Raw genomic sequence first — 116,643 nt, forward strand, 5'->3', positions numbered from 1 at the left:
ACTAAATTAACATATTTCTTAAAAAGCACAAGTTTCAAAATGTCAACATAATTTTCTTATGGAAACCAGAGGCACATATATATAAAAATGCGTTGTTACATAGTAAGTGTTGCATATTAAAGTTTTTTTTATCTTGGGTTGGTACTGACAGCATTTTCTTTTTACACCTTTTTATATAGGCCCTATGCGTTTGACCCTTCTTTGGAAACCTATTAGATGCTTTAGCTGCCTTGTAAATGATTAACAAATGATTCATATAGGCCTATCACAAACAGTACAGAGAAAATGTGTCACCTGTTTTAAAGGAAGTTTTAACAGGAAGAAAAGTCTTAAACTCTTATCACTGTATTTTCTCTCTGTTCCTAAGATAAATGTAATTGATGTTTGGAGTAAAGGACCTAGCAGTCTCATCATTTCAAGTCTGTTTCCATGCTCATGTTTAAATATGTATCACAAAAAAAGGGTTGGTATTTCCAACTAATTATTAGACGGCTGTAGAATGCTCCATTCACTTGAAGGGGGCTTCCCAACGTTCTACGGTGAACAATGTTTTCATATTTGACCGTTGCTATGCATATTTGACCGCTGTCGAGGGAAGTGGCCTTTTTTCGTAGCACTCCGCCAGTAGTCCGGGAAACTTTTCAACCACAGCGTACTCCGTTGCTTACTGACGTCAGCTGATTTATAGCCTAAAGAATGTTCAACGTTTATAAAGTTCTTTGGAGAACTATTTATCTGCTAATCAACACTACGAATGGTAACAAATTAATTGTAAAAAGACACACTGTGTTAAGTTCTTTTTTGGGCAGTTGGCCGTGTAATCCGCTTCGCGTCGGGGTTATCGGGTTTATTTAGGCAATAAGCCCCAAGAGGCAGTGTTTTGCGCAGATTTTAGAACAGATAAGTGGAGTTGTTGGCACGACGCGGGGCTTATTGCTTTTCTAAAACTGCTACTACAAATATTTGATATGGTTTCATAAATAAAAATAATTAGAAACAAAATAGTTTTTATAATAAACCGTCATTCTTCCGCCAATACAAAGTATAGTTCTTATAAATCGTTGCCACGCAACAACCAGATGGACACCTGCCGTGTTTTTTCATTTGAAATATTAGATGCGCAGTAATATGGAATGTTAAAGAATCTTATGAGGACAATCTGTAAAGTTATGCTGGATTTTACAACGGCATGGAACGCGATATAGCCAATCACAATCAAGGATGGGAACAACCAGTTTTAGAATTTCCCGATAATGACTGGGGTTCTATACATTATTCCTTACATAACTAACAACAGGGGAACACTTCTTTGGAACTTTAGTTATCTTGCTAGCGTCATGGTAACCTGGCTTGTGATTGGTGATGTGTCTGTTAAGATTACATTACACTTTCCTTGTCATTGTGCAGTAAAAAAAAAGGCTACAACAAAATGTACATGTGGAGCCTCTAAAACAATACTCACTTTCATACACACTCACACAAATAAGAAAAATATAAAGAACATTATCAAGGGATCCAATATTGCATGTTGAAATATGAGTCCCATTGCATAGAATCCTTTAGAAAGTGAAACTGTGTTGGCTGGGGGGGTATGATTTCACTAAGTGAGTCATAACTGACTAAGGATGATAGTCGACCTTGTCACTTAATGCAATACGTTTTTGAAACTTACTTGATCAGTTTGGTGAGGCATTCATGTTACATGACAACGGAAGCAATACAAGCACCTTTGGACTAGCAAGAGATGATTATTCCTGCGAAACCTCAACCTTAAATAAATGTAATTAAGTCCTTAGAACAACTCAGTGTTTACTGCCCTGAGACCTTTTGGTTTCCATCATTTATTACACACTTATTCAGTAGCATCTAACAATATAAATACATCTGTGCGACCACAGTATATTTTGTAATGGTGTCAATTAGGTACTTATAAGATATAATAACTCAAAGAAAAAAGTTAGACATGGTCGAAGAACAGAAGAAAAAAAGTAAATGAAATTTGGCTTTGCCAATGTTAGTATGTGCATTGATTGATGGGTTTTACTTCCTGGAACAGTACTTTTATTTTCTTGTTTCCTTGTACAATTGCGTTGCTCTATATTTAATGCTTCGATTATCTCATCTCATTTTAAGAATTAATAAGTTTTTGTATTCATTATAATAATTTGTTTCCCATATTATTGGATTACACCACCTTATACATTCTCCAATTGGATCAACTTCAACAGACTTTATTTTGTTGTTTCAGGTGTCTGATACTATAAGTTATTCGTTTGCAACACCCCCACCCCCTTCCCTCACACACCAAACTGCATCAAAATATGTCATCTAAATATAATAACAGTCAATCACAGCACTTGCTCTAAGTTTTAGACATTGAAGTTTGACCAAGAATTTATACAGTAAATAACCAATTCAACTACATATTTCAGTCCCACCTTTTCTGCAGTGAATGCTGGTTTGTTAGTGACAGCATTTTCTTAAAACCTGTTAGATACATTAAGGTGCCTTGTAAATGATTAACAAATGATTCCTGTATCACAAAAAGTAAAGATGTAATGTTTTTACCAATTTATTTTGGGGTTATGAGACCTGAAACACTTCACACTGAAACATTTCAGATTATATGATCAGGGTAAATCATCAATAGTGGCCTAAACACACATTAAATGTTTGCATCTCCCTGGTCGTAAGGGGCCGCACAGCGAAGCACAAGGAATCGCTTCAAGGCAGCTGGCTTGCTCTACTGTGGGATGCCCTTCGCTACGACTGTGGCAAGTGCTCCGTTTTTGATTCTGGGTAAGTTTACAGACTGCTGTTGTCACACACCAAACAATTTAAGAGAGATGTGCTCTTTTACAATGCAACATTTTAAAAGACAGGGTATAGATTACATGCAGTAATAATTTGCATCCGGTATTTTCTTTTCTTTAGGAATCGGTGTTGATAACTTATCACACTTATCACTGATAAGGTCGACTATCTTTTCTTACTTAGTCAGTTATGACTCACTTAGTGAAACAGACACATCAGCAACCTCAAGTCAGGTTTCCATGACGGCTGCATATGTAACTAAAGTTCCAAATACATTTTCCCCTGTTCTTTGTTATTTAGTTGGAAATACCAACCCTTTTTTTGTGATGCAAAAGACTTGAAATGTTGAGAATAGTCCTTCACTCCAAACATCAATTAAATGTATTTTAAGAACAGAGAGCAAAGACTGTGATAAGAGTTTATGCAGACATGCCTTTGTAAATTTTTTTCATTAACCCCATTTGCTTTTAACTTCTTTGTTCCTCTTAAAAGTCTTCCTTTGAGTTAAAACAGGTGACACATTTTTTCTACTTTTTGTGATATAGGAAACTTTTGTTAATCATTTACAAGGCAGCTTAAAGCATCTGATAGATTTCTAAAGAAAAGTTGAACGCATATATAAAAAGGTGTAACAAGCTAATGCTTTCAGTACCAACCCAGCATTCACTGCAGACAAGGTAAGTCTAAAGTATACAGTTGAATTGGTTATTAATTGTATTAATTCTTGCTCAAACTTCAATGTCACATACTGCAATGAAACTTAGAGCAAGTGCCTGTTTATTTATTTAGATGACATATTTTGATGCATATTGGTAAAATACTGTCTGTGCGTTGATCCACAGCATCATTTCACTGTGAGGTCAATATGGGGAACAATGAAGATGAAATTGCTGTCATTGGCATGGGATGCAATTTTCCAGGAGGTACACATTTATTTTTACTTTAAATACTATTATGTATCAGAGATTTGTAAATTATTATATTTGTCACATTCAATATATTCCAATGAGATAGTTATTTACTAAATGTTGAGTTTATGATTTTGACAGGAGAGGGGCTCCAACATTTTTGGAATGTGCTGTTGGAGGGTAAGAACTGTGCTGTGCCAATTCCAAACGAAAGATTTGACATTTCCGAATGGTATGACCCAGACAACAACAAAACAGGAACATCCCGCACGCAAAAAGCCGCACTCATTGACGGGTATGTCCTATCTTATCTTGTCCCTTGAAGAAAAGAACATATTTGAAAGGTCATTTAAATGTTAAGTAAAACATTTTGTTAACAGACTGGCACATCAGTTGTCTTATTTTACACCTCAAAATAATTTATTTTTGAAAATACTTTAGTATACTACACATATTGTGTTAATTATTAACATTCAAAAGCTTGAATTTCACACACATTCTAAATTCTGACATGAACTATTATTTGGTATACATATATATTTTTTTCTTTACTGTTCCCAGGTTTAATGAATTTGATCACAAATTCTTCGGTATGACAGAACCTGAAGTGGAAAAAATGGACCCTCAGCACAAACTCCTTCTTCAGTGTACATATAGAACTTTAGAGAATGCTGGACTGCCAATGGAAAAGGCAAGTGGGACCAGAACAGGAGTATATATGGGTAAGTGATAATTAAGTTACCAGCTTTAACAAGGATTCATTTAAAATGTATAGGCAATTTTGTATGGCCACACTTCATGTACTGATTGTGTCTGCATTACTTTAAAGGGCTTATGAACAGAGATTATGAGAGTTGTGCTGCACAGAGGAGCCCAAATGATATCAACCACTACACAGGCACTGGCATGGCTATGAGCATAGCAGCCAATCGAGTCTCCTACATGTTCAATCTCACTGGACCCTCACTGTCCATTGACTGTGCCTGTTCATCTTCTCTGGTTGCTATTCATTTAGGATGTCAAGCATTAATACAAGGTAGGCCTTAAAGTACATGTTCTATCCGGTGTACGTAGCCTTGGGAAATTCATCAATAACCTTGGATTGATTATACAAGACAAGTCAAAGTTGTAACATGCCTTCTATTGGCTTCCTCTTATCAGGTGACTGTGAGATGGCTCTGTGCGGGGGCGTCAGCTGTATTATAGACCCAAGGCTTTTTGTTGCTCTCAGCAAAGCAAAGATGATCTCACCTGAAGGCACCAGCAAACCTTTCTCCAGCAGAGCAGATGGCTACGGCAGAGGAGAAGGGTGTGGGATTGTGTTGTTAAAGCCATTGAAACAAGTAATGTATTTTATATGTAAAATCAGTCATCAAAGAGGCGAAACATCCTTATTCAAACTTGAGCCACATTAAATGAACAAATTGTTGAAAGTGATATCAAACATGAACCTTTATTAAACAGGCTCTCAAGGACGACGACAAAATATGGGGCATCATCAGCAAAACTGCCGTCAACCAAGATGGCCACTCGGTCACTCCAATCACCAAGCCGTCCATGGTCCAACAGGAGGCGCTGCTGCGCACCATCTACTCTGCGTCTGACCTGTCCAATGTCCAGTACATCGAGGCTCATGGGACTAGAACCCCAGTTGGGGACCCTATAGAAGCAGGGAGCATCTCCAAAGTGGTCGCCACAGCCAGACCTCCTGGCTCAGACACACTCCGCATCGGCTCTGTGAAAGGCAACATCGGCCACACAGAATCTGCAGCTGGAGTCGCAGGGCTGATCAAGGTACTTTTGATGATGAAGTATAAAACCATTGTACCGTCTGTCTTCTACTCTGAGGACAGTGCCAGTATAGATGTCAAAGCCCTGAATTTGAAAGTTCCAACCAAACCAGAAAAGTGGTCAGATGCTGTTATGGTTGCAGGAATAAATAACTTTGGTTTTGGTGGAACAAATGCACATGCTATTGTCAAACAATACAAGCAGACTCACACTCCTAGAAAGAGCGGTAGGAAATCTCACAAGTGCTTTGTCCTATCCGGAAGTTCCGTCAAGTCGATTGATATGATGATGGAGGACACAATTCAGCAGATAGATGAAAACAGCGAATTTGACCTAGAAAGTCTCGTCTACACATCTGCGTGTAGGAGAAGCCACTTGAAACACAGGTACAGGCGGGCTTTCATGACCTCCACTCTGGCTGATCTGAAAGATCAACTGAAATTGACGGTGAATAAAAACATTGCCCTCTCAAATTCAGATCCAAGGTTAGTGTTTGTCTTTTGTGGAAATGGTGTGACCTACCAAGGCATGTGCAAACAGCTTCTGAGAGAGGAACCTGTGTTCAGGGAGAAGGTCAGGGAAGTTGAGAGCATTTTCAAGAGGTTCAATAACATGACGATCATAGACAGACTGGAGGCTGAGTCTGAGGCTGGTGACTTTTCAAAACCAGAGGTTGTCCAGCCACTGCTCTTTGCCGTTCAGGTTGGCATTGCCAGTCTCCTGAAGCACTGGGGCGTCCGACCTGACGCTGTTCTTGGGCACTCTGTTGGAGAGGTTGCTGCCGCCCACTGTTCTGGCCTCTTGTCTCTTGAGGATGCTGTGAAAGTGATTTATCACCGCAGCGTCTTACAGGGTATGGTGACAGGTGGAAAAATGCTTGTGATTAGCAACATGGCAGTGTCGGAAATCTTGAAGATGCTTCCAGATTACTCTGGAAAGATTTGCATGGCTGCATACAACAGCCCACAGTCTTGCACCCTTTCCGGTGATGCAGATGCTATTAAGAGTCTCCACCAGAAGTTAAGCATGTCAGACAAGACAAAAACTCTGTTCCTCCATATCCTGGACGTTCCTGCCGCTTACCACAGCCATATGATGGACCCCATCCTTGCCCAAATAGTGGACAGGGTTGGTTATTTGAAGGTGAATGAGACAGAAACTAAATTGTTCTCAACAGTGACAGGGAAGGAGGTGGAACAGGCAGACTTCACGACAGGGAAATACTGGGCCAGGAACATCCGAGAGCCTGTTGCTTTTGAGCAGGCGGTGAGGTCAGCAGCCGACCAAAAGAAGAATGTGGTCTTTGTAGAGATAGGGCCCAGAAGGGCTTTACAGAGGAACATTATGGAGACTCTCGGAAAGGACATCACAGTCATCTCTTCTGTGCAACCAGAGAAAGATCATGAGACAATGCTTTCTGTCGTCTCCAAACTGTTTGAGCTGGGAGTCTGTGTCGATTGGGACCAGTTCTACAAGGGGTGTGAGACTTCACCAACACCTTTTCCAAGGTATAGGTTTGACAGCAAAAAGGGAGAGGTTATCAATGGAAAAATGCAGAAAGGGACGCCCAGTAATCACAAAGCGCTTAGCCAGACCAGTGACGGCAATGGCTTCAGCTGTGATCTGTCTTCGCCATCTTTATCTTACCTCCTGGAACATAAGAACAATGGTGTCCCTCTCTTGCCAGGCGCCTTCTATGCTGATCTGGGTTTAACTGTTGCCCTGGAAAGTGTCAAACCAAAGGTTCCACTTAATACCCTGCAACTCAGCATTGACCTTCTGAGCCCGTTCGTTCTCACACAGAATGCACCCGAGATTCAAGTGCATGTCGAGCATGTTGAAGGTACAACACATTTCAAAATGCAGTCTTCTACTGCAACCTATGCATCGGGCACTGTTGTGTGCAAGCGAGAGAGACTGATTGAGGAGCAAAACATTTCCTTGAGCTCCATCTACAAGAGATGCAAGCTACTGATTACTTCTGAGAAGCTTTACTCTGACCTGAACGCCACTGGATTTCAGTATGGTAATGTTTTCCAAAACAAGGGGGATATACACTACGGGGATGAATTTGGGGAGGCTATTTCAGTTGTCACTGTTTCTGAGGAGTTGCTGCCTCAATTGCATGACTATTGCATTCATCCCGTAGTGTTAGACTACCTGATGCAACTTTTTCCTATTGTTTCCAATGTACGTGATGGAAGGCCAGTGTTCCCAGCCAGAATTGGAAGCTTGACTGTAAATGAACCCCTGCAAGATGAGATGATCATCTATCTGAGAGCCACTAAAGTGGAGGATCGTCAGTTTGAGGTGTGTGGCTGCTTCGCAGACAAAGAGGGCAGGGTGTTGGTTGAGCTTCGGGATGTGTTGATCAAGTACCTAGGGAGCCACGCTGCTGTACTTGAGGAGTACTTCTACCACAATGAATTCCGTGTCGTCTCTGAAGACATTGCATCCTCTCGTGGTCGCAAAGCCTTGGTTTTCTCTGACCAGTTAGGAATATCGAGGTCTTTGCAACAGCACTTGAGTTCAAAATCTAAATACATCTCCTTTACACATGCTAAGGATATCCTGACCCATGGATTTGCCACACTCTTGGCCAACCTCAAGATTACAGACATAAAGAAGAACTTTAAGGAGGTTTTGTTTGTGTGGGGTGACGAGGACCTCACAGCTCATACATCTGAGAGTGTTCTGGATAACATGGTGAACTGCTGTGAGATGTTCCGACAGGTCATCCTAGAACTGAGAGACACACGTTTCACAAATTCCATCAGAGCAATAACCTATCGCTCAGCAGAAACCACAGTTGACCACATCAGCTCAGGCTTTGCCCTGTCTGGCATGATTAGGTCATGTGTAGCAGAGATGGATGAGCTGATGTTTCAGTGGATCGACATCAACTCCATGTCCACTGACGACATCCAAGCTCTGTCACACATTTTAAGATCGTATCCATGCCGCAAGTACCCTGAGTTGGTGGTGAAAAACGGGTTGGTTTTCAAGCCTGACATGGTTCACACTTCCCTTGAAAAAACGGAGAGCCCAAGCTCTGAAAGGAAAGTCTGCTCAACAACTGAGCCCTGCACATTTCAGACTACTGACCCATACAGACTGACTACCTTGTCTGCCATTCCCTCTGACTTTGAGAATCAGTACATTCCTGATAAGACTGTTGAGATTCAGCTCAACAAGATGTGCGTTCATTCCTCTGACTACTTCCCCGTCAGCGTCTCTGACCTGAACTTTGGCCAGACACTCTACTGGAGCAAACATGATGCTCACAGCCACAATGTTCTGGCTCTAGACTTCAATGGTACTGTCACTGCTGTAGGGAAGGGTGTACGCAAACTGAAAGTGGGAGATCAAGTTGTCTCTTGTTATCCAGTTGTGGCATCCACAAAGATGATTGTTCCTGAAGAGGCTTGCTACAAGACAAAGAGATTTCAATTTCTAAAAGAGACACCATGTGTTTCTTACTTTTTGTTGGCATGGGAGATCATGAACAGAGCATTGCCCAGAGTAAAGGAACAAAAGAAAACTTTAGGAATCGTGACTTCTATTCGTGACTCAGCTCTACTGAAGGTCCTGTCTCTGACAGCAAGCAAATCTGGATGGGGTATTCATGAAGCAGCACAGTGCAATGGTGTTTTTGTAGATGTTGATGCAATAGATGCATTTGTCCTTCTACCCCCATTTGATGAGTCTTTGGTTGCAAAAGTTGTAAATGTTCCTGGAGTGACGCATGTTGTCATTGTCGGTGAATCCCACACCCAAGGCTTGCTCACCCACACAGTTGTCAGAAGTGAAAAGGATAGCGTTTGCACGCAGAACATCCTGATGACTAGCATCTTACAGAAGGGGTCACTCAGAGCACAGATGCCACATGTCTATCGTTGGCTCAAGTCTTTGCACTTACACAGGAGGGCATTTGTTCTCGACTGCTTCACTTTTCAAAGACAGACGTCCGGAAGCATTGAGTTCCTTCCTTTGGACGAGCCAAATTCCTACTTCAGCTCCAGGATGGTTCCTGTGGTGGCACTGGGCAAGGAGGACTCCAGAGGTGCACTTTCCAATATTCCCTTGCAACAGAAATCCATCCAGCTTTTCCAAAAAAGAGCGGTGTACATTGTTACAGGTGGTCTGACTGGGCTGGGCTTTGAAACAGTCAGGTCCATTTCCCAGAAAGGTGGAGAGCACGTTGTCATTTTCTCCAGAGGTAATCCCTCACCAGACATGCAGGTGGAAATAAACAATGTGGAGAAAGAGACCGGTTCCTGCATCGTTTGCATGAAGTGTGATGTCTCTGACTTTGAAGATGTGCACAACGCAATTGGTCAGATTGGCCAGAAATTCCCCTCCTGTCCAATCAGAGGGGTTTTCCACAGTGCAGTTGTCCTGCATGATGGGTTAATTGAAGCCCTTGACAAATCTCTCTTTGAGAAAGTCATGAAGCCGAAAGTGAATGGGGCACTAAATCTGCACCATGCAACAAAACACTGCAAGTTAGATTACTTTGTGTGCTACTCCTCCGTTGCTGCCTTTCTTGGCAATGCCGCCCAAATTAACTACAGTGCAGCAAACTCATTCCTTGATACATTCTGTCATTATAGACGGAATATTGGACTTGCTGGGCAGTCCATCAACTGGGGGCCTTTGAACCTTGGTCTTCTGCTGAACAAAGACCATTTGCATAGGTTCCTTGAAGCTAAGGGGATGATGTTGTTGGATGTGGCAGAGATACGTGAAGGTTTGGAGCAAGCCTTAATGCTAAACAGACCCCAACAGGCAGTGTGTAGGTTTCACTTCAAAAACATTATCAACAATGTTCAAAACGTTGCACTGACCATCCGTCTGATTGATTTGGTGGAGGAAACACGCCGCCAAAATCAACTGTCCGACTCACGAGGAGATACAACTGTCGCCTTATCTTCTCCTACTGAATATATCAAATCTCTCCTCAGTGAAACACTGGGTGTTGACAAGAACGAGCTACACGAAGAGTTCCCCCTCTATGCCTTGGGCATTGACTCAATGCTTGCTATGACTCTGCAAAATCGCATATTTCAAGAGAGGGGTGTCAACTTGCCCCTGGTTAAAATCATACACCCAGAGGCTTCACTGTCTACAATGATAACAGTTCTTGTGGAAAGCACAGAGGCTAAGGACAAGGATAAGGGTGATGATAAGGAAGCAGTTATCAATGCAACATGGCTATAGGCCTCTCTGATGCATATTTTTTTGACATGACAGCATATCAGATTACATGGGAAATAGCATTAGTTCTTTGCAGGAAACACTCATTTTATCAAGAAAAATATATTGTACCTGGCACGTTTATAATCATGGACTGAAACTGATATCAAAAAGGAAACTAAAAATGAATTTGTGTACTGAGATTTTAATGAAAGGGAAAATGATTACAAAAACTTAAACTAAACTAAAACTGCAATGCAAAGATGCAAAACCAAGTACAATTGGCTACAAATCTCAATTAAGCTATGAATACTTTTTTTTTTTTCAAACTGAAATGAATTAATCCCAATACTAAAACTAAACTGAAACTTAATAATATTGTTACTTTGTAAAGATCATATTGTCAAGAGCATGTCACTGGATGTGCTAAATGCATCTCAGCAGGATTTTGATGATATTTAGGCATTATAACATTTCAAGTCAAAGGTATACTGTCAATTGTGTGCAATAATTATTTTCTACATCATGATAGCATTATTGTTTGTAATTACTAATTTAATGCAACTGTTATTCTTTATTCTGTAATGTTTAGTCCAAAGTTTATTAAATTATCTTACACATGTAATGACATTTATAATGCAATGCACATGCTTTATTGTTTGAAAATGTTTTCAATATGCAGATGAACATTGGTGCATAGCCTACATAGTCACATTCCTTTAAACTAGTCACCATGAGATCAATTAAAATAAAGGACATTCAAAACGTTGATGTTGTGTTTAACTTGTGTCAAGAATTTACTTAGGTGTAGCCTACCCAGGAGGTTCACTATGTAATTAATGGACGATCTTTGTTTGCATACAATTTTCAATAAAACTTAATGTGTACACTGTTAAAGCAGATCTCCCCAGAATGTGTACAAATAGCGTGAAAGGGCTAGGAATACATTGCCAAATAGTTGAGGATAATCATTGGCCCCCGATCTTCATTTTACCGTCATAATTGGATCACATACTTTGTTGCTATGAATGGGCTGCCGTGCTCATTAAAGCTTGCATCGATGATTTTGTCAGTCCCAACCCTGTTCTCTCCTCGTCATAAGCGTTGACTTGAGGAAGAGATACCATATCAACGATGCCCAACCGTGAGTAGGTCTGAATAAATTATAACAGGGATAAAAACAACATCATAGTCAGGCCTATAGTTGAATATTGAAAAGATGAAATTGTATAAACAATGGACTTTTACGTTCTCATTATGCATGGTGTGGTAGTGACGAGGGTAAATGCAGTAGGTCTATTTATTGATGATGAGGATGAGTATAGTTTATGATATGACTACGGTTCAGCAACAACTATAGAAAAACCGTTGAACACAGACTATTCTGTAGCCTATAATTGCTTAGTTAGCCCACTACACGCCCAGAAGTTCACGTATACCAGTTTTATTAACTCCCAAGAGTGGTCGCTCTAGGCTACTTTTCTAGTCAAGTGCGTCAGAAAATGTTAATACCCGTATGCATTAGGTATTCAAGCCAAGTCAAATTAAAGTGTTCGTCAGGGGAACGTTTTTATTAGACCTGCCTAATATTACATTAATATCAAAACACAGGCCGTAGCCAAGTTGTTTCGCTGGGAGAGCAATTCATCAACAACAAGGTATTCAACTGAAACTTTTTTATCCCATTTCTGTCCTAAATGCCGGTGAACATGGCTGGATGCCGCACAGACTGCGTTGAGAAGCCTTTCTCCATTGGATATAAGAATTTCGGCCGGTTCGTTGGATTGCACCCATGGTGGTTCTTCCTTGGACCTCTGATCCTCTCTACTGCGCTTGGATCTGGATTTTACTTCCTCGAGGACCGGGAGGCCAATGACATTGAGGACCAATTTACGCCAACAAACGGACCTGCAAAACTTGAGAGGCGTTTTGTGCAAGAGAACTTTCCACTGAACAACTCTGTGTTTTCCAACCAAAGACTGTATACAGATGGAATATATGCGTCTTTCATAGCGGTTTCTAAAGCTCCCCACATTTTCACAGACGCCGCAATTCAAGAAATACTAAGTTTAGACAAGAAAGTCAAAGAAATTAATATTTCCAATGGTCATGAACAGCTTACATTTGAAGCACTATGTGCCAGGAAATACAATAAATGTATCCCAAATAAGATCCTGGACATTGTAAATCATTATGGGAGCAAAATTGAGGAGACTGAACTCACATTTCCCTTTTTCCGCTTTGGTTTTACACATATTTTTCTGGGATATTCTGTTGGTGGACTCAGTTTAAGATCGTCAGTTATCAAAAGCGCTAAAGCAATAAGGCTTTTGTATTTTCTCAAAGAAGGTAACCGGTCCACAACAGACTTGTGGCTAAACGAGTTCCTCAGGGTTTTCCCCTCAAACGTTTCACTGAAATTCATAAAGGTAAGTTCAATGTGTTTTTTTTTACATACACTGTAAATAATGTACAAGTAGGCTAATGTATTATTAATACCTATTAGTTTAACATTTATCAGCTGATAACATGGTAGTTGATAATATTCATCAAAACTCTTATATCATTATCATCTTCTGTCATATATATATGTATATATATATGTATAATGAACTATAAAACAGATATATACTCTCGTCAGCTCCACAATATGATGACTCTAACCACTCAAACACAAATCTGTGTGCTGGACACTGCTAAGGAGGTGATGACACAGGTCCATGTGCTGTGAAGCACAGTTAATCACTCACTGAATAGCTCTGTAGTTGTCATCTTTGTCTTTAAGCTACACCCAGAACCAGGAGGTCTGTAGCTCTTGTGAGATTCATTTAAGGGGGCCGAGTATTAAACCAACATCCATTGTTCATCCCTCTGCAAGGAGGATGGAGATCTTGGCTGTAAGAGGTGGGCACTGGGCAGGGATGCCAAGGAAGGGGATGGGTCATGAACATGCAAAGTGCCACTTCTGAAATGTCTTTTGAATGGATTTAGACACTTTTAAAGTTATTTATATTTGTTGTTTCTTTATGAATCAAGAATTGATTTCAAAAACGTCACTTAGAGGGGGTATAAACATTCTAAAAACCTTTTGTGGAACCATTCATTACACATCTGTGTGTCTAACATACAATCATTATGACGCATACATGCAGTAGCAGTTCTATGAGCTAATTGAATTCAGTCAGATAGTCTTGTGACCATTGTGGAAGCATCACAGATATGGGTTGTGAGTGTCGTGTCATAAGGGATATTTACGTGTGTAAAAGGTGCTCACGTAGATTTTTCTCAAACTGATTTTGCACGTCATCTTTCTTAGGTTACACACTCTACATCCCTGTCCAGGCAGGTGGAATTTGAGGCCAACACAAAGGATGTTATTCCTCTATTTTCCATTACATATGTCATCGCTATAGCTTTTTCCATCCTGTCTTGCTTAAGGTAAGCATTAAACCAGTCAGCCATTTGGATTTACAAGAGTAATGACAATGACAATTAATTAAATTTGCTCCATTTTCCATAACCTAAAGTTAAAGTATTGAAAAACACTTGTTTTTGGTATCAGGTCTGTGGTCTGACCGATGGGTATTGTCTATTTCTATCCACAGGTTTGATTGTGTGAGGAACAAAGTATGGGTGGCCACCTTTGGGGTGTTCTCTGCAGGTTTGGCTGTCCTGTCCGCCTTTGGGATGATGCTGCACATCGGAGTACCCTTTGTAATGACAGTGGCAAACTCACCTTTCTTGATATTGGGTATGAAAATGACCAAATGAATGACCCGGTCAACATTTCAAACATTTTGTGTTCGCATCCTCAACTGTGTCCCTATTCTAATACATTTGTCAACTGTCCTCCATCGCTGCAGGTATTGGCGTTGATGACATGTTCATTCTCATATCCTGCTGGCAGCAGACCAATGTCCATGACAGGGTGGAAGACCGTCTTGCAGACACCTATAAAGAAGCGGCCATTTCTATCACCATCACCACTCTGACAGACGTGTTGGCTTTCTACATCGGACTCATGACGCCCTTCCGCTCTGTGCAGTCTTTCTGTCTGTACACCAGCACGTCTATTCTGTTCTGCTACATCTACAGCATCACCTTCTTCGGAGCCTTCCTAGTTCTCAACGGAAGGCGAGAAAACAGCAACAAGCATTGGCTGACCTGCAAGGAGGTTCCAGGGGATTGTCCCATCGGTCGCTCGAAATGGTACAGCTTGTGCTGTGTGGGAGGAGCCTATGACCGCCAAACAGGCAGCGAGGAAGTGCAGCCTATGAATCACTTCTTTAAGAAGTACTACGGCCCTTTTCTCACCAGGTCTGGGACCAAGGTGTGTGTGATCCTGCTGTATGCCGTTTATCTGATCATTAGTGTGTATGGATGCTTCCAGATACAGGAGGGAATTGATCTTCGAAATCTGGCTGCCGATGATTCGTACGTGGTAAAGTATTACGATGATGAAAAAGCATATTTCTCTGAGTACGGTCCAAATATTATGGTTGTTGTACGGGGGGAATTTCCCTACTGGGATGAGAAGAACATGTCGGATCTTGAAATGTGTGTGGAGGACTTTAAAAACCTGTCCTTTACCGAGAAAGATATCTTTACTTCCTGGCTTAAATCCTATAAACACTATGGATACCACACCAATCTCAATCTAAGCGTTGAACATGTTTTTAAAAGAAATCTGGGGTCTTTTCTCAAATTCTATTCCGATTTTAAGCAAGATGTAAACTTCACCAACAATTCAATTCATGCTTCTCGATTCTTCATCCAGACTGTTAATATTTCGACTGCTATCGATGAAATGAACATGTTAAACAACCTACGGGACACTGCCAAAAGATGTCCTGTTCCTTTACTGGTGTACCATCCTGCTTTTATTTACCATGATCAATATGCTGTCATAGTAAGTAACACCATCCAAAACATCGGAGTAACGACTGCTGTCATGTTGCTGATCTCTCTGCTACTCATACCAAACCCTCTGTGCTGCCTCTGGGTGACGTTCTCTATTGCCTCGGTCATAGCGGGCGTCACTGGTTTCATGGCTCTCTGGGATGTCCATTTAGATACCATATCGATGATCATCCTGGTCGTTTGCATCGGATTCTCTGTGGACTTCTCCGCGCACATCTCCTACGCCTTCGTTTCAAGCAATAAGCCGAGTGCAAATGAGAAGGCTGTGGAAGCTCTTTTTCATCTGGGATACCCCATACTCCAGGGTGCTCTGTCCACCATCCTGGGGGTGGTTGTGCTGTCCGCCTCCAAAAACTACATATTCAGAACATTCTTCAAGATTATGTTTCTGGTCATCTTTTTTGGTTTGTTTCATGGCCTCATGTTCATTCCTGTGTTTTTAACCTTCTTTGACATCTGTAGTGGGAGTTCAAGCAAGGTGAGCACCCAGGAGAAAACAGCGGCTGAAAATCAAGACACTGGAAACTGCCGGCCCCCCCAAAAAAGGGGGAAACCTATTGAGCAAGACAAGACGATCTACGATAATTGCTCGTTCACGCCAGACAACCACCAGATCTGTGAAACGCGGAGTTGCCCCTCGATGTGGACTCTAAATGTCAACATACCTCAGACCCAAAGTGGTCAGATGTGCATGATTAGTACAGTTCCCATGTTCACCGTTGACACCGAGACTTACGAAGTTCAGATGTACGCTGCTGGTAATAGCACTGAACTCTCCGTCAACTGGAACCAAAACACTGAATGTGTTTTGATGGTGAACAACCAGACAATACTGCAAGAGAGTAGCATCCCAAAACTCATTTGCTCTAATTCTGAATCTAAATGCTTAAATTCCCTGAGATGTCCGTGACCCTACCAGTGTTTGACTTTGGTATGTTCGTTAACATGAGGTGTCTTGTTATTCATTTAGTCGTGTCGTGAATCATTATTAATCAGTTGGTTTTAGCCGTCTAGAAATGACACCCCAATTTAGACTTCACTGATGATACGATAGTGGATTTTTCTTTTAAAGTCATATTTCTGTTGGAATACATGTTTTTTAACTTGAGGAATTAATTTACTCAATTTCAGGCATCAAGGTGAATTCTTGTTTGCTGCAACACTGCCTGCAGTGTCAATATTTGCCAATATTTGCTATATGCCGATATTCTTTATTAGTTGAGTGTACAATTTTACCTACACTTAAATCATAATTTAGTTCATTTCATCCCTTTTGACACTTTAACAAAGATCTCTGAACCAAAACATAGTTTTAAATTCAAATAACTAGAATAGAGCTGCAAACAAGTGACTGAATATATAACATTTAATACACCACGTGTGCCCATTATCCGTTTTCTTGATGGATGTTCTGGTTGTGTACCACAAGGTGGCAGTGTAGCTGCACAGCATACAAAACAGTACAGACAGTAAAGACAGACATAAATATAGTATTAACTTTGCATTTATGATTAGTTAAAATGTTGTATTTATTTTCATGTAGATCTAATGTTTCACAGTTGTATGTACTAATTTGTTCTGAAATGCCGTGGCATTTTAAGTGCTGTGTCTGAACATTCGTATCTAATCAAATGTGCCACTGACTGTTTATAGTTTTCTGTGTGTTCAGAAGGTTTTCTGTAATTGGCTGAACGTGAAACACACAAACGGAGAATACAAGAGAATGCAAAACAGCTGCTGACAGAATATGTTTGATTTTATTATTTGACAATGTTCATAATTCAACACAATAAGATACTTAATCAGACTGTTCATTGCAAAGTTATACACTAGGCCTTTTGTAACAGTGTATCCCCACTGAAAAAAAAAAACATAATTTCACCAACAGTTTGTACTTATGACACTATGAACAATAAAAACAAATATAGATGATAGACTATTTGAAACATCTGAAAAATCTGTGCAATGTGTTAAATGCTGCCTCCCAGCTTAGCCTCCCTTAGAATTGTGTCGACTGTGGCCAGTGTGCTGTTAGGATCTAGTAAATGAACCAAGGGAACGTTCACACCGGTCTCTTGAAAAATTTGATTCTGCAGAGTCATGGCCAACATTGAGTCAATCCCGAGTTCACACAGTGTGGCGTCGTCTTTTAGTTCTTCCACGCTGACGTTGCTTATCTCACTGATCAGAGTCCTGACACTGTCTGGTGTGGAGGACGGTTGCAGAACCCTGGATTCTGTCACGGTTGTGTTCTGAAGTTCTCTCTCCACCAAACCTGACAGTCGTGTTTTGAGGGATGCGTTTTGGGAGAGGACATGCTTGCTCAAATTTCTGAAGTGAAACTTGCAGATGGCTTGCTGTGGGTTGTTCAACAACAAACACTTTTCCAGGGCCACATGGGCTTCACACACATCCATAGTCATCATCCCCTTTGCCTCGAGAAACCTCTGGAAATGGTTTTTGTTCAACAAGAGACCGAGGTTTAAGGGACCCCAGTTGATGGACTGACCAGCGAGTCCAAGGTTTCTTCGGTAGTGACAGAACATGTCCAAGAACGCGTTTGCTGCAGCGTAGTTAGACTGTGAAGTATTCCCAATGAAGGAGGAGATGGACGAGTAACACACAAAGAAGTCGAGTTTGTTGTGCAGGGTCACATAGTGAAGATTCAATGCCCCACTGACTTTGGGGCACAGGACGTTTTGGAAGGACGAACGGTCGAGGCTTTCAATAAGAGCATCCTGCAACACGGCTGCACTGTGAAACACTCCTTTGATTGGACAAGAGGGAAACCGTTGTCCAATCCTCGTGACGGCCTTCACAACCTGACAGGGCACTGAAACGTCACATTGAACGTTCAGAATCGACACTTTGCACGTCTTCTGGAGAGTGTCTATCTGTCCCTGTGTCTCGGCAGACAGAGTTCTCCTGGAGAGCGTGACGATGCAGTCACCTCCCCTGTGAGCAATGAACTTGACCGTCTCAAAGCCTAACCCTGAAAGCCCTCCTGTCACAATATAGACACAACTGTGCTTGAAGAGGGACCTCGGCCTCTTTATCAAAGGGATATTGCGTTCTGTGTTTACAGATCCTTCCGTATTCCCCAAAATGACTTGAGGTATAGTGCTTACGCTGAAGTAGGACTGTGTTTCAGTTGTGGTCTGGGCCACAGTCAATTGAAAGGCGGTGCTTTGCAGGGACAGAGATAAGCTATCTAAATGAAGTGACTGCAGCCATTGGGCTATCTTCCCTTTCTGAGTCTTCAGGTTTGCTCTCTGGAAAACACTTGACACATGACATCTTTGAATGTGTACATGTTCACTCTTTGGTGCAGCAATGTTTGCCGGGGACGACATGCGGTTATCACAAACGACAACAATCTGTATCAACATGGCACCGCTTCCTATTCTCACTAGTGGGGACAGGTCAACCGGAGGCAGAGCCACAAACGTGTAATCGTGATCGCTGTTCAGGAGCTCTTCACTAAACTGAGACAGAAGGACTGTTTTCCATCCTGACCTGTTTGCCGTCTGTCTTAAAACCGTCATCAGAGCCGAATTAGGAGCTGAGGAGACAATGGCCAATGTTCGCGGTTTCTTTACCTTGGGCAACAATCTGTGCATGATCTCCCATGCCAGCACAAAGTAGGACAAGCACGGAATATCCCTCAAAAACGAAAGCATCTTTGTGTTGTAGCATGCCGCCTCGGGAACCACAATCTTGGAAGTGGCTGTCACAGGATAACAAGAGGCCACATGATCGCCCACTTTCAGTTTACTCACACCCTTCCCTATAGCCTTGACAATACCGCCAAAGTCTAGAGCCAGGATATTGTGTGTCTGAGAAGAATGTTTGTTCCAGTAGAGTGTCTGGCCAAAGTTCATGTCGGAAACAGTCACAGGGCAGTAGTCTGAAGAATGAACACACATTTGTAGGAGCTGAATCTCAACAGATTTGTCCTGCAGAAAGGTACCCTTTTTGTCACAGGTAACAGCAGACAAGTTATCTACTCTATAAGGGTCACTGGTTTGAAGAACGAATTGCTCAAAATCCCAACAGCGGACGCGCTGTTCTGGGCAGGCCATGCCTGTTAAGGGCGTGCGCACGATCGTTGTTGAACTTATTTGACCTCTGTCGATCATGACCTCTGGATCCCTGCAGGTGTGTATGACCTGAGCCAGGGCCTGGATATCTTCACGTGTCACTGAGGCCAGGTCAATCAACTGAAACAAGAGTCCTGGCATCTCAGCTGCACACGCTCTCGTCATCCCAGAAAGCACAAACCCAGAGCTGACATGATCCACCGTCTTCTCCGCCGATCGGTAGGTTATGACTCGGATGTTACATGAGCGTTTTGTGTCTTTTAAAGCTACCACAATCTGGCGAAAGTGTTCACAGCAGTCCACCAAGCTATCTAACGCCTTGTCGGTTGTCAGATGACTGAGATCTTCGATGCCCCAAACAAAAAGGACCTCCTCAAAGCAAGAATCCCCATGAAGAGATTGAGACACCAAATCTGGAAGTTGTGAGCACACCCAAAGTTCCCTGTTAGAGACATATGTTGATTCATGGCTTAGAAATGGTCTCAAGGCTTTAGTAATTCCTAGTGTATCCTCAAAAACTAACGACTTTGGTCGGCAGCCTAAAAGGAAATCATCGGAAATGGACGTTGGTGGATGATGGTGAAGTTCAGTGTGAAAAAAGAAAGACTCTGCAACTTGAGAGTAATCACCCAAAAAGAAAATCCTAACTTGTTTGAGCTCTACCAAAACATGTCCTTCTCTAGAAGAAAAGCACCCACAAACATCTATGTGGTCTGACATCATTTCGGTAGCTCTCAAATACAGAACCATCTCCTCTTGCAGGGGTCTAGAGATCACCACACTGCCAATCCCAGATGGCAATCCTGGCCTCACACTTAATCCTCCAATGGCAACCACAGCAGTCATTTGGAGGAAATAATCCAACACTACAGGATGTAGAAAGTACTCATGAAGCTGTTTGAGTAATTCACCTGGGACTCTAATGACAGACACAGCCTCCTTGAATTCATCACCGAAATGTACTTTATCTAGCTGTCGGAAAACAGGACCATACTCGAAGCCAGCGTGGGTGAGGATGGAGTACACCTCATTCCCCTTTTTGACTGATGGGCATCTATCAAAGATGGCATCAAGGCAAAGGGTTTGTTCTTCAATCAATGTTTGACCGTTTTTAATGGTCATTGTGCCCGATGCATGTGTTGCTGTGGAAGACTGTATCTTAAACATGGTGTCATTCCCAGCATGCTCCAGTATTACCTTCATGTGATGAGAGTTTGTACTGAGAGTAAACAAACTTTGAAAAGTAACACTGAGCTCAATTGAGGAAATAGGCATCTTTGGCCTGGAACTAGCCATGATTGAGGCATAGGCCAGTTCCACATACAAAGCCCCTGGAACAATGGAAACACCATTGTTCTTGTGCTCCCAGAGATACGGCATGGTGTGGGTTGAGATGATGCATTTGTGCTCCTTGCTGTCGTGCTTTGATTTGGAAATCAGGGGATGATTAGAAGAAGCAGCCATCTCATTTCCTTGTCTTACAGCCTCAAAATACACCTCATTTCTATGATTATCAAATTGGTACCTTGGGAAGGACGTTGGTGTTGTCTCACACCCTGCGTAGAACTGGTGCCAGTCGATCCCTATTCCCAGCTCAAACAGTTTGGAGACTGTCGCCAGTATTGTCTCGTGATCTTTCTCTGGCTGTGCAGAGGAGAAAACGGTGATGTTGTTTCCTAAAGTCTCTTGAATGTTCCTTTGGAGAGCCCTTCGAGGACCTATCTCCACAAAGACAATACTCTTCTTTGCCTGGTGGTCTTTGGTTGCTGCTCTGAGCGTTTGTTCGAAAGAAACTGGTTCTCTGATATTCTGTGCCCAGTATCTCCCTGTGATGAAATCCCCATCAGAACACATTTCACTCGTCACTGTCGAAAACAGTTCACACTCCATCTTGTTTGCAGTCAAAGAGCCAATACTGTCCTTTACTTGGTCCACAATGGGCTCCATCATATGGCTGTGATATGCAGCAGGTACATCTAGTACATGAAGAAACAGGTTTTTGCCGGTGAAGAGAGTTTCCAGCTTCTGACGGAGACTGTTGATAGCATCTGCATCTCCTGAGAGAGTGCAGGACTGGGGACTGTTATAAGCAGCGACGCAAATCTTCCCAGAGTAAACTGGGAGGACATTCAAGATGTCCGACACGGCAATGTTGCTGACCACAAGCATTTTCCCTCCAGTGACTTTGCTCTGCAGAGTACTGCGGTGATAAATCACCTTCACAGCATCCTCAAGAGACAAGAGGCCAGAACAGTGGGCAGCAGCAACCTCTCCAACAGAGTGCCCAAGAACAGCGTCAGGTCGGACGCCCCAGTGCTTCAGGAGACTGGCAATGCCAACCTGAACGGCAAAGAGTAGAGGCTGGACAGCCTCCGGCTTTGTATAATCATCGTTGTCATAACCCTCTGCTATCTTTTGTACGATCCTAGTACTTCTGTAGTTGAGGAAAACATTCTCGATTTCTCTGACCTTTTCTCTGAAAACAGGCTCCTCGTTGAGAAGCTGTTTACACATGCCCCTGTAAGTGACCCCGTTTCCACAGAACACAAAAACCAATCTGATGTCTGACTTGGACTGCTCAACCTTCTTGTTGTCGAAAGACTTCAGTTGGTTTTCTAAGTCGGAGACGGAGTGTGTCAGGAATGCTTTCCTGTACTTGTGTCTCAAAAGGCTCCTGCGACACGCTGAGCTAAAGGCTAACGCTTGTATGTCAGTCGTTTTGTTTCTGTTCAGTCTCTGACACGTGTCGTTCATACACATCACTAAGGACTTTTCCGAGGCTGCAGACAACACAAACACGTTTCGGCAAGAATGAGTGGTTAGCCTAGGGACCGTAACTTGCCTGTACTCTTTCACCACAGCATGTGCATTTGTGCCTCCAAACCCAAAGCTGTTGACACCTGCCAGTCTGTCAGTGGAACCTGTCACTTCCCACTTCTCAGCTGTGGTGGGGATGCGTATGTTGAGATCTTTGGCGTCTATACTGGCACTGTCCTCAGAGTAGAAGACAGAAGGTACTATGGTTTCATTCTTCATCATCAAAAGTACCTTGATCAGCCCTGCGACTCCAGCTGCAGATTCTGTGTGGCCGATGTTGCCTTTCACAGAGCCGATGCGGAGTGTGTCTGAGCCAGGAGGTCTGGCTGTGGAGATGACTTTGGAGATGCTCCCTGCTTCTATAGGGTCCCCAACTGGGGTTCCAGTCCCATGAGCCTCGATGTACTGGACATTGGACAGGTCAGACGCAGAGTAGATTGTGCGCAGCAGCGCCTCCTGTTGGACCATGGACGGTTTGGTGATTGGAGTGACCGAGCGGCCATCTTGGTTGACGGCAGTTTTGCTGATGATGCCCCACACTTTATCAAAGTCCCTCAGTGCCTGTTTATGGAAAATGATTACAATATTAAGGGTCAGTATTGCAGTGACATTTCAAAAGGTTTGCGTCTTAAATAGACAGTGGAATGGACACTTACATTTTTCAGAGGCTTCAGTAAAACAATCCCACACCCCTCTCCTCTGCCGTAGCCATCTGCTCTGCTGGAGAAAGGTTTGCTGGTGCCGTCAGGTGAGATCATCTTTGCTTTGCTGAGAGCGACAAAGACTCTAGGCTCCAGAATACAGCTGACGCCCCCGCACAGAGCCATCTCACAGTCACCTGAGATTGGAAATGATTTAAACACTAGCAACATTTTCTGGTGATTGACAAATAGTCAGATGTACTGTACCTTGTTTTATTGCCTGGCAGGCTGAATGCAGAGCCACAAGAGATGAGGAACAGGCACTATCAATAGCAAACGATGGGCCAGTGAGATTGAAAACGAAGGATATCCTGTTGGCTGCCACACTCATAGCTGTGCCTGTGCCATTGTAATGGGTGATGGTGCCAGGACTGTTGTTCAACAGGGTTTCATAATCCCTGTTCATCAGACCTGTAGGCATATGGATGTCATTTTATTGTTTGACATATTCCGTTTTTTGAAATAATCAGATTTTATTTTGTTTCTTGATATAGCAATCACTGGAGTTCAATTGATTATATTGTTCCAACAATTGTTAGGTAATGTATAAAATAACAAGTACCTATATAAACCCCTGTTCTGGTGCCACTTATTTTCTCCATTGGTATCCCAGCATCCTCGAGTGCTCTGTATGCACATTGGAGCAACAGTTTGTGCTGCGGGTCCATGAAGTCTGTTTCAGCTTCCGAGATGCCAAAGAACTTGTGATCAAACTCATTGAACCTGATAGATTGAGATTCAAATGAGACATATGTACATTAGATTATTTCTCAAGGGTCAGTTCTACTGAGCTATTCTCCAAGCGGGACTTTTATAGTCTTACCCGTCTATGAGAGCGGCTTTGGTTGTCTGTGTTTTCCCAGGTTGGCTGTGATCAGGATCATACCAGTACGTGCTGTCAAACCTCTCATCTGGGATGTCAACAGCACAGTTCCTTCCTTCCAACAGAACGTTCCAGAAAGAATCAAGCCCCTCCCCTAAAACAAAAGGAAAACACTTTGTGCATTCTTACTTTTAACATTTACCTTTTTGCATTTACATTCAAACAGCAATTATCTACCACCAACTATCTCCTTGTCACGCATTCTTACCACCAGGGAAATTGCATCCAATTCCAACAATGGCAATCTCTTCATTTGTACCGTCCATTTCTTTTCCTCAAACTTTACAAAGGTGTGGAAATCTAAATTGACTTCCACACGCTCTTCAAAAAGTTAAACTTCTTGCTTTTAATCTCCGGTAGGACAAATTATCTGAAGGAAAATGTCTTCCGTATATTTTCAGTCGTTCCTGATAAGAGCCCAGGATTTGGTCTCTTTTTGTGCCTGTGCTGACGAGAGCTCCTCTTTATAAATCCAAACCTCTCTACAGATCTCTATGAGACCCTTGAAAACAAAGGAGGAGCAGATTCCTAAACAATAGCCAGTTCTTTGAGAGCCACGCTAGCAATTGCCTAACTCAGCTAATGGCAGGTTTAAATGTCCATGCAATTAACCTTAACAACAGGGTATGGTTCCTTTGAAGTCACAATGGATCATTTAGTCTATTTCCCTCTATTACTGTTGTGAAACTGGACACTACTGTCAGTGGAGGGTCATTGTCTCTTTAGATCACAATTGATCAGTGATCATTGTTCTTTCTGAGATTACACACACACACTCAGTCTACATACTACTGTCATACAACATACATACAAACGTCAATGAAAACAAAGTCAATTTTGAATACGTTTTATTTGAGCCTCTTTCCAATAGAGAAACAGATCAAATCATGGTATTCGGTTTCCTTAGACACAATGTCAGTACGGTATATACATTTTCACTTCAACTTAGAATACATAAAGGTCTTCTTCTATTGGGAAATCAGCACACATGAATAAATTAAAACTGTAAATGAAAACAAATAATAGGTCTGAGCTGAACGTTCTGCAGATCTCCACAATTCACATATGAATCGGACTGGGGACAGAACATGAATACAGACATTCTGTAGGTACTTTCTAAATGTACATTAAGGTTGTACGGTTCTTAATTCATTTCTTTTGTACACCTACGATAAAATACTGAGGATTCATCAGAAACAACAACTATGAAGCAATTCATCATTCATCAAATACTAGGGCCAGAAATGATTTGCAGCAAACTGTTTTTCCTCATAACTTTGATAACATACCAAATATAGGAGATTTTATTTACAGAACTGTTACAGAAAACTAATTTGACATGGCGCTGCAGAAGCCATGATGGCTTATGCTCATTTTGTTTTCCCATGCATTTGTGCAGTCTCTTAAATGGCATCCAATAGGAAAGATGTGGCCAAAAACACATTCATTTGCATGTGTAAAAGGGGGAGTATGACAACAAAATAATAATCTGTGACCTACAAAGCCTTTCCATTGGTTGGTATTTCCAGCAGACCACGTCTGTCCCAGAGTCCCTATCAGCCACTGACTCATCTAGGGTCCAGAGCCTTGCCCTCCATAACCAGCTTGATCTCTTTGGCGTCTAATGTTTCATAAGTCAGCAGCGCGTCGGCTAGCTTCTTGTGCTCATCGCTGTAGGTCTTCAGGATGTTTTTAGCCCGCTCATACGAGTCCTGTTCGGAGACAGAGGAATAAAACATTTGGACAACAAAGAAAATACGACACAAAATTCAAAAGACTTTCAAGAGATTGAAAGAAATCTTGAGAGAGATGGGGGGGGGGGGGGGCTACCTTAAGAAGGACCCTGACTTCCTGTTCGATGGCGGCCTGTGTCTCGGGACTCTGTTTGGTCAGGTCAGCGTAGGTCATGACCCCAAGCTGAAAGAGGCAGAACACAAACAGTGAGGTTTAGAGACACACCGGACCTCTTACACAAAAGCAGCTCAGAGCAGTCCAAGAGGTCTGGGTTGCCAGATTAGTAGCAAACGAAAGAAAAGTGCATTGAGCCAAAACATCTCATCTAAACATAAACACGGTCCTATGATTGACAGTGTGGGTTAAATATCAACAACTGTGCAAACTGTACAAATACATTTTATAGAGGGCATTATGGTAAAAGGATCCTGAAGAGGGAGCTGATTAACATTTGCTTGTTTATCAATTTGCGGCAAATGTCAGGCAACTTGGGAGAGCAGATCTTTCAGGATTGAGTCTGAATTCAGGGCAGAGGAAGAGATTAAAGGTGGAGGAAGTCTGGAATGTGGTGGCTCAAACACAAGCTGGCCATGAGATCCCTCCAACCACATGGAAAAGCCTAAGAATGGAATTTCTGCTCGGCAGCAAACGCTAGCCTTGTGTCGTGGGTCACCAGGGTAAAGCCATCGCACTTGTTGCACGTTAAACCTCATCCCAGGTCGTATTGACAGATTTAAAATCCAACATTTTTGCAACATCCAAAAGGAGGAAGTCATACCTTGTCACTCATTCCAAATCTGGTCACCATCATCTTAGCAATTCTGGTTGCTCCGTCAAAGTCACTTGAAGCTCCTACAATGCAAAAGAGAAAGCTTGAGGTTCAACACGTTGAACGATGCTGCAGATCCAAACGTGATCTTCCTTCACAGCATAAATAAATGGACTAAATAAAGAAAACATTAATTGAGCAGATTTTATCCAAAGCGACACCCAGTGCAGGGGGGAGGATTTGAACCTGCGATCCCTTGATCTATAGTCAAATCCTCTACCACGGAGCAGCATCCTCATCACGATACGCGATCAATACGGTCGTCTTCCCACTGGCCCAGTCTCCCCACTGGCCCAGTCTCCCCACTGGCCCAGTCTCCCCACTGGCCCAGTCTCCCCACTGGCCCAGTCTCCTCACCCGTGGTGATGTAATCGTCTCCGAAGATGAGCTCCTCGGCCACGCGGCCGCCCATGCTGACGTCCATCTGGGCGAGGAGCTGTGCTCGCGTCTCGCTCCAGCGGTCTTTCTCCGGGAGCATGGACACCTGAGGAGGGAGAGAGAGAGAAGGAGGGAGAGGGTGAGAGAGATGAGACAACAGGGGACGAGTGGGCCCTGTTGTTAAGACACAGGACAGAAGGGGGACTTCTCACATGTCCCAGCGTGGGTCCTCGAGGCATGATGGTGGCCTTGTTGATGGGCATGGCGTCCTTGGTATAGTACGCCACGATGGCGTGGCCGGACTCGTGGTAGGCTGTGATGGTCTTGTTCTTCTTATCGATCTCCACACTCCTTCGCTCAGGACCTGGAGCATGAAAAAGACAACCAGGCAAAGTCTCAGTATGAAATATATGAGAATCCTGGATATTGTGTTACTGTTACAGTCTAGATGAGGATCACAAAAAGTTGTATTTCACTGCACTGCAAATTCTGATACCCAATTGAATGAGAGTTCCAAATTATAGCTCCTAGAGGATGTCAAACAATGATCTGATTCATCCATCCATCATTAATTCTGCCTGGAAAAATGGTGCCCTGGTATAAATCTTAGACCACCAAAAGTATTCTGGGATAATTACCTGCAAAGCAGACATGCACTGATCTGACAGTCTCCCTGTCTGATGTGAATTAAAAAGTTATACCCTGTCGTTAATCCATCGCACATGTTCTGCAGATAGAGCTTAGGCAGCGTGTGAGAGTCTGTGTGTGAGTCAGTGTGTGAGTCAGTGTGTGAGTCTGTGAATGTGTGTGTGTGTGAGTATTAGGGTGCGAGTGCGTGTGGGCGCATGCGAGAGCCCCACTCTTACCCATGAGGATCTTGTCCTTGGCGAACTCCAGTTCCTTCATGGTGACCAAGTCCTTGCCGTCCATGGCTGCCTTCAGCGCTGCCTGGTTCACCAGGTTCTCCAGCTCGGCCCCCGTGAACCCCACCGTGCCCCGGGCGATGATCTCCGCCTCCACCGCTGAAGCACAAAACAGAGGAGCTGCCCGTGAGCGACTGCACGGCCCACCACTGAGGGCTCTCTCAGTAAGACCCCAGGATCAGGTGTCTGTGCAGCTTCGGCTTGCTCCAGTTTAATCCCGCGAGGAAGCGTTTTTCACATATCGGTTTACACTCTGCTGAACTGTGCTGCACATCAAACGTTTGTTTTGGAACTATCGGGTATGGGGGGTTCCGCTGACCGGGCTCTGTGATTGGAGGTTACCTACCAGGATCCACTTTGATCTTGGTCAGGTACCAGTTGAGGATCTCTGTGCGTCCCTTCACGTCAGGGCGGGGCACAGTCACCTGCATGTCAAACCTGCCGGGCCTGACCAGAGCACTGACAACCACAGGGAGGGAAGGGAGGGGGAGAGAGAGAAGGATGCCGATGAAGGGAGAAATGGTGTTCACAACCTGAAGAGCTGTCCCCTCGGTCACCTGCACCATTGTTCAAACTTCGTAACGAGAACCTCTCGTGTAAAAGAGATCTCAGTCGCTTTCGCATAGAAGTGGATCGCAACATTGTGTAACATTGTGTAACAACACCGTTCCCCTTGACATCTAGCACTGACTAGCTGCATGCCTGAATGGTCATTACACATTTCGGAATAACCACGAGGAGCTAGACATGCAATGAGAAGTTTTGCCAAGCTGAGCTGTTCAAATCGTACATTCTTAAAGCAAGGGAAAATAACCTTTTGAACCTTTAAGACTTGGCAACCCGTAAATTCTATCCCAACCAGAGGATAAAGCCTCAAGTCGGATTGAAAGAAAGCGTAGTTTGGCTTCAAACTGTAAAAACGTACTTGTCCAATGCCTCTGCGAAGTTGGTGGCTCCGATGACGATGACCCCTTCGTTTGTTTTGAACCTGCAGAGTATTCAAATGTTTACGACAAGGCCACACAATCCAAGAAAAACATTGTAAATGTTATGTTTTTACAACTTCCTGAGTGTTTAGGTGTAGTTATATGAGCGTATCTGACGCCCTCTGTGACTGCTTGTAAAAAAAAAGGGCTATAAAAATATAATTTGAATGAATTGCAAGGCTTGACAAATACAAGCCAACAGATTATCATTTGTTCTCAGGCACTGGACGGACGCACCCATCCATCTCTGCCAGGAGCTGGTTGATGGTCTGTCTGGAGTAGGGGTGCATGGGAGATTCTATCCTCTTCCCCCCCACACTGTCCAGCTCGTCTATGAAGATCACACAGGGGGCGCTGGCTTTGGCCTCCTCTACAAGCCAAACAGAAGGAGAGACAAGGCTGCAGGTTACGTTATCGCTCAAAGTTTCCCCTTTCACGGACCCGAATTGAGGAGTGGCTAAGCGAGAGCCATACAGGTTGAAACGTACAGTCCCTTTTACAGAACAAGCAAAGCAAACAACCCCCAAAAAATAGTTTTAGGGTAGGTTTGACGCTGGAACTCACTGAAGAGGTTCCTGATGCGACTGGCTCCAACGCCGACGAACATCTCGTCGAACTCGGAGCCGGAGGCGTAGTAGAAGGGCACGTCGGCCTCCCCGGCTACAGCACGAGCCAGAAGGGTCTTACCCGTTCCTGGGGGGCCAACCAGCAGGATACCTGACCAGGGACAGGGGGCACACCAGACAACACTTTACCAACCCATGAAGGTGAATGGATGGACATTTTCCCTATGGATGAAAAAAAGGGTCTACAATATGAGAGCGGGGATATGCTTTTTTCATTTAACAGAGAAAACGAACCGCAGTGAAGTAGTTAGACAAAAATAAATATGGTTCAAACTCGAGCTACCTTTTGGTAGCTTTCCTCCCAGAACGGTGAACTTCTGGGGGTTCCTGAGAAACTCGACCACATCCTGGAGTTCGTTCTTGGCCTCCTCCACTCCTTTGACGTGCTCGAACGTCACGTTCTTCATCTGGACGGGGTCCACGGCAGAGTCCAGCCCGGACGTGGCGCGGAACCTCACTGCACCAACACACAGTGACACAGTCAGACTTAAAGCACTGGGAAACGGACACAATCATCTGTCCCAATCATCATAAGCGTCGGTTAACATGTTCACTGACAATGTCATCTTGTGTTCAGAACTGCACACTCCGAAACAATACAATATCCCTCTAACCATGACATGGACCCCCAATGCTTCTTAATCAAGCAACAGCACTCACTAGTACAACAACCATTTAACTTCAACAGATTCCACTACAAGGATCCACATAATAACCTAGTCTACATGAGTGGAACAAAGTAAGATCTGTAATAGCGTATCCACTCTTCCACTGTGGCTAAATATCTACTCATCGATCTTGTCATTCTCTTCTCTGGTGTGAATGTAGGGTTATTTGTGCGAGCATAAGAATGAATAGAAAACAGAAACAAACCGGTATCAGAAAAGGAGCCTTTACCCGATAGAAACGGGGATCTTGACAGGCCGTAGACTCCCACCAAGAGGAGGACCAGCAGAATCAACCTGGTCCTCTTTAGCGAATCTGCCAACACAAGACAGGCCAGTCACATGGGGCAGGCAGGGAGGAAACTTAACTCAGCAGCCCCACTGTGTGGCATATTGGGGGAACTGCGAATGGTTTTATAAGGAGATTACAAAACTTTATGACAGAGCAGCATTAACAATGCCTTTGAAGACGCTGTGATGAAAAATAAAGAAAGCTACCACTAAAAACCTGAGTGCTACAATGTTGTGAATACAACATGCTTTTACTCGTTGACCCTTTCATTCGTCATAGAAGTGGGCTATAACAGCTTAAGGGATGAAATGTGATTGCCTTGTGTCTTCCGGGTGAAAGCCTGAGACCGCATGAAGCCTTCAGTGAAGCCTGTCTTGTAGGCATCTTGCTGGTTTTCTGGAAGGTTCTTCTGCTTTATCACCTGGTCCAGACTTTCTGCCTCTGCTCCCTTTTCCCTCATGAGAAGACCCTGTGTGTATGTGTGTGTGCCCATGTCAGAGAGCAAGCATGATTGAGTAATGTTATGTGACAAAGAAAGAAAAGGAGGGGGTTGAAGAAAGAAGAAAAAAAAAACTATGGGATTAATTTGGACCAGTCAGGTCACAAGACATAACAGGGCCTCATTAAATATGAAGTACCTTGCCGGATGTCAAAGCATTTTGGGTAAAAATTGTTGAAAACAGCCTCGTGCATAGTACAACAGAGCAACTGCATACGTAACAAGAAGATAGCAGGATGCCTTGAAAAAAAAAAGGACTTCCCTTCCTTTCCTCACGTTCCCAACTGTATAGCCCCCCCAGGCAAAGGAAAACAATTACCCCATGAAACACACTCTGAAACCACGTTATGCTACAAATGCCCTAAGTAACCATGGGCTATCCCCGCTTTTTTATGTTCATAAAACAAGTGTGTTCAAGATCAACTCAAAAGAGATACAGAGGTTAGACTGACTGCTAGCCTGTCCGCTGGGGGTTTGGAGGGAAGTTATGCGGCCTGTAGAGGGACACATTGCTGGGCTGACCTTCAAGAAGGTTGGAGTGTGGCCATCTGGTTCTCCCAGGCCTTCGTAACCAGACTCCATCCTACTGCTTTTGGTCCGTAGAGTCTTGAAGCCCCGGTTCTGGATCCACACTGCAGTAGAGCGGATTGCATCATAAAGATCAGCAAAATAAGCTATTGTCAAACTTCATGTCGAGCTTTGACATCTCAACAGGACCTTGTATATGCTTCATTCCTCACCTTGGGAGAACTGGAGCTCTGAGATGACAGTTTGTAACGGCCTGTGGTTCTGTCTGTGGAATATTGGCCGAGCAGACACTCCCAATCTGCCGTGGGTGAATCCTACAGAAGGATGTACACATTGCGACAGTTTACTCGCGATGTGCATTACCCGTCCTCGTGGCAATCCATGGTGATTTTAACGCAAAGAGTGACCGTACGGATACTTATTCCATTAGCCTGGTAACTAACAATTACAAATCAGACAAATTGAGTAGCAATCACAGGTTTCCACAACTTAAAACACTGTACCAAGGCAGATACACATTCAAATTAAATGTAATAACAGTCCAATTCCACCCCCCCACACCCAACTCCACAAAAAGGTACGGCCCTCACCATATTTGTTGTGGAAGAAGGAGTCTGAGGAGACATGAGACGTCCTCCAGACTGAAGCGGGGGGAGTGTCCCCAGGCCTGAGAGAGGGCAGTAACCTGCAGACCAGCTCGTCCAGCTGACCCACCCCCAGCTCCGACAGACCCAGGTCGCGCAGGCTTTCGCTGGGCTGCACACGCACAAGGACAACAGAGTTGGGACCGCGTGGTATCGCTTAGTGGTTAGAGCATCTGACTATAGATCAAGAGGCGCCAGGTTCAAACGCCTGTAGGTACGCCGCTTGGGATGAAAAGGGCCTGCTAAATAAATACACATACGCTGCAAGAATGTGTTAAAAGGGCATCACATTATAGGCCCTTGTTCAACGCTAAGGCCAGTGAGACCAATCACCATGCTTTATGACGACACTCAACCTGCCATTTAAAAAAGTGTTGTATTTAGGTGCAACTGAGGCTCTGAAATAGCTGAGACGATTGCCTGGCTTTGGTCCCAGTCACACAAAGATCCCAAGCCTACAGTGTGCTAGGTCTGCATGTTGTTTAGTGCTATAAATATTTGAGCTCATGGAACTCTGAGCTTGTGGCACCAGACTGTTATCACTGTCCCTGTATCAACCTTCCTTGACATGTAATGTAAACCGCTGTAGCTGAACTTCTTTTTTCTACATCAGCGCTGTTATAGTGTGTCTTCTACATGTTACTTCTGTTCTGTAATGCTGTAATTGCACACATGGTGTTACATGACTGCTAGAATTACCTTTACGGTCATACAGTGAAATGAATGGAGATTATTTTTTACCTGCAAGCTTAACTTCATGGGCCATGAGTGATGTGGTGATCTTAACAATGACAACAAATATTTGAGAAGTGGACACAGTCTCAGGTGTCAGGTTGAATGTTGCAAGCTATTGAGCGAAGTTGCTTACAATTCTAGACAGGCTGATGGCCTAGTGGCTACTGTGGGTACTTGTATCAGAGTTAGTTGCACTTGCATTAAATATGATTTCAGTGACAGACCAAACCAGACAAACAGAGCTGAACTTACGCATTTATATTGTGACAGCGGCTAGTTCAGTTATGACTCAGTAAGAACTACTGTCCCATGGAGTATGTCTCTAAAGTTAGTTTAAAGTATTCTTACCTCTTTGAACAATTGCTCCTGCTCTTGACAAAGGTCTTTCTGTGGCTTGTGGACAGAAGCAGTGGCTCCAGAGCTTGCGGCGCTCTTCAAGGAATGGAAGGCATTGATAAGTTGACTCAGGGGAACGGTTACCTAGGACGCAGATTTGGGAGACAGATATAAATCATAAAATGGCTGTAAGTTGGGAACATGACAGAATAATGCTTAACTGACGAACTAAAACATCGATAACACTAGATACTAGGCTAACACTAGTCGGCGCATATATGATGCAATCGTAAAGACAGTAATCAGTAGTAAGAGTTTTGCTATCAGTGGCTTCTGTTTTATTCAAAGTCTGGAAGCAGCAAGCAGGCACTACACAGCGCATTGGACGGATTGTTGTTGTTTTGGACCACCACCACAACAAGTCTAATAGATAATAAGATAGCTAAGATCTGATACATAACGTATGACCTCTTACATAACCAAAGTTTCTTTTCAACACATCAGGCAAGCTAGATAACCTACAGAAGCTAGCTAGCCAAATACTGTAGGGTTAACAAGAATATATTTTATTTATTTTAGCTAATATTATCCAGACACCTAAAGCAAACCAATAATTGTACATATCTAGATGAGTATAATATAAAACACTTGCGTTGTTGAGAAAACGTCACAATATCTAAGTGGCTAATTAAAATCAGTGTGATCAGCTACAATACAGTACTGTAGGCAGCTAGCTAACTGTAACTGGAACATTGTGTCCTGCCGGCCGGCCTTTACTGTACCTGTGGCTGGAACGTTGTCGTGAGCGAAAACATTATTCCAGCGAACAGTAATCAGATTGGAAGCTATTCAGAGGGGGTTGGTGTGTGAAAACAGACCCTCTAAGTAACTAAATGTGCCAATTCCTGACTACTGTCCTTTTGTTTTTCTGTTGTTACTCAACACGAATTTCTTCACGAAAATGGCTTCACGAAAGGTCACAAAGCCTACAAAGTGACGTAAGATACGAAGTTATTGCTACCGGTTTAATCACTTACGTATTCTTGTCAGAGCCTGTTCTTGTGGTTGCCAGGTTCAAAAAGAATTAACCGTATTTACAATATATTAACCTACCTAGTGTAAGGCCAGTTTAGAATGAATTTTAAAAAAAGTGTAAATGATTTACAAATAACTCACACCATCTGAAATGTGTAAAAAGCTACTTAAAGTCAACCAACCACAGACAACCACAAATGTACAATAAAATAGTTCCGAAAACAACGTTTTTTCACACAATATACGATCAATGTAATGTTCAGGTTTTTGACATCATTGTTATTCAAAATCATATTTACCTAAAATTGGACTATTCGAATTAATAGGTGTATTCGACTTCATGCAGCACCGGCGGCGCCGACAGACGGCTGCCTTGAAGCTGAGAATGCCATTGGTGCTTCAAGTCAGACGGGCTGCAGGCGACGCCGGCGCTGCATGAAATCGAACGCACCTGTTGTTGCAAAACCAATCTCGTGACGAAACATATACGACGTAGGACCCCACAAACCGAAGGAGCGGATTTCAAATTTTCAAAACAAACCGTGCATTCGTGTAGTGCCAGTAAAGCATAGCGATTAGAGATACAACCACATAGTTTTTGTCTCACGTAAATGAATAGTTTTCTGTGGGTCGATTAAATATTATGCATACATGTATACTATAGACAGTCATATAATTTTTTAATCCACAACAGACAGAATTTTAACAAGCAGAATGGACTCCAGTGAAACACCTGGTGCTCCCGCTTCTTGCACAGATGGAACTTTGTTCGAAGTTCCAAAACCTCCGTCAATTGAAGACTTCGTTGTTTTGAAACCTATTAGCCGCGGTGCTTTTGGAAAGGTTTATCTCGCAAGAAAGAAATGCAATCCAAGATTATATGCAATTAAGGTAAACTACGTAATTCATCAAGTCATAGTGTTTGATTGCAACGAACGTTAGTGATGTCTGTAGCTCGCGCTAGCTAGCTGCATGGAGAGTGGTCTACCGTGGCAACTAAAATGCATTGAACTAAATGTTTTGTTTTCTTTCAGGTGATGAAGAAAGCAGACATGGTCGACAAAAATATGACTAATCAGATGAAAGCGGAGAGAAATGCATTGGCACTCAGCAAAAGTCCTTTTGTCGTTCACTTGTTCTACTCCCTTCAGACAGCGACCAAAGTGTATCTGGTGTGTGAATCCATGACAGCGAAACATTTCAGACTATAGGGCCGTGTAATCGTAATAAATAACAATATTATGACATTCGTTTTAACGCACCAATTCATATTCACCCACAGGTAATGGAATACCTCATTGGAGGCGATGTGAAATCTCTTCTCCATGTTTATGGATATTTTGATGAGGACATGTCTGTGAAATACGTCTCAGAGGTGGCGCTGGCTTTAGACTACCTTCACCGTCATGGAATAATCCACAGGTGCTGCAACGTTTCAATGCTATTGTGTGGAGACGTTCTCTGTGTTTCACATTGTTAATATCAATCTTGCAATCTGTTTACCCATCTAGGGATCTGAAGCCAGACAATATGCTTGTATCTAATGAAGGCCACATCAAACTAACAGATTTCGGCCTTTCCAAAGTCAAACTTGAAAGAGGTATTATAATTAAATGACCCCTAACCTGTCTCAAATTCACTAAAAGGTCAGTGTTGATTTTTTTCTCTGTGAAATGTTGTCTGTTATCTTATTATTTCCCCAGAAATAAACCTGGTTGATATCCTGACAACCCCTTCACTGATAAAGCAGAAGGAAGATTATTTCCGCACCCCTGGCCAAGTCTTATCTTTGATAAGCTCCCTTGGATTTGTGAGTAAACTTGCTTAAAGCCAGACGTGTATATCTGAGATATTTGATTCTTGCTGCCAGAGTAAGCCTCTTAATGACTTTTAGTGTATTTTGTTAATATCAGAATACACCTGTGGTGGAGGGCAAGCATTGCAGCAGTGAGTCGGTGTTCAGTCCCGTGTCCTGTGAGAAAATGGAACTTCGGAATAGCTCTTTTTGCTCGCCCATGATGAGGAAGAAGAAAGATCATTTATATTCCCCTGTAGGCCCCATGCGGAATTTAGGTAAGTCACTATCTTATGATCCCGACCAACGAGTCTACCTTGACAGAAACTAACCTTGTGGTTCAGGTTTTTATTTGTCAGAAAAGACGAGAGACTGGTTAGGTCCAAGTTACATTACTGAAAACATGTTTCCTGTAGACCGGATTATTGACATGGTGAAAAGCTTCTAGATCCTTTTGATAATTCATATCTAGTTTGTTGGTGTGTGGATTTCTTTCCCCATCCCCCTGTAGCATTTATAAAATACTATGACATCTCTCTGACCACTGTCCACTTGAACCGTTGTGTGTGTGTGTGTATTTGTATCCAGGGCACAACAGTGGTGTGTTCAGCCCGTCCGTCCTGTCCAGGAGCCTGACCCCCAGACTGCTGAAGAGCAGGAGGAGGTTTGAGAGCGCTGGCAGCAGCCAGTCATGCTTGTTCCCTTCCCCCACTGCTGAAGAGAATGGTGTCAGCCCTCTATGGGAATTTGAACAGGTTAGAGACTAATACAAGAGTAGAGAGATTACTTTATTGCCAATGTACACAAGGCAGCTGAGATTTGTCGGCCAATGGAGATTTGTCAATGCAAATGATTGGTCTTCTTAATAGCTGATACCGTCAGTAAATTTGATCCTCTCCTACTTAATTTATGCATAAATACATTACAGGTGATAAAAACAAATTGTGATTGGTTCTCTAGGAGAAGGAGAACCTCGCACATCTTTACAGTCAGAATGGGAACAGAGCAACTACCACCTCCTCAGGAGGAAAGGAGACCTCTGAAATGCGGCGTCTCTCTACCCTCGCATCGATGGACAGCCGTGACCTGAATGCCAAGACCGACAAAGGACGCTCGTTTTCCATCACCGGAGACCTGTCCAACAAAATCAAAACTGACACTATGGCGGGAAAGAAGCTGCAGTTCATCGATGCGAAGCCCCCTGCCCTTTCCCAGAAGACTGAACTCTATCAACCGACAAGTGCCAACGTATGTGGGGCTGACAGCCATTGTCTCGCAGGGAAACAACCAACGGGAAGTCTGTCTGTGAAAAGGGGTTTTGAGGAGGTTGAAAAAAGCCCAGAACAAATGGGGGCTCATGCGAAGAAGAAGGATGCAGAATACAAGAGGTGCTACGAGATCCTGGAGGAAGATTTGAAGTTCCGCACTGGTTTGACTGGCTTGTTTTCTACAGTTCAACTAAAAGAAGGAAGGTCCGGGAGTCAGGCATGTGGGATGGTTAAAGGACAGGCAGCCAAAAGTCCGAGCTCTGTTGTTGTGGAGAAAAACCTCCTTTGTGAGTTGGAGGAGCCTGGGGAAGATGAGGATACCAGGGAAGTGACCAACGCGAACGTCACAACCTCATTGGTTGACCATCAACAGCATAACTTGAGCCATGATTCTGATGGGTCTCATCATGAAATGTCTCTCATCAGCAGCTGCCCTGACACGCAGCAGCCTCGCCAGTGTGCCAAAGACCTGCGTTCAACATCATCTGAAGAACTAGAGAACAACATCGCAGCTCTGGCCCAAATGCCCGAGACGCCCATTCTCTCCAGAGTTGGAACGCCAAGACCCGGAGACTGTCTTTTCCAGACCGGACAATCCAAGCGCTCCTTCCTCGACCGAGTCGACCAGCTACCGGGCAGCGCGGCAAAGTCTTCCTCGTTCCTCAAGCCCAGGAATGTTGTTGCGTTCCGAAGCTACTGCAGCTCCATCAACCGGTCCAACGTTTCCTGGAACTCTCGTCTCAGCCTGGGGTCTGTGGAGGCCATGGATATGTCCACCTCGGCCTCCCACCACAGCTTTCCTGCCGCTGTAACACCAGTACAGAAGAGGCCCAGCTCCAATAGCTCCATCTACCAGGTACATGCTGGAAAACTGGCGGGATTGACCATTTCCTTGGTTGAGATTCCTAGATTCACTGTTTAAGTCGCTTTAGATCAAAATGTAAGACGTGTCAACCTCCATTACATGCCAAAGTAAAGTGAGTGAATGCACTCATTTCATGTTCACTAGCATCACTATTGATGCCACTGTACCTGATCCAGTAATGATTTGTATTTTTTGAATCCTCAGACCCCACAGGCGATGACGCCTTCCCACACTCCCTTCAGGACTCCTAAGAGTGTCAGGAGAGGCGTGGTACCTGCTGAAGGCGTACCAATTCTTGGAACTCCAGACTACCTGGCCCCAGAGTTGCTATTGGGAATACCGCATGGTAAGATCACCCATGATTGTGATGCTTGAGAGCCCCTTTCAAGTTAAATATGGCATTATGGAGAGTTTCACACTACATCATGAACTACGAATATGAATACATGAACTACATCCGATTTGACCCAGTTAGAATCTGTGACTGAGATGCATGTCGGTTATGGGACTGAATGGAGCCAGTGAGTAAGTGTTCATGTCCTCCTCAGACTTCATGGTGGACTGGTGGGCTCTGGGCGTGTGTCTGTTTGAGTTCCTCACCGGCGTTCCCCCCTTCAACGACGAAACACCTCAGCTGGTCTTCCAGAATATCCTCAACAGAGGTGTGCTTATGTCTGCGTCTCGTGATATATGAATTGAACTTTGGTTTGTCACGTCACACTTATTCAAACCCTTTGACCGTCTTAGACATCCCGTGGCCCGACGGAGAGGAGGAGCTGTCTCCCAATTCCAGGAACGCCATCGAGATTCTCTTGACCATGGACCAAAACAAACGTGCAGGCCTCAAAGGTGAGGCCCGGTGTTTCAGTATGAACTGTGCTATGATTCTGTGTCATTGTGAACTGTGCCCATACCAGGCACGGTTGTAAACAAATGGTTGTCACGCTCAGTTGACCTGAGATATGTTTTGAAATGGGCTTTGTTTTACGATTGTCCACCAGGACTGAAGGACCACGCTCTGTTTATGGGCTTGGACTGGGACAACCTCCAAGACCAGGCCATGCCCTTCATTCCCCAACCGGACAATGAAACGGACACGTCATACTTTGACGCAAGGAACAACGCACAGCACCTAGCCGTCTCTGGGTTCAGTTGGTAGGTTCAAACACACAAACCTTATCTTAATAGATGCAAGTCTTGAAAACTCATCCACTACCTATATTTTAGTGATTTGTTTTTATATTAAATAAATCATTATATATAAATATAATATATAATTATAATTTGTGTGTGTGAATTGTCCAATTGGTGTGCTGCCCATGCCTCACTGCTTTTATGCACTTTTGTCTGTGCCCAAATCAATGTGGTAACACTGCCGTTGTCTGGTTAAACTGTAGAAAATTCTGTTTGCGTGTGTGATTTTTTATGTTCTGTGATAAAAATCTACGAATAAAAAAGGGTTTTACATGTGTTATGGAAGAATTCATTACACATACTTGAGTTTTTGTGTTCTGGATGATGGAGCAGGTGAGGGCAGTATATAATGTTCATATGAGGATAGCAAAGCGGAGAGGTGGAAAACTATCAATTTACATTTGGTATATCTGGGCTGTTTAGCTGTAGGCCATCCTATTCAAACAATATAAACAACCTCTGATAAATGTCTATAATACATGGGAATTTACACCTGAAACCATTAATGAAAACTTTATTTGCGGCTTGAATTACATGCAAAGAGCTGTCCACCCATAGGCAAATAATTGTATAGCTTTGATTTGAGTAAAAAGGTGAATCTATTTAAACAAATGAAAGGCTCTGTAAAGATTCAGTGCTATTGCCGATGCAAACTTTGTTACATATCTTAATTTCCTTATTTAGTAATATACTACATTAATATAGGATAATGCAATAAAAATATTGCATTTTAGTTATAATTAACATCTCATTACTGTACAGATATAATTATTATACAATTAATAAAAAACACAAACAAGGAAGATATTATGATTTCAGTCAGACAAAATATGCAGATTCAGAGTCATTTTGCACAAACTGAATGACATTGCTACTTTTAAACATTAAAAAAATATATTTGAACAGATAAGAATACCAAATAATGGCAATAAGTGACAACAATCCAAATGGTAATTTTTCATCCTTTTGGTTGCATTGGATTTGTGTCTGTAAAGTAAAGTCTGGTGTTTTACTCGGATCTGAACCAAACTGCAACTCAAACCGACCTGTCCCTGAACCACATCCCACACAGACCTACCATCTGTTCTAGAGCAATCACTGTTCTGAAAAAGTATTACAAACTGTTAAAATTCCAAACTCCAGAATAAACATGTATCCAGATATGAAATATTGGTGAACCTTTTTTGACGTTTAGTTCAGTCGAACAGAAGAAAACAAACTAACCTTCTCAAACGTAATAAAAACTCGCCTTCAATGTCTTCATATCATTATCAAGTTTTTATATGACAACCAACTTTATCGAAAAATCAAAATGTTTTTTTAAGAATAAACTAACATCTCTCACACATTATACCATTACATTTCACTGTATACTACAGTTTGTACAATATCTCAGCAGCATTGCTAAAGCAAGTATATGGATATGGTTAGGGTTTCTCAGTTGCAAGCATTTGCAGGACATGGTAGGAAACTCCCTTCGGCCTCTTACAGTACAGATGCAGAGAGTTCCAGTGATGTCAGATCTTACCAACGGACATAAAAGACAAGGAGACGTGAATGACAGCAACAAATAAACACTGCCACATTCCAATGGACAAATCTCCCTTTCCGAAACATCCACCCACAAACCAAGAAATGACTAACGTGGTACGGTACTAGTATCGTCTCTAAAAGCCTGGATGATTATGTAAGATGCAATCCAATACATTCACATTTTTCTTTGATTTCACTTTCTAGTGCCAAAAGCATTCTCTCACTTACTCCTCCTAGTGCCATCTTCATAGTGCAAAAGCTGGAGTTACTGAGCTGAACGGTGGAGCGGAAGGGGGCTATCAAAGACACAGAGAGAGATCTCCTATCCCTCCGCCCTTGTCTGTTTCGGCCTGTAGACTTATCAGTTGATTCGTCTGTGGGTGATTTCAGAATGTTCAAAATGTTTGTTATTATATTGGTGACAACACTTTCATCATGTTGATATTTAATGTACTGTTAATGTTTTGTACTGTGTTATGGTAATCATTACCTCCTTCTACGTTGAAAGTATACACGTATAAGCCACTGCACCACAAATGGCCATAACACTGCGAAGGCCACTGTGCTTGGAGACACATCGAAAGGCCACCAGGAAGGTTTCTGAGAAACAAGAGATTTCATTAAAGAACCTGGCAATAGAGAATGATTAAGGGTTTTTAACTGCACAATGATATACTCCCAATCCTATGTGATTTAGCTCAAATCTACATGTATTTGAAACAAGACTTTGAAACAATACAGCTTGTTTTTATAAATGCATTGTAACAAAATAGATACTGTATCTTGTTTTGGTCAGATTAGTGTGCCATTCTCTAGTACCTTGCTGCTCTTTTTTGCTGGGGTTGATGTATAATTGGGAGATAAATCCAATGACCTTGCCTAGGGAACAGATCAAACTTTTATGAGATAAACCCAGATGAATTATGAGTGAACACTGCTTCAGTTATCAATAAAACAAATACATGTGGAAAACTCACACCAAACATACTTTACTGTGTTAACTAATGATTAATATAAAAAAAAACGATAAAAAAAGACTACATTTACCCAAAACACTGACCTGGGAGGCGGTGAGAGCCTCTAGAGTGTGCAGTCTCTCTAGAACACTCTGCATGTCCTCCTGAAGTCTGGCCAGAGCCACCACTATCTGCTCATTCAGGCTTACCCCAGGAGGCCCAGCGGCCCCCCAGCGGCCCCCGTCCCCTCCACTGCCCTGTGTGGGCCCCTGGGCCCCAGGACTTTGGCTTGACGACCTGGAACCTGATAAACCGAATGTAAGCAGAGATGTAAACACACGTTTAGAATAGGAAATCAATCTACACGAGCCATTCAAACCACAGATGAGATGCATGATACTCTATACACAAAACACTGGATCTCTGGAAAAAAACTTGAGACAGTAATAGTAGCAAGACACGGTGCACATTTTAGACAGCAGGCTTTCCTCACCCCTGCTTCTCCTGACTAGGGAGCCATCAGGCCTCTCTGTGCTTTGTCTCTGTCTCTGAGAAGCAGCTCCACCCGTCTGCGGTTCCTCTCCTCCACACTGCATGCCCTCTGGGAGGTCCTGCTCCTCCCCGGGGGCCCCAAGCCCTGCCTGGGGCTCCTCCTGAGAGGACAGAGGGCTGTGGCTCTCCCCCTCCCCCTCATCCAGATCCAGAGAGCAGTTCATCTGCTCGTCTGAGCCCTGGGAGCAAATCATTGGAAGAGCATACAGTTTAAATGCTACACACATACACAGTCACACGTCAGTTACAAACAGAGAAGTGTTCTCGTGTGTGTTTGTGTGTTACCTCTTCTAGACCAAACTGGTCCATTGAGTCACAGTACACCTCACTGTCGGAGTCACTCGCCAGGTGATGGGGACCAGACACATCTTCACATGGATCTACGGGCACGGACAGTGACACATACATCAATGCATTCAAAGGCTAAATGATCAAATACTAAATGTATCACTGAGACGACAAACGCACATTCACAAAACTTTTTCCTTTTCCATAGCCACTTTGACAAAAAGTGTACAGGATACTAAATGGACACAGTCTTTTCCGTAGGAAGAGAACCATTCAAGAGAGCCACGATTCATGAAACAAAACTTTGTGAACCAGTTTTGACGTATATTTCACCTTAAGTAACAGGATTCTATGGCCGTTCCAAGGGAAACGCTGAGTTGGCATGGCTCTGAGAATAAAGCTGAGCAGCTTATCGGATCACATGTCTAAGGATACCCGAGAACGCCAAGCCACTGTGGGCAAAGTCCTAATCTCCGCAGACTCCCTTCAGGATCCATTTTGAATCATGTACATGAACATGATTCAAAATGGTCATTTATCTCGGTAGGGGGATGAGGATCCAAGCAAAGGGCAAATACTGTTTCAGAAAAGTTGGTGTTCCTCACCTGTGTGGTGCCCGTTAACCTGCAGTTCAGGGAGCAGGGAGGCGCTGATGAGGCCCTCCTCAGAGTCGTCGCTGTTCAGCGCAGACTTGGAGGAGTGGGTGCCATTGGTCTGGTGGGCCAGTCCGTTCCCCACCTTACCGTTAGACCCAGGCACTCTGGGTTTCTTGGCAGAGCCCTTCTTCTTTAGCTGGCAGACTGCTGTTTTCTGGTCTGAAACACATTTTCCGGACATTTGAGGGTCACTTCCTTGCTTGTTTTCTATAATGCATTTACTAACACTGTGATGTTGGGGATGTTCATATGTGTGACTGTCATACCTTGTTTCGAATCCCTTATCTTAACGTCTTCCTCTTCATCCTCTTCATCGATATCATCTTCGTCTTCCTGTATTTCCTCTGCCTTTTGCTCAATCTCCAAGATGTTGTTATGGTTTGGAGGAGCTAGCCTGGCTGGTCGGGTCTCCAAAGTACCGTTCATCTCCATGGTTCTGATGATGCTCATTGTGACGCTCTTAGAGGGCTTGGAACCTAACGTCGTCCCAAATCCTGAGACGGAAACAAAACACACACTGTGAGGCCATCCTCAGCCATTAAATCCATACTTGAGTGATGGTAGTAGTTCATTTGAAAAGTGCCATGTATGAATATGCTATAGCACAATCCAACCGTGCTATTTAAGACATTAACTACATTAACATAAAGCGCATTTTTGTGAGGGTTTGGGATTTCACAACACATAAAGACAGGGTTTCAACTCTCTCTACAGCTGGATCAGGTGATACACCTAAATTCAAAGGGGGCAGGAGCTGTTATTTGTACTGAACTACAACACAAGACATTACTAGTAGATAATTACATTGAGGGTGACTACTACGCACTTGCCTTCAAGTTGTCTAGCAAACTTTGTCAAACGGGCTATGCATAAAACAGAGGTGAAATGGCAATAGAGGTCAATGAATTAGTCATGCTCGTTCAACATGTGAAAAATGTTGCACAGCTTGTGTCGGCAACGCAAACGAGGCAGGTTGGTGACTGTACCTGTGGTCAGGTCTGACACCTGACTGATCTTTTTCTTCTCGTCCACCAGCTCGTAGAACGGACCCATTACCTGCAGGAGCTGCTCCACCTCATCCGTGATGGGCATGCCCTCCAGAATCTGGGGACAGACACAAAGAACCCTGGAACTTTGCAAATACATTATCCTACTGCATCGGCTAATTGTCGATAATGACACAAACATGCGCAAGTATGGATATATACCGTGTGTATTAATTTACAGTGATGTACAGGGTGTGTCTGTGGGGGGGGGGGGGGGGGGGTAAGGTTAGGGGAGATGTGGCCTCTACCACTGTCATTCCTGGTTTGTGGTGGAATACTTACAAGTTTCATTTCACCAACATAACCTTTCATTGCTTCTTCCTTGCTCATCTCTTCAAGAGAATTCCATGCATCCCTACAGAGAGATAACAAGGGCTTATACACTGCAAGCAAGGTCAACCACTGTCGAAATATGAGATTATCTTGAAGCTTTTTGAAACACTATCTGTTTTTGCACTTTGGGTTTTTGTTTGGATACATACTAAACTATTCGACAGCAGCCATCGGCCCATTTTGATTTAGGTCACTGTTTAATTTGTTATCAACCCTATCCACTTGTGACCCAGATCCACATAGTTAAGAAGTGAGCGGCGACATTGCCATGTAGATTCAGAAAAGTAGTGATCCGCCTAATCTAAACCATCAACAGATAGCAGAGCTTTGATGCCATTCCTATCTATCCTCAGTCTATCAAGCTGTTCAGAGATCTACAATGGCTGTAGAACCAGAAGCAATGTCATCCACCCCCCTTAGTGGGCAAAAGGTGAAATGTCATATCTGTTCTCCCGAGCACAACAAGTCCAGAGATCAACTTCAAACACTGGCAGAAATGGAAGGATTGACCATTACATAGACAAAGGGTAAATCCTTCCACTTGTCCCAGATCGACCCCAGACTGAGACCTTGCAGGATTGGCATGCAATTACACTGTATAAACTGAACCAACAAAAGACAGTAGGAATATAGATTTCATTACCATTTAGCTTTGCCCACGGGGTCCCAGAACCCAGGACGGGGTATTTTGCAAGGTCCTATTGTGGCTTGTTTGTAATAACTATAAAATTTGAGCATCATGTCATTGGAGGGTTGAAAGGAACCTAAAAAGGAAACATGTTCAGATTTGATTATTCGACCTTGCTTTTTTCCATGACACGTGCATAGATTTTTTGTTTGAGAATGCAGTATGCTCTGTGCTTTGGTGGAGCAAATCTCCTTTTGCGAAACTAGCTTGTGTGGTAATTAGGTTAAGGCTTGTAAGCGTGTTGTAAGTGGCCAACCATGCTGTTCAGTAGATCACTAGTTTATATCTGCATTTGAATCGATTCTGGTGGACATTACAATTAATAAGTCAAGTGATACAGCTAGATAGCAACAATGTCCTCTGGGACTCGTTCTGTCAATACTATGAGCACTGCTTTAAGCACACATATATAAGCTATAATGTAGAAGACAAACATCACCGTTGGGGGGTAAACTTTGTATCACTTTGACAGCAGCGTCAAACCTCAGCTCGTGCAAAGGTCTGTCATCCTTTACACTGACACACTCCATTATGACACAGAATGTGAATTGTGATGGAGATCTTCAAACCTGGGGATTATATTTTCACGAAACCGTGGATTAAATGAATGTTACCACCTTGGTTCTACACAAAATAATTACGTATATCAAATAGGCAGACGATGAACGACTACAATATGACGTCTTGATAGTTTTCAACTGTGTTAAGTATAAACCGATAGGGGCATAAGCAACCAGATAAACATTGTGTCGTCTGAGATTAGATCACCATAGCTGTGTACATGTACTTAATTACACCCAACATTTAATATGCAGCTGGCAGTAGTTGTCAGCACAGCGAAAAAGTGTATAGTGTTGATCTGAGGATGACATACTTTGCAACTCACCATTTGATGATCTACCTGACGTGAGAAGCGACCTCTCTAACACTTGCCACCAGACGCCATAGTCTACATTGCAGAGGAGAAAGGCGAAATACATTATGGGAAATGTAGTTTTCCATTGTAAAAAAGGCGATCACTTTAGCAGCTTTTACCCTACGTGCAAAACAGAAGTTCCTACAAGATCCAAAATTCACCACGCATAGAGGGAGCTCATTGGAAATGTAGTTTGAATATCTTACAATCAGTTTGGGGATGAAGTGTAAACCTTTGATTTATTTTCTTAGCGTCCTAAAGCCGAGTCATTAAAACAAAACATGATAAAAGCTTGATATGAAAAAGCATTGTATTGTAACACAATTTGTACGAGTTAATTTATAGTATGTAGAAATATTTGTCAAAGCACAAGGCAACGATACAAAATAACACTACATCTCCCAGTGTGCGCCACTGTTACCAACGTATTGTTGTACGTATTTTTAGGTTGACTTGGTTTGTTATTTTTCAGATGACAAGGCATGGTTGGTGTGAGCGGAGCTTCACAACTGTCGTTTGTTACCAAGGTAGCACGAGAAACTCCGTGCACCGCGTGCCGGCGTGCCGGCAAGTGTATACAAAACCACTTGTCAATTCTGTTTGGGTGGGTGATAGGTTGCAACAATGTGAAAGCGAGGCAGGAATTCCACAATACCAGGCGAAGGAGTTTTCGGCGCTGAGCTGGTAGTCTCAATCAAAGGGAAGGCAAATAAGCAATGCCGAGAGATGTAAGATGGCAGAGCTACAAATGTTGTTAGAGGAAGAAATTCCAGCCGGCAAAAGAGCCCTTGTCGAGAGTTACCAGAATCTCACCAGAGTTGCAGACTACTGTGAAAACAATTATGTTCAGGTAAGTACTACAAAACATGAACAACGATAGCAATCTTAAAATCCTTTGTCGTTGATGGGAAGCAGCAGGCAGGAAATGTGGATAAGAACCTAAAGTCAATGATCCAAATTGATTGCCCGACAGTAATGGCGCGTTTAATCTCGACTTTTTCAGATCGTAATTTCTTTATTGTTATTAAATGAGCATGTTGGACGTATACAGCCTCCATTCATCGGACTTATGTTCACTGTTCTGATATAGTTCGTTTACACAGAGGGTTTGTCTGATGTAGTAGACAAAACTTCCCTGACTTGACGGCAATATGGTGAACTCTGAATCAAACATATAGAATAGCTATTAATCTCAAGTGATTTGTCTGAAAGTTAACGTTCCATTTGTTGTTTGTCGCTTCTAAGAGTTGCTTTGTAGCTACTGTGCTGCTCCAACTGTCAGTGTTAGGCACTAAGCTTTGATCTATCGGCATCAGCACTGTAATGTTCAATAGTTAGCAATTTTTCGTTAGTTCCAAATTTGGAAAGCAAGTTAAATCAAAATACGATTTCTGATTCCTTTGATAGTATTTTAAAACAGACTGCTAGGACTGTTGAAGAAGAACTAGACGTCAGACCATATGTATCGATTAGGGCAATATTTAGTGTTCCCATGTAGAATAGAATATTTCCATTGCAATTGTTGAACTTACATATAGGCCTATATATGAATCCATAACTCAATTACAAACTACTCACGAATATAGGCTATTGCATTTCACTCTTTGATGAGCTATTCTATTTCCAATATGAGCCTTGAAATCCGGTATAGCCTAGCATATGGATTAAATGAACATTATACCGGTCCCACTTTTCATGTCATTCGGTGGGATTCAAGTGCAACCTCTTTGGTTTGAGGAGCGCACCCTTGAAGAGCTAGCTAGCAGCAGATAGCCACCTCTCTCTGAGTGGAGTCCAGATGTTTGTTGAACATCAGAGGAATGTGTAAGCTACAGGCCAAGACCAGGAAACAGAGTTTGGGGAAGTAGAACAGGAAGAAGACATCATTTCAGCTAGAGAGGGTGTGTCTACACCAGCCATTCTCCCAAAGGTTCCCTGTAATTTTGTTCTTGGTATAACTTTGTGTCTTCCCGATTTAACTGCTAAGTGAACATAGTGGGCTGCATGTTGGTAAAACAAGCTCTCATCAGCCCTCACTTCATCTGTCAAAGGCACCACAATTTGTGTGTCAGTGTGTATACACACGCACACGCACACGCACACGCACACGCACACGCACACACACACACACACACACACACACACACACACTACATACAAATACACATACAGGTGAGCTATAGACCAAACCATGTGCCCTGCAACATGTCTCAGCTTGACTTTTTAGCAAGTGACTATTGCTCTTTTTCCTTCCTTATCCAGACTGTTGCCATGTCTGTACCCCACATATGCAACACACTGTTCAGTAGAACACGGTTCAAGTGGGTCTACAATGACGGTCACAGACTCCATTTGCGACTGACTACATAAGTTGGGCTGCACACTGTGTGTTAAAATAAGAGTGTGTGCAAGTGTAGGTTTCAGACAGAATGTGAAAGAGAGGGTTGACGAGAGGATATTTGAGAATAAGCGTATTCGCTGGCAGGCTCGTTTGTTCACCATGAAGGACAGGGGAACGCTCCTACTCATTGCTAACTCGAAAGATGTTTCTTTCTATTCCCTCCCTAGAACTCCCTGTGTCCGCTCAGACAATAGCGACACGACAGTTCCAGTAACACGTCATTGTTGAAGATGTTGTTCTGCTATGACAACACTACGTGTGGTCTCTTTTAGTGACTCCTAAGGGAGGTTCTGTTGCCAGCAGCCTTTCACATCCTTTGCCCCACTCGGACTGCTCAATAACATAATGGCAGCAAAGCATCGGAAATCTCATTTCCATTTTTGGCTGGTGTTTTCAGCTATGCGAGTCAGCGGCCCCATGTTTTTCTAACCTCTGTGACAGGGGCCGTCGTGGTGGACAAGGGCACTAGGACGCGTTCTCTCTGGGCCACCTGGCAATGTTGGCAGGCGGAACAGATGCACGTTTAGAAGTTGAGGACAGCGTGGCTTCTCTTCCGTAACTCAATTTTTCAACCAAGTTCATTCGACTTAACAAAGTAAACGTATGGCACATGTAAAAGCCTGGACGCTGCTGGAGGGAGCGTTGGTCTCTCTCTTTCTCTCTCTCTACCTCTCTACCTCTATATCTCTCTCTCACTCTCTTTCTCATTGACAATGGCATCAGTTACCATCGGTGAGGATTCGAGGCGTGTATGAGTTGAACTCCTTTTGTCCTGATCGTATAGCCTCTGTGCTCGGGCTGCATCCCAGCAGGAGTGATGTGAGTTCCCCCTGGAAGAGAGCCAGGGCGGGCCTGGAGGTGATAAATGTGGCGTTTTCACACGGCTTTGTCTCTCAGGATTACCGAGTCCCCTTCCCTTCTCTCTTTACTCTCACTCCCTCTCCCTCTAACTTCCATTCTCTCTCTCTCTCTCTCTCTCTCTCTCTCTCTCTCTCTCTCTCTCTCTCTCTCTCTCTCTCTCTCTTCTCTCTCTCTCTCTCTCTCTCTCTCTCTCTCTCTCTCTCTCTCTCTCTCTCTCTCTCTCTCTCTCTCTCTCTCTCTCTCTCTCTCTCTCTCTCTCTCTCTCTCTCTCTCTCTCTCTCTCTCTCTCTCTCTCTCTCTTCTATCCATCTCTCTTGCCTCTATCTCCCTCTCTCTCTAACTCTCTCTTCTATCCATCTCTCTTGTCTCTATCTCCCTCTCTCTCTAACTCTCTGTTGAATGACCTGGTTATTCTCACAGCGTGGAAAGCCCAGCGGCTCAAGCACCACCAGCCGAGCTCATTCATCCTTGCCAGCACCTGTCACCCTACCTTTAGCTGCTGCTGGTGTTGGTTTGGCCCACTCTCGGCTGATTTGATACTTGGTAGGAATATAGGACTTCAGAAAGTAGGGGTGCGCAAAGAAGGGGGTAAATGAAAGCAATTATCTTTTGTTTCCCCTGCAATTTCATGGCAACGGTCTGTTATGTAGATGGATTTACCTGAGGATGTTTTATAAGAACAGTTATAGTACGTATCTATACAGTTAATTTGAGATCTTATATCTAGTACTGTGTTGGCAGTTAAACTTAATTCAAAAACTGCTGGAGTTAAGCTCATGGTGGTTAATAACATACTGTACATGATTAGCATATTCACATAGTGACAGACTGCCTGTCTGCCTTGTGGACTGTTCTCCTTTGTGTCACTTTCCAGACTTACTGATGGAAATATTAATTGTGCTCAGATAGAGCCTCAAGGTCAGGTCAACCTTTGACTTTTCAGTTAGCTTCCGTTGGCCCCAGTGGAGGAGAACATTTCAAAAAAGCACTTATCCCTCTGCTGAGTTTAAAAAAAGGCAGCGACCTGCAGAGTTGAACTCTCAAGTCTAAAGAATTCAACCGAACTTCAATTGGTTTGGCAGTTATTGCTGAGGTGAATTCGAATCTTACAAGTTTCTCTTCTGCCCTCAGGGTGTGGTTCCCCATATATGATGCAATAGATACTGAATTTCTCTGGCTGCTTTGACTCAAGTCTCTCGAGACCAACACTCAGGTTTATTTTTGCACAGCTTAATCATACTATTTTTAATTCACCTCTAGTTCACTTCCTCAATCGGTATGTAATCTGCTGCAAGACAGACAGACTTGCACGGGTAAACCATTGTCTCTGGATTACAGATGAGCCTAATACCCAATTAAATGGGTGTCATGGCTGACAGTCAAATCAAGGTGTCGTCTTCTGTTGTCGTTTAATGGCGCTCTGTCTGGATATTAGGAAAGAAGGGAACTGAGTGTTCGGGAGAAAGTAAAAGCTGTCTGTGGTCCACATTACTATACAGCGGTGCCTTGATCTGTCTTCCACTGACCTTGACTCCGTATCGCTTCCTCAATCTCACACCGCTCTTTCCACATCGTTCCAACCCACACAGCTCTGCTCATGCACTGCCTCGCTCATCGCTTATCTGAAACCGGCTCCAATCTACCCGCCTCAGCAGTCTTTGAAACTCAGAGGCCCTCGCAGGATCCCAGTCAGGCCTGTTGGCTTCCAGGAGAAGACAACGTTCATCAGATGAGGTGGACTTGAATGTCAAGGAATCTGACTGGAAGCTCTGGAGGAGAGCAAAACAAGTGGCCAAATCATGGATCTAATATCCATCCATCTATTCCCAATGTTAAGACATTGGAACTGAAACAGGATCCCTTATCAGTATGTAGGGCCTTTATTGTTGTTTTCTTTTTACCTTTTGAAATTATTCTGCTCTTAAGTGTTTTCCACTCCAACATTTTTTTGACAACTTTTCCCCTCCTCTGCGTGAGGAAGTTCATCCCTTTGCATCTGTCGGCTAGGGAGATGAGCAGCGCAGGAACAACACTGCCTCGTCTTGTTTCAGAGGGCGATGTTCTGACTTGCCGTCACATATTTGTCGTCACGTCGGCTGCCGCGGCAGCGCTAGCCCTGTCATTTCAGCTGCTGCGTGTCGCTCGCCAACTTCAAAACTGTCACGTCGAAGTGGTGAACACTGAACAGCAGGAGTTTCTCCTCCGTGCCCCACAGTCCTGAAACGGATTTAAAGACGGTACACCACATTTGAAAAACAGACCTAATTCCCATTACGCTACTTGTATCCAGTCCCAAAAACTTGTTCAGCCTGTTTCCGTGTGGCTCCGTACCAGACCAAAGCCGTAGGGTGGAGGCCGTTCTGGAAGCAGGCTGAGGGCTTCTTTCCCTGACCCCGCAACACAGTTTCTCCCCCTCAGGGAGGAAGTCTGGTCGTTTCCTTCCTGCCGCCTCCAGGCCGCTCGCGAGCTCTGCCAGTTCAGGCCCAACGCCCTGCCCAGACCGGCGTGGGCCGCCTCCTACCTCCCCCACTTCCTCCCTTCCTCCCGCCAGCCGTTCGTCTGTGGGGACTGAACTGGCGAGAGGTGGAGACGTGGGAGGATGTCATCCGGGCGGACTCTCGTCACCTCCTAGTGATGTGTCACCTCCCGGAGGGAACCGCTCCGGCATGGGCTAGGCTACCTCACCTCCAGGCCCAGACCAGTCTCGTAATGTTGACTCGACGCTGTGAGCGCGGCAGTTAGCGTTCCTTAACCTATCAGGTCATTTCAAAAAAGGTATTGGATGTCTGATCTGGGTACGCTTTTGTCTAAATTATTTCAACTGTATTGACTTAACCTTTCCTAAAGTAGGCAGACGTAGGATTGCCTGCATGTTTATTGAACTACATTATTGTAAATGTACAGCATATCGGCTGAGCTGTTCCGTGGAGATTATCCTTTCTCTTTCCCAATGCCGACAGGCATGACTCAGCACATAGATATGAGCTCTGTGCCGGAAGTTTCTGCTGCAGCTCTGTGGGAACCTCGGTCTCAGGGAGAGCACCCTCACTCTACCTTTGTTCTGTTGTTTACCTTTGAATTCAGCAAACGAATACTGGGTTCTTTTACTGAGGAATGTCCTTCAGATAAAGCAGTGCATTCCACTGTCCTGCCACTTACACCCTGTCAATAGTATTTCAAACCTCTGTGTAGTGTCGGCCATTAAGCTGAATTTTTCTGATTTGTTACAACCCTTCTGTCGAGGGTAAAGGAAGGGCCTAACAAGATGCCAGTCGGCCAAGACGGAACACTCACAAATACAGGACACCGGGTGTAACAAAAGTGACACCTGCCATTCTTAAATTACTTTGTGTATATTTAGCACAGTTTTGCATTGTGGTAGAAAGGAAAGACTAGGATGGCAACTGGAGCAGAGCTGTGAAGGAGAGTTTGGAACTTACAATTCAATTCGAGGCCACATCTGTCATGTCAAACACAATGCCTCTGACTGACCCCATACCACATTTACATTTAGTCATTTAGCAGACACTCTTATGCACAGCGACTTACGGTAAGTACAGGGACATTCCCCCGAGGCAAGTACGTTGAAGTGCCTTGCCCAAGGACACAACGTAATTTAGCACGGCCGGGAATCGAACCGGCCATGCACATTAATAGTCCGATTCCCTAACTGCTCGGCCATCTGACTTCCTCGTACAAACACAGACACAGATGGGGTCATTTTACCCAGAAAATCTCATTCTGAACTAATCTGCAGAAAGCCAAATCCCTGTGTTGCATCCCCTTTTTTTTGAGGCAATTCATTTGTTATGTCAGGGTTGTGTTTTTGTGTGGTTAAATGCGATTTGTACTGTATGAACTGAACTGGTGTTGTGTGTGTGTGTGTGTGTGAAAGAACAGCATTTCTGTTAAGAACGCAAGCAGTCCTAAAGGGCTTATAAAACAGCAACTGGAATTGTAAACGATTGAGAATACAGAAAGTGCAAAGCTGTGTGTGTGCACGCGCATGTGTCTGTGTGTTTGTGCGCGGACTTCTCCAACAGATGGCCTTCTGCTCTGAGGCCTCTCTCTGGAGGAATCTCTCTTCATTCCTGGATGCTGTTATCATGCTCCACATCTGGTGCTGGACTCTAAGCACAGCATCAGTGAGTCTGTCCCTCCTCCCAGCTCCGAGTAGAGGCAGCGTTCAGTCCCAGCCTGGGAACAGCCCGTTTGTGGCGGGAAGCCATAACAAGGTCCCACACACACACACACCATCACAATGTGTTTGTGTCGGCACATGGCCGTCTCATCCTCAAACTCTGCCTTCCCCACGTCACACCGATACTCACCTCCAAGGTCTCTCTGGGCTGTTACTAGTCCTCTTATCTCCCCCCCACACACACACACACCTTTACCACCCTCTGCCCTCCTCTTTATGTCTGCTGGGGAGAGGTGGATGAGGGCTCAGACCCTGGTGTTTCTGACTGGTTGTGTTGGAACGAAAGCCCAGGTGGAACGTGGCGGCTGTGAGTTGTGCCCTGCCGTGAGAGAGCACCGCGCCCCGCTCGCTCCGCCTCCACGCTGACGGAGAAACCTTCGCTAGCGGATTATTATCATGTCATCTGGGGCTGGGCTGCATTGACATGAGTGTTTATTCTCGCCGGTGTGTTTGTGTTGAGCTGCTTCTTCACGGCTGTGTTGATGAAGGCATGTTCTTTGCACTGAGACTGCTAATATCATGTGTCATGTCCTAGTTACATCATACGTGTCATGTCCTAGTTATATCATATGACATGTCATATGTGACCGACTCCTTGTAAAGTTGACATTAAATCACCAAGCAGACACTCACTTTAATCCAAAGTGACCTGAACACTGTGTAGAGCCGTGTAGAGCATTGATGATAGATGCAAATTAAATGAACAGTCCCATCAACAAACCAAAGGCGAGGACAAAAAAGCAGACGATAAAACCGAATCTGGGGAGGTTTGGTGTTGTGTCCCGTTCCCCAGCATGTTGGCCTGACCCCTTGTTCCCCCGTGTCCCCAGGCCCAGGACAAGAGGAAGGCCCTGGAGGAGACCAAGGCCTACACCACCCAGTCCCTGGCCAGCGTGGCCTACCAGATCAACGCTCTGGCCAACAACGTGCTGCAGCTCCTGGACATCCAGGCCTCGCAGCTCCGACGCATGGAGTCCTCCATCAACCACATCTCCCAGGTCAGGACACACGCTCACACACACACACATGCACTCACTCACCTATGCACACACTCGCATAAACGCGTGTACACTTTCTCACACACACACACGCTGACACGCATGCACACGTCACAGCGGTGCAGGACCACAGGCGAGGACATGCACGCTGCAGAAGGGCAGCTAAACTTGAAAAACTCACTTCCTCACACTGTCACTTCTGTTCTCGGTATCTGTGAGTAGGGCATCTGTCTCCAGTCACTGTGGTGCGTTTATAGGCTGGTGAATGGACGTCTGTCTTACTCTCCCTCTCTCTCGCACACACACATACACACACGCTCACTATGACTAGTCTCACCCCTACTAACTCGCTCCCAGTGTAGCTCTGTGGCATGCGGCCTCCCTGCCATGTGAAAAAGGTCAATCTAGACCTTCATCCAATGAAGTCATTAAGAGCTCAGATCAGATCAATCAATGGACCTGGGACATGCTGCAGATCAGAGGAATGCACTAACCCTGACCATGTAGACTTGTGATGAGGACAAGGACCCGAGGCCAGACTATAGCCACACTACAATCCTAGAGAGAGACATGGGTAGAACGACAGTATGGTACTTCATCCATCCCCTAACGGAAATATATATATTTTTATCATGGTTGATCTTGTACATACTGATACACTGCGGTAAGAGAGATTTCTTTGTGTCGATAAGGTCAACGGTCAGCAGGACCCTCTCATACGCTTCTATTTCTGAGAAGCTCCTCCCCGTGTCTGGGTCCTGAGTTTTCAGAAAAGGATTTGAGCAAAGAAAAGAATGTCTGACATGTCTTGGAAGATAAACTGAAGGTCACAGGTCTCCAAAAGATATTTTCCTCCCACCATAAACAAACGCACATATTGATAGAGTGAAGGGGCCTTGGAGAGCATGGACAGAGAGGACAGAGGAGGGGGAGGAGAGCGTGAGAAGACGGTCGACGGACGGAGAGAGAGCCAAACAGAGCAGCGAGCGGAGGGAAAGAGCAAACACCATCTCAGGTTTCGTCTGGCGAGAGAGGACAACCGTACACGGACGGAATAATATCACAACCGCGCCACGGACCGTCTGCGTTTCCTTGGCAACACTCATGGCCCCCTCTGACAATAATGACTCGAGAGAGATAGATGAAGAAAGAGAGAGAGAGGACCTGAGAGACTCACAGTTGTGTGAACTGAGGAGAGCACACCCAATCTCTCACTGTTGCTTTCTGAGTGAGCCGTTTCCCCTAACACCGAACCACATTCAAACCCACCCTGCCAAATATGACTCATCTAGTTGCGTTAATACTATTTTCTGCACAATCTATTTTCATTTGCTGTACGGTACCAGTAGCTATGAGTTTTTCTTGTATGGCGTTAGAATAGATGCATCCTGTCTGTAAGCACGGCAACATCTGCAAGAGCCATCAGAGGTGAGGTAATGTCTTGTCAATCAAGAATGGAATTGCTTATCTGCATACTTTTGTTTACAAAACCTTACCCTAGCCTTCGGCCCTAGTCCCAGCCCACAGCCCTGTGGTGTGTGTGTGTGTGTATTTACATTACATTTAGTCATGTAGCAGACGCTCTTATCCAGAGCGACTTACAGTAAGTACAGGGACATTCCCCCGAGGCAAGTAGGGTGAAGTGCCTTGCCCAAGGATACAACGTAATTTGGCACGGCGGGGAATCGATCCAGCAACCTTCGGATTACCAGCCCGATTCCCTAACCGCTCGACCAACTGACTCTAGTACACCTGTATCTGGTGTTATGGATAGATTGACCACCATGTCACTCCTACCCATCCTACAAAATATTGATTCCCTTTTATTCTAATTTTTTTCCCGTACAATTATACACTTTTTAATCTGTACCGATTGCTGAACCAGCACTGCAGATTTCACATTTGATGTTCCTATCAGAAACATCATTTCTGTGGAAAAGTATTTCCACACCACTGACATGATCACCACTGACATGATCGCCCTTGTTTGAAATATTTAGGTTAAATCACTTAAGATGAAAATGGACAATCTAATGGATGCAAACATGCCATTGTAAAAGGCATTGAGTGAAAATGCCATTTTGGACCAACATTTCCGGCTGGCAAAATTTCGATACCTCGCTGGTTAAATTTGTTTGCGGTCTGACAGTGATTCTCCTCGCCCGTCCCCCTCCCCTGCCCCGCCCTGCCACCCAGCCCCAAGCCCGTCCCCCTCCCCTGCCCCGCCCTGCCACCCAGCCCCAAGCCCATCCCCCTGCCCTGCCACCCAGCCCCAAGCCCATCCCCCTGCCCTGCCACCCAGCCCCAAGCCCATCCCCCTGCCCTGCCACCCATTCCCAAGCGGAGGATGCTGTGTGTGTGTGTCATGATGTCTGATGACTGGGCCTGCCTGTGGTGAGCTGCAGCCTGGCGCCAGGAGTGTTTAGCATCCATGGTCTATGGTTAGTTAGTGGCTTAGGGTGTGTCCCCTCTGCTGACTAGGAGCTATCTGTGTGGGCGCTTCCTGCTGTGCTTGTTGTCTGGTGTCCTGGCCCTTATAATGCCCAACATCACTTTATCTGTTGATCGAAAGGAGAGGTGTGTGTGTGCGCTCGCTGGCATGGTTTGGTTCCGTCACTGACTTGTTGATGTTCCCAGGCTGTCTGGGATTGTTGTGAAGCGGACAGATGACGACAGTGTGTGTGTGAGAGTGTGAGAAGGATTTCTCTTCAGTTTTCAGTCACAGCGTTGCCATTCAAGAGCAGGGTCTCCTTGTCGTCTGATAGGATAATAGACTACAGAGCGCCGCTACCTTGGGCTGTGTGTGAAGTGGCTGCTGAGAGGCTGGGAACAGGGAGAGCTTTGTCTCCCCAGCGGAACCATGGGCTTCTCTCTCTCTCACACACACACACACACACACACACACACACACACACACACACTGTGATACCCTGTGTTCAAACGAAGAAATGTGTCGTGCAAAACATCATTTCATCCCACCATTTTCCCAAAACAAAGTCTACTGGAATAAAGCCTTAGTCTTGTTTCTATAGATGCTGCGTCTTGTCTCGACTCTATTCCGCCTGGTAAGCCTTTCAGGCGTTTCGCCCCTCAAACGTGGGTCTACACTGATGCACGAAGCTGAGACATCATGCCTTTTAACCACCTCTCCAGGCCTGACTGTTCTGCACTGAGCTATAAATCACATCGGATTTCATTTGCTGGGTGGCACACGGCACTAGGGTGTGCCAGCTAGCTAATTGAACCCAGTGGCCTAACGGCGATCAAGTACTTCATGCGGAAAACAGCTGACTCACAAAGCACACCCAATAAACAGTGCTCAGTGACATGTCGCATAGGAAGTCGTATAGACTGTAAAAGCCTGCTGGGCTTGGGACGTGGACTGGGTGACCAACATGTGACCTTTCAAGGTGTGTGTGCTGTGAAGTCTGTCTGACCTCCAGCATATCGAGGTGAAGAGATGGATTTCATCCAGACAGGAAATGAAGCCCCACTGATGTGTGTGTGTGTGTTTCCTTCTCATCCCAGTCTGTACGTGTGTGTGTGTACACGCCCCATGTCTGTCAGATCGGTTTCCCTCTGCTTAGCTTTCCTGTAATGCACAGTTGTTGGTTTCGTACTAAGTAGTATCTTTCTGTGCTTTTGGTGGAAGGGGATATGATTTGGTCACTGGTTAGGGGTGGGGCTGTGTGTCAGCGAGCATGCTTATCTTGTGTTTAAACTTATCACGAGGGCCCAAGTGTGAAGAAAAAAATCTGCAATCTGGTAAAATCCTGTGACTCACCAGACATGTTCCATGTGTGGTCACTTCCTCCTCTCCTCCGTCAGAAATGTTCCTCTCCCCCTCTTTTGCTCTCAACCCTTGTTGTTCCCTGTATTCTGTTCGTCCTCCATAGCCCAGTTCACACACTCAGGACATTCCCCTCAGAAAGAGGACTGAGATGCTGAGCACTCACCCATCGCCACTACTTCCTCCGAGAGGCAGTCTCCCGCAGCCAGCTGGCATGCTGAGGTGACCGACCCCCACCCGCCGTTAGCAGCTGAGGCGACGTGCGCCACTTAGAAATATTTGCCATCTGTGCGGTATTAGATAAACAGTTATTCAGAGACTTATGCTAAACCCACCCCCTCTACCCCATGATAGTTGACCGGTCTTTTTGGCTCAAGCGACATGCTGAAGTTCTCTGACTGTTCATGTTTCTGGTTTGCGTGGGCTGCTCTGGGAAACTGGCCCTGTAGTAGGCTCTGGGACGGCTTTTGTGGCTCGGTGCACAGATGAAGGCTTTCAGATGCGCTGGCTGGTGTTCTGTGTGCCAGACAGGAGCCAGACCCAGGCGTTTAGCTGTGATGGATCTTCATCCGTTGGCTCAGTCCACAGCTGGACACTACTGAAGTCAACAGACAGAGATACAGAAGCCTTCTGACCCAGGTCCCCTGTCAACTCTCTCGACGAGGTCAAGGGGTGTCAACAAGCCAGCTGGCTGTTGAACGTTGAAATGTGTTGGTGTCGTGAAGATAAAGGGTTACATTTTCTATTATTATCCCATAAAACAAGGACATTCAGTTGGGAGGACAATAAAGACTTCCTCTTTCGTTCCTCACGACCTTCTGTGTAACATTCCGTTTTTAAGTCCACCTGGAAATGCTCAACTTGCTCAAAGGGAACTGAGAGACTTTTTAGGGTTGTGCCATCACAAAGGAACACAGGATGAGGCTGACACTGACAGTTGGTGCAAATATGTTTTCTCTCTTATTCTCCCCCTCACTCGCTTGCTTATTAAGTATCAAATATATTTGTAGAGCCCTTTTTACAAGCAATGTCACAGAGGGCTTCACATACGGCCATAGAACTGCCCCTCAACCAACCTAAACTCTCAAGGAAGACAAGGAAAAACTCCCAGGAAAATCTAAGTTGAGAGACAAAATGGAAGAAATCTTGGAAGGAGCAATTCAGTGAGGGATCCCCTCCAGAGACGGTTGGTGAAAGAGAGGTGCAGAACACTGGCTAAACATAGTCATCCATCAAGAAAAGTGCCAATGGGTGTTGAAACACAGGAATCCAATGTTCAACTCGGGTCAGAGTTGCCGAAGTATTGGGGCGTTGTTTGTCTGGTCTGGCTAAACCACACAGACCAACCAACCTCATCCAGATGAACTCATGGTTCCATGCAGGGTTTCTTCACGTAGGAGTGATCCCCATATAGCCATCCCTCACTGTGACCCAGCCCAGTCTTCCACCTACAGGAACGCTGGGATTCTGTCGATCCATGCATTTGTGCTAAACTGGCCTTTTAATTTTTTTATTGCGGATATAATCCCCGAGGCCTCACTACCAAAGTGCTGAAACAGGTACTTTTCTCCCAGTCAGACACCAAAGTGAAACTGGCTGTCTGCACCAGCCAAACGTCTGGAGGCTTTGGTTCTTTTCCTGAGTATTTCTGTTCCTCCTGATATCACATGCTGTCTGACGGCAGACGTCTGGCCCAGGATTGCGCAAGTTGCTGAAATTCCACTAACGGGATCTTTGATTCGCTGCCCTGCGTGAGCGGGAGATTCATGCCCCCCTGACGAGGATGTGCAGAGAGACATTGTGGAATGTGTGATTTCTCCCTGACCCGTGTGACTCCCCCCCCCCCCCCCCCCCCTCTCCCCTGGCTGTCTGAGCCAGGGACATCAACGGTTGCCGGACCGGGGTCGCGAAAGGCAGTCGTACGAATGACACCTTGCCTTGACACTAAGCCTCGAAAACCGTCTCATTCCTGTATTCATTGCGATGCGGAGACTGTGTTGGTCAACCCCCAGGTCTGGAGTCTGTGAGGGTGTTTGCTGCTGTGTGTGCTTCTAGTATCAGTGGGTTGTGATTCCAGACTAGGTTCACTGTGACCACCCGTTACAGCAGACATCCGCTGACGTGTAGACGCCTGTTGCTAGGAACAACACCCGGACTGTGTCTCATGACAACCACCATATTGGTACACCGTAGACGAAACCAGTCAGTTACACCCTAAACGGAGAGGATGAGTTCCTCTTTTCAACAATCTCTTGGCCTCGGGGAGCAGATGGTGTGTGGTATATTCTGTGTGTGTGTTGGGGAAGGAGTGGACTGGCATCAAGACAAAATGGTGACCAGAGTCCTCCAGTCTTAGTCATGGAAGAGGGGGATGATTCACTGGGAGAAACGAGGGGGAGAAGAATGAGTAACTATCGGGGGGGGGGGCATTATGAAGGACAGTAAGAAAAGAGTTTGGGGAGTAGAAAAAGAGGCCCACGTTAGGTTGGATTTGGAATTTAATAGCAGGAAAGTAGGGAATAAAGGAATTCAAAAATGGAAATCAACAGAGGAGATGGACTACTTAGTTCCCAGTGTTTTAGGGCGAGGTTCAGTTTTGGCTCTGAGGCTGCCCAGTGTTGGACGCCAGGTCTGGAGATGACAGGACCAGAGAGCACGTGAATCAACCTCACTGTTTGCCAGGGCCTGTTTAGCATCACCAGACAAACCTGAAGCACACGATTAAACTCTGGAATCCTACTGAACCTATATACCTGCAGAGACGTAACTAGGCAGGATCATCTTGGAGGAGTTTTTGTAGCAATGCTAAAGTTTTGTGTACTCTGAAGTCATTCTTGTTTTCTTGTTGTGCTCTGGTATAGCAGGACTACTCAAAGACCACTCTGAACACCAGTCAGGAATAAATGGACCAGTTACTTCCTCGTACCATCCACAACATACCATTCCATCCAACTGTGTTTCATTGCAAAGTTATCGTACGAACAGACAAGCCCTCACATTCATTTCCCTTACCAACCCTTGTGCAACATTTGTCACAAGTGTTTTTCGGCCAGGCTATTTTCTCAGCCCACAGGAAGGAGATGAAGCTGGCGTGAGTCGCTTTCTCACTTCCTCTCTGTGCCAGCTGCTCTGTTGTTTGTCTTGGCTGTCGTGTACCCTGACGGAACTTTCCGAGATAAGCAAAAGCACTTTTGTCGTTAAGCTGCCATGTCGTATATCAACAACTGTAACTCTTACTACGTCATAGGTCATCTATTCAGTGTAACGCTTCGGATGGTATATTGCTCTCGACTAGACAGTCAAGCCGTCATGTAGTCAATATGGACTCCAGTGACTCCTAAATCAGTCAGTTTGCCCCAAGCCTGTATTTGTCTGACAGAATCCATTGGAATCTTCTTCATAAGTAGCCAGCTGGCTGTGTTGGGGGAGGCGGGAGGGGTGAGGCAAGGTCACGATTAGTGTGTTGGAGCCAAGCCAGGAGTACTTAACTCCAAGACTTCAGTCGGACTAAGTTCACTTCTCTGCTCTCCCCGCCGTCTGGCCACAAGCCTCTCACCTCTCCGAATGGATTCAGTTCTGCTGATTTCAGTCCATTTTCTCCCCTTGGAGAGCTTCCTGTTCGTGTTGTCAAGAGAGTCAAATGCAACCCACTCAGCCTAAGTGCTCAGCCATCACCTGTTGGGTCTGCCAACCTGTAGGCTGGGTCATCCCTGATGACTTGACCTGAGTGACATGGGGAACTCCCCCGCCACGTTGACGGACCCATTTCATCTGCTGTCTCTCCTGTGAAACACACGTGGCGATAAAAAGGACGATCCCCTCTGATCGATAGTGTTAAGACTGTGTGTGAGACTGTGTATACAGCTTATCGAGCTCTTCATAACTCATCCGAAGTGACGCCTTCGTACTTGAATAAGGAGACGTTCATTGGGGAGGGGGGGGGGGGAGGGCAACTCGTAAAACAAATGCCCTCAGCGAAGACAAGAGGATGGCCAGAGACAGAGACGAGAGAGAGCTCCTCTATCTAGCTAGCTTGCTACCTCCAGATCCCCTCCGTATGAAAGGACTCCTCTGTTGGCTGTGGCCCCTGCGGCCTCCCTTGAGAGAGGCCTCTGACTGGCCGGACCCTCAGCAGACATGGCCTTTCATCTCTCAGAGGAACAGCAGCTGAGGGAGGCGGGGGGATGGAGGGACTGGTCTGGGAGAGGGATGAGTGAATAAGGGGAGGACATTTCAGATGCATGTGATTGACTTAATAACTCACTAATAATCACTGCACCTGATTCTAACAGTTTCCTTCTTTCATAGCGGACAAATATTATGAGTGTTCAATTCCAAAAAGAATTGGTTGTGTAGATGGACAGTTTCAAGAACTGTCCACAACTGCAAATGTGTCCTCCGCCTTTTTTGTTCCTCACACAGACACACACACACACACACAAATGTGTCTGCACGAAAATGGTCAGTTTAAAGTATTTCAGTAAAATAATTATAAAAGGTGGAGGCAATTAGTCTGTATAAAGAGTACAAGGCCATTAATCAAACAGAGTAGCGATTTCAGACGCAAAACACTCCATTCTCTCCCATAATTCATCTCGTTTGTGCCGAAGGCTGCAGTTCTTTATTACCCTCCCTCACAGAGAGCAGTCAGCTTTAATGGCTCGAGACAAAAACCTTATAAATATGTAATGTAGAAACACAGAAGATTTAATTTCCTTATGGAATGCTGCCTAAAGTATCCTGCGTTTTCATTTTAAATGGCACTAAATGCCCTTAGGTTTAAAAAAAAATGTTGGATGCTCTAATAATGACATTGGAAAGGTTTTCTTAGCCAGGCAACCCTTTACCTGAGCATAAATGAGAAATTCCTCTGAGAAGGTTGTGGAGATGGTAATGTAGTACATTACTTGGCTGGCAACCATTGGTAAGGGGTTTTCAGTCCTCAGATCAGGAACCAAACACACTGTCCACAGTCATAGCATGGTCCAACCACTCTTGTGAGCTGTAATGAACGTATGTGGCATTAAGAGCCTCGCAATGAAAACGGCAACGTGATTCAATTAAAGTAGCCCTAGTGGCCCTAGGAGAAGCTGGAAATCCAATCCTTGTCTGGGTCTAATAGCTGTCTGTAACTGTCTCTTATCGTGTCTGCTAACACTGTCTTCTCCCTCCTCCTGGGCTGTGTTCAGACGGTGGACATCCACAAAGAGAAGGGTCTCATAGCTGTCTGTAACTGTCTCTTATCATGTCTGCTAACGCGGTCTTCTCCCTCCTCCTGGGCTGTGTTCAGACGGTGGACATCCACAAAGAGAAGGTGGCCCGGCGGGAGATCGGGATCCTGACGACCAATAAGAACACGGCGCGGACCCACAAGATCATCGCCCCCGCCAACATGGAGCGTCCCGTGAGGTACATCAGGAAACCCATCGACTACAACGTCCTGGACGATGTGGGCCACGGGGTCAAGGTGAGGGGCCGCCTGTCTCCGTCTCTTTCTCTGTCTGACTCACCCCCCCCCCCCCCCTCACATTTCTCTCTTCCCCTATCTTACTTCTCCTTCCTCCTTGCTTCTCTCTCTCTTACAGTGGAACATCTGAAGGAGTGCCCTGTGGTGTGTTCTGTATTCTCTCCCATAACCCTCCTTCACATTCTCCCCGGTCTGGTCATTCGTTGGGCAGGTTAAGACCCTCCCCCCCCCCCCCCCCTTCTCTGCCCCTGTCTGCCTGTCTCTCACGTGTGCATCTTTGTGTGCACCTGGCTGGCCAGACTGACAATCCATTGTGGGTGATTGACAAGAATGATGACACTGTTGGATAGGTTTCTATGTGCTATTCTAGGAGCCTTGTGAAGGATGTGCAGGGTGAGCTCTGATGAATTTATGAGATGTTCAGAAAGCACTTTAGACCCCCTCTCCCCTTATAATCGTGTTCTTGCACGTCCGATATCAAACGGGTAAGTCTTGGAGAGCTTTTAGTGCTTGAGTAACATCTGTCATAACCCATTATACTTACAACCCTTTCTTTCCAAGATCTGAAAGGTATACTGACTACTGTGCAGGCCTACACACTGCTGTGTTCTCAATGGTCGACATTCAGCTCTACGTTAGGGGTCAGGGGTGGTCGCCATGACAGCGGGTCTAATGACATAACAACTCTAGTTGGTTGATCCATTCAGAGATGTCCACCTCTCTCTAGAGCCCCCATTAATCAGCCAATCAATGGCTGCTGTCATGCAGATTAGATTAGCAGCCACCATTGTCTTCCAGTAGAACGATGGGCCGTGATAGGATGGGATAAAAGCCATGCTGCCTGTCTCAATTTCCCAGGCCTGAACTCACACAGGACATGCATGTCGCATTGAAAGGGTGTGTGACCTAGTGTGGCCTGAAAAGGTTTTAAACGAGGTTGATATCGATCACAACCGTCCATGTCCGTAATGTCCTTATTGAGATAAGAGATGTTGCGGTCTATTATGTCTTGATACTGCCTGTTGTCGTTTATGTCTGTCACTTCAAGGCCCGCGGGGACAGCAATAGATCTAATATTTATGAAGACAGGAACATGCTTAGTGGTCATACTTCTTTTACCCACATATCCCTTTTTGGAGGTAGCCTTGATGGATTTGTTAAAACCCTGTATGTCCATGATAATGAGGGATAGGGGGAGGGAAACTGTAGATGTGGTGAATGAAAGGAATTGGAACACATACACACACGTCTTTGTGTGTCAAAGCCTGCAGCTCTAATCAATATTTAGCGTCAATACCAAGCTTTAATTCATCTGACGTCTACAGTAACTGATGGGAAAGCTGACAGCTATTGGGCCCTGTAGAATATCCAGCCCCGGTTTACTAACCGACAGTGGGTCGATTCTAAAATGCCAGTTTAACACACACACACACTGTTGAATGGACATTAGTTGCAGCTTCCCTATTGACATGCTATGAGATATTCTGCACCAAGGCACCAGGTGCAGAGAGAAGAGAGGGGGGACAGGAGAGGTTGAACTCCTAATGAGATTCAGAGCCTGGTGACTTTATATTGACGGTGTAAGCTGCCATATAAACTGAGTCATCTGACTGCAGGATTAGAGGGTGCTCTCTCATGTCTTTCTGTATGTCTCTCTCTCCACACACACCAACTGAAGGGGTGATTTTCACCGTTATTGAAAAAAATGAGATTTATCAGCTGACTGATAATCTAGTCAAGCGCTGTCAGGAATGCAGGGCCCCGTGTCAGATGTTGTTTTGGAGTTGACGTCGCTGCCACGTTGCTTCAGTTGCGGAAGCCACTCAGAACAACCTGTCTAATGCACGAGGAGCTCAGATGGTCTCAGAGAGGGATTTGTAGCCGGTAAAAAAAAAAAAAAATGGTCAAGGTAAAAAAAAAAATTAAAAAAAGTTTGCGTTGTTGTAAATAATTGACTGAAACAGCTAAAGGTTAGGAATTGTTCTTGCGTTTGAGGTCTGAAGTGCACAGGATTGTGCTTTCTCTGGCCTGGGATGAAGGTGACCAGACTTGTTGCTTATCTGATGACCCTGCTGGTTTCCTCCCAGAGTCCTGAAGTCAGCACATCTCTGTATAATCTCTGGCCTGTGGCCCACCTCACTGCTGCCATCTTTACAGGCCAGAACGTCTAGAGAGACCCATCTGATCCTACTGATCTATAGATCTCATGCAGATCATTGATAGATCTGTGAGGATGCTTTTACAGAGTGTCAGAGCGAAGCCTGACGCCCTTAACGCAGAAGTTGTAGGAGAGGTTATGATTGATTAACTGACCGATGTCAGAAATCATCCTAAACGTTTATTATCCACGCCATCGTTACAATCCGTGAATGTTCTAACCCATATTCCTGATATCGCGACTGAACAACCCCGACGGCCATTTTACGTCAGCGTAGCAACATGGCGTGGCTGCCCAGAGCTGGCTGTGCTCTGGACCCTCCTCCGCTCTGCTGGAGGTGGTCTCCTGTCCTGCGGCTGATGTGATGGCCACAGCACGGCCCTCTGGGAACCTGAATTATTGACGAGGCCCTTGACTCGGTGCTTAGTTCTGAATTAACTGCACAACTCTCCCGGCTCCTCCTCTGTCCAGCTCTCTCAAGCACAATTGTCATTATCCAATCGTAAAATCAACGGGAAAGTAAAATGACATGCGACATTTAGGTTGTTCATGAGCCTTTATTTAACACTGCGCCAATACAATCGAAGAGAGCTCGTTTTGTTTGTCATTCTTAGACGAGGTGTTGCAATACCGGTTTGAGTTGACAATGGGCCTGTGGAGGGCTGTGGGCCGGGCGGCTGGCCGGGGCTGGGGTGTGGCGGAGAGATAAGAATCAGACAGGAGCAGAAAAACACGCGGGTGACCCTCCGTGTTCTCCAGTGGTTAGATCACACCTAACCACAGCACTCCCTCGGCTCTTTCCAAATGTTGACTCTGTGTAAATACCCTGGTGAATGGTCCTCCCCTGTACTGAACCGTTAAGACAGCGATTTTGACATGCCTGTTCTCTCTTTCTCTTTTTTTTTCCTTCTTCTTCTTCCTCCTTCCACCCACGTTAAGTGGCTAAAAGCCAAGGTAAGTCCTGTTTGTCATGTGACCCGCCCTGTCAAAGTCTATTATTGATAGGCTGCTTCTTCAGCCCTCCCCCCCATATTCCCAGAAACTCCCTGTTTAGTTGGTTGTTGTAGTCTTTGTTGTTACCATAGTAACCTGTAGTCCCTTTAGACTTATCTAAACTCATGCGTCGTTCATAGTCCGCTGTAACACCCTCTATCATGAATGAATAAGTTAACCATTCCAGCCCCGTCTTCCCTGTGAAGAGCTTCTTAGCTGGGGGGTTTCCCAGTGGCAACATGCCCGCTGATGTATATGTAATATTTATAGCTATTGTTTAAACCAAAAAGTGTAAATATTTAACTGCCGCCTTGCCTTGGCCTAGTGTGCTTGATTGGTTGCGTGCTTGGCAATACAAAGAGAAAGACAAATACACTCTTATCTCCGAACCTTCTTGAAGTTCCAGCCACCCCCGGCTGATGATGCAAGAGCTGCAGTCTCCTGGCTTTAGCAGATCAACAATGGATGTTGTAACCTGGGCCGTGTCACATCTGGGAAACCCATTACAGCACTCTAACCACACAACACCCTCTGATCTGACAAGCTGCCTGACTGCCTTTCTGTTCCCCCCCCCCCCCCCCCCCCCCCCCCAGCAGCAGCACGGAAACAACCAGTCCATCAGGGGAGGAGGAGGAGGAGGAGGGACGTTATCACGGACCAATCCGCCCACGCAGAAGCCTCCGAGCCCGCCCATGTCGGGGCGTGGCACGCTGGGGTAAGGAGCCGTCTGGTCCCAGTGTGCGGTAGACGACGTGTGCTACGGCCCGTCCCTGGAGGCGTGCACACGTGGGCGCCCTGGTAGCTTACCAGATCAGTGGGCGTACCATGCAGGCTGAGGCCTCACTGCAGCGGCCCGGGTTCGATTCCAGCCTTGGCCATTTTCTGCATGTCTCTCTCCCCCCCCCCCCCTTTCTCTCTCTCTCTCTCTCTCTCTCCTCCTCTACCTTTCCTGTCACACTCCACTTAAAAAATACGGTCCAATAAAGCATGACAAATGCCTGCAAATGTCGCGTCTAAACGTGCAGACTTGTTCCTTCTTTGGGATGCGCGGTTGCCTCTCTCTGCACCAGCAGGCTGAGCTGAGCATTATTCCGGTGCTGACGCCGACACGGCTGAGACAGTAATCACACCGTGTTACCGGCTTTAGCTCGGCTGCTCTCGTTTTTCAGCCCTTTGCGCAAATCTCATCGGTGTGGAAAACCACCCCAGCAGGATCAATTGATAGGATTTGGAACGCTCACTGACAGACGGGCTGCTTGAGCTTCGTTCAATTACATACCCCTGCTGCAGCCCGACCCACGTTCATGGGTGGGGGTGGGAGTTGATTCACCTATTAATTTCAGTTTTGTACCCACTAACTATCCATTCCATGTTGTATCTCCTTGTTAACTCCCCATTTAGTATTGTATCCCCTTGTCGAGTCCTAATCTCTTTTGTGTCTGTCTCTCGTGATAGCCGCAACACGCCCTATAAGACCCTGGAGCCGGTGAAGCCGCCCACGGTGCCCAACGACTACATGACCAGCCCGGCCCGGCTGGGCAGCCAGCACAGCCCGGGACGCACCGCCTCTCTCAACCAGAGACAGAGGACCCACAGGTGACTGCCCCGCCCGTCGCCGCTGCCCCGCCCGCTCCAGAGCTCCCGCGCCCTCCGCACGGAGACGCGCCCCTGACGCACGCGCCGTGCCTCGCTGGCCCTGCCTCCCCCATGACCTCTTAACCCGCTCGCCCCGCTCACTCATTCACCCACTCATTCTCTCTCTCACTCTCACTCTCACACACACACACACACACGGATGAACGCATGCATACATCTGTAGGTGGCTAAATTTTGCTTTGTGTCTTCACATCACCTGTAAACTGATCATAAAAAAGAAAAAAATGTATAGAGAAAAAGACAAATTGGACTGAAGCCATAAATATCGTCCTGTTCCCAGCATGTCTGCTGTCTTCAGTTCAGCAGCTTGAGGTGCTTCCTCTCCCTGCTCCCTGTTCTTCTGTAGTTAACCACACACAGCAGCTTGGAAGGGTTCACATTCAGAACTACCTACCTGAGCATTTGGAAAGAAACGATTCTGTAAGGACGTGTGTGTGTGTGGCCACACCCCTGCCACCATGCCTCAGAAAAGCCTTGGTCACAAACCACGGCAGCCTGACGGGAGAGCTGCCGTCATGCAGTCAGAGGCAGTCAGAGGCAGTCAGAGTTATGACTGATTGAAGTGGTCTTGTTAGCCAAAGAGCCTGTAATGCCTCTCGCTCCAGAAATACCACCCTTTTCATCTCTCTCTCTCCCTCATTCAGTCTCTCGTAATTCTCATCCCCTCTCTAGTATAGTCCATGTTCATTCATCCCTTCCCAGTTCCCTTCCTGGCGTTGAGCTTGTCGTCTCTCCCACCCAGGTGCGCTGCAGCTCTGCTTGGGGTGGTGCTCTGGTGTGTTTGGTGATGGGGGCTGCCGTGTCCTCTCACAGCGTGGGGCTCCAGGTGTTGGGCTCCAGGTGTTGGGCTGGCCCCTCAGCTGGATGGGGTTTGTCACAAACCATGACCACGTCGCCCACCGTAGCTGTCGCCGATGCCACATCACTGTTGGATGAGCGGAACCGTAAACTGGCTCCGATTATCCAGCTCTCGCACAAGAGCTCTCTCTCTCTCGCTCTGGCACTCACTCATATATATATATATATATATATATATCAATATCCCAGTCCCCAGTCCCCGATTCCGGAAATCCCTTATTTTATATATAATATTTATTTATATATATATGATATTTTTGTCAGAGGCATTTATTTGAGTTGTCTGTCTCAGATGGAGTTTTGATTCGTTTGTGTTTGTTAGAGGGAGGTAGGGAGTCGTCTTTGCGTGGACGTTGTGGGTTGTGATAGCATTTGTGAAACTCGATATCTGGAGAGGAGGGGTTGTGAGAGAGGACGGAGAGACACCACAGGGGGGGAGGGGGGGCAGGAAGGAGGCGCAGCCCAGGGCGGCGATGTCCGAGGGAGCAGACGAGGGAGAGAAAGCAGTGATAGAGGGAGGGAGGGGGGGAGGGAGGCACCAAGCATATGAAAGATGAAGAGTGAAGATGACTCCTGAGTGTGGGGGAGGGCAGAGCCAGAGAGGGATGGAGACTGCCACCACTACAGAGACTGAGATGTGGATTTCTCCCGTCAGAGTGGAAAGGGAGTGGATCGTGAATCCCCTCTCTGAATCCATGCCTAAGCCCCCCTCTCACACATGCACACACACACTCTACCATCCTCCCCCCCCAACATGCGCATTATCCCCCCAACACACACACACGCTCATCTCCCCCACTCAGCAGCGAGCATGGGATGGATTCCTGGCTCAGGGCCCCCCTGCTGTTAGTGCCCCCCCAGCCCCAGGCCAGCCTCACACACGTACAGGGAGGGGGGGTGCAGCTTGACTGCGAGGGATGATGGGGTGGGGGGGGGAGAGGGGGGTGGGGGGGGCTGATAGTAGGGAGTGGGATCTGGGCCAGCCCTGGGGCGATTTAAGGGGGGTGCAGTCATTGATCTGAATTCCTGGGGAGGTCAAACGCAGGCCGACGATCGACTCGGGCTGGGTTTGACCCCCACAGGACGTCCCTGCGATGATCTCCCCGTGGCGTCTGAACAGTCACAGACATGTACTCTGCAGGCGGTGGCTCGTGTGCCGTCACCGTGGCGCTGTCACACCAATGCTGTCACTCTGCCTCGCTGTCCTCCCATTGAATGTGTTTGTTGTCACATCCCTCGGTTGCGCTGGATGCGAAGCGCAGCGATGGCGCGATAGTTTGTTTATGTGCTACGAGATGTGAAAGGCGAGTGTAACCGATAGAGGTGGCTTTGAAGGGAAGCCGTTCTTCAGGATGCAGTTTCTTTCTGTGTGAGGGACGTTGGTGCTTCTAGAATGTTTTTTTTTCTCAATGGGACATGACAGCCCACCTGCAGCTGTGGTGTTTATAGATACCCACTGTCTGTGCTCTGGTCTCTGCAGGTTGGCCCATATAAAAGGAACATGCCCTCAATAACTCTCTAATATTTTGCGCTCTCTCTTTTTCCCTCCCCTCTCTCTGTCTGACTCTCTGACCTTTTCTTTCTCTGTGTCTCTCTCCCCTCTGTCTCTCCCTCCCCTCTCTCTCCCTCCCTTTTACTCTCTTTCTCTCTCCCTCCCCCCCTCTCTCTCTCTCTCCTCCTCTCTGCAGTGGCAGCAGTGGGGGGAGTGGCAGCAGGGAGAACAGCGGGAGCAGCAGTATCGGCATTCCCATCGCCGTGCCTACGCCTTCCATTCCCAACTCTGGACCAGGTGAGCCTCGATGAGAGACGGCTCCTCAACGGGCCTCGCAGACTCACATGATGGGAATTCTAGGGGGGGGGGGCAACCCCCCCCTACACGCACGCATATTATTATTGATGTTGTTTTATATCGCCAATAACAATTTTGAACGAGTGGGTCCAATTAAAGGGCGTGTTAATGGAGCTGTTGGAGAGAAGAGGAAGAACAGAGACTGGGTTTACCAGGCTGGGAGGGATTACACTGGCCCTTTGTGCTTGTAACAGAGCAGACACTCTAAATAGGGCAACCTACATTAGGGCCAGCGCTGTGGCGGGAAGGGGGGACAAAAGACACACTTTTTAAATGCAGCATACAATGCATGTCGATGTTCCGCATGAAATTCGAACGAGATAGATTTATTTTCAGAGTTTTGCATTATGTATCGGTGTTTTGATGAGCTGTGGAACAGGGTTCTGCTGTGTTCAGCTCCAGGCTACATCATAGCTGCAGCACAGCTAGCTAGAGCCCTGTCGGTAAGCCTGTCACCATGGCAACGTTCACCGTGCGCGCGTGTATTCTCCCGAGGTCGACTTCTGTCTGACTTGCTCTTATTCCCAGTCGGAGGTAGTCGTGCCGTTTCGACGCCGTTTCAGTTGAAAACGGCCCGTTTTCTCAGGCTACGCCACCAACGCGTGTGATTTCTTGACCCCAAAACATCCACTAACGGCTGTGCCCGGCCTGTTTCAGTCCCGCCCATGTCTTCTCCTCCTGGGGCACCTCCACCTCCCCCAGCCCCTCCTCCTCCTCCTCCAGCCCCTCCCCTACCAGGGCTGGGGACTACAGACGCAGCTCCAGTCGTAGGTGAGACACCCCGCCCGCCCACCAGACCCGTCGGCCATCTCTCTCTGCACCGGGGCTCAACTGGACTATCCTCTACTGCCGAGCTTGCTTTTCACCCTGGTGGCAAAGAGTGCATTGGCGCGCGCGTATGTGCGCTTGCTAGTGTGCGTACGTGTGTTTGGGAGTGTCTGTGTGTGTCCAAATTTGCTTCTGGTGGTGGTGCTTTGGGGCTCGTTCGAAATCTGCTGGTGTGCTGGAGGTGCACTGTGATCCTGTTCCTCCTCCACGCCATCCAATCAGTCCGCGCCGGTCCCCTCAACATGTTAAAACACTGTCTGTTTTGTCCGCATTTAAATCAGTGATGAAACGTGTGCTTGTCACTGTTAGGATGCCAACAGCCGTTTGTGTCCTCTCAGTCTGTGCGCAAGATAATGTTTGTTTACTCTGCTGGCTCCTGTGTTTACGCCTGTGATCCTGTGGGTAAGACATCGCTCTGGTTCCACCCTCCAGCATCTGAGATCTGAACCCCCCCCCCCCCAGAGAGCTGCTGTTATCTACCTCCATAAACAGGAAATGCCCGAGTAGAGAGAGGGGGCCCACTGCTGTGACATAACGTTCAGCATCCTCCCATCCCCGTGTGCACACAGCCTCACCATCGCAACCGTCCACACAATCCCCAAACGCGTTGTTTCATCAGCGAGTCTAACCCCTCCACCCCCACCCCCGAGCGGCCCAGGGTCTAACTCTAGCCTTTGTCTCAGGACTCACCAATCAGGACTTACTACCACTCCTCAAATCTGGATGTTCTTTTGATCTTGTCGCTTTCAGCTGTATACATGGATTCATCTCTGTTGGTGGATCTGTATTGTCACTCAGTCTCGTGTTTCTCATCTCCTGCTCACAAGCTTTGCGGTTGGTGATTGATACGGCTTCTGTTGTTTGATTTGTGAAGGGTTCCAATCAATTATTGGGGTCTGTACTAACTTATCTAACCCATCCCTCCTTTCTTCTGTCCCTCCTCTCCTTCACTGATCCCCCCTCCTCCTCTTCCCCTCCCCTCCTCTCCCTGGTGTTTCTAGCGGTGGCCCCTGGGCCAGGTTTGGGTCCCATCCCCATGTCCCAGTTCGGCACCATCTCGCGGCAGATCTCGCGGCACAACTCCACCACCTCCTCCGTTTCCATGGTCTCGGCCACGGGCACCTATCGCAGGGCTCCGTCAGTCACCTCCCAGTTCTCCCTGCAGCAGCAACAGCAGTTACAGCAGCAGCAGTTGTTACAGCAACAACAACTACAACTACAGCAGCAGCAACAACTACAGCAGCAACAGCAGCCTCATATGAATGGGGGTACCCTGGCCTACACCCAGAACTCAAGTAAGACACCGGCATGTTGACGTGTATACCTCCCCCCCCCCCCACCACCACCACTACCCTTCAGTTTGTAGATGACCGTTAGCGATCACTGGCTAGGTCCGAGAGGGCCGTTGAACTCCACAGAAGCTTATCTCTCCGGTGACTCCAGTCACACCCAAACATAACTTCCTGCTCAGTTTGGAAAAATGTCCCACCCGTCTACATTAACATGACATCCACATAGACGTCATCTTCAGGCCAACATTGGGAGTTTGTTTTCTGTGTGGGAAAAAGCGCAGTCATCTATTCCTGAAGGTCAAGTTGGCTTTCTGGTATTGACTTCCTCCCTCCTGAAAGTGCAGGTTAAGGATTTTTCTCCGCTGGCTGGAACGTTTTTAGCATCGACGCAGCACGCCTTGTCCTTGCTTGCTCCCTGGATGCAAAGCAGCCAATCAATATCCGCAGAGCAAGCAGACGCAACTTCTGAAGCACCGGGTCTGAGCTCCTGTACATGCCTTGGTTTCCTCCTCTGCTATCAAACGCAGTAGCCGGCGTCTACAAGGTGACTCCCAGCTCAAGGTGCTCACTGTTTAAGCCCAGGGCCTATTTTTGGTTCAGTCCCGCTTCCCCCTCAGCCCCAGAGGAAGAGACATGCTGTCTGTCGGAGCGAGAACGTTTCAGCTGGAAAGGAGGGGAAATCTGAACCTCCAGCCACGCGGGTCGTTTTGAATAAGGCTTCACCCACTCTGGCCCGCTTCCACTGCACCACTGTGATGGGAAACGGTGCTGTGGCCTATCAACAGGCCTCGAGAGGAAACGATCTGCGTTTGACAGTACGCGTAATGCAGGGAAGGGGAAGCATTTGACAAGTTCAGGAACCCAAGTTAGCAAGCAGATTACCATACAACATGTTTCTATGTTTATGTGGCCTAGCGGGAGGCTGTGAGTATTCTGCTGAGTCACGACCTCTTCTTTCTATATGGCGTGGGTTCTGGGAAGGGGGAGTTTCCTAGAATAACTGGTGAACCCAGGGTTGACAAGGGTGACTTATTGAAATATGTTTTGGGGCTTTTTTCAGCTTTATTGATAGGACAGTTGGAGAGAGACAGGAAAGCAGGGAGAGGAAGTGGGGTGGGGAGGAAATGGCATGAGTTGGATTCAAACCCAGCATTAGCCTTAATGCTACGCGCTTTTACCGAGCGGCCCCTGTAGCTGGTGTTACACTCTGACCCTGCCCTCCAATCCACCACATGGATTTAAGAGCATAGGATTAGTGCCTGGACATGTTGTGACCAGCCACTGTGCCTTTAACGTGTCAGAGGACTCAGATGCACACTTGAGGTCACCTGACAGGAAATGGGAAGAACACCACCGAAGGAATCGTGTGTTGAGCCCCCTTCAGGCTGGACGCTGTCATTCCAGTCGTCTCAATCAGCTTGCCACCAGATGCAGGAAACGCCTGAGCAACAACAATCAGCCCTAATCCCCATGTGATCCTTCAAACCACCAGACACCATGATATAGCTCGACTTTGACCCCGATAACACTTCACGTCAAGCTCACTGTCTGCTTTAAGCCACCGTCCGCCACACTGATTACACTGGCGTAGAACTGCACAAGTCCACAAAGCTAACCGTTTACGGGGTATCTCCCTGCGTGTGTTTCTTAATGCTGTGTGTAGACTGGGGTGGGTGTCACTGCTTTGCTGTCACTCTTCCTGTTTCGTGATCTGGGTGACTGATCTCTGCTTCTCTCCACCTTCTCTCTCTCTTTTTTTCTTTTTCCGTGCGTGTGTGTGTGTGTGCGGGCTCCAGTGTCTATCGCTCCCCCGCCACCTCCCATGCCTCAGCTCACTCCCCAGATTCCTCTCACAGGCTTTGTGGCCCGGGTGCAGGAGAACAGTAAGTCCAGCAGCCACACCCCCCCTCGCCCTCCACCTCCCTGCTCTATACCATGTAGAGTAGACCCACCTTCACCCCCCCCCCCCCCCCCCTCTCTCTCGCAAGCCACCCTGCATGCTTAGTTTTACCGTCTGCATGTGTATGTCTTGCGTCTAGTCTAGGATACCGCCAACGCCATCCACTCCTGCATCAACCACACATGTCCAGACTCGTGCCTTATGCCATTGACCACCACAGCTTCCTCTAGTTTTCTGAAAGGAACACAGTGGAGACTGTATTCCTGAATGCAGTTGGGCAGTTGAAATGAATGCCGTTGGTTTGTGAATTGACGTTTTTTTGCCTTTAGTTTTGTTTTTATGCAACACTAAATAAGCTGACACTGCTGTCCCCTGCCAGATTGATGTCATGAACCATTGGCAGAACTGCAAGGGCACTACTTTATACAGTTATTTCTCAGAAACCAAAAAAAAGTTGGTTGTTTCCAATCAAATTAATGGCGTGAATGGACTGTTCAAGGCCATGGCAATAAGGCATGATCTCAGAAACTACCCCTTACTCCATCCTACATTATTTCTGAGGCTGTTTCACGCTTGACTTTGGAGTTAACTCCTTAATGAAGTCTGTTAATCTTCCTCAAAAAAAATATCGAAGACCAATGCTTCACACCATACAGCAGATACACTTGTGTTGACAGTGCAGTTTTGCTCGTGTCATTAAGAACAGCTTGACCATTTATGTTCTTAGAGCAAAGTGCACCCTACTGCCCTCTACTGACAACAGTTCACAATCAAAGGTCTCGGGAACATGGGCTATATATTGTGGATCTTCAACCATTGTTGACATGGATATGAATCATTTCCACTGCCCTCATGAAAACTTGATGTGAAAGTCTGTCCGTTTTTCAATTCCAAATAATTGAGAATGCTAGCTTATCCAATAACAACAATCCTGCCTGTCCTTCTCATGCAAACTGAAGTTAATAATGCATGACGCTATACATGAAATTGGGACACGTCGTAATCCCAAGAGAAGCAAATGGAAATGGAAAACCAAACACTTCTTCTCCAATCTCATAGCGTGCATGAGGACACACTCTGTTGTATCCCAGATCCCCAGAGAAGGATCTTCAGCTCAATGCTAACCAGTGAGCCAGAGAAACTCAGAACACTGCATGCCAACAAATGTATTGTGTGTTTACATCTCCAAACCATCCGTCTCAGTCATTGGTGCCACATGCCACGCCCACAATTGCTCTGCATGGACCCTTCAAACCCCTTCACTCCACACACTATGGGTTTGTCTGCATGCCCAGCCTACATGCTGTCGAGTTTGAGCCTGCACACAGAACATTCAGGCGCTCACGGCCCACGAACGGCCCTCCGCTCAGTCGAACGCTGCTAACCGTCTCTCTCTCTTCCCCCCCCCGTCTCCCCCTCTCCGTGACCGAGCAGTCGCCGACACCCCCACTCCCCCTCCGCCTCCCCCCCCGGACGACCTGCCCCTGTTTGACGAGGCTCCGCCCCCCCCGCCGCCGCCGCCCCCCCCGGTGGACTACGAGGAGGAGGAGGCGATGGTGCACTACAACGACCCCTACGCCGACGGGGACCCCAGCTGGGCTCCCAAGACCTACATGGAGAAAGGTAGCACTCTCCCCTGTCACCTCACCAGTACACTGGCCAGTCAGGTGGAGACTGTATTTTGTGACTATTACAGTTGTTTCTAATGAGGGTATCGACCTCTCTGATTGCTTCGAACTGCCAGTCCGTCTGTGTCGCCTGTGACTAATCTGCCCGTCCGTCTGTGCCCTGTCACTAATCTTCTCCCCTGGTTGGTCTTGCCCCTAGTGGTGGCCATCTACGATTACTGCCAGGATAAGGACGATGAGCTGTCCTTTATGGAGGGAGCCATCATCTACATCATCAAGAAAAACGACGACGGCTGGTTCGAGGGCATCTGCAACGGCACCACCGGCCTGTTCCCTGGCAACTATGTTGAGTCGATCATGCACTATGCCGACTGAATGGACCCTACCACAGTATATTTATTCAGGCATATCTTTCGAGACCAATAAAACAGATCTGACCCTACGAAGTACAGACAAGTGCTTTTGTTTGACAGAATTACAGAATGTTTTTACCCCCCCCACCCCCCCCCCCCCTTTACTGTGCAAATGCATTTAAAACAAATAAATATATCTACTTGTATTTGTGTGATATGGGTGGGTCTGGGACATTATAAAATAAACAAAGTTGCTTATAGGATCAGACTACAAACTACAAGAGCATTTTGCAGTCTCCAAAGAGGGTGACACTAGCTGAAGGATGTATATCCTGACTCCCACATTGTCCACGTATGCACAACATGTTTCATGTTCATTTTACTTTCCCTATAATTATTCAATGAGAGTATTATGCTACGCAGAACAAATGTTTTCCCCCCAGATGTGATACAATGCATATGCCGGCTCTGAGCATATCATTCAATTGTGTCCTTACTGATAATTGTACAGGATATAATGTGCTTTACAGCCAATTGGATGTCTGTAGTTTTAAATTAAATGAATCTCAATCACTGTATTTTACCCAGTCTGAATACCACACACACATCAGTCAAATATGTCCCCACCAACAGAAGGGTTTTAATCAAGGTTTTACCATATGGTGCCATTTCATTATCAAGACTGATCGATTTTGAAGTTTGAAGCTGTTTGAATAGCAGCATTTTTTTTTTCACCCAACCGGTTATACTTAACATTGTCTTGGTGTAAAGCATGCATACAAAATTCAGAGAAATGTGTATAACCTTTGTTTTACGCCATTATAATTCTATTATGTTATGTACATGCAATTTAGGGTTTATGATATTGTTGAATCACTGACTTGTTGAGACTTAAACAATGTTTATGGTCTGTACTTAAACATGTAATATTAAGTGTAAAAGATGATTTCTTACATCTGATCATATTTCAGGTCAAGTAATCATTCTGATCCAGAGTATAAAAGTCTCAACTTAGGAACATCTCCCGTTTCTCATCATTGTGTGTAAAACACAGTTTAGGGAACATGTCAACATTAATAAAGTCTTACTAATCTGAACAACATGGAATATCTGTAGATAGCCTACAGTTTTTTTATGCTATTAAGTATCTAATGTTAACGATCGATAATGGAATATGATAGATTGTAAATTAGTGTTTTCTGGGCTCAATTCTCAAACTGTTTTGCTGTTGTGTGCATAAACGCTCTGCCGGTTTTACAGTTCAGTGGTATAAAGGAGACCGAGCTGACAACGTATACCTCCTTCACGTGCCGAAGAGCAAGAATAAACAAATGTATACTGTAGCTCGTCCTGTTTCTCAACTGTCATCATTTGAATCTGGTTCGATAACTCAGGTCTGGAACCCATCTTGATGCCAAGTGGTTTCCTTCCTTATTGACCCAGAATGATTCCTCTCACTTTGTCTACACTCTTCATAGCTCTAGTTATAGTATACCTGTGTTTTACCAATCTGATCGATTAATGGCTTTTTAGGTTGGTGTTTTTATTTTTCTCATGTGAGGTTAGAATGGAACCTTACGCTAGAGTAATCAGTTTCCTCATTCCTGATAGTCTTCCCTGAATGGACTCATGCGACACAGGATTAACTGCGCTCATCAATGTTGACCCTTTTCAGGATATTGCTGCCAATGCCTTGAAACTTCTGTCTGTGTGCTTTGTTATATCAAAGGTATAGAAGTGTTCCTGCTCAGTTTCACAGGTGAAAATGTTGAATACTCGTCTTTCTCTCTCTGCCCTTAATTTGTATATATAATATGTTAATTGAAAAAATTAATGTACAGTCTTTTATAATAAACCATTCTATGAATAATGTGGGGTGGTCCGTGCACATTAAAAGACAGGGTAAGGCTTGACTTAAAAAATACATTTTTTTAATTATTTGAGTATGTGTTCATTTGTGGATGTTAAGGCCTCGGTTGTTAATGAGCACCATGACATTTGGCCTGTATGGTGAGGACGGCTCATGTATAATAACTTAACACAGATCCATCAAACACCTAAACGACACAACGATACTCTGTTTTCCAACTTATCTGGAATTACAATAATTCTACAGTGCCTAGCCTGCCCCAAACCTAGCCTGTAATAAAATCAACCCTCAATGAGAGAGAAGTACGCTAGATTGAGGTACAGACCATTGCCTTTTTGTTTTACAGTACTGTATACAGTGATAATAACATAATGAAACAATGTCCCTTCCCCCCCTCCCCTCCATGTGCTCCAGTGACCAGAGGCTAAACTTCTCAGCAGTGTTATAGGATTCATTAAATTATTTTTAAAAATCGTGTTTGAGGTGTTGGTAATTGAATCTAATTGAAAATAAGTGGGGCTCCCTTCCTAGATGTGACAAACATGGGAGTCTCCTGGTTTTCCTGGAAACAACAGAGTATAAAGTGTTGTCAGTGACACCTGCTGGACAGGAGGAGAGAGGGAGAAGTGGAGTAAGTGATGTGAAGTAACCGATCGATCAGAGCTGAATTCACAGTCGCGTCGTTCAAACGTCGAATCAAAGATCGCACGATGGTTGTGCAAGACAACCTGCACGCGTTAAGTCTTTCAGAAACTTAATTCTTAATTGTTTTACGGAACCGGTGACCTCATATCCTCCTCTTCCCTGGATCAGCCTTTCTCAACACTGGTCCTCAGGACCCCCTGCCCTGCATGTTCTAGATGTTTCCCTCTACCGACACACCTGATTCAAATAAAACGTCGTTAATCAAGCCTGACAACATCCTATTCATTTGGACCAGGTGTGTTGGAGCAGGGAAACATCTTCTAAAGCATTCAGGACAGTGGGCCCTGGGGACCAGGGCTGAAGACCACTGCTCTGAAGCGCCGTCTCCTCCTGGTGGTGGTGGTGGTGGTGGGGGCGGGGGGCTGCCTGCCACAGGTAGCTGCCTGAGGTGAAGCCCTGGGCGCAGGGCCTCACTTGTCCCGGGTGAGCACCAGCTCTGTGAGGCGGATGAGGGCGTCTCTCTCTGGGGAGGGCCTCAGCATGCTGACCTGGCGGATGGCCTCCTGGCAGTAGCGCTGGGCCAGGTAGCTGGTCTGCTCCACACCGTCACTCTGGAGGGAAGAGATATACAAAAATGTATATATATATATATTTTTTTTTTTTTATATATATGTATATATATATACATACACAGTATATTTGTACACATTCCTCTGCGGTACATTCCAAAGCAGGGTGAATTGCTTCATTTATTTCGACATACTAACCCTGCGATTGTGTATTTTTTTTCTATTTCCCCACTGATATGATGACATACAGTATATGTGTAACTGGCGTCCAGAGTTACAGAAGTCTGCGTGCATCAGAAGGCAGACGGCAGCTCTGCTGTGCCCGTACCTGCAGGACGTACTGCCAGGCCCGATCCACGTCTCCACTGGTGCTGAACCTCCTCATGATCATGGCGTGCAGCTCTGGGAACTACAGACACAGACAGGTCAACTAAGCCTCACGTCAGGCACAAGCACATTCGAGCATTATGTTGTTTGTTCTGTGCGTAAGTAACAACGATTCCAATTCACAATAACCTGACACAGGAAATAGATGCTGGCGAAGTAAATGATCATATGCATGGGATAGGACTGAACATATACTGTGAAATAGCAGCATTGTTTCTGATCTTCTTCACAGTTCTGAAGCAGACTAGCTCCTGGAAGAGCATATACACACATACACACACCTGTTGACAAGCAAATAGAACTGGTCCAGTGGCCAAGCCCAGCTTGAGGTCTGTAGCGGAGGGCTTTCCTAACTGGCTAGCACTTGATGTGAAGTCCAGCACATCATCCACCAACTACGAAACAGGGAGATCATGCGAGAAGCTTAAAACGGCAAATATCGTCCAATGATTACAAGTGTATTACACATCTGACTACGTATGTGGGTGTGCAGGCAAGACACGGAATTCCAGGACCCTTGTACCTGAAATGCGATTCCAACGTTGCGACCATACTGGAAGGCTATTTCATGGATTTCGGGGTCAGAGTTTACCAGAATGGATACCTTGAACAGAGCAGAATAGAACAGTGTGTCAACACACACCAGGAGGGTACCGTCTCAAGAAAGTCGGTGACTTTCTCATGTGCTTGTATTTGTGTGGAGATAGAACGTACATACTGCTTTACAGCTGTTTGCGATAAGACTCGCGGTCTTCTTGAAGGTTTTGTCGAGGTAGTGCTTGAATCTCTCGTTCTCGTTTTCCTTGGAGCCTAGCTGCATGAATTCACCTTGGAAGACGGATCAACACAGTGATGTTGGATCAAAGGCAGCTAATCCTATCGAGCGTAACAGTAAGGTTCTCTCTAGCGCAGTGCTCTTCCAACCCTGGTCCTCAGGGCCCACTTTCCTGTATATTCTAGATGTTTCCCTGCTCCAGCACACCTGATTCAACCGAATGGTCAGCATTAGGCTTCTGCAGAGCTTGATAACAACCGATTCATTTCGATCAGGTGTGTCGGAGCAAGGAAACATTTGAAACCTGCGGGACAGTTTGAGGAGCAGGGATGAAGAGCACAGCTCCAGAGGGTAAAGAGAGCGTAGTTACCTCGTACCAGGTCCTCTATAACCTGCGACAGAACAGACACCACTGTGTTGTTTCCTATACGGGCCAGAGCCATGGAGGCTGCAGACAGGATAAAGTCTCCAGCTAATATAGCCTGGGGGCAGACAAGAGAGGGCATGAGGTCCAGGATACCAACACTATCCAGACCAGGGGTCTCCAACCATGTTCCTAGAGATCTACCTACATACATTTAACATAATTCAAATAATTAGCTGGTTGATCAGAAAACTAGTGTTGAGTCCGGTTGGTTGTAAGGTAGCTCTCCAGGAACAGAGTTGGATGCCTGCTGATCCAGACCGTGCAGAAAGCCTCCCGTCAACAGAGACCCGTGGCCACGCCTTACCTTCCTCTCACCCCACACTTCGTTGATGGTGGTCTTGCCCCGCCGCTTGTCCGAGCCGTCGATGACGTCATCGTGGACCAGGCTGGCCGTGTGGATCATCTCCGAGATCATGGCTATCGACCTCTGTCCGGGCAGGAGATCTCTGCAAGCCAGGAGACAAGACGCCGTAAGGGGGAGGATTATCAACTCCATCTCATTTCCTACCAGTCCCGATAAGCGCATTGTTTTATGACAACAGTCATGACTTTTATTGTGCTGGCAAAGACCTTGTGCTTTGCATAGCCCTTGGGTGTGTAGGTGTGGTCTTTGAATTGTACGTGTATGGATGTATACATGACTTTCAATGTGTTCAAATGTCATCACTGAGAATTAGACAACCCAACTAGACAGTGAGAATTAGATAAAGATAGCCCAACTGTACAGTGAGTTAGTCCAGGACAGCTAGACCAACACTGAAGTCTTACCCGTCCTTGTGGCTATGGAGGTTGCATGCCCGAGCCATTAGCACTACTATCATGGGTCGGAAGGCCTTGCCCTTCCCGTCAAAGTAGTAATCACACAGGGACCTAAGCTCTATTTTAGACACAAAGAGCTCCTGAGGCACACAGGAAAAATGATGTATATTTATTCTTGTGGATTGATTTGAAAAGGTTTTCAGTTTTGTAATATTTATACTATTATGGCCCAAAGCAGACAGTACCTTCTTGATGTCGTCGTATAAATGATTCAAGTCTTTTTGGGCTAGTGTGAATGGATCCTTTAGCTTAGCATCACTGTGTATTCTCTGACAGCAGAGAAGGTTTGGTGTGGGGTTCAGCAGTCTTGATTTTTGCCTGGAAAAAGACAATCATACAAGCTTAATGTAAGGAAAACGTCAACATATTCACCAACACTGTACAACCAAAATATAACCTTTAAAAAGGGACTTTTACCTTGTCAAAGCTGAATTGTTTTGTTGATTCATGTAAACAGGCCTGGTTGTTGAACTACCCTAAAATAAATCAACATATCATGTCACAAATACATTTACTTGTTGAACAAGAACAATCTTTTTTGGTCTGATTATAGGGAAACAGTTGACAACTTCTGCTTAATGCAGAATATATATGCATATAGCACTGAGAAAGTTTCACTTTGCCAAATAAATGTGTCACAAGTTATCAGGGCAAATGATGACTGTTATCTAGCTAAGAGGTTTCTGCCAATGCTCTACAATTTAAGGGTGAGGCTTAGTAAAGAGTTATAGCCAGTAATGACAAAAACAGTCTTGACCTTTACATAGCGAATGCATTACATGCTGGTCACAGCTAGCTAGCTGAACCTGTATGAACATCTCAAGTCATATGGCTAGCTAAATAGCTATGCAATGTGTACAATGTCATTCATTCAAATCAACAACGTAAAGAAAATGATATTCCGATAACGAAATTGACTTTATAGCAATCCAACTATAAACCAAACAATACTTTTTTCGGTATGATCCAGTTAGATAGTCACTGACAACCACATTTTAACCAGCACACTGGTTGACCTTCTTGGCGAGTTTGACAGCACGCCCTAGTGAAATCTTAGCAGGTCTTGTTCACGCTACCTGGTTTCCAGAGCTAGACAGGGAACATGTTCCTCGGAGCGACGACGCAGCATACGCGGCCGTCAGCCTGTTAGGAATACATATTGTCTCTAGTAAACTTATGCCATAAGAGCTTGAACTCCATCTCCAACAGTGCCTCCACGGAACCGCCATGTTCACACTTATCCATGGACACAGGATAGGTTATAAAAGTGTACCGGAACCGGAAAAACGTAATGATAGTAGATGACGTTTCGACCACCAGGAAGTTAACATCTTAAAAAAGCTGCGAACTTGTTAGCCAGACATGCAGTCGATGAATTGCTAGTAAATTAGTATTGCATCGCTCTAGTGTTTATAATTTAATGGATCATCCAGATATTATGTGATGTATAGAATAGAGTCCAATGCTATTGGTTAGTTTATCTAGGAAATATATCGCTGATGTGTCACCCACCATGCAAGGAACAATTGTTATCTACCAAGCGAGTTAGCCAGCAGTCTTGCATGACAGATAATTCAGCTACAACAAGAAATGATGAGTTACATTTGCATTTTAATCAGCGTTCTCCTGGACCTTGGTGTGGTCAACAACGTCCTTGCTACCGAAAGTCTGCATAACTTCTGTGAGAGTGACGATTGCCAAAGTTATGTCAGTGACGTGGAAATATACCCTTATGCTTTCAAACCCAATTTCAACATGAATTTGACGGAGCGCATTCATGATATTGACCACTTCAAACTGTCATGTAAAAGACTCATAGGTAAAAAACATTAAAACGATATATTCTTATGTGTCTGGTGGTTGTTACGCAAAACATGCAGTGCATAGCCTAATGAACACCAGTTTCTCCCCTCATTCCTTGCAGAAGTCTTTCCACTTGATCAGGTGGACGGGAATTTTGTTCGCACCGTGAAAAACTGCATTTTTTCAGAGTCCACCCCAACTCCACTTAAAGGTCCCTTAAAGCTGGCAGCATTTTCAAAGGTGATGTCACATTTTGTCATCTAGATATAACGTTTCCATAAAGTCTCAAAATGTTAAATTATGCGATGTAAAATGTATTGATGTGCACTGACATGTGATCTTGTCTGTGTAGGATGTCATTGAGAACATCTTGGATTTGGACGTCTCTGTGACTCATGCCAAGGATTTCGTATATTACTTCAGTGGTGGTAAACTGTTACCCGGATCTATTCCTTTGGCACACAGATATGGTGGTCACCAGGTACCATTTACACAATTAAACTTCAGGTAGATCTTGTCAAATGATATGTGCTGAATAACCCAGTTTGAAGACCTGCTATTCTTATTTTTTCACATGTAGTTTGGCTACTGGTCTGGTCAATTAGGAGATGGTAGAGCACATTTTATCGGTGAATTTACCAACAGGCAAGTTAAAAGTGTTGGCTTTTTGGGGTTATTGTTTTGAAATAGTATTGGACAAAGGTGAATATAAAGCCGAATTACATATCCTTTCCCTCAGTAAAGGAGCAACATGGGAACTCCAGTTGAAAGGTTCAGGGAAGACACCATACTCCAGGTAAAACCTCATGGACCTGTCAAAACACTTGACCTGGTAGTTGTCTGGCTTGATGTTATTTCTCTTCCACAACCTTTGTCCTCTTCCGTCACTCTCTGTGTCCGTGTGTACCTGGTGTTGCAGGTCGGGAGATGGGCGAGCCGTGGTCAGATCCTCGGTCCGGGAGTTCCTGTGCAGCGAGGCCATGCATTTCTTGAAAGTCCCCACCAGCAGGGCTTCCAGGTACCATTACCTGACATGACTATAAGATGCTGTGTCTAAATGCTGGAGAGAAATAACAGTAAATTGTCTTACATTTTGATGGCAGATGATTCTCAGAATACCGCCAACAGTAATCTGTTTGTAAATAAGGAGGGGTTCATGGTTAAAGGGATCAGAGAGAAGGCAGAGGTGTATTAATGTAATAATAATGTATTAGGTTTTTCTCCAAAGCAGCATACGGGGGGATCTGAACCTGCAATCTCTTGATCTGAAAACAAATGTTAAATCACTGAGCTACATCCATCCACTTTGCTGTGTTTACTTGTTCTTGAGAAGCCCTTTAAAGTTTTTATATTAAGATCACTGGAGGGAAGTCTCTAACACTTCAGCTGTTTAAACAGGACTGAGATGAACTACCAGACTGTCATTGTCAATGTTGACAGCTTGTCATTTGGATATTATCCTTTTATCAAGGATTCAGTGAACACGTTTTGGGCACTTGATCATCTCACTTGCTGAGTAATGGGATCTGACACTTGACCTCTTGACAGTTGATTACCTGATGTCTTTGACATGCAGATGTGAAAGGCGTTTCTTTTGTCTTCCAGCCTTATTGTAAGTCAGGAGCCAGTGTGGAGGGACCAGTTCTATAGTGGGAATGTGAAGACAGAGAGAGGTGGGCTGCATCATGGTCAGATGATACATGAGAAGGCTGCTTTTCATGTTGGGGATAGTAATGTGTTAGGAACATGACCTGGTACTTTTCCACTGATTCTTTTTCTCCAGGTGCGGTTGTTCTTCGCCTGGCTAAGTCCTGGTTCCGTTTTGGGTCATTGGAAATTTTGGCTGATGCTGGGGAGCTAGACCTTTTAAGGTAAGACTGCTCTGGAAGGTGATCGTGGCCAACATAATATAATAATGTAGTGCACTGTGTCTTTTGGGGCTTCATTATTTGACTTTTAAATCGTTTTGCTTCCAGGAAATTACTGGACTTTGTGATTAAGGAGCATTTTCCTACCATCGACTCAAATGATCCAAACAAGTATTTGGTGAGTGATGCAAAAATGCATTTGGCACACTAGTGCACTGTAAAACGATATTTTAATATCCAATCATTTTTGTTGACTCTTTTACACTACATTGAAAGTCAGTGACCTGAACGCAAACATTTTCCAGAGCTTTATCTAATTTGCTACAGATTTCTAACTACATATTTTTGTGCCAGGGTTTTTTTTCAAGGGTGGTAACTGAGACAGCTCATTTAATAGCCCAGTGGATGTCTATTGGCTTTGCACATGGTTAGTACATGAAAAAAAAAAAAAATGTATTTTGTAATCCCATTCTAGATAGTAACATAGCATGGTATTTTTGTTACCAGTCTTTTATTTCTGTCACAGGAGTGTGTAACACAGATAACTTCAGTCTCCTGTCCATCACCATTGACTATGGACCCTTTGGCTTCATGGAGTCTTACAACTCAAGTATACACCTGTTGGTTATTATCACTTTTATGTCTACCCTGCCTGTATCTTAGTAAATGGACTCTTAACCTTGATATGAATGTGTAGATTTTGTCCCCAACGCATCTGACGATGAGGGGAGGTATCGCATCGGAACCCAGGCTGATGTGGGGATGTTTAACCTGGAGAGACTGCTAGATGCTCTTCGTCCTGTACTGACTCACAAGCAGCATCAGAGGTACGTACTTACACACACACGCACACTCACACACATATCTATATACAGACTTTCCCACATACAGTACCAGTCAAACATTTGGATACATTTTCCCATTGAATTGAATGGGACTGGTACTGTACATTTACACATTCATACGCACACACACACACACACACACACACTAGTCATGTGGTTTTATAGGGGACTGGTTGGTTTCATTTACATCCTTATTTTCCTTTTGTGTAGGGCCATGGATCTACTAAAAGACTACCCGGATATTTACCACAGAAGGTATTTTCTTTCTTCTCTTTTTCTGCCTGTCTCATGGTTGTGTGTCTGCATGTTCATCTCAGTCTGCCTTTCAGTGTTTGTGTATCTATTCCTCTTTTTATAGTTTCATTTGAAATGGGCAAAAATAATCTTGACTATGATATGTCTGCATCAGGTTTCATGAACTTTTCAAGGCAAAGTTAGGGTTGCTTGGGGGGGCGGAGAGCGATGGATATCTGATCGCTTTTCTATTGAAGGTGAGTGGGTCATCGATTCGGTTCTTGTTTCCTTGTGCCACTGTAGTGGTCTTTGTCCACCATGATGACTGGCTCATTTCCCTATGTGGTTGTGTGTCTCTCCCTCTCTCCTCAGTTGATGGAGGAGACTGGTGCTGACTTCACCATGACGTTTAGGCAGCTAAGCGAAGCCTCGGACACACAGCTACACAGCAGGCTCATCTCACAGGTCGTACACCACACCACTAGAGGAACACCCACTATATACCACTATACAAATGATATAACTTCATTCAAGAACTTATTAAGCATCAAACACTGCAGTGTTATGAGTATGTTTATGGATTGTGTGTTGTTGTGTAACCCTGTACCACTTTCTCTACATCTTGTTAGGCCATGTGGGCGTTAGACGACCTGGCTTCACACAAGCTGTTCTCTGATTGGCTCAGCCTGTATCTGCTCCGGCTCAGCAAGTAAGTGGTATAACATATACATGTGTAATATACGCTCAGCTAATAACATATATATTACTTAACTGATATCAGTTAAATGAATTATCAATTGGTTTGAGCGAGATTTGAACCAGGGGTACCGTGTTTGGCAGTGGACTTAATGGTAAACATGCTTACCCACTGAGGGTTCCTGCAAAGGTACTTTCTACAAGACAGTGTAGTTGCCCTTATGACATTTCGATTCAATATATGCTTACAAAAAAAAAATAGAACATAGATTTTGGAAATGTGTTAATCGCTAGACGACTGAATCGCCCACCCCTAATCATTGTTATTTTTTTTTAATTTGAGGATGTTTTTGGTTTTCTCAGGCAGAAAGGTGATACTGATGTGGACCGTCAACGCAGAATGAAAAGTACATCCCAGTCATTGCATTTATTCTTTTGTGTACAATACACTACAGCAAAATACATGAACTTAGTTGGTGAACATGTATATCATCCTCTTTAAGCCAATGCTTATTTTATCAATATTATTAAATTCCTATGTATTACATTCCACTTAAAAAGCCACTCAGTTCTTAAAATGACATTCAACTTTCCACAGCCGTTAACCCAAGGTATGTGCTGAGGAACTGGATGGCCGAGTCTGCAATACGCAAAGCTGAGATGGGTGATTTCTCTGAGGTATGTGGTAAGGTGCATGACATTCCTAGTTGTGTATATATCATTTTCCCCTGAACAATACTTGAAGTTTCCCTTTCTGGCCTCCAGGTGGCAGCGCTGCACCAGACACTGTCACGTCCCTACCTTAAGCAAGACACTGCAGAAGATGCAGGGTATTCTGCAAGGCCACCATTGTGGGCTCAGAAGGTAAAAGTCAGTTGCTCCTCCTGACTCAGATCTGCTCAACAAGAAGAACACTCATAACACAATCATGTTATCATATCATTGTTATCGGGATGTATATATCAAGATTTAAGTTTTTGGAAGGGTGTAATAAATATTTATATCATGTCTTGAACATCTTTGTGCCCATCTCTGTTCTCCCTGTCAACCATAGTGATATGTGGTAGTAAAAAGTTGAAAGTAGCCGCTCTGAATGACGGATCTGTGTTAAGACAAGACGAAATTCACTGCACACTTTGAAATGAATATTTATTTAGTCAGCAGTAGATCCAAAAGGAGAATGGGGTTGAACATTTAATCATAAGGATGTCCAACATATCACTGGTTTTAACACATTTTTACAGTATTTACACATTCTTATCCCATAAATGCATGAAAATAGATACTGTTTGTACAGGTACCAATATTTTGCACATGAAACTATCTCCCAAGTATTCAATTAAGCAAAAATGGCATTGCCTCTACTAAAAGTCTAATAAAAAGCTTTTGGAGTTAAAATTGCTGCAGGTAGACATAATCCACATATACAAGTGTCTGGTTTCAAAATCGATAAAAAAATAATTCAAGGAATCCTGTCTTTCTTGCAATAGTTCCCTGTATGTCTTCTAAAACCTCAAACAAACCTATGTCCCTTTGTCTGTTCATAGCTACCGAGTTCCGATTCATGCGAACATTCCAGTGTAACCGTGACCCTGCGTCATGTCAGAAGATGACAACATAGAACCATGACGAGCGTCTGCAAACTCTGCGTGACACAGCGACACGTTCGAATCAAGGAGCCCTCGATGCTTCTACGTGTGGCTCATGAACCTGCCCAGCCATCCCCGACTCGAGGGCTACTGATTGCCGCGTTTCTTCTGCATGGCTTTCATCAGTTCCGACATCATGTCCCCGCCCCCGGCCTCGTTCGTCTGAGGCGTCGTCCTCTTGGGGGGAGCGGGGGGCTTCTTCCTCACGGACGTGGTCGGCCGCGGCCCGCTCGGAACCGGGGCGGGGGGGGGAGGGGGTGGGGGAGGTGGGGCTCCTCCCCCAATGAAAGGCTGGGAGGATGGGGGAGGAGGTGGGGGAAGTGGGAAGGCGTCAGGCGGCGGAGGGGGCAGGAAACAGTCAAACTCGGGGTCGGGCGGCGGGGGCGGGAGGGAGCAGACAGGGGGAGGAGGTGGGAGGAAACCAGTGCCCTGAGCACTGAAGCCTGGGGCTGGGGGAGGCGGGGGGAGGAAGTCTGGAGGGGCCTCGAAGCTGTCGTTGTGGGGGTGGTGGTGGAGCCGAGGAGGCAGAGGAAGGCCGTCCGCTCGTGGAGGCGGTTGGGGGACGTTTCGGATCTTGTTGCCCAGGCCAGTGTTGGATGTCTTGGTGGCCATGGGCGGAGGTGGGGGCATCACCGGGTCTGGGGGGGGCGGGGGGAGGACCTCGGCAGGAGGGGGAGGAGGTGCAGGAGGGACCATGCTGGCTGCCATCTGAACAAGCACAAAAACACAGTACATCAACCCATGGGTTATTTGAGCACAAGTCATAACACAGACCCACATCCAGTATGTGGGATGAACTTCCGTGAGGTCAGAACTGTTGTTGATGTCGTAATGCACCTTGACCACAGGTTCGGCAGATGGCTTGGTTGCGTGTCCATTGGCCTGACTGGAGGATTTGGCTGGGGGAGGAAAAGAACAGAGAGGAAGTATAATGGGATGCAATTTAACAGATTCAACATACACACTCGCATGTTCACCTATGGTATTTTATACTGTAGGAGTTAACAGTTCTCCACGTGATCATGGTTATTAAAAACGGGTTGTTTATTTTTACCCTTGGTTGTGGGAGAGGGGGTTGAGGGAGAGGAGGAAGAGGAGGAAGAGGCAGTGACACGGTTTGTCCATGCTGAGGTAACAGCTGTTTGCTTTATAGCAGTCTTGTAGTTTTCAAGCAACGTCACGCCATACTGGGGGGAAAAAAAACATGTAGACAACTGTCAGCATGCAACACAAGCAAAACTGTGAAAAAGGTGTTTATAAAAAAGCCAAAATCTTTCCAGAATTAACTCAATAAAAAGACTGAAAAAAATAAAATAAATGCTAATCCAAACACTACATGTAAACATCTAAGACAACATTCAGGGGAGACCTTTTGCACAGTACTGTGTCTAGAGGTTACCTTAGCAATCCGTATGCCAGTCACCCAGAGCGTCATGGTTCTGGCGTCATCGCAGCACAGGTACTTGATGTACTGAGAGTCCTTCTGGATCTGGGGGTGCTGGGAGGATATGTTGTGAAAGTATTCAGTTAGGACATGTCATTATGTCATACATGTTGCATTGGATGAAAGTGATCTGCTTAATGCATTCATTATTATTCTTAATCATTTGGAGAAGCAGGCCTAGTTCCAGGGTTTGCGTGGTGTTCCTCCCTGTCTGATAGGTCATGGAAACCTGGTCAAGATCATTCAGTTTTGATATAGTTCCTTAGCGACATGGGCAAGATCCAAAACACTGAGGGAAAACTGATTGGCTTGAGTTCAAGAGCTCCAGTGTGGATGATATCATTGTCTATCTCATGACAACATTGGCACTCTGCGAGAGAAAATAAAGTCCTTGTTGTTGCTTCAGGGCTGTTACCAACTCACTGCGGTTGCTATGAGTCAACATTTTAAGTGAACAATCTTGTTAGTACTCATCATCACCACAAGGGGGCGGAAAGTGCCTAGAATAATTTACAAACCATGACCCAACCAACTGCTTTAGTCTGCTTTAAAAAGTGACATTTGGGGGGGCACCTTTCCCTCTCATCTCAACAGCTAATGATTCAGGTTGTATTTACTCATCAAGCCACAGAATAGTGGGATGTCAACTGCTTCAACATACACCGACCGTCCAGTCAGAAAAACTGATCCAGCATCCATATGTTGTCTTCATGACAGTAAGGCAATAAAGATTGCAGATGGATTTCCTGGCTCAATTTCATTTCATTTTAAAGAGAGGCCTTTAGCTACTCTCAGCTGACCTGGGTAGGAGAGACCTTGTGGAACCTTCCCTCAGGTTTCCAAACTGAGTGAGGCAATCCTCTCTGGCCGTTGGCAAGGTAACACTCCAGCACATATCCTTCAACTTGAGCCTCGAGGGCTCTGTCTTTCAATGAAAGCAATTCTGTCTCCTCACTTCTCTAAACTTTTTTGGCTTTGTTTCTTGTTATCTAGACTCATGGTAGTTGCTGATTCAAGTGTTCTCAAAACGATAGGGGGAAAAGAAAGAATAGTTTCAGGTCCTTAAAAGATTATCCGCAAAACGCTCCAATTCTCTTTTTGTGATTGTGGTGATACAGACAAACCATTGGAGACAAAAAGATAATGTGTCCCAATGCTTTCAATGACATATGGTGAAACAAATACTCTAGTGATCCATGTGTTGGATTTGTAAACCAGAAACGTGAATGTCTGTCCCACTTCAATAGCCAATGTTTTGCAGAACCGATCAGCCAGGAATGCCTTCAGTTTTCACTTCTTCAAATGAAGGAACTATTTAAGTTTATTTCAAGAAAAGCAGACGGTTTTCCACAGATGAGAACGCGTGAACATGACCTTGCACAACAATTACCATTCACATTGATTAGCATACTAATGCTTGCAGTGCATCATTCCTAATGTGTATAAATTCAAACGTGATACCACTGGATTATCGAAGAGTTAGTTACTTTAATTGGTCAATTGTAATCATGAAGAAGGCAAGTACTGCTGCTATATTTAGCTGCTCTGTTTGTCTGTCCTGTGTCATTGTCTTCAATTTCCAGAAATGAAGTCCCCCTTCCTGTTCCTTACCTTGAGAACGAAGCAGAAATCGGTAGGTGCCTTGAATTTGTTTTTGAACTCTTTGCCATAATAGACATTTACATTGTCAAACTGGACGAAACACACCAGGTCACGAGATGTCTGTGGAAAAGAAACATAATTCCGTTAATACAACCATGTTATTTCCCTTCAGCACTTCTTCTTCTCGTTTCTTGATCGCTGTCTCTAAAAAGGTATCAGCTGAAGATATTTGCAGTAGATAACTTTCCACCCCTTTTGAAAATACTGACTGTGACAGAGTCCTATGTCAACACTACACTGGGCAGCATGTTGCCTGGATACATAGGGAGTAGACATGTTTTTTTGGTGTTGTTTCAATGTCCAATATGATGTGTGTGTGTGTGTGTGTTTGAGATTGGCCAGAGCTACCCTCTGTTGACCTTTGACCCCACCGACCTTGCTCTTCCCTTTGGGTACATAATAAATCCCGGAAGCCCTCAGGAGGAAGAGGCGCTGCTTCCAGGACTTCTTGCCATCTTCTCTGAGGTGGAGAACGCCCTCCAGGTCCGGCACAATGACAGAGGTCCCACAGAAGTTCTCCTGCACGTTGAGAGACGAGTCATCGCAAGGTTGCACTGTGACCTGTCACTCTGCGTCTCAAAATCTGTTGCGTTTATGCGCCTGCACTTGTCAGACTTGCTCACCTCCACGAGTAACTCTTTGTCTCTTTCTTTTATTTCTTTGAGAGTGTTCTTATCCTTCTTCCACAGATAAAAGTTCTGCAGTGGTAGAGACAAAAAGGTATTCATGGCAATGCCAACATCAACATGACGTGAGCCATGACCGTTCATAATTAATGAATACTTGGACATTTCAAAGGGCTCTGCTGTAATAATAAACATGCTGAAATAGCCGCGTCTTCGCTGATGGCTATTTAACAAGAAAACATGGAATAGAACCAAATGGTGCAAAGTTGGATAACTTCAGTCAGAGGGATTCCAAGAAAACAATTGGGATATCTTTGAAAAACATGTTTTACCTCTTACCTGAGGGTTTTTGAAAACTTCATATTTATCTTCCCGCTCTTGAAAAACAACTTGGTTCTCGCTGTCCCTTGTCCATGCAGACAGCGGTTCTACCAGGTTCTCATGGTCTTCAAAACCTCTCTCTGTCAAGGGGAACTGAGAGTGAGTAAACTGCCAATCTATTATTATATCATTAAAAAAATATTTTAAGTAAGTCAAACAATATTACCAATGGGTCTTACAAAATTGAAATATTCTTTTGTTTACTTATTCAAGATGTGAGTTGTCGGGATGTTGCTGTTCTATGAGGATAAGTACACATATCCTGTATTATCATTACAGGACCAGTTTTTGGAAGGGTAACAAACAGCCACATACAGTTCTACTGTACAATGTAACAGAGTCCCAACCCATTAGCCCTCATGTGTCATCAAACGCAAAAAGAAAACGTTCACTGTACAAACTTCAACACTTCAGAGGCTCTCCAGATTTTGTTTATGGGAAGGACCAAGAAGCATTCATTTAGACGATCACAGAATACACCCTGGAAATGGATTACACCCGTATACAATTGTCCATTTACAGGCCAAGGCTGATTAAACTGAGTTTAAAACGGGTGCAATAAAACACAACTCGCTCTTTAAGACACATTAAGTGCACTTTGGTTCTCCTTCCACCACAGCGCCCACCCACGTGCTGGATGCTGTGAAGACGAGGAGCAACTTCAGAGTGTTTTAGTTTAGTTTGAGCATGTTTCTTACCAGCAAGATGCTAGTACTTGTGGAGACAGACATAAGAACTACCCATTTACTTTACAGGGCTGTAGTCCATTAAGTGGCTTGTGTGTGCCTCTGCTGTTATGGGGCCACGTTATAACTAAGCCTTTTAAGACTTCATCAGAACCCACATGACGCGTTTCGGGGCTTGATGGAGTTAATGGAGACCATATGGATGCCCTATGGTGACACATGAAGCGGAACTGTGACACTGTTTGAAAGAAGCACATAACACGACTACCAGCAGTACTTTACTAGTTCATGTTCGGCACCTTTCAACTACAACACTGTTAACTATACCTTTTACTCAAATAATGTTCCAGAATATTTCGATATTCAGCACTGTGGACGAATAGAGATGAAATAGTTGGGGACTTTGTAGATAGTAAACATAAGTCTACAAATATTTACTAAGTATACCTGGAAACTTTTTTTGAGTGTTCAGTGTGTGTGCAGGTAACTGTTGACAAGACACAGTCTGAACAAGCCGTCATGTGACCTTGAGTGTGGTCAGCACCATGACACACCAGACTGCTCCTAATAGCAGTGAGTCAGAGGACTTGCATTGAGGAGTGGTGTCGTGTGGGTGGTGGCCACACAGACTGGGGAAAGAGCAAGGAGAAGTCCCACTCACAGGGCATAAACATGTGTTTGGCCTGTGCTGTTTTTCATCTTTCAAGTTTCCAGGTATACTCAGTAAACAATCTACCATAAGTCTACAACATTTACTATCTACAAAGTCCCCAACTATTTCATCAAGGTATGATCTCTGCTCGTGTATCAAGAGAAAGCACGTTTAAATTGCTGTTCGTGTAAAATTGAAGGGAAGAGAGAGCGGAGACTATGAGTCATGATGCGACAGATAGCCAGGGTTTAAGTCCACCAGTGGTGGTCCAGCAGAGTTATGATGGAGGATAAAGAACATAAGGACTGTGTTTCCAAACGGTAGAGAAGATGACTGACTGTGTCTGATAGAGCAAATTAAACCCACCTGCCTGGTGTAAGAATTAATGTGTGTGTGTGTGTGTGTGAGAATGATGAGGATTGGGAGGTTAAATCAATGCATCATTTTGGAAGTGCTGCAGCAAGGCTGTCATCATGCCAATAAAAACATTGTTCATCTTCTTGACCCGAGATCCCATCCAGAACTGGCCCACGTGTGTTTGCGGCGTGCGTGTCTGTGCTCAGGGCATGTATGCAGTGTGTGTGTGTGAGTATGTGCCGTGCATTATACATGTCCTGCACATGTTTGTGTCTGTGCTCAGGGCATATGTGCAGTGTACGTAAGTGCCATGCGTTATGTGTGTGCAGCGTGTAAGTGTGTGTCCCAGAGGGAGATCCTGTACTCACCGAGCTGCAGTTCTGGGTAGGACTCCAGCAGGGTCCAGTTGACGTTGCAGTCGCAGTGCGTCTTCTCAAACAAGTTATCCAAGACATCTCGGACCGTCTGCCTCTCATCCACCATCAGGGTCTTGGAGCTGCCGTCGTTCATCAGGACCTTCACCACCAGCTAGAAGCAACACAGAGACCGTCATTTAGAGGCCTCAATATAGAGTGTGGTCAAAGAGTTTGACATTAGTCACTGTGTCGAAAATAGGTTGGTTGTTTTTCAGTAGAATCATCACCTCAACAATGACATCCCAGCATATGAAAACACGTGAGGTATCACATTCAGCACAAGATGACAAAATAAATGACAAAATGTAAAATGAAAAAATGTACAAGATTGTTGTTGTGGGTGTTCAGCTTCAACAAACCTCCAGAACAGAACTGTTACCCCACTCCTCATCTCTCTCAACTGGCTACCCATTGACGCCGTATTTTTTCACAATGTATGCTTCATGTTTTGGCTGCTTGCAATGTTTGGGACTACCTCGTTGTTATGATCAGTGACCTATGCTCTTTTGTAAAGCTCTCTCTTGGAAGTTGCTTTGGATAAAAGCGTCTGCTAAATGCATAAATGTAAATGTATATGTAGAACAACAGCAGCAGAGTGTGTGGAGATATACAGTACAAATGAATGTCGAGTCAAAAAGAACATGCCTTGTTTTTGTTTGATTTACCTAAATAAGTTGTTATGCATGGCCTCAGCCTCAGGTAACTGCTGTACTGTTTTGAAGAGGTTGTGACCAAAGCTCACTTTGGATTAGGGAAAGGTCTGGCCCTTCTGCCCACTTCCTGTCATCTGCTACCAGATAGTGTCTGAGGAAACCCCTGAGCTTCACAACGGTTGTTAGCAAATGTAGGGTCATAAAATTATTTTACGGAAGGCTTGACATAGAAAAGATTTGTCTTTTTGAAGTCAGCTTTCACCCTGGGCTAGGCTCACAGCAAAACAAAAGACAACTGTCCACCATAGAGGGGAAGCAGAATAAACTACGAGAGTTATGTTTCAAACAGTGGATTTGTGCCGGAAATAAGCTGTCAGCCGTCTGTGCTTTCATTTTCATTCCAGGGCATGTTGGAATATACCTCAGACCACAGAGAACTATGCCACAAACCATTGAGAACGAAAGTCTTCCCTCTGCTCCGCATCTGGTCTGTGTCCCCTTCTTGCATTGAGGTTTTGATTAAACTGACCAGGGGATTGTGTGTGTGTGCGTGAGCGTGACACAAACAGCCTGCTTTCTCAGCATTCAAAAACTCTTTCCAAGCTATTTAGCTTTTTGGTGATTGAATGTACTAGGGTAATGAATTATCTGTCCAGAAACATTTATTTGTTAACACCTCCGGTTAAAAGCCTCATGTATTTCTTAAACACCAATGCCTTGTTTTGCAAGTCTAATCAGTCACTGCCTCTGGTAATCACACCTTGATTGGTCACATCTTCTCTGCCTGTGACACTGCGTCAGTGAGTGAGCAGTGAGCATGGGCGCTTTTGTACAGTACCTTACCTTTTTAACTTTGGCTTCCTTGAGCTTTTCCAACGCCAGCTTGATTTTGTCTGCTTTGATCTGTGCCTCGATGTCTTCCTTCAGAAATCACAAGGAGAGAAAGTCCAGAAATATGTCATTTATGTCAAGCCACATTGAGTGCAAAGACCCTTTTTTGAGTCATGAACTCAATTTGGCTGTTGGCTGTATTTAACCTCCAAATGACTCACCATTGATGGCTTAGTGCTGTGGGGGGGTGGACGCGGGGAGAGAGATGAGGGGGTGGCGATGGGGGTGCTAACAGTAAAGCTGCTCTCTGGGGAGGGGGGGACGGCCTGGGAGGGAACAGGGTAGGAGCTAAGACCCTCCGGGGCAGGGGGCAGATGTGAAGGGGCAGGTTTTATCTCCTTTTTTTCAGATGACAGTTTCTCCTCGGTGGCATTGATTTCAGCCATTAAACCAGACATCAAGGCGTCCAAGTCTGTGTCCTCCAGTTCATTCAGGGACTCTGCGAACAGGGTACAAAAAGGGTGTGGAACATGAACAATGAGCACTTTAACATCTGTGTGCCATGACTCAACTACTCTTCAAAACTGCTTGGTTTGGGAAATGGGGGAAGTCTGTATAATTGGCTGGTAGATTGATCTTTGTCTCAAATTTAGAGCCTGATCAGTAGCCAGTAGACTGTTGAGAATGGGTTCCTTTTCCTACTTTTCAGCATTGTTTCTTCCCCTCTTCAATTTTAATCTACTATAATTTTCCAGGTAATTCAAAGCAAACTGACCCAAATTGGTTTACTGGTAGGAAACAGTTGATGTCTTACAAAAATTCAAAGGAAAGTTGCACATTTCTGGCCTCTTTTCAACAGCACACTGACAGAGCGTAAGGACCAGGGAATGAGGTTTACCGTGAACGTCCGCAAAGCCGACAGAGAAACTAGCTTGTTTGCTTGAGCTAGGGGGAGGTTTCTGGGGCTCTGCTTCAACCCCAAGACTCTGTGTGGAGAAAAAACGAGACAGGAAAATTCAGAGTTCAACAACACAACCGCATGCTCTTATATAAGAAGTGGGGGGAAAAACGACAATAAAAAAGTTACATTCTTTACTGTACAATAGTCTGACATTCAATATTATGTTGAGCGACAGAAAGGTGCATAGCAGAAACATTACTTCCCACCTTGATAATCCTTTGAAGTTATGGGTTTCTTGTTTATGAGTTTGCCTTTTGACCCCTTCTCTTAAAGAGGAGTGTAATTTACGTTTTTGAGATAACCACCAAGTGTTTCTCCCACTGTTCTGGTGCTGCGTGCCAGCTACGAGAGGCTCACTGATAGATGCTGTGTTTTAGAGCTATTGACATGATTCTGAAAAACACTTTTCCATTTACCGGTGGCTTTTCTAATCTTGTTTGAATTATTCATTAAGAAATAGAAATAGTCTTGTGCGGTTTTAAACATAGGGACAGCACATTTAGCATGTTAAGCATTTTGAGTCTGCGAATAACTGTTTTTTTTTTTCTTGAATGTAACAATGCTGTCCACAGTTACAACCAGCCTGGTAGTAACTGTAACTAAATCAATTCTAGACCAGTGTAATAGTGTAATATTACTTTAGAGCAATGTGTTGCTGGAAGTTATTGAATTGAGAGATTGTGTTAACTAACCTGGGTGAGTAGATCCATCTCCCCCAGCAGGTCACTGAACATGGCATCAATGTCATCCATCTGGAAAGAAAAAGAGTGAAGCTCAATCAGCAGTTTTACCTTGTAAATTCACGTAGAGCAACCAATCACTTATCACAGATCATCATTATGGTCACAATTAGTCTTCTATGGATGTAATAACAACAACACTCAGCATTGGCTGCATGTGGTTGTCGTTACACATAACCAAAGATTGTAGAGAATAGGCAAATTCTCTCATTTTTGGGGAATTGAAGTCGATACACATATTGGTACAAACGTATGCACTAACTATTTCATTATTCAGCTAAAAGTTGGAGATTTATAGTTTGATGATAACATAACACATACTTATGTCCCCAAAACATTGGTTGGTTTTATGTTGCCCGAAGTGCTAAGTTAGACATTATTGCACAATCTCTCAAGCACAGACTGAAAAAAAAAAAAGGATGGTATGCATAACTTCAGGCCTCCATTCTGTCAAGACTTGCAATGCTTCACAAAACATTCAAAGAGAGAACTACTTGAGTCCACGAATGGGTAAAAACAAACTTCTCAGCTGATCCATCTGAATAGTCAGACTTAATGTTAGTTTAATGTACTCATTTGAAGTATAGGTTTTATAGATGTCTGTCACCTGAGACCAGTCAATAGTTATGCATGCCACATTAACATAGCAAACAGAAATCACACTAATCAGTACATATGCTTAGAGTCTAGGCCATCACTCATATAAATGTAAACCCTATCCTTATTCAAGCTGTGCCATGTTCTGATGGCTTTGTGCAGACATCAGGCTGCGGTTGCAGGCTAAATGACAACCAACCTTCTAGCCTTATAAATCTGAACACGACTAAGGAATTCCTTTTGCATAAATTAGTACTGTAGATATTCACTGTAGCAATTTTAATCTCATGAATGAATCGAGTGGCATTACTAGGCTTTATGTGATGGCAGCCCAACAAGATTTTCAACAGAAGACCCCAGTGTGTGCTGGTTCTCTCAGATCTCCCAGTTCAGTTCCAGTTAACTGCTTTGTTTATCCACTGGAGTAACGGTTCAAATAAGAACCACTTCAGCCTCATACATGACTTCCGGTACTTTCTCCTTCTGTTATTCCTACTCCTCCTTCTCTGTTGTTGAATATAGCTCTCTCACTCTCTATGACAGTCTGGCTGCTCCACATTCTGAAGTTTACCCCATTTTAAGCTTGGTGTTAAATGTATGCCTCAACTGTAGATGTAATTTTTTAGATCAACTGTTACCCACTGTGTGTGTGGGGAGGGTGGTGGAGGGGATGGCAGGTGGAGTGTGTATAGAAGGGGTGGGGTTATAGTGAGGGGGGTTGGGTGGGGTAAGCATATGGATGCATGTACGTATGACTTCACACAGACTTTCCCTTGATGAAGGTGTTTTGTTCCTGCGCCCTGAAATACAGGAAGTGGTTTAAGGGCAACTTCCTTCTTGTTGCTGTGTTGAAAGCAGGGTTGAAGGTTTCAGGAAATGGTGACATGCAATCTCCTTATACGCAAACACTGCTTGCTTGGCAGGCATTAATGGTGTTTTAATAGCCTTGGTCTCCCAATTGAAAAATAGCTAACTAAAAACATGACTATCCCATCGAGAGCAGTATAAAGTTACACACTGACGGTAGACCTTGATACGCAGCATCTTTTCAAAATATACCTCTGTTACATAACAGAACTAGAATTAGAGCAGGCACAGATAAATTAAAGAAAGGTTTCAACTAGTGCAACATAGTTGTTCAATGTAAAGTGTGATCAACCACTTACACAGCAAGGGCTACATTACTTAGTCCTTGGTCTTGCAATAAGGTGCTGCATAATTGTATTGGCAGGAGCAAATTGTGTGCGACTGCAGGTAGCATTTGCACAAGCTGTACTTTGAGCTCCACACTTTGCCAGGCAGGGGTTTGAAAAGCGAATGTAAACAAACGCAAACAGTAAAGTGCTGAACTTGAATCTGGTGTGTTCACAAGAGCTGAATCTAAACAAGGACCGCGGTTTTTCAGCAGAGACCAAAGCAGTATGGTGTTATTGTATATTTAGTGCTAACGTTTATTTTTAAAGGATCACTGGATCTAAAAGCTTAATAACATTCTTATGTTCTTTTGTAAAGAACATTGGTAAAGTAAAAAAATATATCTATCTATATATATATATACACAGTGGAGCTAGCTGATTTATTTCTGGTTGGAAGTGGGGGACAAGCATGACCGATAAGGCATCTACAAGGGAGGATGCTGTGAACTTGCATCAGTTGAAATGATAATGCATTACATTTGTGTGGCACATTCCTAGGTACTGAAAAAAAGCTTCACACAAGGCAAAATTAGACATGGTTGCCATGGAAAGACTGAAGTTGGGCCTCTCTTTCCCGTGATCACCATCTATCTTCTCTTATCTTCTATAGCATTCTTTGATCAAAACAGAATACTGCCATTTTGTTCTTTCTGAACAATCTGAATGTAATGTAAAGACACTTGTAAGTACTGTCAAAACATTTTGAAGACCTCCACAGATATACACAAGCATGATTATTGTTTCAGTTGATAATCCTTGTGGATGTGGAAAGCAAGTGTTGTTTTTATTTTCTTTCAGCAAAATAGTTCTGAAAACCATCTTTAAATTTGCTACATCTACTTTGATTCTGTTTGGAAAATCCGCATATGGAACTTGTGCTTTTCTGGCAATAGAATGAAATCCAGACTGGAGCTTTAAGTGGTCATAACCCAGATAATACAACATACCTCTAGGTGAACATTCTCACCATCCACCTACGTCTCTGCCATTATTAAATATAGAGTTCAGTGTATTAATTATAGATCCCGAACATTGTAAACAACGTGTTGATGGCCTGGGTACACCATATTTAGCTTTGCATGAATTCATGTTACAAACCAAACACTGCATGCATATGAATTACAGCATGAAAACCTATAAGAACTGTCATTTCCAGTGTCAACAATGCAGATATGGTTAAAATGAGCCATCAAAACTTCTGGGCACATCCATCTTCTGTGTACAGTTGGGTAACCTAACCTCATCATAGTGTAATAGGTATAACAGTAATTATGTTTAACAGTAATTATATCAAACAACCCAAGCCGTCAAGCTTACAACATTCTTTATGGAAAAATACATTTAGAAGTTTTCCACTGAATAGTTGTAGGTCAGGTCCATCACCTTCCTTAATGAATTCAAGTTGTCCTGCCTTCTATTAATGAGGCCCCTGTCAATCAAACCTTGCTGTGCAAAAACTGTCACTCAGAGTGGAACATTACGCAGAAATCTTGCCAGCTATGATATTTGCAACTTAAAATGAGGGCACTCAAATTACATGATTCACACAAATCTCAAGGCTCAGAGTCAAGTGTGACAAATGACTCACTGAAAGCATCTAGAACCACACTCAACACACTGGGGCTTTGCAACAGCAAAAAAACTAGATTAAAGCAGGTCAAGTCTTGATATACATTGTCTCAACCAAAGTGGCACAAAAGGACCTACTGACAATACAGTATTCTGGAAAAGTATTCTGGAATATTGTAAAAAACAGTTTTCCTGCATTAGGACAGTTCTGATCAATCTGAAAAACACTTCAGAATGTTCTCTTCTCGTACATTCCTTGCTGAGTTCTGTACTGTATTTAGCAAAGTAAACACTACACCGGCATGTTCATCAACAGTGATCAACAATTTGTACATAACCTGAAGAAATGTACATAAGCTGAACAAAACAATGTAAGATAGAGTTAACTGTTATTCCCCAGTCAATGATGTGGATCACATTTACATCACTGTGTTTGGGAGCTCAACCGTTACATTTTCAGACACCAAGAACTCCAGAATAACAACAAGACGAGCTTAACTCACCTTTGACAGATCTTAAAATCCTTCTTCACTTATTGATTCAAGGATAACAGGTTCATGAACACTAGCTGGATCGGTAGCTTTCTTTGTGTACTTAGTAGTTTTATTTTTATTACAATAAAGTTGAACACCACACCACTCCCATGTGCAGAGTTGGGTGTGCTAAGCTGGACTGCATCTGACTAACGGCTTCCTGCTTCATGCGGAAGTTCAGGTCTCAACCTGTCATTGCATTCCAGCTGGTGTTCAATGCTTTCCCAACAGCACAGGTTTGCACATTGCCACCTCCTTATCTACCAAGGAACTGGGAGCATGCAATGAGGTGTCGCAATACCTGCTAGAGCTCAAATCAGCAGACTGAATACAATTACAACAGAAAGGTCGACCAGTTCACTGTACAGTATCTTCCTGTGGAAACAACTACGTATTAATCATGAGATAAACCTAAAAGAAATAGATATCAGGGTCACAAATGTTGATCTGACAAGAGTTTTACTGGAAATACTCCGTTGTTACTTGTTTTCCAGCTTGTATTCATAGTGACATACAGGGTGTGAGGGACTGACATCATGATGTCACTCACGCCAAGTAGCAATACCAGAGTAAAACTGCAGGAGGCAGTATAGGGGTGGCGCGCTGAGTAATACACAGCACTACAGGATGGAACTTCAGCTTCCTCTGGCTGAGCTGGATTCAGACCCACGAGATTGTGTGTTCACCCTGCAGGAGGGTCACCTCGTAACCCTGAGTCACCAGCAGCCCACTCATTTGAACCACGGTGAGAAAGTAGGTTAATTATTCACTCTGCTGAGCCAATCACTGGATACATCTGGTGAGCAATATATATTTGTCCATTGAGTCAGATAAATACTTGCAACACCAATGAACTGAGGTTTTAAAACGGCCACCACCGCCTGTCTATGTCAAAGAGGAATCACGTCTCTGAATGTTATTATTGGGGCTGGATGTGAACGTTTCTCAAGAATATGAATGTCCTCAGAAACATGACACACATGGTTCACTGTAACTGGAAAAAAGGGACATTTGTATTTAATAACAGATGACGTCTAATGATTTGAGAAACTACCGCCACGCAAGGATCAGATATATTTAAGGCGGGGTCAAGAGAATAGAATAGACCCAGGTCTTATCTCACCCAACAGACACGTATATCTGTTTATTTGCATGTATCCTTGATTCAACCTGGGAGGTCACACTGAGATTAGCTCAGTGATGCATTATTCTCTATCCTCGGTGACTACAACAAAGGTCAACACCATTTATCAAAACGAAACACTTACAATGTGTAATATAACTATAGCATTAAAGATAGCACAAAACAGCCAACATGTAATGGACATGCCCTTGACTTACTCAAATGACAGTCAACCATGGTGGTTTATATTATAGTCTAATCAATCTGAAATACATACATACAATTTAAACACATTTCAGTTATCACATTCCAAACCATTGGAAGAGGTAGAAAAATCATATTCCCAGTATATTATGTCTATTAAATAAATAGTAAATAGCTATTTTCCCTGATGACCTGCCTTAAAGACTACAGGGAATTCAGACCACCCTCTCTGAGACAGGAGGCTGTCAACACACTGCAGAGTTGAACCCCTCAGAGAAACCAAACGGCTCTGAACGAGTCCAAGAGCCTTTCATGAGATGTCCACAGGGAGGGCAGGGCCCCAACCACCCTCATTTCCTCTGCCCGAGGTTGACAAACAGATGGATGCCTTTGGACGCCCCCACCAACGCCATACTGCAGCTAAACGCTAACACGTTGACTGACGATTTAGAGGGCTCTTTCCAAATGAATAGGCTGATTGGAAGCTCACTCTGGTTGAGTTAAGCAGTGATGGGATAGTGTGAAGTAATTTCATACCAACCCATTGCCATGTATCTAAAACTCAGCCAGAAATAAAACATATTTCTTTGGTTTAGTGGAAGCTGCTCTAGGGACAGGAAACAAAATCCTATACATCAAAGCAGATCGGTTAAACACAAATTTGATTCAATCTAATGGCACTTCCAAAAGGAGAAAATAAAAAACATTGACAAAGCTGTCTTTGACTAAAAGCAGTCTTGCCTCAACATAGGAAAGAGACTGATTTTTTTTTTACCAGGTTTCAAATAACTGCAGGAGGCCATGTGGTAAAGTGTGACCATTAAATGAAAGGTAAGGCAGGTTCTAAAACCATTAGTCTCCACTGTGTTATTCTACTAAAGCCTTGAGTTAGTCCACACCTCACCTCACGAAATGTTAATGTTTTATGATGATGGGGTGATAATGGCTGTAACAGTTTGAGAAAACCTCTTAAAAAAGAATCGTTGTAACACGATAAAGGGGCTGTTGAAATGCCAGTCTGTACAAAGCCTTTGATCTGTGTTACGTGGTAATATACTCACCCTAAGTGGGGTTCCCGCAGAGTTCTGGTAGCTTCTACTGTGTTGTGGTTCCAACGTGTACTTGATGCCAAAGCCATTGAACTGGGTGGGTGGTGTGCTATGGAATCAGTGCCACCAACCTTGAATCCTAACTCTTTCCAGAAAACAAAGGTGTACTGTAGGATATTCATTAATAAGAGGGAAAAAAATTACTTTCAAAAGTGCCGATAAGTTCACGTTTGTGTGTGTTTACTTTGTTTTTCCCCCCCGAGACAAATACTGGATATTTTTTTACATCAGAACTAGTGAGAATTTTGCAGGTGAATGTCGATAACAAGATGCACATAGAAGCTTCAGTCAGGACAGAAGTGTCCTGGTGTCTCTGGGTTACAGGCTAATGCAACAATACAAGAAAAAGTTTCAGAACAGCAAGAGGTTTAACATTCCTTACTTTCACCAGACACGGCCACAACAAAAGAGTTGTCTGCAGCTAAGGACGGTCAGGGTTGTCATGGTTAGTTTCACATGACAGACTCCACGAGACAACAGCTGTCTCAACATCTAGGACAGCCTGAACAAAAATCTTATGACATTTTCAATAGCGCCCCTGACCACAAGGTCAACACACTGTCAACAAGACCAAATTAAACTTGCCAATCAATAAAAATTTATAGATATTTTTGCCAAAGTTTGCCTCTTGGTTTTTTATCTCAACTATATATGTGTGATGTTTTGAAAGTGTTCACAGCAAAATATATAGTAGTGGAAAGGGACATTAAAAGGAGAGGAACCAGCCATGCAGGAGAGAAGGAGAAAGGGAAGGGTTAATTTGCGGCTGGGGAAACCTGATGCTAATTAAGTCTTTGGAATGCAACATACTGACATTCTAGTCCAGAATCCCTCGGAGTTGGTCCGGAATGGAGTGAGAGAAAGAGAAGAGATGCATGCGCCTTGTGTTTTTATTGTTTGCTGACATCCCGAAAGGCCGATCTCATCAAATACCAGGTACAGTACACTACTTCGTTTTGTCCTGATTTAGATGTTATTTTGCTATGCAAAAACTGTTTAAAAAATACTGTTCCTCTGAAGTTGACAAGATCATTTGGGAGTTATGTAGAACAATGCCCGTTTCGTAAACTACAGGTCTTTTGACCAATGGTCATTCCATTTATTTAAAGTTTTTCTTTTACATTTTTAGAGGGACATAAACAAATGCAAAATGGGACTGTCCAGACCAGTGCTTTGGTTGTTTCTGTACTGTTTATCTCTGAATGACACTGTAAGAGCTGTCGCTGAGATTTGTCGAGGAACCCACTGCATCGGCTCAGACACCGGAGATCCCAGACCCTGCGTGGGGACTCATTGCCCGGGGGGGAGATCATCCAGACCGCCGCGACAATATAACCCTACAACTCAAGGCAGGTCAGCACACATAGTGCCCATTCATCATCAAGCCGACGTGAGCTCTCAGTTCAGAGCTGTTACTGACTACACGGTCGTTCATCCCCACCGTGTGCGCCACAGCGACAACACGAGGGAAAACGCAAGGATTCGGGCACCTGAAGTTCTATCTCCAGAATGTACAGGAGCGGAATGCGTTACTCCTCAGAGACAACTTCAAACCATTAACGATACCCGAGACTGTAAGGGGATCGAATGTAAATTGCCGTTGAGGATACGGCCAAAGCCCCGACCAAAGCCTTGTGTGGGAGAGGGATGTCTGGGTAGTTCTGAAGATGCCGCGGATGCTAGTCAGCCTTCTCTGGTCCATGTGCAGGACAGAGCCGCTCAATTTCTGGGAGAATTTCCGGAGTTTGGATATCCTGCGTCGGAACTTGGCGGCGCGCCTTTGGGAGTGCAGCTCACGTGTGATATTAAACCAGGTTAGTCAGTGGACTGTGATCATCCTGAGTCTCTTTATGCATTGTGTTAACAGTGGTTAGACTTGTAAAGTGAAGTTGACTGTCATTATATTTAAAGTGTAGTTGTCCTTCAATGATTTCTTGATGTGCATAATTCAATGGTTGCTACCAAATGTATTAATCATGAATTGTTGTATTATGGATCATTTAAGTCTTTGCTATTTAATAACTCACCATATCCAGAATAGCCTATTTTACACATACATGCCTATTTATGTGTAAAATAACATTTATAGATTTTAATAAGCAACAGAGAAATGTCAAGCCCAAAATCAATATCAGCATCTGCATTCAAGGCCGTAGGTTCTGAAATTTGAAAAAGAAATCTGGCAACCAACCTTCGAGAATATGTAAAATGTCTGATGTCAGTCCATACATGGGAATCCTTTTTTTTTACTGCCAAGATAGAGGCCCTTATGCCTTTAGATGCGGTGCCATCCAGTATTATCAAAAACCTAGAATTGTTTTAAACACAAAAAGATTATTTATAAATTAAATTAACCAATTTGTTTAGTTATAGTTTTTTGTTTTTACAATAACCTACTATCCCAACACCAACCCCAACAGTCATCCCGCTTGGCCCACATTCACTTCAATCTTAAAGTGGCCTCTTAAGTGTTGACATCTATTCCAGTTATATTACAAATCTCCACCTCCCAAAACTGTGACCCCTTTGCTTCCCTACCCATCAGGCGAGAACGAGGTGCCCTCAGAGGACGCCCTCATCCTCCACCTACAGCTGGCCAAGGGGCAGGAGAAGCTGGTGGAGGCCCTCCGCACCCAGCAGACCATCATCCGCGATCTGCAGCAGCAGCTAGCTGACCAGCAGGGGGCGCTACTGGCCCAGCAGCGCGAGATCCTGGAGCAGCAGAGGCGCATGTACGAGCAGATGGACGTGGTGAAGGCCCAGTACGGCCTCCTCTCAGACACGGTCAAACAGGTCTCCTTCCAAGGCCTACAGGGGGAGCTCCAGAGCTACTTTGAGAGCCACCTGGCGGGACTCCAAAGCCAGGCTAGGAGCCACCTGCAGAAGTCCTACGCCGTCCACAAAATGAATCTGGACGCTAAGGTGATGGACGTGGTTGGGGAACCCCATTTTCCTCAGCCACTCCTGGGTTGCACTGCCCCCTGTGGCTCGGAAGAGTACTGTGACTTCCAGAGGGATCCACCCCGGTGTGAGAAGTGCTCCATGTGTCCACCTGGGTTCTTCCTGGTATCCCAGTGCTCGCCCAACGCAGATCGAATATGTCAGGTAGCTAACATCTGATAATGAAATCTGCTTATCCGTCAATATCACTATTCAGTTTATTTGTATGAATAAATCATTAAAGAACAACAAAAAAACATTTGATTCACAGGACAGAGACGAATGCCTTGAATTGCCAAACATTTGTGGAGAGCGAGTGAAGTGCCTTAACACTCCAGGTAAGACCAATCAGAAAGATTCCTAGTTTTCCAAGAAATTCAGAGGCTTCTTGTCCCCTTTGACCTTTCCCTGTCTATTCCATCCCTGTAAATGTGTGCAGGAGGGTTCAGATGTCTGGGGCTCTCAGAGAGAGAAGCCGTCTCTGGAATCTGCGGCCACGACTACTTCTACAACCAGGAACTAGAAGAATGCCAGGCATGTTCTGACTGCGACGGAGGCCTCATGACCCTCCCCTGCACGGCCATCAGCGATGCCGTCTGCGGCCTCCTCCTCTCAGAGAACCGTCTCTCCCAGGCCTGGGGGGCTGCGGTGGGCCTTCCGGCCGCCACATCCCCCAGCAGCAACATCTTCACCGGCCTGCAGCTCAGCGTCCGCAGCAAGGACACGACCGACCTCCTGTCCAACCAGGCGGGCCGTCTGAACTTCCAGCAGCATGGCTTGGTGTGGCTGGACCATAACTTTGCCCTGAAGCACAGCTGCAGGAACTTCCTCCAGGTGGGCCTACGGCTCAACAGCAGCCTGGAGGAGGAGGGTCACGACCTCAGTGGGGTGCGGATAGAGCAGCCCGAGGGGAAGTTCTTCCAAGGGGTTAGCGTCAGCGGTGGCGCGGAGGTGGAGCCCAACCACACCCTCACGCTCGTCCTCAAGAGCCCAAACGAGCACTGTAACCAGAGCAAGGACGTCCACGGGTACGATCTCAATGGGATCTCCTTCAGCTTGCTCTGGCTGTCCCACGACACAGGGGCTGTAGCCATGACGGCGCAGATGTTGATGTCGGCCCACTACCAGACCAACTACCGCCCGGCATTCCGCATTTCCACCGTATCTGATCCCTACATGGTGGGGCTGGCCCACGACGGCCGCGGAGTCCGCTTCACAGAGCGCGGGGTGGTGAAGTTTGTCCTGCAGCAGGCACTGTACTCCATGGGCCACACCTGCGTCCGCGAGGGCTTCTCCCTGATCGCCTATGCCAACCGCAACGGGACCAACCAGGAGGTGATGCGCACTTTCAAGAGTGGCGTCAACTACAGGGACACGTCCATCACCCTGTCCGGGGCCGCAAGGGTTGACGGTGGAGACACACTCAGCTTTGAGATCACGTCCCCATCCCAGTGTAACATCCGCTACTTCGGGGACAGCACAGGGATCAGCATGCTCAGCGTGATCTGGGTCCCGTCGGCCGTATCCTCCGCTCTGACCGCCACTGTCTCCAGGAGCGGCCTGCCCTCCGGGGCAGTACGGAACAAACCCCTCTTCTTCCAGCAGGTGAGTTCGGACTCCAAGCAGATCGGTCTGGACCGCTCCGGAGAACCGCACAGCCGCAAGAACTTTGTGTTCCGGGACGCCGGAACGGCGAACGTTGCCCTCAACTTGAAACTGATCCACTCCTGCAACGTGGTGAAGCTGACCCTGCACCGGCAGGGCAGAGAGGGTCTGCAGGCGAGTCCTGTGGCTCAGCAGGTGTCCGGACACATGCCCGAAGGCAGCGAGTGGGGAAGCGTTGGCCTGAGGGCTTCTTTTGAGGTCCAGAACGGCACGTCCATCTACGTGACCCTGGACTGTGTTCGCGGGCGTGTCAACCAGATCACCCACGAGGGAGGCACTAATATATCCATCCTCTGGGTTGCTTTGTGATCCAAGACAAGCAACTCTCTGGTGCTGTTGTCACGGTGTTCGTTTTGTTTAATTTGCACAACTTGAAATTACAGTTGATCAAACTGTGCAAGTATTTCAGTAGTGAACAATTTGGAAACGTTTATTTTTTTTTTAATAAAAAATGTTAAGTATTTTTGATGAGAATCCAGTTATATGTAATATACAATTATCACACATAATCACTTTAAATACGTAAGTACTGCTTTTGCTCCAAGTACTTCGGCTGGTTGAGTAGTGACCAATTGTTCTTGAGACTGTGTGTGTAAGTGTGGGTGTGTGGATGGGATGGAATCCATTTGTGTTATATCTAATTCCCTCGAGTCCTGCACATGGATATGTACTGGTTCCCTTGTATGTTTGTGTATACTATAGTGTGTTTATGTATTCAAAGTTCAAAAAGCAGATATTTGAATTTATTTTGCTGATAACTTATTGAATTTTCTGTTAACAACAATAATACAGTAACTGTATTTCTGTATCAAAATATTACACAAAAAGAAAATGAATTGGTCAAAAAAAGTGAAAAAATATATATTTCTATGTATTCCAGTCAATGCATTTTGTTTAATATTTATTCATATAGTATACAGTATATAGCCACAAAAGACATGGCACTGTCTGGATATATTTTGTGATATGTGTATCTTTTGTTTATGCACATAATGGTTTGTTATTCTTCTCCTCTCAGTGCAGTCACCCTGTGAAAGTGGCCATGCATAGAGTTCCTAATTGCTTCTGTGTGAGTTCAAACAATTAGGAAAAATGAATGGTTACAGAGAGTTGGCAGCATAACAGTCACTGAAATCCTTGTGAAGTATTTTCACCATGCAAGTCCGATTTATTTTTCCCAAATTTACTGTAGAACAACGAGTGTTTTCATTTTTTTTCTACGCCAAATAAAATGCGCATCTATTTTATCAGTTGCAAACTCCTTTTCTCTTTTTCTGAATGCATTCATTTTTCAATGGCCTTTAGCTTGGTTATTTCTTTCAAGTCAAGCCGGTCTGACTTTTGACCAAATGCCAGTTGTGGATGGACATGTTGCTGGCTTTGTCACAGACAACTGTCATTATGTCATCATAGTAACAAATGCCTGTTATTTTCCACAGGCTTCATCTTAAAAACTTCAATACTACAAATGACTCATGCACCATACTAACCCTATCTAAAATCAAGTGATAGATGCCAAATAAGCTAATTAAATACTACCATACATCTTCAAATGTATCTTCCTGACAGCTAAGGGTTAACCATGTTCATACATTTTACACTGAGCTAGACAAGCCCTTTGTCTAAACATTGCTGAGTCTGATTCTGAGAGAAAACAGTGATTGTGAGAAATAAAAAGTGTCTGTCTGAGGCCAGAATTGAAAACAGGTGTTTGAATAGATGACTGTTCCAGATGTCTCAGAGTTGTAGATCAAGAGACCCACAGCACATGAGGAAAAATATCAAAGGCAGTCAGTGTGTGACTGTGGATGTAAGTATGAGGGTGAGTATGTGTGTGTGAGAGAGAGAGCTGGGATAGAAAGAGTGAGATAGGGAAAGACAGTGAGAAGGGGGAGGGAGTTTGTGCATGTACAATCAGCTACTATTCTGCTCCCACCACAATTCTTGAGGCAAGGAAGTGTATTTATATTTCAGTGACTTAAATCTTTGTGCTTGTTTTGACTTTTTAATCTTTGTGCTTGTGTTCTTAAAACCTCAAACACAAAGAGCCAGACAGCCACCTTGTCCATGTCAAATAGCACGATGAACAGCTCCTCTGAACACTTCAAAAGAGGCCTATGTGGAGTTGTTAAAAGCAATTTCCTTTTATTTAAATCCCCTAGGTGTTGACTGGTTAAATTACTATACTATTACTATAAGTAGTAGCAGTAGGGAAGCCTCACATTAAACCAAATTATTAGAGGTAACATCATCTACAGACACACTTGAACTAGTTGGTAATAGATACGACACAGTGATTTGTAATCTTAGAAAACCCACTCCCAACCCAATCCTGGCCCCTTTTTTACTCAAATGTTTACTTTAGAAAGGACAAAGCCATAGAAAGGCTTCATCTAAATCAAAAGCGTATGTGAAAACAAGTTCTCCCCCTCTTTTAATGTTAATCCATGAGGGGTGCTTAACTTCAATCTCAAAAAATCTCAAGCCACCATTTCCAAACAACCTCATTATGGTCCGTAACTGTATTATGACATCCTGTTACCTTGTTGTCTTGGTTGTAAATGGACGGTTGGCTTGGCCATCGTGATTCCTGTTCAAACATGTGAAAATGCGGTGTTAGTTTGGTAATATTATTGCTATCCATTAACAGAGATAATTGTCTACATCCATTAAAAGATCACTAGAATGAAGGGGAATGAAAAGCCGTGCCAAGTTACTTCTCAGAGTAGGGTCCTCTGCTGCACTGCCTCTTCTCAGTTAGTTGGCCGGGACACATTCCTTGTAGCCTCCCTGTTCGTGAACTTTTAAATTCATGTTCTGCAGCTCTGATAATTACTGCACCCACTCATCTGCTAACGAGAACTAATGGCTCACCAATTAACAAGCTATTACACTGTTATTGGGGAGGGAGGGTCGGTGTGCGTGTGTGTGTTTGAAAAGAGCAAGTAGCATGAGTGTAGCATTTTCTTACGTGGGTAGGTTGTGTGTGTCAGTCTGAATCAGTTTATTCTTGACCTCAAACCCTAGCCAATAAATGTTTAATGGGAGGTTTTCAGTGCCATGGTCACTACTTGCTTTTCACCCACCGTCCTCTGCACACCTCTATTACTCTCCACACCTCATACACCTCACCATTCGTCCACAAATTTCCCTCTCCATCTGTGCAGCTCTCTCTGTCGGTCTGGGTTCTCATTAGAGAGGTTAGTGATGCATGCCAGAATGGCCAAGCAGGTCAGCAACCACAAACACAGGGTGACTAGCTGTCCCTGTTGGCAAACCCAGACAAATACGCCAACAGTAAAACAATGCCTGCCTCTCCTCTTTGACAGTGGAGGTTCTAAACCATTTCAACTGGGGGGCCAAGCTGGGGCCAGTTGTACTGTTAGAGGGGCCAGTTACATTAAACACTATTGTTGTCATGTAGTTTTACTCACTGCATTGTAGGCAGGCCCACCCCAGAACCGCCCCTGCTCTTTGACTCTTCTTCTGCCTTTAGCGTGGAAACTTTGCATCAATCAGAGGATATATTCTAGGCCTATCACTGGAAACTTTCAAGACCTGAAAAGAAATAGTCATTATTTGTACTATCAGCACTTTGAACCCAAAGATTTGTTTTATTTGTAATAATTATGTTTGATATGCAATAGCTGAGAATTTCTGGCACTGGCCAGGGTTATGCATAATTAAACCCAATATGTGGCCAATTCTCTGATTACTAAGAATGCCACATTTGCTTGTTTTTCCTGTGACCTTTAAAGGTTTTCACATTGGAACTGATGACTAAAGTAAGGAGTAAGGACCTGTACGTGAAGGATTAAGGAGATATGCTTCTACAAATACATCTTAGAGAGAGTGTGTTTGTCTTCTTACAGAAGTGTTCAGAGAGTGTGTTTGTCTTCTTACAGAAGTGTTCAAAGTGCTGACAGCAGAGAACCCGTTTGTCTTAATATGAACGAGCGATTCCCCATGGCGTATATTTAAACGGTGCAGAGACACTCACTCGCTCGTGGCAGCTCCCTCGCGGACTCTTGAGGTTAATTGCTTTCTCCGCCAGTCGCTAACGGGATTATCTATCTGTGAACGCATCCATACAAATTACTCTGCCTACACTGCACAAGGGTGAGCTGAGATGACTGCATGGAGAACGAACTGCAACACAACATTCAAACAACACTCAACAAAAGCGAGTGCATTTGGATTGAGAGGTCAAAGAAGCAACATTTACTAGCTTTGACGGCAAGGGCACCCGTACTAGAAGAACACGGCAGCAAATATAGGCTACTGCATGTTTCATGACCCTGTAAAAACCTCAAAAAAATCATGTTTGAAAATATGGAATTTAATTTAGTATAACTTGAAAAAAACTATCTCGTATGCCTGCATGTCGTCCATTAATTGTATACAGCGGGACAAGTTATACCTTACTTCACAGAGAAAATAGTATCAAACGAATGTTGTGTCTAGAAGGCTGACATTTATACCAAGGAGATCTTGAATTATTGGCCCAAATATGTTACTAAAAGAACAAGAATAATACCAACAAACACAATAGGCTTCCTCTTGAGGAGGAATCCTAATAAAGAGGTGAAACTGGCCCCTCAACTGTGTTTGCCCTTCACCAGTGACCCCATTACCTTACCTTTCACTGGGCAGAGGTCAGATGAGCAGAGTTGTGGAGAGAATAAGTGACCAGAGATTAGGAGATGAAGCAGACTGGCTAGGTTGACATAAGGAGAGATGTACTGCTGCACACGTTTACTTATCCCGAAACACACATCTGGCTTACTTTACAAGACCTATACAGCAAGGCACACACACACACACATGCACAAACACACTCTTAAAACACAGTGCAGACACAGTCTCAGGGTACACATACACACACGCAACACACACACACACTCACACACTGATGTCAGATAAAAGCAGACTGGAGCACTGTATTTGTAGAGATGCTAGTCTATGATATATCCAATGCTAATCTTGCTGCTTTTTTGCATTCAGACAAAGGTTCCTTTGGATTTGACAACTTTGTGATGTAGGCCACATGCGAGGGGCATGTTTTAGACAGGAAACCAGGCCAAAGGCCAAAATCCTCTGCAGATACTTAAAAGCCTGCTCCTCCACTCACACATGAAGAACAGCGCTCTGGAGGAGGAAACGATACGTTTCCAGATAGCGTGTCAGGAATAAACACTAATGAAATGGACCAGGGCAACCATGTCATAACAACTGTCACACAGAGATTAGCTTTTTAGAAGAAGAACATCCATTGGTGTGAAGTAAAGATGCTCTACTGAGTCCCAGGGTAGTACTCATATCTAAATCAAAACAGCCATATGGTTTAGAGTGTGCTTTGCTCTGTGTGAAAATATCCTCGCATAGTTGTGGAGAATCATGGGTTGAGTCCAAGTACCTCTACAAACACAAGTTTATCCATCAATGTGTCGTCAGCGCCAACTGATAATGTGGTCTCCAAATGTTTACCATAAAGCATCAGTTACCTTCCAAGAAGCCGGCATCATACCAAGGCTTCCATCATTAAGTAAACAAACAGGCTTATAACCCATCTGTGGGCCAACACACTTCAGAAACAGATGGCAACATTTTCTCTGTGAGACTGCCTCTCTTTTCCTTTAAGAGGCGAGAGGGGTAGAGGAGGTGAACCATCTGGTAAACCTTCCAAGTTTGGGAGGGAAAGCTGTGCTTACAGTACACACGCTTTGAAATGTTCAACAACTTCAAATGATTTTGTTCAGTCCAAAATAGCATCAGATGAGTCACACCTTAATCAAAGAATAGATTTAAAATCATGCTGCATTGCTAAATGACCTAAATACCAATGTTTCAGTAGGAGTTGCATCAGGTTTAGATGGAGCTGATGTGGTTTCGTTCAGATCGTAATCGTTTGTGACGCAGCAGTGCCACCTAGAGAACAGATCTGAGCAGCATTCGTCTGTGGCAGATGAACATCTCCCGTTTCCCTGCATGGCTGAGATGTGAAACATGATATAAGGCTGCAGTAGAATAAATCCACATTCAGCCTAG

The 116,643-nt window shown here is 44.8% G+C and overlaps 11 protein-coding genes across 20 annotated transcripts; 6 read left to right on the top strand and 5 right to left on the bottom strand.

Moving 5' to 3' along the window:
- Positions 1-4,855: 4,855 nt before the first annotated feature.
- On the top strand, positions 4,856-11,457 carry LOC124470359 (highly reducing polyketide synthase cnsI-like). Its single transcript, XM_047024200.1, has 2 exons — positions 4,856-5,065; positions 5,187-11,457. The coding sequence occupies exons 1-2, from the start codon at positions 4,856-4,858 to the stop codon at positions 10,731-10,733; spliced, it is 5,757 nt and encodes a 1,918-aa protein (XP_046880156.1). The 3' UTR covers positions 10,734-11,457.
- An 898-nt stretch (positions 11,458-12,355) lies between these two features.
- LOC124470205 (patched domain-containing protein 3-like) lies at positions 12,356-17,331 on the top strand. Its single transcript, XM_047023975.1, has 5 exons — positions 12,356-13,138; positions 14,026-14,147; positions 14,315-14,460; positions 14,573-15,143; positions 16,092-17,331. Exons 1-5 carry the CDS (start codon positions 12,407-12,409, stop codon positions 16,537-16,539), a joined length of 2,019 nt encoding a protein of 672 aa, XP_046879931.1. The 5' UTR covers positions 12,356-12,406; the 3' UTR covers positions 16,540-17,331.
- A 268-nt stretch (positions 17,332-17,599) lies between these two features.
- LOC124470360 (highly reducing polyketide synthase alnA-like) lies at positions 17,600-24,396 on the bottom strand. Its single transcript, XM_047024201.1, has 6 exons — positions 24,339-24,396; positions 24,071-24,224; positions 23,810-23,970; positions 23,455-23,658; positions 23,203-23,384; positions 17,600-23,107 (listed from the first exon to the last, which is right to left on the bottom strand). Exons 1-6 carry the CDS (start codon positions 24,394-24,396, stop codon positions 17,600-17,602), a joined length of 6,267 nt encoding a protein of 2,088 aa, XP_046880157.1.
- Positions 24,397-24,961: 565 nt separating this feature from the next.
- Positions 24,962-34,291, bottom strand: LOC124470208 (ATP-dependent zinc metalloprotease YME1L1-like). Of its 2 annotated transcripts, none has more exons than XM_047023982.1 (18): positions 34,088-34,291; positions 33,318-33,449; positions 32,181-32,346; positions 31,803-31,904; positions 31,585-31,694; positions 30,882-31,032; positions 30,504-30,587; positions 29,890-30,063; positions 29,545-29,697; positions 29,218-29,350; positions 28,920-28,982; positions 28,341-28,453; positions 27,938-28,093; positions 27,284-27,435; positions 27,051-27,177; positions 26,643-26,716; positions 25,961-26,047; positions 24,962-25,842 (listed from the first exon to the last, which is right to left on the bottom strand). In XM_047023982.1, exons 1-18 carry the CDS (start codon positions 34,118-34,120, stop codon positions 25,699-25,701), a joined length of 2,154 nt encoding a protein of 717 aa, XP_046879938.1. In that variant the 5' UTR covers positions 34,121-34,291; the 3' UTR covers positions 24,962-25,698. The 2 variants fall into 2 exon arrangements, with proteins under 2 accessions (XP_046879938.1, XP_046879936.1); XM_047023980.1 differs by having other exon boundaries at positions 30,480-30,587.
- A 555-nt stretch (positions 34,292-34,846) lies between these two features.
- On the top strand, positions 34,847-40,121 carry mastl (microtubule associated serine/threonine kinase-like). Its single transcript, XM_047023903.1, has 12 exons — positions 34,847-35,231; positions 35,375-35,512; positions 35,623-35,762; positions 35,852-35,940; positions 36,044-36,150; positions 36,254-36,413; positions 36,724-36,890; positions 37,096-38,259; positions 38,473-38,614; positions 38,817-38,930; positions 39,016-39,117; positions 39,270-40,121. Exons 1-12 carry the CDS (start codon positions 35,055-35,057, stop codon positions 39,425-39,427), a joined length of 2,658 nt encoding a protein of 885 aa, XP_046879859.1. The 5' UTR covers positions 34,847-35,054; the 3' UTR covers positions 39,428-40,121.
- A 606-nt stretch (positions 40,122-40,727) lies between these two features.
- acbd5a (acyl-CoA binding domain containing 5a) lies at positions 40,728-46,502 on the bottom strand. 2 transcript variants are annotated; one of them, XM_047023904.1, is made up of 13 exons: positions 46,401-46,502; positions 45,954-46,083; positions 45,470-45,590; positions 44,776-44,848; positions 44,434-44,551; positions 43,714-43,941; positions 43,397-43,606; positions 42,789-42,883; positions 42,445-42,682; positions 42,056-42,255; positions 41,815-41,874; positions 41,486-41,595; positions 40,728-41,369 (listed from the first exon to the last, which is right to left on the bottom strand). In XM_047023904.1, exons 2-13 carry the CDS (start codon positions 46,042-46,044, stop codon positions 41,357-41,359), a joined length of 1,557 nt encoding a protein of 518 aa, XP_046879860.1. In that variant the 5' UTR covers positions 46,045-46,083; positions 46,401-46,502; the 3' UTR covers positions 40,728-41,356. The 2 variants fall into 2 exon arrangements, with proteins under 2 accessions (XP_046879860.1, XP_046879861.1); XM_047023905.1 differs by having other exon boundaries at positions 46,389-46,491.
- A 540-nt stretch (positions 46,503-47,042) lies between these two features.
- abi1a (abl-interactor 1a) lies at positions 47,043-79,535 on the top strand. Of its 7 annotated transcripts, none has more exons than XM_047024242.1 (11): positions 47,043-47,280; positions 54,724-54,891; positions 63,972-64,148; positions 67,896-68,014; positions 68,755-68,895; positions 71,502-71,602; positions 72,320-72,433; positions 73,492-73,785; positions 75,579-75,665; positions 77,117-77,305; positions 77,510-79,535. In XM_047024242.1, exons 1-11 carry the CDS (start codon positions 47,164-47,166, stop codon positions 77,683-77,685), a joined length of 1,683 nt encoding a protein of 560 aa, XP_046880198.1. In that variant the 5' UTR covers positions 47,043-47,163; the 3' UTR covers positions 77,686-79,535. The 7 variants fall into 7 exon arrangements, with proteins under 7 accessions (XP_046880198.1, XP_046880200.1, XP_046880201.1 ...); XM_047024241.1 differs by having other exon boundaries at positions 47,044-47,280; positions 67,893-68,014; XM_047024244.1 differs by lacking the exon at positions 72,320-72,433 and having other exon boundaries at positions 67,893-68,014.
- On the bottom strand, positions 79,257-84,407 carry pdss1 (prenyl (decaprenyl) diphosphate synthase, subunit 1). Its single transcript, XM_047024248.1, has 11 exons — positions 84,232-84,407; positions 83,573-83,631; positions 83,341-83,473; positions 83,105-83,235; positions 82,641-82,782; positions 82,280-82,391; positions 81,853-81,962; positions 81,658-81,738; positions 81,416-81,529; positions 81,076-81,156; positions 79,257-80,789 (listed from the first exon to the last, which is right to left on the bottom strand). Exons 1-11 carry the CDS (start codon positions 84,382-84,384, stop codon positions 80,649-80,651), a joined length of 1,257 nt encoding a protein of 418 aa, XP_046880204.1. The 5' UTR covers positions 84,385-84,407; the 3' UTR covers positions 79,257-80,648.
- A 59-nt stretch (positions 84,408-84,466) lies between these two features.
- Positions 84,467-90,235, top strand: LOC124470042 (protein adenylyltransferase SelO-like). Of its 2 annotated transcripts, XM_047023716.1 has the most exons (20): positions 84,467-84,974; positions 85,080-85,198; positions 85,311-85,439; positions 85,539-85,603; positions 85,698-85,754; positions 85,878-85,976; positions 86,564-86,631; positions 86,742-86,829; positions 86,935-87,004; positions 87,181-87,253; positions 87,353-87,436; positions 87,524-87,653; positions 87,882-87,926; positions 88,081-88,162; positions 88,278-88,370; positions 88,535-88,614; positions 88,965-89,008; positions 89,200-89,279; positions 89,367-89,465; positions 90,149-90,235. In XM_047023716.1, exons 1-20 carry the CDS (start codon positions 84,746-84,748, stop codon positions 90,212-90,214), a joined length of 1,800 nt encoding a protein of 599 aa, XP_046879672.1. In that variant the 5' UTR covers positions 84,467-84,745; the 3' UTR covers positions 90,215-90,235. The 2 variants fall into 2 exon arrangements, with proteins under 2 accessions (XP_046879672.1, XP_046879673.1); XM_047023717.1 differs by lacking the exon at positions 90,149-90,235 and having other exon boundaries at positions 89,367-89,609.
- Positions 89,737-103,788, bottom strand: LOC124470041 (amyloid beta (A4) precursor protein-binding, family B, member 1 interacting protein). Its single transcript, XM_047023715.1, has 14 exons — positions 103,525-103,788; positions 99,612-99,671; positions 98,857-98,944; positions 98,180-98,457; positions 97,971-98,048; positions 96,427-96,586; positions 94,322-94,443; positions 93,980-94,054; positions 93,732-93,875; positions 93,306-93,416; positions 91,650-91,748; positions 91,305-91,437; positions 91,088-91,149; positions 89,737-90,958 (listed from the first exon to the last, which is right to left on the bottom strand). The coding sequence occupies exons 2-14, from the start codon at positions 99,669-99,671 to the stop codon at positions 90,338-90,340; spliced, it is 2,031 nt and encodes a 676-aa protein (XP_046879671.1). The 5' UTR covers positions 103,525-103,788; the 3' UTR covers positions 89,737-90,337.
- Positions 103,789-106,775: 2,987 nt separating this feature from the next.
- Positions 106,776-111,842, top strand: nell3 (NELL (neural EGFL like) family member 3). Its single transcript, XM_047024041.1, has 5 exons — positions 106,776-106,926; positions 107,120-107,804; positions 108,536-109,095; positions 109,202-109,268; positions 109,370-111,842. The coding sequence occupies exons 2-5, from the start codon at positions 107,141-107,143 to the stop codon at positions 110,902-110,904; spliced, it is 2,826 nt and encodes a 941-aa protein (XP_046879997.1). The 5' UTR covers positions 106,776-106,926; positions 107,120-107,140; the 3' UTR covers positions 110,905-111,842.
- Positions 111,843-116,643: the final 4,801 nt, after the last annotated feature.

The sequence above is a fragment of the Hypomesus transpacificus genome, chromosome 8 (assembly GCF_021917145.1).
Source record: "Hypomesus transpacificus isolate Combined female chromosome 8, fHypTra1, whole genome shotgun sequence".
NCBI classification, from domain to species: Eukaryota; Metazoa; Chordata; class Actinopteri; order Osmeriformes; family Osmeridae; genus Hypomesus; species Hypomesus transpacificus.

Coding starts and splice junctions, on each gene's coding strand:
- acbd5a (XM_047023904.1), bottom strand. CDS start 46,044: ATGGAGTGTGTCAGTGTAAAGGATGACAGACCTTTGCACGAGCTGAGG. Junction 43,607..43,713: donor GATAAGGGATTCGAAACAAG/GTATGACAGTCA, acceptor AATGTGTTTCAG/ACCAGAAAACAGCAGTCTGC. Junction 42,256..42,444: donor CCTAGTCAGGAGAAGCAGGG/GTGAGGAAAGCC, acceptor TCGGTTTATCAG/GTTCCAGGTCGTCAAGCCAA.
- nell3 (XM_047024041.1), top strand. CDS start 107,141: ATGGGACTGTCCAGACCAGTGCTTTGGTTGTTTCTGTACTGTTTATCT. Junction 107,805..108,535: donor CACGTGTGATATTAAACCAG/GTTAGTCAGTGG, acceptor CCTACCCATCAG/GCGAGAACGAGGTGCCCTCA. Junction 109,269..109,369: donor GAAGTGCCTTAACACTCCAG/GTAAGACCAATC, acceptor AAATGTGTGCAG/GAGGGTTCAGATGTCTGGGG.
- LOC124470208 (XM_047023980.1), bottom strand. CDS start 34,120: ATGTTTTCGCTCACGACAACGTTCCAGCCACAG. Junction 28,454..28,919: donor TTCGCAGAGGCATTGGACAA/GTACGTTTTTAC, acceptor TGTGGTTGTCAG/TGCTCTGGTCAGGCCCGGCA. Junction 26,717..27,050: donor AGACGATTACATCACCACGG/GTGAGGAGACTG, acceptor TTTGCATTGTAG/GAGCTTCAAGTGACTTTGAC.
- LOC124470041 (XM_047023715.1), bottom strand. CDS start 99,671: ATGGATGACATTGATGCCATGTTCAGTGACCTGCTGGGGGAGATGGAT. Junction 98,945..99,611: donor AGATGGATCTACTCACCCAG/GTTAGTTAACAC, acceptor TTCTCCACACAG/AGTCTTGGGGTTGAAGCAGA. Junction 90,959..91,087: donor CTGCCGAACCTGTGGTCAAG/GTGCATTACGAC, acceptor GTGCTTGTTCAG/ATGGCAGCCAGCATGGTCCC.
- LOC124470205 (XM_047023975.1), top strand. CDS start 12,407: ATGCCGGTGAACATGGCTGGATGCCGCACAGACTGCGTTGAGAAGCCT. Junction 13,139..14,025: donor TTTCACTGAAATTCATAAAG/GTAAGTTCAATG, acceptor CATCTTTCTTAG/GTTACACACTCTACATCCCT. Junction 14,461..14,572: donor CTCACCTTTCTTGATATTGG/GTATGAAAATGA, acceptor CCATCGCTGCAG/GTATTGGCGTTGATGACATG.
- pdss1 (XM_047024248.1), bottom strand. CDS start 84,384: ATGGCGGTTCCGTGGAGGCACTGTTGGAGATGGAGTTCAAGCTCTTAT. Junction 83,474..83,572: donor AACAATTCAGCTTTGACAAG/GTAAAAGTCCCT, acceptor GTCTTTTTCCAG/GCAAAAATCAAGACTGCTGA. Junction 81,739..81,852: donor TCGCAAACAGCTGTAAAGCA/GTATGTACGTTC, acceptor GCTCTGTTCAAG/GTATCCATTCTGGTAAACTC.
- abi1a (XM_047024241.1), top strand. CDS start 47,164: ATGGCAGAGCTACAAATGTTGTTAGAGGAAGAAATTCCAGCCGGCAAA. Junction 71,603..72,319: donor CATTCCCAACTCTGGACCAG/GTGAGCCTCGAT, acceptor GGCCTGTTTCAG/TCCCGCCCATGTCTTCTCCT. Junction 77,306..77,509: donor CAAGACCTACATGGAGAAAG/GTAGCACTCTCC, acceptor TCTTGCCCCTAG/TGGTGGCCATCTACGATTAC.
- LOC124470360 (XM_047024201.1), bottom strand. CDS start 24,396: ATGGACGGTACAAATGAAGAGATTGCCATTGTTGGAATTGGATGCAAT. Junction 24,225..24,338: donor TGGATGCAATTTCCCTGGTG/GTAAGAATGCGT, acceptor CTTTTGTTTTAG/GGGAGGGGCTTGATTCTTTC. Junction 23,385..23,454: donor CTGCCAGGCAATAAAACAAG/GTACAGTACATC, acceptor TTCCAATCTCAG/GTGACTGTGAGATGGCTCTG.
- mastl (XM_047023903.1), top strand. CDS start 35,055: ATGGACTCCAGTGAAACACCTGGTGCTCCCGCTTCTTGCACAGATGGA. Junction 35,513..35,622: donor CAGCGACCAAAGTGTATCTG/GTGTGTGAATCC, acceptor ATTCACCCACAG/GTAATGGAATACCTCATTGG. Junction 35,941..36,043: donor CAAAGTCAAACTTGAAAGAG/GTATTATAATTA, acceptor TTATTTCCCCAG/AAATAAACCTGGTTGATATC.
- LOC124470359 (XM_047024200.1), top strand. CDS start 4,856: ATGCCTTCTATTGGCTTCCTCTTATCAGGTGACTGTGAGATGGCTCTG. Junction 5,066..5,186: donor TGTTAAAGCCATTGAAACAA/GTAATGTATTTT, acceptor TTTATTAAACAG/GCTCTCAAGGACGACGACAA.
- LOC124470042 (XM_047023716.1), top strand. CDS start 84,746: ATGATGAGTTACATTTGCATTTTAATCAGCGTTCTCCTGGACCTTGGT. Junction 87,437..87,523: donor CATGGAGTCTTACAACTCAA/GTATACACCTGT, acceptor ATGAATGTGTAG/ATTTTGTCCCCAACGCATCT. Junction 89,466..90,148: donor CACCATTGTGGGCTCAGAAG/GTAAAAGTCAGT, acceptor GTCTGTTCATAG/CTACCGAGTTCCGATTCATG.